Genomic DNA, 144179 nt, shown 5'->3' on the forward strand with positions numbered 1-144179 from the left:
TAATGATTACAATTAAACTTTCATATATTATAGATTCATTATCCACCAACTGAAATTTGTCAGGTCTTTTATTGTTTTAATACTGATGATTTTGGCATACAACTGAAAACCCAAAAAACCTGCCTCAATAAATTAGCATATCAAGAAAAGGTTCTCTAAACGACCTCTTACCCTAATCTTCTGAATCAACTAATTAACTCTAAACACATGCAAAAGATACCTGAGGCTTTTAAAAACTCCCTGCCTGGTTCATTACTCAAAACCCCCATCATGGGTAAGACTAGCGACCTGACAGATGTCAAGAAGGCCATCATTGACACCCTCAAGCAAGAGGGTAAGACCCAGAAAGAAATTTCTCAACAAATAGGCTGTTCCCAGAGTGCTGTATCAAGGCACCTCAATGGTAAGTCTGTTGGAAGGAAACAATGTGGCAGAAAACGCTGTACAACGAGAAGAGGTGACCGGACCCTGAGGAAGATTGTGGACTGAGTCTGGTGTGGAAACATCCAGAGCCACCGTGCACAGGCGTGTGCAGGAAATGGGCTACAGGTGCCGCATTCCCCAGGTAAAGCCACTTTTGAACCATAAACAGCGGCAGAAGCGCCTGACCTGGGCTACAGAGAAGCAGCACTGGACTGTTGCTAAGTGGTCCCAAGTACTTTTTTCTGATGAAAGCAAATTTTGCATGTCATTCGGAAATCAAGGTGCCAGAGTCTGGAGGAAGACTGGGGAGAAGGAAATGCCAAAATGCCTGAAGTCCAGTGTCAAGTACCCACAGTCAGTGATGGTGTGGGGTGCCATGTCAGCTGCTGGTGTTGGTCCACTGTGTTTCATCAAGGGCAGGGTCAATGCAGCTAGCTATCAGGAGATTTTGGAGCACTTCATGCTTCCATCGGCTGAAATGCTTTATGGAGATGAAGATTTCATTTTCCAGCACGACCTGGCACCTGCTCACAGTGCCAAAACCACTGGTAAATGGTTTACTGACCATGGTATTACTGTGCTCAATTGGCCTGCCAACTCTCCTGACCTGAACCCCATAGAGAATCTGTGGGATATTGTGAAGAGAAAGTTGAGAGACGCAAGACCCAACACTCTGGATGAGCTTAAGGCCGCTATTGAAGCATCCTGGGCCTCCATAACATCTCAGCAGTGTCACAGGCTGATTGCCTCCATGCCACGCCGCATTGAAGCAGTCATTTCTGCCAAAGGATTCCCGACCAAGTATTGAGTGCATAACTGAACATTATTATTTGATTGTTTTTTTGTTTGTTATTAAAAAACACTTTTATTTGATTGGACGGGTGAAATATGCCAGTTTATTGAGACAGGTTTTTTGGGTTTTCAGGAGTTGTATGCCAAAATCATCAGTATTAAAACAATAAAAGACCTGACAAATTTCAGTTGGTGGATAATGAATCTATAATATATGAAAGTTTAATTGTAATCATTACATTATGGTAAATAATGAAATTTAACACTATATGCTAATTTTTTGAGAAGGACCTGTATATACTGCACAACTGAATAATTGACAGACCACACCACTGCTCGTTATGTTACAAGTCCTTTACAAATAAAAAAAACAAACCACCAGTATTGCTAATGTTCTTCATGTGCGAATTAACAATTTTTACTGCAGCTGCGTCAAGACAATAGAACCGTGAAATGAAATTCTGACCTCCAGCCATACAGGAATGAGAACCAATACACCACTTTATGTTCAGAGGTTCCGCATTTGGATTCATAATTGGGTCAAGCTCTGTTTGCACCAGATACTTTTACCCATATTGTAACAACTGGACTTATGTTCATAGAGTAGATTCCAAAATTTCCATAAGGTTATAATCCTAAGAGTAAAATAATTCAAACCGAAGGGCATTGTGCAAAAGAAAAGGAACACATTATAATGTGCACAATAGATCTGTCAAATAACTATACTTCTGAGGAAGCGAATGGGACAAGTAGAATGGTTTATGTAAAGGCTGTCACAAAGTCCTCCACTTGTTATTTTACTTTTGTTACTTGAAATGAAAAGAAAAGACAAAATACACATACTTTTATTATTATTATTGTAGGGACAGCACTGTTTAGTAAAGAGTAAGCAACAAGTTTCATTAGTGTTCCTCACGGAAAGATTTTGCTCCTAGCTTTCAGGACACCTACCCGCACAATGATTTATTCCCTTATACAGTGCTCTTATTCACATACAGCCATGTCCTCTGATCTGGGATAAGAGTTAAATAATTAATTGTTACTATAAAGATGAGTTTTACAAAAACCTCAGCTGCAACCATAGATCTGTGTGACACAGCAATGTCATGTCTCGGGAAGCTGATTAATGTCAGTCAGTTTTGTATCGTTCAGAATAGCTCGGATTGCCTCTAATGACTCTGTTTGCCGAATACGTTCCAACTGCACCTAAAAAAAAACAAAAAAAACCTCAAAACATCAAATTTACTGTTTTGTGTTGTTACTCACATACGGCTATAAACATACATACAATTCAATCTTTTAAAATACAAATATACATAACTTAAAGTGAATGTCTTCTCAGGAGTTCACAAACTATCTTTCCTATGTAGCTGATGACAAACAGTTAATCATTTCTCACTGATATTGCTTGCTTTTAACTCTGCTCCCATTAGGGCAGAGCAATGATCTGTGATTACAGATGATGTACAGGAAGTGTGAAGTGGTCTGAGACACACCCCCTGTCTCCTCATTGGTTCAGACCTCTGTGCCCTCCCTCCAGCTCATTCATCAGTAGATCTTCCAGCACCTTCTCGGGAGACAACTTATTTAATGAACGTCAACTATATACTTTGCTTAAGTAAAATGTAACCTCTTTTTAACCTATTTCTGCACATGTGGCCCTGTAGCTTACACCAAGTAGAATTAAAGGGATTGTCCAGTTTAATTTTAATCCATTGGCTTCTTGTACATAAACATAATAAATTCAGTTGTACGATCACACTGCTGCTCCAGGCAACAGTGGTGACTGACAGAACGTAAGCACTTCACCTATTCACTGACTTTAGCGGTCATTGAAAGGTAGAAGGCACACGACTAAGGTTCGCTTACACACTTTGTTATTCTAACCAATACAGTATGAAGTAGGTCTCGGAACCTAACTTGTTATCAATAGATTCTAAGAAATACAATTGTGGTAAATTTATTCAGAGGACCTATGCTGTATACTCACAATACCAATTGGCACCAAAAATCTTTGAAATAGAAGACTAAATGCACATACAGTTTCCAACAATATATAATAACGTTCATGTGTTTTCACCTGCAGAGTTTGTGACAACTTCACAAAGTCTCTCTGCACCTGCTCACTAACATCCAGTTCTGTTTGTAGCCGCTGTGCTTTGTTCTTTTCTTCAAAGAACAAATGTTCAAGACTTGTCTAAAAAACAAGAACAGAAAAGAAAAGAGAGATTTCATTGTAAATGAAGAAAGAATCAATCTTCCTTCTAAACAAGCTTTTTGTGCACTTTCTTTTCTCAGAATATTTGGCTATAACCTTCTAGTGTGCAACTGTGCCCATACATCCTGGGATACAAGCTGTCAAAATCCCCAGCAACGACATGGCCTTCCTGAGAGTCATGGTAGGGTTTTCTATCACTTTTCATACCTGGTATTACATTTTTTCTTTCTTTTCTTCTGGAAGGTAACAGCTGTGGCTTACTGAGTCTAAGGCTGCTTTCACACATCAGTTTTTTGCCATTGGGCACAATCTGGCGAATATTGAAAAAAATGGATCCGGCAAAAGTTGCCGCCGGATCAGTTTTTTTTCATATACTTGTATTAGCGACGGATGGCCTCACATTTCCTCCGTTTTTCGCCGGATCCGTCGAAAATTGTGTTTCGCCGGATCCGTCGAAAAAGCGGACAGCGACGGATCTGGCACCATCCGGCGTTTGCTAGAATTGAAGCATATGGCGCCGGATCCATCAAATGACGGTATCCGGTGACTGATTCCGCTTTTTTAAAACTGAGCATGCTCCGATCTTTTTTTTTTTTGGGGGTATGTGCATTAGCATTTTCCATTCAGGCTTCTCTCTCTCGATCCAATTAGCCAGATCAGCTAGTCGGATCCGGCGAAAAAACAGATCCGTCAGATCAGTTTTTCACAATTTGTGACAGATCCGTTTTTTTTTCAAAATTTGATGGATTGAGCCTGACGGCAAAAAAACTGATGTGTGAAAGTAGCCTAAGAAATGGCCCAGAAAAATCTGAACTCTTAAGGGGACTAGTCTGGACTATTTCAGGTTCCAAAGCCAGCAGCCAGCCTAATTTGGTCAGGGTGGTTCTTCCACTTGCCAATTGGGAGTTGCAATATTCATCAGATTTGCCAAGAATCAGAAAATTGTTGAAATATGGTATTACTAGGGTGTTGTGCTCACAGAGAAGAACTGTCACTTTTGCTATAATTTTCATAAAGACCCTTGGGACCACTAACAAACCCAAGGGCAGGGCCCTGAATTGAAAATGCCTGGTCTTCCCATCTTTGAGTAGAGCCACTCACAGGAACTTCTGATCTTGTGTATGAATTAGGACATGATGTACGAGTCCTTTACATCCAGAACGAACATATAAACAGCATGGAAAAATAAGCTTTATAGTCGATTTTATGGACTCCATCTTGAAATGTCGGGTTTTCAGGAACTGGTTTACATTTGTCAGATTGATGATAGTCCTGAAGGTGCAGTCTGACTTCCTTATCAAGAGAAGGGGAGAATAGAAACTCTTTCTTCCTCTACTGGAACTTCTGTTAGAACAGATTTTTTGTACAAGTTCCAGAACTTCTGTTCCCAGGGTTAACTGTTCCCCAGAGGCCTCTGAGGAGTCCTTAGAACAAAGGTCTGTGGAGGAACAGCTATAAACTCCAATCTCAGGCCAGGCTGCACTATATGAAGAATCCAGCCGCTCCATGAGACTCTTGGCCAGGCAGAGAAGAAGAGGGAAATCCTTGCCTCTACCCGGAGAATGTCGTCACTGGGATGATTTTTTTGCCCGAGGAGAGACCCCACAAACTTGAACCCTCTGCCGCTCTTGCCATTTCTCTTGTTCTTTAGTTCTCCTCCAGCCATATATTCTCTTCCAAAAATGATCTCTTGTATGCAGGGATGGACAAATTAGGGAACCCCTTCTTGCCATTTCCAGCTTTGTCTAGGATATCATCCAGCACAGGATCAAAACAGATACTCCCCTTCACATGAGATGGAACAGAGTTTGGTTATCGATTAGATATATACAGGCCACCACTTAAGTCATAGGGATCTTCGGGCTGCAATGGAGAGAACTGCTGAGTTGACTGCCAATCTCACAGAGTCTGCAGAAGTGTCAATTAAAAATGCGGCTGCTCCCCGCATCAACGGGAAAGTGGCCAGGATGTTGTCTGTTGCCACTTTATCCCAAAGCTGACTATCCAGTTGTCTAACAAGACCATCATGGACAAGCGGTACAGATCGCTGAAATAGGGATTTTTGTGTACGCACCGTAAAATCCTTTTCTCTGAGCCACTCATTGGGGGACACAGGACGGTGGATGTATGCTGCTGCCACTAGGAGGCTGACACTAAGTAAATACAAAAAGGGTTAACTCCTCTTCTGCAGTATACACCGACCACTGGCTCCTGATAGAACCAGTTAAGTGACCAAGCAGTAGGAGATTAACAAAACAATTTAACCGTAGGTACATGTCAAAACTATAATGCTCAACATAGGCAACAAGCCAAAGAAGGGTGGGTGCTGTGTCCCCCAATGAGTGGCTCGGAGAAAAGGAATTTACGGTGAGTACACAAAAATACCTATTTCTCCATCGCCACATTGGGGAACACAGGACAGTGGGACGTCCCAAAGCAGTCCCTGGGTGGGAAATAATAACATAACAGTGTAAACTCATGGCACCTGCTGTCTAAAGGTACATCACCGCTGCCTGCAGAATACGCCTACCCAGGCTTGCATCTGCAGATGCCCGAGTATGGACATTATAATGCTTTGACAAAGTGTGCAGGCCAGATCAGGTTGCAGCTTGCAAACTTGCTCTGCAGATGCTTGATTCTGAATGGCCCAGGAAGCACCCACCGACCGAGTGGAATGTGCCCTGATACCCGCTGGGATAGGCTTGCCTCTGACGAGATAAGCCTCTTGAATAGTCGACCGAATCCATCTGGCGATTGTCGACTTAGAAGTGGCCAGTCCCTTCCAGTGTCCTGCCGGAGCATGAACAGAGTTTCCGTCTGTCGAAAAGGTGCCGTCCTAGACACATACTTCCTGAGAGCTCTCACAAGATCCAGGGAGTGAAGAGCCATCTCCAAGCGGTGCGTCAGAGCAGGACAAAACAAAGGAAGAACGATATCCTCGTTAAGGTGGAAGGAAGACACCACCTTTGGAAGAAAGGTAGGGGACGGTCTGAGGACCACCTTGTCTCAGTGGAATGTAAGGAACGGCGTCCGACAGGAAAGGGCAGCCAACTTCGAGACTCGTCTGATCGAAGTAATAGCGACAAGAAAGGCCACCTTCCATGAGAGGAGAGATAGAGAGATGTCCTGCAACGACTGTAAGGGAGATTCCTGCAAGATGCCTAGGACCAGATTAAGGTCCCAAGCCTCTAGAGGTGCTCTATACGGAGGCACCACATGGGAGACTCCCTGAAAGAACGTTCTCACCTGAGGTTTTGAAGCAATTTTCCGCTTGAAAAGGACTGACAAAGCCGAGACCTGCCCTTTAAGGGAACGCGACTATAGCCCTAAGTCCAGACCGGATTGAAGGAATTCCAGGATGGTAGGGATGTTGAAAACCAACAGAGGGCGACCTCTACTTCTGCACCATTCAAAGAAAGTCTTCCAGGTTCGATGATAGATGCGCAATGACACCGGCTTTCGGGCATTGATCAAGGTGGAAACTACTTTGCGGGAAAAACATGCTTGAGTCAGAACCCAGGATTCAACGGCCAAGCCGTCAAACACGGGGCCCCTGAGTTCTGGTAGTAGATCGGACCCTGAGAAAGCAGATCCGGACAATCTGGTAGTCGCCAAGGAACATCTGCGATGAGTTGGACCAGCTCTGTGTACCACACCAGGCGAGGCCAATCCGTAGCGATGAGAATCACCGGCACACACTCCGCCCTGATCTTCCTGATGACTCTCGGAAGCAAGGGCAGGGGAGGAAACAGATAAGGAAGGTGAAACTGACTCCAAGGAAGGACCAGCGTGTCCACCCCGATTGCTCTCGGGTACCTTGGCATTGAACCAGGAAGCCATCAAGTCTACGTCCAGAGTACCCCAACGAAGGCAGATCTGTTGGAAAATGTCCTGATGGAGAGACCACTCTCCTGAGGCAAGACCTTGACGGCTGAGGAAGTCCGCAGCCCAATTTTCCACTCCTGGAATGTGAACGGTCGATATGACAGAGTGGTTTGTTTTCGGCCCAGCGAAGGATATGCTCTACCTTGCGCATTGCAGCTCTGCTGCGGGTGCCCCCCTGATGATTTATATAAGCCACAGCCGTGGCATTGTCCGACTGGATACGGATGGGGCGGCCTGCTAGGAGATGATGGAACCGCCTCAAGGACAGCCAAATCACACGGATCTCCAGGATATTGATTGGAAGGCGAGACTCGTGAGGAGTCCAGGTCCCCTGTGCAGTGTGATGACGAAAAACCGCTCCCGAGCCGAGGAGGCTGGCACCGGTAGGACTACCAGCCAATGGACTGGGAGGAAGGACCTCCCTTGGAGAAGAAAGGTTTGGAGCGTCCACCATTGGAGTGCCTGACTAATTGATTCGAGGGTCAGAGGACACAGTCGGTCGAGGGGAAAAAGGACTCCCGTCCCATGCGTCCAGCAGTGCGTGCTGAAGGGGACGAAGATGCAGTTGCGCAAACAGGATTGCCTCCAATGCGGCCACCATCTTCCGGAGAATCCTCATGCCGAAATGAATGGAACAGGAGGATGGTTGATGGAGCTTCCGGACCCCCTGTTGAAGAGCTAGGACCTTGTTCCGAGGGAGAAGCACCAACCCTTGGGAAGTGTCCAAAGTCATGCCCAAGAAGGAGATCCGCTGAGCTGGAACAGGAGACGACTTTTTTATTGATCAACCAACCCAGTTGAGAAAGAGTATCCAAGGAAATGCGGACGCACTCCTCGCAGGCTTGGAAGGATGGACGTTTGACCAGTAGGTCGTCTAGATAGGGGAGCACGACTAGACCTCGAGCGTGTAGAATGGCCATGACCCCCGCCATGACCTTTGTGAAAACTCTGGGGGCAGTGGCAAGGCCGAAAGGTAAGGCCATGAACTGAAAATGTTCCTCGCGGACAGCGAAGCGAAGGAACCTTTGGTGAGGCGGGAAAATTGGGATGTGAAGATACGCATCCCGAATGTCGATGGAGGCTAAGAACTCACCCTGCTCCATCGAGGCGATGACGGAACGGAGGGATTCCATCCTGAAATGTCGGACCTTGACAAATCTATTTAAGAGCTTTAGGTCCAGGATGAGCCTGACTGTTCCATCCTTTTTGGGGACCATGAACAGATTTGAATAAAAACCGCGGAACCTTTCGTCCTCTGGGACAGGGACAATGACCCCGTCTCGACGGAGTGACTCAATGGCCTGGGAAAAAGCCAGAGCGTGCGTTCCCGCTTCGGGAGGCTGGGAAGCAAAAAACCAGGTTGGAGGGGGGAGCAAGCCAGGTATGATGAAACAAGAGAAGGCGTCCGCCTACTCTGCTGGTGTCGTCCGGTCAAGATTGCAAGTCATTTAGTAGAATATCTTTGGGGTCTGGATCCCCTGGACCTAGACTGCATGGTGCGGCCCCTCCAGGAGTGTTAGGGCGCGACACCCTGAATCAAGGGAACTGGCCGAGGAGGACCATGCGTAATTGCCATGAAAGGACCGAAAACGAGCCTGCGGATCGGATGTCTGAATCTCTGCTGGGGGAGGGAAGTACTTTTCCCTCCTGTAGCGTCTGAAATCAGTTGGTCCAGCTTTTCACCAAATAAGCGGCCACTGAGATGCAGAGTCCGCTGAGTTTCTCAGACATAGTGCTCTTCTAATCGCCAAATCGTTTGAAGCTGTAAGTGCAGAGCAATTAGCCGCGTCCAGGGAAGCGTTTGCTAAGTCATCGCCAGCCAAGGAAATTTGATTAGCTAGCTCCGCTATGTCAGAGGGGAGATCACTGTTCTGTTAGGCCTTATCCAGAGAGTCTGCCCAAAAAATCACGGCTTTGGCTACCCATGTAGCAGCAAAAGAGGGTAAGAGCGCCAAACCTGATTCCTCAAAAACTGAACGGGCGAGGCTGTCAACTAGGGGATCCGTGGGATCTTTAATGGAAGATCCGTCTGGCAAGGATAGAAGAGTTTTGGAGGACAAACGTGAAACAGGAGGATCCACAGGAGGGGATTCGGTCCATTGTTTGAGGAGGTCAGGCGAGAAAGGATATTTGGACTCCAGAGATCTCTGACCTGCAAAGCGATTGTCCGGACGCTCCCTATGTTGCTGAACTATGTCCTGGAACTCCGGGTGATTGGCAAACACCCTATGAGGACGCTTGGTCCTTTTGAAGGACACCGAATTATCCGTATGGGAAGTCGCAGGCTCCTCATCAACCTGGAGTGACTGGTTGACGGCCTCAATGAGACTATCTATAGTACTCTGATAACCTGGCGACTCTAGATCAAGGGGCCCATCAGACTTAGGTTCAGGGTCCTGGTCGCTATAGGTGCCTGGAGAGCGAGAGCGGGAAGCAGAGCTAACGGATGCCAAGGCACCAGAAGGCCTGGGGGACGAGCTACGAACACGCTTCCTAGATGCCCGCTTGTGTCTAGAATGAGAGCGGCCCCTGCAGGCCGAAGTTTCCCCTGCTGCAGGGGAATTTTCTTGGGCAGGCGGATTAGTGGTCCTGCTCCTAGAGGGACTCAATCACTTTAGACAAGGAAGCCATAGATTGTGAGAGTGACAAAGCCCACTCAGGGGGACTGGTCACCGTGGGTTCGGTCGCGGTGGGGGGCCCCTGAGCGCATTTAGGGTCACAAGCATGACAGAGCGGAGCAGTATGCCCGCTTGGTAGCACAGCCTGACAGGAGGAGCAAGAAGTGAAAAACACTGTATGTGTACCCTAAGGGTATGTGCACACGTCCGGATTTCTTGCAGAAATTTCCTGAAGAAAACCGGAAATTTTCTGCAAGAAATCCGCATTTTTTTTTTTGCGTTTTTTTTCCGGTTTTTTCGCGTTTTTTTGGCATTCTGCAAGCGTAATTAGCTTGCAGAATGCTAAAGTTTTCCAAGCGATCTGTAGCATCGCTTGGAAAACTGACTGACAGGTTGGTCACACTTGTCAAACATAGCGTTTGACAAGTGTGACCAACTTTTTACTATAGATGCTGCTTTTGCACCATCTATAGTAAAAGATAGAATGTTTAAAAAAAATAAAAAAAATGCTTATACTCACCCGCAGACAGCTGATCTCCTCACCGGCGTCCGTTCCGTATAGATGGGTGTGTGCGCGCAGGACCTTCCATGACGTCGCGGTCACGTGAGCGGTCACATGACCGCTCACGACCAATCACAAGACAGTGACGTCATCACAGGTCCTTCACCGCACACCAGCTACAGGAACCGAAGCGGCAGTATGCAGCTGAGAGGCGGGAAGACATCGAAGGTGAGTATAGGACTATTTTTTATTTTAATTCTTATTTTTTGACCACTTATATGGTGCCCAGTCCGTGGAGGAGAGTCTCCTCTCCTCCACCCTGGGTACCAACCGCACATAATCTGCTTACTTCCCGCATGGTGGGCACAGCCCCGTGCGGGAAGTAAGCAGATCAATGGACTCCTAGGTGTGCGGAATCCCCTGCAATTCCGCATTTTAATGAACATGTTGCTTTTTTTTCCGCGATGCGATTTTTTCGCGGAAAAAAAGGCTACATTTGCACAAAAAATGCGGAATACACTGAAAATAATGGGAGGCATATGTTAGCGTTTTTTTCGCGTTTTTATCACGTTTTTATAGCGAAAAAACGCGAAAAAAACGCGAAAAATACTGAACGTGTGCACATGGCCTAAAGCTTTCTTTTCAGGTCTTTTTCACTCTTGTTGAATGAGGGCCTGTATCTTCTCATTTACTGGAAATGTTCACTGCTTTTTCTGCTCCAGCCACCTGAGCATGATGTCCTGCACTAACTTTTGGGCCTTAGAATCTACTATGATTCCCATGGAGGACCTTACTGCCTTGACCAACCGATCAGGGCCTTCTACCGCAAAGCACAGGTGACCTCCTGCACCACTGTCTGAATAGGAATCTGAAGACACTCACTCTCTGTCTGACCTAGGGTACCGTCTCACATAACGATTTACCAACGATCACGACCAGCGATACGACCTGGCCGTGATCGTTGGTAAGTGGTTGTGTGGTCGCTGGGGAGCTGTCACACAGACCGCTCTCCAGCGACCAACGATGCCGAAGTCCCCGGGTAACCAGGGTAAACATCGGGTTACTAAGCGCAGGGCCGCGCTTAGTAACCCGATGTTTACCGTGGTTACCAGCGTAAAAGTAAAAAAACCCAAACAGTACATACTTACATTCCGGTGTCTGTCCCCCGGCGTTCTGCTTCTCTGCATTGTGTCTGCGCCAGCCGGAAAGCACAGCGGTGACGTCACCGCTGTGCTCGCTTTCCGGTTGGCCGGCGCTCACAGTGCAGAGAAGCAGAACGCCGGGGGACAGACACCGGAATGTGAGTATGTACTGTTTGGTTTTTTTTTTACTTTTACGCTGGTAACCACGGTAAACATCGGGTTACTAAGCGCGGCCCTGCGCTTAGTAACCCGATGTTTACCCTGGTTACAAGCGAACGCATCGCTGGATCGGTGTCACACACAACGATCCAGCGATGACAGCGGGAGATGCAGCGACGAAAGAAAGTTCCAAACGATCTGCTACGACGTACGATTCTCAGCGGGGTCCCTGATCGCCGCTGCGTGTCAGACACAGCGATATCGTATGGATATCGCTGGAACGTCACGGATCGTACCGTCGTAGCGACAAAAGTGCCACTGTGAGACGGTACCCTTACTGATTCTTCAAAATCAGAAGACAGACGCAGGAAAGGGAAAAGTGCTAGAATTCTATAGCCTTCATGGTGGATCAAGGATTTTATGTAGCTCTTCACCTCCACCCTAATATCTCAACTCCATGGCGGACTTAGGAGACTCTTTTGCAAACTGTCTTTTCCATGCAGATGTGGCAGTGTTTCTTCTTCACTCTTCAAGTTTAAATAGTTTAATGGGGTAAACACTTTGAGGAATCAGGGTCTAAGACTATCAGCTTGAGGTAATTTTACTTGGTGTTCTCCCTTCTTGCTAATAAAGAGGAGCCTTCAGCATATAGACAGACATTTATTGAAAGGGAACATGTCAGGTAATACATGCTGTACAAACCGTACAGAAAGATATACTTCTAATAGGCACCTGAGACTGAGGTGTGCAGGTGACTAGTCGTACAGGTGGGGTCCCCGCAGAATCGCCTGTCTGACAGTGAAAAGCAAGCCTCTGCCTATACCCATGGTTTGGGCAGCATGCATCACCTGACAAGTTCCCTTTAAGATTGGTACTTCATACGCCAGCCTAACAAATAAGGTCTTTGGAGTGGTTTGCTTCAAATTTATTATTGACACATACCAATTAATACATAAAAAGTATTTTATATTGTCTGAAAATGAGACAATTAAATCCTGATATGACAAGGTTTGTGATATAATGCATGCTGTTTTCTGACTTATCTTAAGAAATCTCTCTAAAATATGCATCTTTCAATTAGCATTTGGCAAAAAATTTAAAAAGTGTTTAACTTGGTGCACACTAACGTTGGCAATTCTCTAACACAAAACTGGTGTAAACTGCTAAATAAGTGTGTACCACAGTTCCTTCGGGATTTTTGAGTGCATGGGAATCAAGCACTTAAATATTTATCAGCAAAGTTGCTTCAAGGATCCTTTAGGTTTAGGGAGTGGCTGGCCACAACTCTACCCACAAGTGGTGAGCCATAAACCAAGGTTGGGTGGAGTTTCCCTAGAGATACCCACATGTCACAGCTGATCCAACCATGAATATTTCTTAGGAAGTCAGGAGACCAGTGACGGCTGAGCGTCGGCCAACAGACCTCGTTGACGTGTATCAGCAGCAACAGCGTATTTTCCAAGTCAACACAGTTTGGAAATCCTCAAACAAATCTTTTATAATCTAGAATTCTTAATACAAGAAATGTCTTAACATTTACCTTGCTTGAGGTCTCCTTTCTAAGCTGCTCTTCTAAAGAGATTTTCAGTTCTTGAATATCCTGAAGTTCTTTTGTTTTTTGCTGCAAGGTGGATTCCAGCTGTAGGAAAAAAAAAAAGAAAAAAAAAGAACGCCAACTAATCATACTATGATACTGTTGTACACCAGACCTTATAATTGACCTGCCTCGAGAGATCACTTGGCACCATGTAGCAACCAGTCAGCCAACAGACCGTGAAAGCAGCTTTTGACTGTGCATTTGCCTCGGATCCGGGTAACGTAAATCAAGCAATGTATTTGGCTTTAATCCTGACAAACATGCATTAATAAAGAAATGCTATTAAAAAAAAGTATACATGTGAAAATCCTGAATAAGAACATAGATTTAGGCCCATACCTGCTCCTTTTCCACTTTTATCCTGTCCAGCTCCACTTTTAAACTTGATATTGATGCTATAAAAAGAGAAGCAAATTATCTTAACATTGAAGAAAAATAAATCCAGCAAGAATGTGTCTGCATATGAAACCATATAGTGATGGCACAAAAACTAAATGAATAAATCACAATGATAACCATACATACTGTCTTATATTGGACATTTGTTTTCAGGAATGTTAAAGGTACACAATGAGGCTTGTGAATATGAACTTACGCCAACCCTAAATTTTTAAAGAAAGTATCTCTGCTGGTGGATAATGTTTTGACGCTGAGATTTAAAGGGGTTGTCCATGTCCAGACTAAAAAGAAAACTTTTCAGTTACTCTATATGACGAGAATCTCCTGTGCTAAAACATGGAGAAGTGGAGGAGATTCTAGTCAGCACGTGACCTCAAGTATGGAAATTGCATACATGTGGTCATATACAAAGAGGACTAGATTTCTTGCTCTTCAGGACTTGCGTCTGCAGCTAATTTGAGCCTACCAGAGTTAGTTTAGTGAATGAACATGGGACCGAAGAAACAAATATCTCATACCTTCTAAGATGTCTTTCAGTGATAGGTAAAGAAGAAAAGAAAAGAACATAAAGGATCAACAAGAACAAATAGCATAAATAAAGAATTACAAATAGAATAAAGCATAATTAAAAACTATGTTAGGCACAATAAACTACGGTTGCAAACTTGCTTATAAGATTTAAAGAGCATTTTTATCTAAAAGAAAACAACCACATTTTCATAAATCACAAGTTACAATAATAGTGAAAATTCAGTAATTAATTTGGAATTTTTTTCTATTCTGCAGTTGAGCAGAGGGACTGGATATTTCATGGCACGCTGAAGTGTCGACAAAAAAATATACATATATTTTTGGGGCACGAGGAGCAGAATCCATTTAAAAGGGAACCCTTCACCATGAAAATGTAGTAATCATGTGATAGAGCAGGGAGAGCGGAGCAGCTTGATGTAGGAGTCTGTAAGAAAATATTAAGCATGACCTGTGATTTTACAATTTATACCTCTACTCCTGGGATATTTGGTCCCATCAGTGACTGACCGCTGTCTGTCTCTCTACGCACACTTACACAACAAAAGCTGTAAATCACTGATGATACTGCCCACTGAAAAAGTGGTATGCACAATGAAAAATTAAAGGAATCCATTATATGAAAATTAATTTATGATCTCAATTACCAATCCAGTTCTAGGATCTCTGCTTCCTGTCCATCCATAAAAACATGCTTGTTCAATGGGGGTCTATACTTTCAAGAAATTTCAAGTTTAGTTTAAGCTGTCATGTATGTACACAAGAGGAATAAGACTATATCTTGCCATAACATGATTAGTCTCCATATTATTCAGCACTTTCTCCCTTTGCATTGATCTATCTCCCAGCTTTTGGATAGAGACTAGCTGCTATAGTGATTAGAGGAAAAAGATGAACATTTCTTTAAAAAGATACATTGTATAGATTGTACTATTGGTTAATGTAGTTTGCTGGAGGTACAATCCCCAATCCAGAGACTGGAAATCTGTCCTGATTGTGTATAACCTACAAATGCACAAATAAAAATGTGTAATGCCTCCTACACTATTCTCATCTAGATCAGCAATGGATGGGGGTGCAGTGACTTCTAGGATATATAGTTTTTTTGCGTTTTAATTGTTTTGTACAAGAGCTCTTTAAATGTGCCTATAAATGGCAAAAATGATGCAAAAAATCAGTTTCATGCTCTATTCTTTCGGATTAACTGTGGGTTTTATCCAAAGTATTAAAATGGATGAAAATGTTTCATCAACATTTAGACAATCTTTGTTTTATTAGCCCCTTTAATGTATAGTCTTAAATTTCACAAATTTGTATGCGCAACATGAAAGTAAAATAATGAGCAAATGTGTTCTATAACCGTATTCTGCCATCACTATTTCAAGACATTCCGTCCTGGATAAGTGCAATGAGAAGTTACCTATTTCCTCTTTACAATTCTCTATTTCAATCTGAAGTGTTTCTTCTATGTTTTCCTTCTGACACTGTTCTGCTTGAATTTGCTCTTTCAAGAAGAGAATTTCTGCTTTCAGCTTTTCTTCAAGGTGGTCTGAGGCTGTACGGACACTAATAATGTCTTCACGGTATTTCAAAACTAACTCATGCAGTTCCTGAGAAAAAGAAAAGAAAGCCTTAGCCTACAACAGCATATTGAAAAATGTTGCCTATAATGTCATAAAGATACATCATTGTGCTAAACAGGCAGGAGCATAAACATAATATTCTCATGGTATTTCACAGAAGTTGAGAGAAAGATTAAAGTACTTTCTTTAAAATCGGAACTAGCCAATAAACATTGGATGATTCCACTAAAAACATGCAACTTTAGGAAGGCTAGAAGTGTATGGATAAGAAGGAAATAGTATTGTAGATCTGCTCCCCTGAAACCTCATTTCTAAAGTGGCCTCTAAAAAAATTACACAAATTATATCAATATTTAAAGGGAACCTATCGGACAGTAAGGGTACCGTCACACAGTACCATTTTGATCGCTACGACGGCACGATTCGTGACGTCGCAGCGTCGTATGATTATCGCTCCAGCGTCGTATACTGCGGTCACACTGTGCAATCACGGCGCTGGAGCGATGCCGAAGTCCCCGGGTAACCAGGGTAAACATCGGGTTACTAAGCGCAGGGCCGCGCTTAGTAACCCGATGTTTACCCTGGTTACCAGCGTAAACGTAAAAAAAACAAACAGTACATACTCACATTCCGGTGTCTGTCCCCCGGCGTTCTGCTTCTCTCCACTGTGTAAGCAGCAGAGCCGGAAAGCACAGCGGTGACGTCAGACGTCACCGCTGTGCTCGCTTTCCGGCCGGCAGGCGCTCACAGTGCAGAGAAGCTGAGACGCCGGAGGACAGACACCGGAATGTAAGTATGTACGGTTTGTTTGTTTTTTACTTTTACGCTGGTAACCACGGTAAACATCGGGTTACTAAGCGCGGCCCTGCGCTTAGTTACCCGATGTTTACCCTGGTTACAAGCGAACACATCGCTGTCACACACAACGATCCAGCGATGTCAGCGGGAGATCCAGCGACGAAAGAAAGTTCCATACGATCTGCTACGACGTACGATTCTCAGCAGGATCCCTGATCGCTGCTGCGTGTGAGACACAGCGATATCGTATGGATATCGCTGGAACGTCACGGATCGTACGGTCGTAGCGATCAAAGTGTGACTGTGTGACGGTACCCTAACACTAGCCATGCAAAAGAATAGGTAGGTAGTGTCAGATAGGGCAGTGTGAAACATCATGAAAGATACAGTATGTATTTCAAGCATAGCAGTGGAACTACAGTCTATGGCTCCTTTCCACAAGTCTTATTTGACAGTGAAAACCGAGGCACTGCTATATTAAGTCACCTCTACCCTTTACTAGAGATGGGCGAACCTGTGGCCGAACATTTAAAAAAAAAGTTTGGTTCGGGTACCAGAACGGTACCCAAACTCAAAACTGATTCAAATGAATGGGGGTGCTCGAATATCGAGTGTTTCCCACACTGTCAAAAGGTTACCGCTGGTCACAGCCGTTGGCCGACTAGGGTACTACTCTCATCATCCTACACGTGCTCTCACTGATAGCAGCAAGAGAGGTGAACGATGATGAGAGAATTCATCAGCTGGCACCTGTGCTATAAATAAATTTAAAAAATGACATGAGGTCCCTTCTATTTTTGACAACCTGACAGCTGCAGCACTCAACTGTCAGAGTTATCTTGGTTGGTAATCCAAAAAATATCAAAAATAGAACGGTTCCCACACCGCTTTTTTAAAATTATTTAAATAAGTAATAAAAAACAGCATAGGGTCCGTCCCCCCCATTTTTTTTTTCTTTTTAAATATTTTTATTGAAATTTTTCATAAGAAATGGTAGTGGAAAAAGGGAAGGGAAGATGGGGAAGGGGTTAACATTGGAAAAAAAAAAAAAAAGGGTGAGGGAAAAGGGAATCAATATAATTAGAGAACCAAATATCAATCTCGAATAGACAAGAAAAAAAAAATGCATTAAATATGATCTTTTGAATAGAATATACTACAATTTTTCTTATGCAATGTATTGGAAAGAGATAAAGTAACAATCTTTATCCACTTTGCATGACTACAAGAGATTTATTCTTTACAAAACTTGTCATTCCAAATCTTCCATTTTTTCAGATATTTTTTAATACCATTGGTGTTGGCAGCAAATCTCCATTCTAATGCACTATGCTGATAGATTTTATCCAGAATATCTGTAAAGCTGGGTGAATCCGATTTTTTCCACCAGAGTGCTATTGTACTTTTGACTACTAGAAATATATGTATTAGGATGTATTTGACCTGAGGATCAATTCCTTCCATGTCCAGAGAAAGGAGAGCCCTCTGGGGAGTAATCACAAAATTTTTAACAAATAAATTAATATGAAATGAAACTTTTGACCATAGAGGTTTTATTTTCGGGCAGCCCCAAAAAAGATGAAAAAGATTTCCTTGATATCCGCACTTCCTCCAGCACAAAGGAGAGTGATCCTGATATATATGCGCAAGTCTAATTGGTGTGTAGTACCAACGTGTGATCACCTTGAAGTAGGACTCCTGTAGAGCCATTGAAATGGTAGACATGTATGTATCCTTAATGGCCTTGTCCCATTGCTCAACTTGTAAAGAAATGTTGAGGTCCGATTCCCATTTTTTCATGTATATATTTTTAAAACAAGAGGTATCTTTATTGAAGTGACTGTAGAGGTTATTTAGACTCCATATATGTTTGTTCTTTACACTACACAGTAATGAAGAAAGAATTTCTAAATTTAATGGTTGGCTATTCAGTAATTTCTGTATCTGCTCTTTTAGGGTTAAAAAAAATATTAATTCAGATGAGGGTAAGTTAAATTTAGTCTTAATTTCGCTAAAGGTGAGAAAATTCATCCCGTTATAGATATGTCCAACTTTTTTAACCCCTTCACCCCCAAGGGTGGTTTGCACGTTAATGACCGGGCCAATTTTTACAATTCTGACCACTGTCCCTTTATGAGGTTATAACTCTGGAACGCTTCAATGGATCTTGGCGATTCTGACAGTGTTTTCTCGTGACATATTGTACTTCATGATAGTGGTAAAATTTCTTCGATATAAGTTGCGTTTATTTGTGAAAAAAACGAATATTTGGCGAAAATGTTGAAAATTACGCAATTTTCCAACTTTTAATTTTTATGCCCTTAAATCACAGACATATGTCACGCAAAATACTTAATAAGTAACATTTCCCACATGTCTACTTTACATTAGCACAATTTTGGAACCAAAATTTTTTTTTGTGACAGAGTTATAAGGGTTAAAAGTTGACCAGCAATTTCTCATTTTTACAACACCATTTTTTTTTAGGGACCACATCTCATTTGAAGTCATTTTGAGGGGTCTATATGATAGAAAATACCCAAGTGTGACACCATTCTAAAAACTGCACCCCTCAAGGTACTCAAAACCACTTTCAAGAAGTTTATTAACCCTTCAGGTGTTTCACAGGAATTTTTGGAATGTTTAAATAAAAATGAACATTTAACTTTTTTTCACACAAAATTTATTTCAGATCCAATTTGTTTTATTTTACCAAGGGTAACAGGAGAAAATAGACCCCAAAATTTGTTGTACAATTTGTCCTGAGTATGCTGATACCCCATATGTGGGGGTAATCCACTGTTTGGGCGCATGGCAGAGCTCGGAAGGAAAGGAGCGCCATTTGACTTTTCAATGCAAAATTGACTGGAATTGAGATGGGACGCCATGTTGCATTTGGAGAGCCCCTGATGTGCCTAAACATTGAAACCCCCCACAAGTGACACCATTTTGGAAAGTAGACCCCGTAAGGAACTTATCTAGATGTGTGGTGAGCACTTTGACCCAACAAGTGCTTCACAGAAGTTTATAATGCAGAGCGGTAAAAATAAAAAATCATTTTTTCACAAAAATGATTTTTTCGCCCCCAATTTTTTATTTTCCCAAGGGTAAGAGAAGAAATTGGACCCCAAAAATTGTTGTGCAATTTGTCCTGAGTACGCTGATACCCCATATGTGGGTGTAAACCATTGTTTGGGCGCAGGGCAGAGCTCGGAAGGGAAGGAGCGCCATTTGACTTTTCAATGCAAAATTGACTGGAATTGAGATGGGACGCCATGTTGCATTTGGAGAGCCCCTGATGTGCCTAAACGTTGAAACCCCCCACAAGTGACACCATTTTGGAAAGTAGACCCCCTAAGGAACTTATCTAGATGTGTGGTGAGCACTTTGACCCAACAAGTGCTTCACAGAAGTTTATAATGCAGAGCCGTAAAAATAAAAAATCATATTTTTTCACAAAAATGATCTTTTCGCCCCCATTTTTTTATTTCCCCAAGGGTAAGAGAAGAAATTAGAGCACAAAAGTTGTTGTGCAATTTGTCCTGAGTACGACAATACCCCATATGTGGGGGTAAACCACTGTTTGGGCGCATAGCAGAGCTCGGAAGGGAAGGAGCGCTATTTTACTTTTCAATGCAAAATTGACTGGAATTAAGATGGGATGCCATGTTGCGTTTGCAGAGCCCCTGATGTGCCTAAACATTAAAAACCCCCACAAGTGACACCATTTTGGAAAGTAGACCCCCTAAGGAACTTATCTAGATGTGTTTTGAGAGCTTTGAACCCCCAAGTGTTTCACTACAGTTTATAACGCAGAGCCGTGAAAATAAAAATTCTTTTTTTTTTTCACAAAAATGATTTTTTAGCCCCCAGTTTTGTATTTTCACAAGGGTATCAGGATAAATTGGACCTCAAAAGTTGTTGTCCAATTTGTCCTGAGTATGCTGATACCCCATATGTGGGGGGGAACCACTGTTTGGGCGCATGACAGAGCTCGGAAGGGAAGGAGCGCCATTTGGAATGCAGACTTAAATGGATTGGTCTGCAGGCGTCACGTTGCATTTGCAGAGCCCCTGATGTACCCAAACAGTACAAACCCCCCACAAGTGACCCCATATTGGAAACTAGACCCCCCAAGGAACTTATCTAGATGTGTTGTGAGAACTTTGAACCCCCAAGTGTTTCACTACAGTTTATAACGCAGAGCCGTGAAAATAAATTCCTTTTTTTTTTTCACAAAAATGATTTTTTAGCCCCCAGTTTTGTATTTTCACAAGGGTAACAGGATAAATTGGACCCCAAAATTTGTTGTCCAATTTGTTCTGAGTATGCTGATACCCGATATGTGGGGGGGAACCACTGTTTGGGCGCATGACAGAGCTCAGAAGGGAAGGAGCGCCATTTGGAATGCAGACTTAAATGGATTGGTCTGCAGGCGTCACGTTGCATTTGCAGAGCCCCTGATGTACCCAAACAGTACAAACCCCCCACAAGTGACCCCATATCGGAAACTAGACCCCCCAAGGAACTTATCTAGATGTGTTGTGAGAACTTTGAACCCCCAAGTGTTTCACTACAGTTTACAACGCAGAGCCGTGAAAATAAAAAATCTTTTTTTTCCCACAAAACTTATTTTTTGGCCCCCAGTTTTGTATTTTCCCAAGGGTAGCAGGATAAATTGGACCCCAAAAGATGATGTCCAATTTGTCCTGAGTACGCTGATACCCCATATGTTGGGGTAAACCCCTGTTTGGGCACACGGGAGAGCTCGGAAGGGAAGGAGCACTGTTTTCCTTTTTCAACGCAGAATTGGCTGGAATTCAGATCGGATGCCATATCCCATTTGGAAAGCCCCTGATGTGCCCGAACAGTGGAAACCCCCCAATTATAACTGAAACCCTAATCCAAACACACCCCTTACCCTAATCCCAACAGTAACCCTAACCACTCCTCTAACCCAGACACACCCAACCCTATTCCCAACCGTAAATGTAATCCAAACCCTAACCCTATCTTTAGCCCCAACCCTAACTGTAGCCCCAACCCTAGCCCCAACCCTAGCCCTAACCCTAGCAATAACCCTAGCAATAACTCTAGTCCTAACTCTAGCCCTAACCCTAACCCTAATGGGAAAATGGAAATAAATACATTTTTTAATTTTTTTATTTTTCCCTAACTAAGGGGGTGATAAAGGGGGGTTTGATTTACTTTTATAGCGGGTTTTTTAGCGGATTTTTATGATTGGCAGCCGTCACACACTGAAAGACGCTTTTCATTGCAAAAAATATTTTTTGCGTTACCACATTTTGAGAGCTGTAATTTTTCCATATTTGAGTCCACATAGTCATGTGAGATCTTGTTTTTTGCGGGATGCGTTGACGTTTTTATTGGTAACATTTTCGGACACGTGACATTTTTTGATCGCTTTTTATTCCGATTTTTTTGTGAGGCAGAGTGATCAAAAACCAGCTATTCATGAATTTCTTTTTGGGGAGGCGTTTATACCGTTCCGCGTTTGGTAAAATTGATAAAGCAGTTTTATTCGTCGGGTCAGTACGATTACAGCGATATCTCATTTATATCATTTTTTTTATGTTTTGGCGCTTTTATACGATAAAAACTATTTTATAGAAAAAAGAATTATTTTGGTATCGCTTTATTCTCAGGACTATAACTTTTTTATTTTTTTGCTGATGATGCTGTATGGTGGCTCGTTTTTTGCGGGACAAGATGACGTTTTCAGCGGTACCATGGTTATTTATATCAGTCTTTTTGATCGCGTGTTATTCCACTTTTTGTTCGGCGGTATGATAATAAAGCGTTGTTTTTTGCCTCGTTTTTTTTTTTCTTACGGTGTTTACTGAAGGGGTTAACTAGTGGGTCAGTTTTATAGGTCGGGTCGTTACGGACGCGGCGATACTAAATATGTGTACTTTTATTTTTTTTTTATTATTATTTAGATAAAGAAATGTATTTATGGGAATAATATTTTTTTTTTTTTTCATTATTTTGGAATATTTTTTTTTTTTTTTTTTTTTTTTTTTTTTACACATTTGGAAATTTTTTTTTTAACTTTTTTACTTTGCCCCAGGGGGGGACAATACAGATCGGTGATCTGCCAGTTTGCATAGCACTCTGACAGATCACCGATCTGAGAGAAGTGCAGGCTGCTTCACAGTGCCTGCTCTGAGCAGGCTTCTGTGAAGCCACCTCCCTCCCTGCAGGACCCGGATCCGCGGCCATCTTGGATCCGGGTCTGGAGCAGGCAGGGAGGGAGGTAAGACCCTCGCAGCAACGCGATCACATCGCGTTGCTGCGGGGGGCTCAGGGAAGCCCGCAGGGAGCCCCCTCCCTGCGCGATGCTTCCCTGCACCGCCGGCACATCGCGATCATGTTTGATCGCGGTGTGCCGGGGGTTAATGTGCCGGGGGCGGTCCGTGACCGCTCCTGGCACATAGTGCCGGATGTCAGCTGCGATATGCAGCTGACACCCGGCCGCGATCGGCCGCGCTCCCCCCGTGAGCGCGGCCGATCGCGTATGACGTACTATCCCGTCAGTGGTCATACGGGCCCACCCCACCTCGACGGGATAGTACGTCAGATGTCAGGAAGGGGTTAATGCCTGATTTGGCCCAAATTTCTGAAAGTGGAAGATCATACATCAATGCCAATAGATGAAGAGGAAATTTCATAATTTGCTCTGATTTGTAAAAAAATTTTCTTGGAGGTTTAAGAAGAGTTTTCCAGGCCTGTATTATAGCCTTGAAAATGGGATGAGATGATTCTTTTTTTGGTTTGTGAAATAAGAAACTGAAAAAAGTATCCTGTGCTAAATTAAGATTATTAACCCCTTCACCCCCGGAGCTTTTTCCGTTTTCGTTTTTCGCTCCCCTCCTTCCCAGAGCCATAACTTTTTTATTTTTCTGTCAATTTGGCCATGTGAGGGCTTATTTTTTGCGGGACGAGTTGTACTTTTGAACGACATCATTGGTTTTACCATGTCGTGTACTAGAAAACGGGAAAAAAATTCCAAGTGCAGTGAAATTGCAAAAAAAGTGCAATCCCACACTTGTTTTTTGCTTGCCTATTTTGCTAGGTTCACTAAATGCTAAAACTGACCTGCCATTATGATTCTCCAGGTCAGTACGAGTTCATAGACACCTAACATGACTAGGTTCTTTTTTACCTAAGTGGTGAAAAAAAATTCCAAACTTTGCAAAAAAATAAATAAATAAAATTGCGCCATTTTCCGATACCCGTAGCGTCTCCATTTTTCGTGATCTGGGGTCGGGTGAGGGCTTATTTTTTGCGTGCCGAGCTGGCATTTTTAATGATAGCATTTCGGTGCAGATACGTTCTTTTGATCGCCCGTTATTGCATTTTAATGCAATGTCGTGGCGACCAAAAAAACGTAAATCTGGCGTTTCGATTTTTTTTTTCATTACGCCGTTTAGCGATCAGGTTAATGCTTTTTTTTTATTGATAGATCGGGCGATTCTGAACACGGCGATACCAAATATGTGTAGGTTGGGCTTTTTTTTTATTGATTTATTTTGATTGGGGCGAAAGGGGGGTGATTTAAACTTTTATATTTTTTTTATTTTTTTCACATTTTTTTTTACTTTTTTTTTTAACTTTTACCATGCTTCTATAGCCTCCATGGGAGGCTAGAAGCAGGCACAGCCCGATCGGCTCTGCTACATAACAGCGATCATCAGATCGCTGTTATGTAGCTAAAATGCAGGTGTGCTGTGAGCGCCGACCACAGGGGGGCGCTCACAGCCACCGGCGATCAGTAACCATAGAGGTCTCCAGGACCTCTATGGTTACAATGGAGGAGCATCGCCGACCCCCGATCATGTGACAGGGGTCGGCGATGCGCTCATATCCGGCCGCACGGCCGGATGCGGTAGTTAAATGCCGCTGTCTGAGTTTGACAGCGGCATTTAACTAGTTAATAGCGGCGGGTGATCGCGATTTCACCCGCCGCTATTGCGCGCACATGTCAGCTGTAAAAAACAGCTGACATGTCGCGACTTTGATGTGCGCTCACCGCCGGAGCGCACATCAAAGCGGGGGTCCCGACATGTGACGTACTATTACGTCACATGTCGGGAAGGGGTTAATGTCACTTTCGATTTGGAACCATGCTAGGTATAGTTTTTTATCAAACCACTGTTGGCTTTGTTTTACCAGGGAAGCCAGATAATAAGCATGGACATTTGGGAGGCCAGCCCCGCCATTACGTTTGTGCTTGCACAATAAATCTGAAGACAACCTGGCCCGCTTACCGCCCCATATGAATGAGTTTATCATAGTTTGAAGTTTATGAATAAATTGGTAGGGGAAGGTCAATGGGAGAGTTCTAAAAAGATAAAGTATCTTGGGTAGAATGATTGTTTTGATAGTCATTGTTCTCCCGAATAAAGTTCCGATTGAGCAAATTGAGAGATGTCAAGAGAAATTGTTTTAAAAATGTTATCAGCATTAGTTTTTATTATATTTTGTAGTCTGTTTGTTAAGATTATTCCTAAATACACTATTTTGTCGCCCTCCCCAGCTAGATTTATCTGATCCCTCAATTCTGCAACATGTGATTCATTCATATTAAAAGTTAAATATTTAGATTTATGTGGATTTATCTTAAAATATGATATCTTGGAGAATGTGTCTAACTCTGAAGAGAGAGCTTCAATCGAGGCTGCTGGATTAAGTAGTGTAAGAAAAATATCATCTGCATACATGCTAATTTTGAATTGACGAGATTGGATATCAATTCCAAGAATATCTATATTGGATCTGATTCTCTCCGCCAAAGGTTCCATTGCAAGGACAAACAGCAGGGGTGACAAAGGACACCCCTGACGTGTGCCATTGGAAATGATGAACGGATCTGACATGAAATTATTGGAGTAGATCCTGGCACTAGGTCCCGAATACAGAGCAAAGATAGTGGACATAAATCCAGAATCAAACCCAAACTTTTCAAGTGTCGCTCTCAAATAAGACCAGTTTATCCTGTCAGAAGCCTTTTCAGCATCTAAGGTTAGAAAGGCTGCTTTTGAATTTGAATTTTGGATAATGTTGATTAAATTGATCACCCTCCTGGTCCCATCTGATGCTTGGCGTCCATCAGTGAATCCCATCTGGTCATTTACCAGCAAACGTGGGAGAATATTTTTTAATCGATCCGCCAAAATCTTGGAATAAATTTTTGTATCACTATTTATTAGTGAGATTGGACGGTAGTCTTGCATCCTATCAGGATCCCCCCCAGTTTTGGGAATCATAACGATAACTGCTTCTTGCATCTCTTTAGGAAAGGAACCCTGAGAGGAGGCAAGAGCAAAAATAGAAGCTAAGTGCGGGGCCAGAATTTTTGAAAAAGATTTAAAATATTCATTGGAAAATCCATCTGGGCCCGGTGTTTTTTGACTCTCTGATTTATTAATAGTATCGATTATTTCTTTTTCTGTAAAGGGACTATTAATAGATATTAAGTCCGATGGAGTTATTTTGGGGAGGTTAATACTAGATAGGAATGCAGGAATGCATTAATGGAGTCTGGGTCGTTACTGGGTGTGCATGGGTCATCTTTCAAATTGTATAATTGACGAAAAAAGTCTGCAAAAGAGCTAGCAATGTCTTTGGGATGAATCATAACTTCACCTGACGAGGAAATAATTTTGTTAATTCTTCTGTTGATACGTTCTTTTTTAATCTTTGCCATCATATATTTGGTAGGCTTGTTTAATGATGTATACCCTTTGAATTTTGAGGCCTTTATAACATAGTCATATTCTTGGAAAATCTCGGATTTCAATTTTCGCCTCAACTCCAAGATTTCCGCCTGTATATTTGAAGATGGTATTTGCAGATTGTTTTGCTGTAATTCTTTTGTATTGATTTGGATCTGTAGGTTAGCAATCTTTTCCCTGTTTTTCTTTTTATATCTTGCAGCCAATTGTATGAGACTTCCCCTGAAAACTGCCTTGTGGGCGTTCCACAGTGTAAATGCATTTATATCTTCAGACACATTCTCTTTGAAGTAATTATTTAGTATTGTCTCTATTTCCTGCTTATAATCTGGAATTTTAAACAGTGTAGGATTACATTTCCATAGGTAGTTATTTCCGAGTGGGGGTCCTAGAAGAAAATCTGCTAACACTGGGGCATGATCTGAAATAGTTTTTTTTTAAATTTGAATACTCTTAAATTTAGAGAGGGTAAAAACATTTGTCAAAATTAAATCTATACGGGAAGATGTTTTATGCACGTCAGAATAGTGAGAATACTCACAGGAAGAAGAATTAAGACATCTGAATATGTCGTAGAGTTCATTTTGGATCAACCACTTTTTTAAAACTGGCGCCTTATAACGGACTAGAGAGGAGGAATCCATAATGCTATCAGGCACAATGTTAAAGTCTCCTATCCATATGATATCTCCTAATTTAATTTTATTCACTTTTTTATGTAGATTATTTAAAAAGGAAATGTGATTTGTGCTTGGAGCATATACATTCACCACTGTACAAGGTTTGTTGTTTAAATAACAAGTAAGGATATGGAACCTGCCCAAATGGTCTGTTACTTCATCAACAAGTTGGAATGGAACATCGCTACTTATTAAAGTGACGACACCCCCTTTTTTAGACGAATGTAGAGATTTAAAGATATGCGGAAATTTTTTGTGCTGAAAAGTTGGATGATTGTCTTTCGCTAATTTCACCTCCTGTAGACATACAATATTGGCACGAGAGCGAATAATCTCTTTCCAAATGGTAAATCTTTTATTAGGGCTGTTGATGCCTCTAACATTATAAGAAAGGATTTTCATTATTAATTATGAATGAAACAAAACTGAGCGATAAAAATAAATACAACAAAACTGGTAGTTGGCCTATCTAAAACTAGCCAAAATACACAAGAACTAACTTAGGGGTTCTCCTGGAGGACTCAAAATTTATTGAGTCTCACCTAAGTGTGGGGTATACAAGACTTGTGGCTGAGGCCCACAAAGACACCTCAGAGTTAGAGGTCTATTGAAAGAATGAAATTATGAATATAATGATAAGCATATTTTCTAATGTTTATCTTTAAAGGCAGGTTCTTCCATGAGGAAGTTAATAAATCTCAAGCCTTCTTGAGGGGTATCGATCGGATAATTTTTGCTGTTGTACCACACTAAGAGTTTTGTTGGGAAGCCCCATCTATAGGGCACTTTGAGGTCTCTAAGTTTAGCTGTTATGTCTTTAAAGGATCTACGCGCATCCATCGTCGCTTTGGAGAAGTCTGGGAACAATTTTATGTTCCTATACGGGTCAGGGAAGGAACCTTTTTCCCTCATGCCCTTCAAAATCTTTTCTTTTGTATCGAAGAAATGTACTCTAAGGGTACCGTCACACAGTGCCATTTTCATCGCTACGACGGCACGATTCGTGACGTTCTAGCGATATCGTTACGATATCATAGTGTCTGACACGCTACTGCGATCCGGAACCCCGCTGAGAATCGTACATCGTAGCAGATCGTTTGAAACTTTCTTACCTCGTCTAGTGTCCCGCTGTGGCGGCATGATTGCATCGTGTGACACAGGTTGTATACGATGTGCGCACAGTAACCAACGGCTTCTACATGGCAAATACGTCATGAAATTATCGCTCCAGCGCCGTGTATTGCAACGTGTGACCGCAGTCTACGACGCTGGAGCGATAATCATACGACGCTGCAACGTCACGAATCGTGCCGTCGTAGCGATGAAAATGGCACTGTGTGACGGTACCCTAAGGATAGTATCCCTGGGCTTGTCTTGGGGTATTCCCTTAGGACATGGTAGGCGATGGATACGGTCAATGTTCAGTTGTAAGTCAGAGAGATTGGGGACCAGTTTTTTGAATAGATTTTTAGTGTAGTTTGAGAGGTCACCTTGCGGGACGGATTCAGGAATGCCTCTTATCTTTAAGTTATTTCTTCGATTACGATCTTCGAGGTCTGTTAACTTATTTTTGAGGGTAAGGATCTCAGCTTGAAGATTAGAATTCTGTTTGGATAAGTAAATGGTGTCTTTTTCAACAAGAGTTAATCTTTTTTCATTCTTCTCAAATCTTTGAATGAAATTGTTGCAAGTTTCCTGCAGGGTTTTGCTCTGTAATTCAAATCCTATCCTCATAGATTCATTAAATGACCTAAAAAGGCTAGCCAAGAAACCTTCAGTGGCAGGCTTGTTAGAACTGAGAAATTCATCTAGGTTAATTAAAGGTGGTGGGATCTCTGCTATTGGTGGCACCTCTATGTGATCTCTTTTAACTCTTTGTCTGTCTGGGCTATTGTTCGGTGAATAGTCATCAGACTGATTGTCCGAATCTTCAGTGGAAGGGTCATTTTTACTCCCATGGTCACTAGGACCTTTTCTTTTAAAAGATCTGGAAGTATCCATTTCATTAGGTGAGATGGTATTTAGAATTGGAAGTTTGGACACTCCATTGGGGTCTCCTTTACGGGATGACATGCTTATCGGCAATTTGGATGTTGAATTTTTCCGTATAGTCCCTTCCTTTGTAGCTTTACTGTATGTTAGGAATGAGGATTGTTTTATAAATGTAGAACTTGGTTCCCCTGTCTTAACAGGGGACCTTGATCTAGTAGGACTAAGTGAGTTGGGGAAATCTTCATACGATTTAAGGTACCTTCACACGAAGCGACGCTGCAGCGATAGCGACAACGATGCCGATCGCTGCAGCGTCACTGTTTGGTCGCTGGAGAGCTGTCTCACAGACCGCTCTCCAGCAACCAACGATGCCGAGGTCCCCGGGTAACCAGGGTAAACATCGGGTTGCTAAGCGCAGGGCCGCGCTTAGTAACCCGATGTTTACCCTGGTTACCAGCGTAAAAGTAAAAAAAACTAACAGTACATACTCACCAGCGTCTGCTTCCTGACACTGACTGAGCTCCGGCCCTAACAGCACAGCGGTGACGTCACCGCTGTGCTTTCACTTTCACTTTAGGGCCGGCGCTCAGTAAGTGTCAGGAAGCAGACGCTGGGGGACGCGCAGGTGAGTATGTACTGTTTGTTTTTTTTACTTTTACGCTGGTAACCAGGGTAAACATCGGGTTACTAAGCGCGGCCCTGCGCTTGGTAACCCGATGTTTACCCTGGTTACCAGTGTAAAACATCGCTGGTATCGTTGCTTTTGCTTTCAAACACAACGATACACGGCGATCGGACGACCAAATAAAGTTCTGAACTTTATTCAGCGACATCACAGCAGGATCCTGATCGCTGCTGCGTGTCAAACTAAACGATATCGCTAGCGAGGATGCTGCAACATCACGGATCGCTAGCGATATCGTTACAAAGTCGTTTCGTGTGAAGGTACCTTTAGAGTGAGCCCTTTGTGGAGATTGTCTACTTGTTTGGGATTTATTTTTTGTTTTCCCTGTTCCTGTCTCCATTTTGGTCGGTCTCATTTATTGACACTTGGATAGATATAGTATGACACAATTAATTATAGTATATAGCCCTTGGAACTCAATATACAGGTAATTGCATGTGAATATTGCTATATGATACAATATATTGATAAAAGAATAGCTGTCAGTCCAACAAATAAAGTTGGTAACCTGAAACACAAGATACTACACACAAAGGATCAGCATGCGAAGCTTACAAGTTAAAGTAAGCAGATAATTATCTCATAGGCCTCAAGTTTTGTAAAGAGTAAATAGGGTAATGTACCTTTTAAATTTAGAATCTTTGATGTGGCAGCGTATGAGATTTATATCCAGCCAAGGAAGAGGTTAAAGATTAAATAAACAGCCTGTGTAACCTACAATGGGAGTATAGGAAGTTTCTTGATTCCTTGATCAGGATGAAGAAAAGAATACAATGATTTCTATTCCTCAAATTTGCCCAAACAAACTGAGTAAGGGTACCGTCACACAGTGGCATTTTTATCACTACGACGGCACGATTCGTGACGTTCTAGCGATATCGTTACGATCTCGCAGTGTCTGACACGCTACTGCGATCAGGCACCCAGCTGAGAATCGTACGTCGTAGCACATCGTTTGAAACTTTCTTTCGTCGCTGGATCTCCCGCTGTCATCGCTGGATCGTTGTGTGTGACAGCGATCCAGCGATGCGTTCGCTGGTAACCAGGGTAAACATCGGGTAACTAAGCGCAGGGCCGCGCTTAGTAACCCGATGTTTACCCTGGTTACCAGCGTAAAAGTAAAAAAAAACAAACCGTACATACTCACCATCTGATGTCCGTCAGGTCCCTTGCCGTCTGCTTTCCGCTCTGACTGTCTGCCGGCCGGAAAGTGAGAGCAGATCACAGCGGTGACGTCGCCGCTGCGCTCTGCTCTCACTGTACGGCCGGATCTCAGTCAGAGCAGGAAGCAGACGACAAGGGACCTGACGGACATCAGATGGTGAGCATGTACGGTTTGTTTTTTTTTACTTTTACGCTGGTAACCAGGGTAAACATCGGGTTACTAAGCGCGGCCCTGCGCTTAGTAACCCGATGTTTACCCTGGTTACCCGGGGACTTCGGCATCGCTCCAGCGCCGTGATTGCAACGTGTGACCGCAGTCTACGACGCTGGAGCGATACTCATACGACGCTGCGACGTCACGAATCGTGCCGTCGTAGCGATGTAAATGGTACTGTGTGACGGTACCCTAACAGAGCTGAGCCTATGGATATCAGTAGGATTAGAAGGTAAGGGGAGTAAAGTCTCTGACCAGATTGTTATATATTAAAAGAACAAGGCTCTGAGCTGCAGTTGATTAATATGATGTATCATAGGACACTTATAAGTCCCCTAATTAAATATATATGGAGCTTGGATACCACTAACCAAAATGAAATAGGAACTATAAGGTATAAACTTATAAGGCACTATTTATGAGATGGTCTATATACAACCCCTAAACCCTCTCCATTTGCATTCTAGGCACAAGTAACCTTTAAAGTTCTCTGAAAGCCGTCAATTCCTTATGGGACTGAATCCCAAGACACGACCCAGGCAACCAGAGTCGCCTTTATTGTTTCAAAATGTCTTCGCCTTGAGATTCTTATCTGGTTGATAGGGAAACAGCATCCTACAATGATGGGTGCTTTAAAAAAAACAAACAAACAAAAAAAAAAACTATCCTCCTCCTCTCTGGTGTTCCAAAATTGCAGTCTCCTTCGGTGTTCTGTCTTCAGACAATTCAGCCCCTTTGATCTTAGATAAGTGATGTATCTGTATTGATGGTTGGCGTGGAAGCAAATGCCTGAAGTGCTCCTGGATCTATAATCTTGCTGAAGCAGGAGCTTGCCACAGTAAGTCAAATGGAGCAGCCGGAACTACTTTCTACCTCAGGTGAAAGTGCTGTTAAGCTGTGCGGTATTCCAGCCGGGTTTTACTGGTAAATCTCGGTTGTGCCACCTCTAATCTTTCAGATATATGTGTAAAAATGACAGGATGATAAATCTAAGGCTAGGTTCACATTGCGTCAAGTACATAGCGTTAAACGGAAGCGTTAAACGCATGTACAGAAAAGGAGCAAAAATATGTGAAATTCGTCGTCACGGTAACGCTAGCGTTAACGCATGTGAGCGCGTTTTTTTATTTTGATGTCCGTTTACGAAGTATCCGTTTGTCTGCGTTTGTCACTGTCAATAAAGTTTTTTTTTTTTTTTTTCCTTTTGTCATTGTCGGGTGTGGGCACAGACTCATTCTCCATTTTGAAAGCATTGAGTGAACTTCTGCTAGCAAGATGTTTGTGTCTGAGCTCGTCAGATTTCACTTGATGCGGTTGCGACTTCGGCAGAGAAAGCGTAGTTCGCAAAGGAGATATTGGATCCACGAAGTGAATTTCTTGTGGAGTACATATGGTGCCTTTCACACCCTGTATGTGCAGCTTCGGGATCAACCCTCCAAATTCCAACGCTATTGTTGTCCACTGAGTGAAAACTAGGTGCACTGGTCATCAATTTAATTATATCCTGCAGTCAAAAATATATGAAGTGGGTATCCCTCCGCCTTTACACCGCAGGGAAGAATGCAGTTTCAGTGCACAAGAGACCCAAATAAAAAGAAATCTCAGCAATATGGGCACCCAAATGACCAGGGATAACTGTCCAATTGGCTCTTAGGTAGAAAATGCAAGCACTGACCTTAAAGTTGAATCCTGGTGTGAAAAAAAAAAAAAAAAAAATAAGTAAAGGTATCCCTCCGCTTTTCACAATGTCGTCTCTGGTTTTATCTCCTACATTCTATGAAGTAAAAATTCTTGATTGAAAGCGTTTTTTGACAGTAAAATATTCCAATTCTGTTGTAGAGGGATAATAACTCAATAAAAGTTATAAATAAATGCCTCTTGTGGATTTTTTTCGTCGCTTTTTGGGTTCTTTAGTGGGAGCTCAGAGCTCTTACCTCCTACATCGCCAGAGCTCAGGCCACGCCCCCCCCCGTCCCCCCCATTTTTGACAGCCAGCCAAGCTAAAACAGACAGCTGGGGGTTGGTATTCTCAGACTGGTAAGGGGCCATGGATATTGGCACCCTCCGACCAGCCCAAAAATAGCAGCACGCAGCCACCCCAGAAAAAGGGCATCTATTAGATTAGATTTAAACGTCTCTTCCCACTTGCCCTGGTGCGGTGTCAAGTGGGGTAATATTTGTTGGGTTGATGTTAGCTTTGTAATGTTGGTTAGTAATGGAGAAGTGACTATGAGAAAATCAAATTACTAAATCCCATAGTAAGATTGTGGCGAGTTTTATTTCAAATAAAGGACGTTATATGTCTTTATTGAAATCTTACTATGGGGTTAGTAGTAATGGGGGTGTCGTATAGATGCCTCTCCAAATTGCTAACCTGAGGGCTTGATGTCAGCTGACATTAAAAAGCTCAGGTTACCAGAGTTCACAGTCACCGGGTCCCCCGGCAGCTGCAAAGCCCAGAAACTTCATGAGAAAATTTGAGGGACATTTTAAGGTGACTGGAGTTTCAAGCTGCTGGAACACCTGGATGCTGTGAACTAAGGCTACCTTGAGTGTGTATTTTATTTTTATTGTTAATAAAAAATAAATAAAAAATGGGGTCCTCCGTAATTTTCATAACCAGCAGGGGGAAAGCCGAAAACAGTGGGCCGATGTTAATATTCTGAGAATGGGACAATAGCCATAAAGGTTACGTGGTATCTGTGTCGCTCATTCAATTAAACGACTTTATTCTGGCTGGATATTTTTTACAATATGATTATGGGATTAGTAATAGGGGCATCCATTACTAACCCCTGGACTTAATGTCAGAGGCCATAAAACAGCTGACATCCACCTCAAATGTATTACCCGCTTGCCACCGCACCAGCAAGTGGGAAGAGCTGGGCAAAACTAATAGATGCACCTTTTCTAGGGTGGCTATTTTTAGGCTGGTGAGAGCAAATGTCCATGGCCCCCCTTCACAGTCTGATATTACCAACCCCCAGCTGCCTGCTTTAGCTTGGTTGGCTGTCAAAAATGGGGGGACCCCACATCGTTTTATTAAAATAAAATTAGAAAATATGGCATGGGGACCCCTTTGTTTTTTATAACCAGCCAATATAAAAGCTGACAGCTGGGGGTTGCAACACGAAGATGTCCGTTTTGCCTGTGCTGGTTAACAAGAATAGAAGAGAACACGAGTTTTTTTTTTTTTAAATATATTTATTGCCCAGGCGCCGGCTGATGAATACTCTTATCAACTTCGCTTGCTCTCACTCCTAACAGTGAGAGCAGGTGTAGGATGCTGAGAGTAGTACTATCATCTGCCGACACCTGTGATTGGCAGTAACCTTTTTACTGCCGATCAGAGCTGCCGGAGTTTCTCGCAATGTCAGATGACAGCGTGGGAAACTGATGATGTTCGGGCTTCCAGACCTGAACAGTAACTTCCTGGAGAAGTCCATGTTCGGGGGTTTTTGCACGGACACTAGGTGTTCGGTATGAACCCCGAACTTTACTGTTCGCCCATCACTACTCTTTACTGTCAAACAATGAGAAAGGCTGGTGCCAGTGGGGAGAATAAAAAGAAAAAGTAGGTGCACTTGCTAACCTAATTTGAATGTCAAATAAAGCCAAATTTTTGAAACAATGCGCAGCATATTGAGCACAAGGATAGGTATTTTTCATATTGATTTACACTGTCCTGCACTAACTTTGCTTTCATAGGGATAGTGTTACAGACAGATTACTTTTAAATATACAAAGCAAGATAAAATTAAGAATTTTAAAAAGGTGCAAAGCCTGAAACAGTGGAGAAAAAAATTGTACTGACAATAAAAATCTGACATATGTCACATTATGTGGTAATAACCTTGGAATGCTTCTTCCTGCTCCGGTGACTAACATAAGACTGTTTTTTTGTGACGCAGCTACCCAATATGAAGTTGGAAACTACTGTTTGGGCACATGACAAGGCTCTAAGGAGGAATGCCACTTAACTTTTGGAGCACAATTTTAGCTTTATTGGATTGTTAGTGCTAAGTAGCATTTGCAGAGACCCAGAGGTGCGAAAAAAGCTGAAACCACCCCCACAAAATTGACATTTCAGAAACTACAACCCACGTGGAGTTCATCAAGAGTGTAGCGTGCATCCAGAACCCAGTAGTACCTCAAAAACAGTGGCAAAACTAGACTCTGATGGACCCCAATGCAAAATTTGGACTTGGACCTGGGCCTCACCCCCTCCTACATATTGGTCAGATGTAGGGGACCTCGCAGCTTTCCTATAAGGAAAAACATGTTGCCCCTCCTTCATTATGTAGCAATGTCCTCCATTCTGGGCCAATCCTGATATATCTGTCCCTTATACTGGTCATCCATCCTGGTATATATGGTATATACAGTATGACTCACATTTTGGGTCCATCCTGGTAAAGGTCTCCCATCTTGGGCTCATCCTAGTACACCTACACGTCTCCCCCATCTTGAGCCCATCGGGGTACACATGTCCCCGATCCTGGTATATATCCCCCATTCAGATTCATGTATCTCCCTCCGCTACTGCTCTCCTGAAGCGGGCAGCTGACTTATGCGTGCAAACAACGGGCAGTACATGATGTCACTGCCATGCACAGCCTGTGACTGGCTCGCCGATGTCAGCTGCCGGCCTCTGATTGGAACGGTGGTGTGTATTGCAGAGCCCAGACCCGGCCAGGTCTCTGTCGCAGCACACGCATCCCCGGACACAAATCCAGCTGAAGAATGTGCTTTCTTTGGCGGCCATCCTCCCGCTCTTTACGTCACTGTTCAAAAAGCATTAAAACATTTGCTCGTAAAAGAAATTGCATTATTCCTACTAAAATGTTGCTCTAGCGCCAAACTTTTAATTTTCACAAGGGTAATAGGAAAAAACTGAACCAGAGTATGGCACGCCACATGTGTGGTGAGAAACTACAGTTTGGGCACACAGAAAAACTTAGAAGGAAAGGAGCCATATTGGGGTGCAGATTTTGCTGGAATGGTTTTTTGGGTGCCATGTCACATTAACATAACCCCCAAGGTGCCGGAATAGCACATTCCACCGACCCTCCCCCAGAAAAAAAAGTGAACCCATTTTACAAACTACACCCCTCAATGAATTGATCTAGGAGTGCAGTGAACACTTTGACATCACAGTTGTTTCACAAATTATATTATATTATTTGTCATGAAAATTAAAAAAAAAACTTTTTCCCACTAACCTATTTTAGCACTAGAATTCTTATTTTCACAAAGGGAAAATGGACTCTACAATTTGATATAAAGCAAACAGGCAATCCCTGCATGTGTTGCAGCTGTCGAACAGCCACGAGACATGCAGCCGCGGGGACTTGAACATATTTTTTGAGCGCGCAAAAAAACACTCAGTTAGCACACGCGTATGCTTGGGTAACACCTTATCTCAGCACGCTCGCTCATCACTATACATCAATAATGAACTGTAAAATATTGCTTGAAGGTGGACATTTCATCCTTACATTTCCTGCGCCTGTGCGGAGGTTTCCATGGTTCCCTGCGCCTGTGCGGAGGTTTCCATGGTTCCCTGCCAGTCTCTATTTATCAGGCTCCAGCAAGGACACGTAGCTTTTGCTTGCTGCGTCATAACGGGTGTTGCAGTGATGGGTCAGCATGGACACCAATGACTTGAAGCAGTAGTCTCATGATTGCTGGAGTCAGATGAACAGAGAGCAGCAGCACATAAAGCAAGCATCAGCATGGAACCAGCAGAGGATTGGTACAGTATTACTCTTTTTGTAATTTTATAATATCAGCTGTTCATAAATAAATTCATGCGGCTGGACAGACATGAACTAAAAATACCTGAATGGTATCTGGAAGGATGAAGTTTTCTGCTTGCTGGAGTGACACATGCAGACCATGTTTTCCTTGAAGACTCTCATTGTCCTTCTGTAACCTGGTCAGCTCTTCAGAGACCTGCTCTCGTGACTGCATAAGAACTGCCTGAAAATGAAAGAGTTTTAATTCACAGTATAAATTTATAAATAAATATATATATATATATATATATATATATACATATTTATATATTTTAACACTGCACTGTCACTTTCCATCTTATTACATAGCATTACCATTTGCTCTTGAACACTTCTCTTTGCCATGGAGAACGCATGTTGTAAATCTGTAAGCAGAGTTTCTGAATCCTGAGCTTTCTGTGTAATTGTCGATATCTAAAAAAAAAAAAAAAGACCGGCAAAACCGTTACAATCAACAGGCAGCCAAATAGGAAGAAAGCGGTGTCTATTACAACTTGGGGACATACAATCTCTTCTCAGATCAGATCTAGTACACTGTGCAGCTACACGAAAGCTTTAGCAGAATCATAATACTTTAGATTGGTTTTCCCAGCCAAACAAGTGTCATTCAATTAAGGATTAGTGGGGGGTCACCTCACAGAATATAAAGTCACTTAACACCTTTATCCCCCAAAGTTGTTTGCACGTTAATGACCAGGCCAATTTTTAAAATTCTGACCACAGCTCAGGAAGGCGTCAACGAATCCCACCGATTCTAAGAAAAAATTTTCATCATAGCAGAAATTTGGCGAAAATTTTGCAAATTTTAAAAATTTTACATTCTCATGCCCTTAAATCAGATAAATGTGTCAAACAAAATAGTTAATAAATAACATTTCCCACGTATCTACTTTACGCCAGCAGAATTTTTGAAACAAATTTTTCTTTTGTAAGGAAGTTATAAGGGTTAAAAGTTGATCAGCAATTTTTCATTTTTCCAAAACACATTTTTTTTAGGGACCACGTCACATTTGAAGGGACTTTGGGGGCCTATATGACAGAAAATACCCAAAAGTGACACCATTCTAAAAACTGCACCCCTCAAGGTACTCAAAACCATATTCAAGAAGTTCATTAATACTTCAGGCGCTTCACAGGAATTTTTGGAATGTGGAAAAAAAAATAAATGAGCATTTAACTTTTTTTTTTTTTCCCCACAAAATTTTTAACTTCAGATCCAAATGTTTTTACTTTGACAAGGGTAACAGGAAAAAATTGACCCCAAAATTTCTTGGGCAATTTCTCCTGAGCATGCAGATACCCCATATGAGGGAGAAAACCACTGTTTATGCACACGGCAGAGCTCGGAACAGAAGGAGCGCCATTTGACTTTTTGAATGCAAAGTTTGCTGGAACAATGTAACGTTTGCAGAGCCCCTGATGTGCGTAGACAGGGAGAGAGGGAGGAAGCCGAACATGTGGTCAGGCAAGAAAACAGGTCCAGTTAGATAAAGATAAAATACCTTTATTGGGGAAAGAATTGGTAAGTGGTAACAACAACAGAAGGGTGCCCGCACAATTAATAAAAAATAGTTATCGTAATTAGACAGTAAAATTTGTAAAAGTAAATACCAGAGAACACCAGGTCAGGTATATACCATATACATATACGGAATGTAGGTAGTAAAAACACAGACGCACCACAAAATCACCAATAAACTATAAAATCAAATAAAAGCTGATATATGTATCTATTGCCACAGTGATTGGTGCTCTGTGAGAAGGTGAGAAACCACCATGCAAGCAAAAAGCAAACCCAACAGACCTATGGATAACCAGAAAACGTACCAGGCACAAAGTAGATATAAAAATGCCTTTATTAATTATAATTGGCAAATAAAAACAATGTGCGCACAATAGGATTAAAAATCAATACATATAATACTTCAGTAGACAATTGGTGGTGGCCGACCCAGTTTATATATAAGAGATAGTACTTCCCACAAGTGAGAGTTTTTTAGTTAAAAAAATAGTGCAAAAAATAATCCAATTAAAATAAATTGAGAAAACTCATACGTGTGTAAAAACTAACTAGAGAAACCACTACTTCCATATGGCAGTGCAAGGTGCAATTGAACAATGTGCAATACCCAATTAGTGTTCCATAACACAGCAAAAGCAAGCGATCCTATAAGGAAGTGCAAAGTGCAAAATATGGGAGGTACTAATATATACCTTTCTGGGTCACCACGTCCTGTAACAGCGCACCCCGACGCGCGTTTCGGATTCTCTCCTTCGTCAGGGGGTGGCTATTGTCTAAGTGTGCGTGACCTTTTACACTGATCACGTGGTGATCACGTGGTGCGAGCGCCGGAAACTCCTGACCCTCCTGACTGCGCATGCGCCGTTTACACTTGGGCCGCAGCATTAGGTGGGCTAATGATATATATTGTTTGTTTTTAATTGCCAATTATAATTAATAAAGGCATTTTTATATCTACTTTGTGCCTGGTACGTTTTCTGGTTATCCATAGGTCTGTTGGGATTGCTTTTTGCATATATGTAGGTAGGTATATGGCAAATATTATATTATGCCATTGTATATATGCCACTTGACATCAAAGTATATTATGGTATCCCACAAAAGAGCTATGATGCAGTATAAAGCTCAGGGGCCAAGGCACACTAACCAGGAACAGAAAGGGTAAGTATAAGTCTCAAATGAGAATTAAATATAAGTTTTCCTGAAGGGGGCTGTCCGGACACAAGACCAATGAGCTGTGGGAAGGTACTGGGTAAAGAGGAGTTAGGTCACAACAAGAATGTGGGAGAGATAGGAGAGGAGAATGGGATTACCTGGTGGGTGGTAAGTAGATGCTGGTGCGGCACACGCCCTGACATACGTTTCGGTCCTTCGTCACCCCCTGACTAAGGTCTGAAACGTGCGTCGGGGGTGTGTGCCTTATGTATGTGGATGTAAACTTGTGGAAATCCTTCGGTCTCTGTCGATGATGTTCAGATGAAGGCTTTATGTGGACCAGAACATTTCTTCCATGACTTTTTGTAATTCTCAACACTGAAAATAGTTTTTAATGACATTGCCTTTATGTTTGGGATGGTTGTCCTACTGTAGAATAAATTTGGAGCCAATCAGATTAAATCTGATGGTATTGCATGATAGATAAGTCCTGGAGAGGATGATATAACCTCCAAAAGAGCGCCAATTTCAACATCCGCGTCTGTCCAGGATTCACGAGTAAAGTGAAGGATTTGTTAAAGCCTACATCCACAGAAGGTCTGGGGTGAGTTATCAAAATATGTTTGGAACAACCTCCCTTCTGAGATCCTTAAAAAAAAGTGTGTGTGAGTGTACCTAGTAGAATTAATGCTTTTATGCTGCCTTGAAGGCAGAAAGGTGGTCACACAAAATCTTGGTTTCATTTAGATTTATTTTTATTTCACTTTTTTTTCTCTATTTCTTTTGTACATGGGGACAGCCATGTTGCTGAACTGCTGATGCTGCATAGGTTTATTTTACTGCTGCCGATGGAGACAGGTATCTGTGGAGAGGTCACCGACTTTTATGGCAAACTGATCTCGCACTTACCTGATTAGTTGTTTCCTCGGTGTTTTGTTTCATGTAGTCCTCAAGTTCTAGTTTGTCCTTCAAGGTTTTCTCAAACTGGTCATTTGCTTGTCTCAGCATCAGTTGGAGCTTTTTTACCTGAGGTAAAAAAAAACAAAAAACCTTATGTTAACAAATCATTTTTTTTTTTCAGATTTGTGATCTGTTAAAATGAAAACACCGATACTCCCCTCCTGTGCAGGGGCTTTTCCAGCAATGTCGGATCTCACGTTCCCGAGGCTCACGTGAGGTTGTTACGTTACATGAGCACCGCCTTCAAACACGTAAGTAATCAACACTTGCTCACTCTTGATTACTTATACGTCGTAGTGATACCAGCAATGATTGGGCGCAGGGCTCACATAACCTGGAGCCTCCGTAACGTGAGTGCCGACACCGCTGGAATGGCGCACACATGCACTGGAGGGGTGTATAAGTGTGTAAGTGTGCAAACATTCTGATCGAGAAGGGCTTGTCCTAGTAGTGGACACCCTTTTTAAACAAGACGTGATGTGAAATCTCTTTGCAGCATGGCAGTTTCTGTTGCAGATGTTCCCTCCTTTCGGTGGAACGGGTTGAAATCAGTTGTGAATCCGCAAGTAGAACAACATGTATAGTCAAACTGTGAAGCTTAGTTGTGAGCGCACCAGAACTCACTTGATCCCTAGTTTCTGCCTCTTGCGTCTGGATCCCTTGCAGCTGTTTTTCATAATTGGAGCACATATCACAGCGTCTTCCCAGTTTATTACCTGCTGTTTGCACCTGAAACACATTGCAGAAGACTGTTGACATGTGAAAATAGAAATGTTTTCAGGCTGCATTAGTTTGCTGCCACAACAAACTGAAAAGATTTCATCCCATACATTTAGCTCCCGAAACTAAATGACTAAGCAGATATCTCATAGCCTGTAGTTCACCCAGAAAAATAAAGAAGCCAACATGTTTACATGCCATCGCATCAAAAGCACCATCTCTGACATATATGTTGACATATGCAGTATATAAAAGTAAAAAACAAACAAACAATAAAATCGACAATTTGTATAAGGTAGCCATCATCTCATATCATAATGCAGAGAACCAGAATCCAAGATGTGTCACTTACTGGTCTGTTTGCTGTAGTTTTGCTAATCTCCTGCTGATATCATCACTAAGTCTATGTTCACATTTGCGGTCTGCGCCGCAGCGTCGGGCGCCACAGCGTCGCCGCATGCGTCATGTGCCCCTATATTTAACATGGGGCGTTTTGCTGCGTTTTTGTTTGCGTTGTGCGTTGCGGCGCCGACGCTGCGGCGCACAACGCAAATGTGAACGTAGCCTAAGACTAGTAAACCTGCTGCCATGCATATCTTCATACTCATAAGCTCTGAATAACGCCATCCCCTATGCAACTTTCTGCCTATGCACAGTGTACACAGAAAGCAGCCAAACACTAGTGTAGGCAGTAATATACAGAGCTCAGCATTGGGAGGACAAGCGGATCTGCAGCAGAGAAAACTACTGTAGCAAGTAGCCCATTAAATGATACATTCCTGGAATCAGGGTCTCAGCCTCTACATCATGCCGCTCTGAGATGTGGTAGCAAATACGTGGTGACAGTTTTCCTGAAAAGAACGGCCTCTGGCAGTTTGTTTTCTATAACTAAAATACAACTTATAACACTAACTACTTTTGGACGACCCATCTAATATATAATTGCCTAGAATACTACTTCCTGCAATTTGTGCCAACTTCCGTGGCTTTGTCCGGAGCTAATGTCCGGAGCTAATGTCCGGAGATAAGTGACGTCACCAGTGTCCTACACCCAGGCAGAGCACAGGGGCCCCAGGCAGCATATGGGGCCCCAGGCAGAGCACAGGGGCCCCAGGCAGCATATGGGGCCCCAGGCAGAGCACAGTGGTCCCAGGCAGAGCACAGGGGCCCCAGGCAGCCTATGGGGCCCCAGGCAGAGCACAGTGGCCCCAGGCAGAGCACAGGGGCCCCAGGCAGCAAATGGGGCCCCAGGCAGAGCACAGGGGCCCCAGGCAGAGCACAGGGGCCCCAGGCAGAGCACAGGGGCCCCAGCCAGCATATGGGGCCCCAGCCAGCATATGGGGCCCCAGGCAGAGCACAGGGGCCCCAGGTAGCATATGGGGCCCCAGGCAGAGCACAGTGGCCCCAGGCAGAGCACAGTGGCCCCAGGCAGAACATGGGGCCCCAGGCAGAGCACAGTGGCCCCAGGCAGAACATGGGGCCCCAGGCAGAGCACAGTGGCCCCAGGCAGAGAACAGGGGCCCCAGGCAGAACATGGGGCCCCAGGCAGAGCACAGGGGCCCCAGGCAGAGCACAGGGGCCCCAGGCAGCATATGGGGCCCCAGGCAGCATATGGGGCCCCAGGCAGAGCACAGTGGCCCCAGGCAGAGCACACACCAAATCGGAGGCCGGGGGGCCCCGCCAACCAAATCGGAGGCCGAGGGTCCCCGCCCACCAAATCGGAGGTCGAGGGTCCCCGCCCACCAAATCGGAGGCCGAGGGTCCCCGCCCACCAAATCGAAGGCCGAGGGTCCCCGCCAACCAAATCGGAGGCCGAGGAGCCCCGCCCAACAAATCGAAGGCCGAGGGGCCCGGCCCCGCCCACCAAAGCGGAGGCCGAGGGGCCCCGACCACCACATCGGAGGCCGAGGGGCCCCGCCCACCAAATCGGAGGCCGAGGGGCCCCGCCCACCAAACCGGAGGCCGAGGGTCCCCGCCCACCAAATCGGAGGCCGAGGGTCCCCGCCCACCAAATCGGAGGCCGAGGGTGCCCGCCCACCAAATCGGAGGCCGAGGGTCCCCGCCCACCAAATCGGAGGCCGAGGGTCCCCGCCCACCAAATCGGAGGCCGAGGGTCCCCGCCCACCAAATCGGAGGCCGAGAGTCCCCGCCCACCAAATCGGAGGCCGAGGGTCCCCGCCCACCAAATCGGAGGCCGAGGGTCCCCGCCCACCAAATCGAAGGCAGAGGGTCCCCGCCCACCAAATCGAAGGCCGAGGGGCCCCGCCCACCAAATCGAAGGCCGAGGGGCCCCGCCCACCAAAGCGGAGGCCGAGGGTCCCCGCACACCAAATCGGAGGCAGAGGGACCCCACCCACCAAATCGAAGGCCGAGGGGCCCCGCCCACCAAAGCGGAGGCCGAGTGTCCCCGCCCACCAAATCGGAGGCAGAGGGACCCCGCCCACCAAATCGGAGGCCGAGGGTCCCCGCCCACCAAATCGGAGGCCGAGGGTCCCCGCCCACCAAATCGGAGGCCGAGGGTCCCCGCCCACCAAATCGGAGGCCGAGGGTCCCCGCCCACCAAATCGGAGGCCGAGGGTCCCCGCCCACCAAATTGGAGGCCGAGGGTCCCCGCCCACCAAATTGGAGGCCGAGGGTCCCCGCCCACCAAATTGGAGGCCGAGGGTCCCCGCCCACCAAATTGGAGGCCGAGGGTCCCCGCCCACCAAATCGGAGGCCGAGGATCCCCGCCCACCAAATCGGAGGCCGAGGGTCCCCGCCCACCAAATCGGAGGCCGAGGGTCCCCGCCCACCAAATCGGAGGACGAGGGGCCCCACCTGTGAAAATTTTACTGTGAAAATACCTGATGGGCACACAAGTATGCGCCAGTATGGGTACTAAGAGCTTTTCCACATAATAATGAAATATTTTAAAATGTCATAGAACATACCAATATACATAGTTATTGATACATATTATTTATTATTTACATTATTGTTCTTAAGCAAAGAACCGTTGTTGTGGCATTTGCCACAACACGCAAAGTTGTTGTCTGATGTCTTTCATCACTCCCCTCATAAGCATGTTCATGGATCCTGTGTAACTGTACCTTAAATAACAAGAATTGTCAAGAGCTGGTGAGTGCAGCCATTTTTTGTTCTTTCTTACTATTATTTATTAATTGTATTATTCTTACATTTGAATAAATAAAGTATATATGGATTCTAGACTCCCGATTCTTTAGAATCGGGCTGCCATCTAGTAGACTATAAATGTCCGGGTGGTGCACACTTTACTCTGCACTGACGCTCTAAAACATCAAAGCAGAGTAAACGGTTTGCAGATGACTGACATTCAGCTCCCTGCCCCCGCAGCTGCACAGACACAGCCAGGCATGATATTTATAAGTTTGCCTTCCTGATCGTTGGCTACACATCGCTGAACAATTGTTGTGTACACTGTGCATAATTTTTAAGCAACTGAGTATTTTGAGCATATGATCATTTTTCTGCATATTTTCCAACTACAAGCTGTATAAACTCGAATGCCTTTTGGATGAAGCAGATCAGATGATGTGTATTTGTGTAATCAGGGAGGGTGAAGCCTAAGGATATCAACAGCCTTTATGAAGGTGTGCAAAATTAAAGGCAAATTGTTTTCTTCAGACAAAATGGGCCAAGAAATAGATTCAACTGAAAAAAATCTTTAAAAAAAAGTCTTATAGAGGGATGCAGCACTCTTGAAACTAATCGTGAAGCCACCAGGAACCCATTATCCCCCAGAACAGTCACTGGAGTGCAAAGAGTACAAGGTGTTCAGTGCTTAGAAACATGGCCAAAGTAAGGAAAGCTGAATCCCGACCACCACTGAACAATGAAACATCGAGACTGGGCCAAGAAATGTCTGGAAACAGATTTTTCAAAGGTTTTATAGACTGATGAGAGGAGAGTGACTTGACAGATCAGATGGATAGGCCTGTGGCTAGATCAGTAAAAGGCAGAGATCTCCACTGGTTGAAGATGAACTCAAAATCAACTCTCAAACCTGTGGCCAATTTTTAGAAGACTTTCTTCAAGCAGTGGTATAGGAAAAAGTCCGCATTTTTCAAGAAAACCATGATTTTTATGTAGGACAATACTCCATCGCATCACAGTCCTCCTCCGCTTGGCTAGCCAGTAAGGGTCTCAAAAATGAAGAAAATGACATGAGCCCCTTCCTCACATGACCCAAACTCTGAGGGCACTTCATCAACAGGAGATTTAGGATGATGATGGAAAACAGTACACCTCTCTGCAGTGTCTGGGAGGCTGTGGTTGGTGTTGCCCAAAACATTGATCACCATCAGATTAAAAAACTGACAGACATCATCATGGATGGAAGGCTTATAACGGTTATTGAAACTAAGGGTGGCTGTAGTGGTTGCTGATATTTTCTCTGTATTTTTGTACATTCTGAGTTGTTTGGTTATTATTCTCACTTTTACTGATGAAAAACACTTTAGATGAGAAAATTTAGGTTTTTCATTTAGTTGCACAATAATTCTATACACTAATATTTACCTAATAATTCTGTACACAAACATTATTTTAAGAAAGACAAAACTTCACTTTTACTTTCTTATATTTCAATTAACCTTTTGGATTGACTGACAGCATTGCAGATGTTAATAATAAAATGAATCAACAAATACAAATTGCCTAATTTTGCACATGGTGTATACAGATTAGTAAACAGTGATTCCCCCTCTGGACCCAGTGATCATGTGATTGCTGGGTGTGAGGAGAGAGCAGGAGCTCTGCATTGCAGCTAACAAGTTGAATTTCCCCTGTAATTGTAGCCAATACTAGTCCCAGTTATAGGGGGAAATAAAAAGAAAAATGTATTATTAAGTTCAAATCCCCCCCCAAAACAGGATTTTTGGTTGCTTACCGTAAAATCTGTTTCTCGGAGCTTTCATTGGGGGACACAGGAACCATGGGTGTATGCTGCTGCCACTAGGAGGCTGACACTATGCACAAAAAAAGTTAGCTCCTCCTCTGCAGTGTACACCCCACCGACTGGCATTATGCACTTCAGTTAGTGAGAAAGCAGTAGGAGAAAACAATAAGATTGAAATAACAACCACAAACATGAGAACTGTAAACATGTCATAGAACACAGAACAGAAAACTGAATAACCTGGGAGGGAGCTGTGTCCCCCAATGAAGGCTCCGAGAAACAGATTTTACGGTAAACAACCAAAAATCCTGTTTTCTCTATCGCCTTTCATTGGGGGCACACAGGAACCATGGGACGTCCCAAAGCAGTTCCTGGGGTGGGAAAAACAGACTTCCATCAGGTCAGAGGACTCACCACTGCCGCCTGCAAGATCCTTCTGCCTAGGCTGGCGTCCGCCGAAGCGTAGGTATGGACCTTGTAAAATTTGGTGAACGTGTGGATGGAAGACCAGGTTGCCGCTTTGCAAAGCTGTAGTGCGGAAGCCCTGTGGTGCACCGCCCAGGAGGCGCCGACTGCCCGGATAGAGTGAGCCTTTATCCCAGGAGGGGGCACTCTGTTCTTGACCCGGTAAGCCTCCAAAATTGCCGTTCTGATCCAGCGAGCAATAGCCGCCTTGGAAGCCGGCAGGCATCTACGTGTGCCATCAGGAATGACGAAAAGAGAATCCGTCTTCCGGAAAATGGCCGTTCTAGTCAGGTAGATCCTCACTGCCCTGACGAGGTCCAGCTTGTTCAACGATCGCTCCAGAGGATGTCGGAGCTGGACAAAAAGGTAGAACGATGTCCTCGTTGAGGTGGAAGGCAGGGAAAAGGACATAGATGAAACGGGGTTGGACTCGCACCAACGGAAGTAAGCCTTCCAGGTACGATAGTAGATCCTGGAAGACGAAGGCTTCCGAGCCTGGATCATGGTGTGAATCACCCGGTCCGAAAGGCCGGATGCTCTTAGAACTGCGGTCTCAACAGCCACGCCGTTAAATTGAGCGACCGAGAATTCGGGTGGCAAATCGGACCCTGAGACAGCAGATCGGGCCTGCCTGGAAGGCGCCAGGGGGCGTCCGCGAGAAGGTTGACGATCTCTGCGAACAAAGCTCTCCTGGGCCAATCCGGGGCAATCAGAATGACCGGCACCCCTTCCGCTTTGATCTTTCTCAACAGTTTGGGAAGCAAGGGAAGGGGTGGGAACAGGTAGGGCAGCGCGAACCGTGACCAAGGAATGGCCAGAGCGTCGACGCCAACTGCAAGAGGATCGCGAGACCTGGAGACGAACTGAGGAACCTTCCTGTTCGTACGAGACGCCGTGAGGTCCACATCCGGAGTCCCCCATTGAAGACAAATCTGATGGAAGACTTCCTGGTGCAAGGACCATTCTCCTGCCGCGAGACCCTCACGGCTGAGGAAGTCAGCAGCCCAATTGCCAACGCCGGGGATATGCACTGCGGATATCACAGGAACCGTTGCCTCTGCCCAGAGGAGGATCTTGGATACCTCGGCCAAGGAGCTCCGAGTCCCCCCTTGATGGTTGACATATGCCACCGCCGTGGCATTGTCCGTCTATATTCGGATTGGTAGACCCCCGAGAATCCTTTCCCAGTGACGAAGGGACAGAAAGATGGCCCGAATCTCGAAGAAATTGATCGGCAGAGTTGACTCCTGCGCCGACCAACGACCCTGAACAGTCAGGTGGCGAAACACCGCACCCCAGCCGAGTAGGCTCACGTCCGTCGTCACCACTTGCTAGTGAACTGGAAGGAAGAACCTGCCCTGGGAGATGAGCGGTGACGTCAGCCACCAGTTGAGAGACTATTTGACCCGGGGAGGGAGTCGGATCGGACGATCCAGAGAGAAGACAGACCTGTCCCACTGATGCAGAATGGCTTGCTGAAGGGGTCGTGAATGAAATTGGGCGAAGGGAATCGCTTCCAATGTTGCTACCATCCTCCCCAGAACCTTCATGGCCAATCGGAAGGAGGGAGACCGAGGACCCTGGAGCAAGTGTATGTCCCGAAGAAGGATGGATCTCTTGTCTTCGGGAAGAAAGACTTTGGTCTGACGAGTGTCGAAGAGCATGCCCAGAAAGATGATGCGCTGAGAAGGAATAAGGCAGGACTTCTTCTGGTTGACCAGCCACCCAAAACGGGCTAGGGTGTCGAGAACGATGGACAGGCTTCCGTGAGCCTGAGAAAAAGATGGAGCCTTGATGATGTCGTCGAGGTATGGAAAAAGAACCAGGCCTCTGACCCTCAAGATGGCCATCAACGGGGCGTGGCTATGTAGCAGAGGAAGGAAGACGTGCCTCGTGTAAGCTCCTACTATCCTGACTCTATCCTGCCGTTAAAACTTATCATTAACACAAAATACGGGCTAGCGCTGGTGCCCCAAGACCCCAGGAATCTGGTGACCCCTCCGGACGGACGCCGTGAGGTCCTGGAGTGCTGGAAGCTGTGGTGACCCGGGCTGATAGGAATTCCTTGTGTGGCGGCGGCCATTTTACCTGCGCGCGCTCCGGCTGAGCAGAGCGCAGTGCTGGCTCCCTTTGGTGTCGGGCTCTCCTCGTTCGACCCGACGGCTCTGCAGACATTGGTGGGGATCGCTGGAGGACACCGGCACGCAGGAGTCAGAAGATCTAGGTGGACGGCGGTGCCTGCAGGGGACAGAGGTCCTGGGAAGGCACACGTGGAGTGGCAGCCATCTTCAATGCAAGTGCGCTCCGGGACACAGGACGCGGCGCCATCACCTCCAGCTGGAACCGGACCTCCCTTATAACGGAGCTGAGAGCGGCAGGAACGCAGCGGTGAGATCTATACCAACGCACGACAGTTGTGAGGCCTGAGGGGGGCAGAGGGGCTCGAGGGGAGAGGCGGCCATTACTACAGCGCGCTACCTAACAGCAAAGGGAGCGACGCTTAACACATCTGCAGTGCTACATGTGAAACAATTCTGTGCCTGGAAAACTAGTGAGGTGGTGCGGTGTATGTATGCCCTGAGATATTGGGCCCTGCACCTCCTCTGTTACTTATTCGCTTCACTGGTGGCACCATAATAGTGGGAATTAACCCCCTCCCTGCTGCTCTCCCTCTTTGCACGAACTGAGCGCCCGCCCAGTATATAAGGCCTAAATACATAAATTAACACTTGGACAACTACCCTGCGGTCCTCCCTGTCATCACCTGCTAAAAAATTTATGGAGCCTTGGAGCATTATTTAATATTATACAAAACTTGGGGTTAGAGCTTGTTTCATTTATATCCATAGAGTTGGAGCACGGTCTGCCTATAATTACTTCTAGCACTAATCTGTGAGGTCCTCTTGTGTATACCTGTCATGCAGCATCCTAGAGGAGCAGCGGCTGCTGAAAAACTTAAAAAATTTGCTAAGGATGACCCCCATGAAAATGTACGCAACCTTAGAAACAACCCTGCATCCTCTCAACGCAGGGGTCGCCCCTCTGATGGTACTGGGGAAGGGGAAGAGGAAGAACTGACTCTCAAACAGGCATCGGAGCAGTTAATGCAGGCTATATCCCTCACTAGAGCATCTCTTACGGAAAAAATAGAAGATGTGCATACTGAGGTGGGCCGCCTGCGACATGATATGCAAACTATGAGGGGGCGTATATCAGAGGTCGAAACGAGGGTATCTAATATAGAAGACACTATCACTCCTATGGAGGCCAAATTAACCAAAGCCACTGGATCTGTAAATGCTTGGAAGCAAAAAGCAGATGACTTGGAAAATAGACTGCGCCGTAACAATGTCCGAATTATAGGTCTCCCGGAACGGTCAGAGGGTCAGCAGCCTGAGCAATTTTTGGAGGACTGGCTTAAGTCCACACTGGGAGATGGATTCTCCTCAACTTTTTCGGTGGAAAGAGCCCATAGGGTGCCAACAAGGCCTCTCCCTCCTGGAGCTCCGCCGCGACCTCTCCTGGCGCGTCTTCTTAATTGCAGAGACAGGGATACTATTCTTCGTCTGGCGCGACAGAAGGGCCTCATCAAATTCGATAATGCCACCATATCGATTTTTCCAGATTTTTCCGCGGATCTTCAAAAACAGCGTGCAAGATTTGTGGATGTTAAGAAGCAACTTAGAGACAAGAACATTGTTTATTCTATGCTCTACCCAGCTCGGCTCCGTATCGTCCATAAAAGCTCCTCATTGTTCTTCACAGACCCAGCGGAGGCGTTTGACTGGCTGCGATCTAGCGGAGGATCAACTGTGGAAGACCCCTAACTTGGGTTCCTTGTATGTTGGCAACAAAATTGAGCTTTCCGTATAGGTGCGGGAAAATCAACAATACCGGACACTGAATTCAGTGAGGGTATCCCCTTTTCAATCTGACTGTGGGAGGATGGAAATACTCTCCCCTACTGTTCAAATTTTCTTGTTTAATTTGGTTTTATGTTTTTGTTTTGGTTGTTTATTAGGTAAAGCTGCCATTGACACTAACTTTATGCCCAGTATGCTGTTGTTGAAATACACCCGAATAATAATGATATGTATTAACTTTTCCCTTAAGAGTAAATATGGGGGCTGAACTTATATGCATGACCTGGAATATCCGAGGCATAAAGACTCCTAGAAAGAAAATTAAAGTATTTTCACAGATAAAAAGATGCCACCCCCATATTGTAGCACTAGTAGAAACACATTTAACAAGGGACACAGTCCGATGTATGCAAAAACCGTGGGTTCAGTGGTCCCTACATGCCTTCCACACCAGTTATTCAAGAGGGGTCTCTTTACTAGTACACAAAGAGGTCAGATGGGAGGCGAGACGTGATCCAGAGGGTCGTTTTGTTTTTGTACATGCACTCATTAACTCGCGAGAATACGTGTTGTTATGTACACTGTGTTCCAAATTATTATGCAAATTGGATTTAAGTGTCTTAAATATTTAATTGTTTTGTTTTTCAAATAAACTCGTGGATGGTATTGTATCTCAGGGCTCAATGAATCACTGAAATCAATCTTAAACACATGTGATAATTAGTTTTCCAGGTGATTCTAATTAAAGGAAAACTACTCAAAAATGATGTTCCACATTATTATGCAGGTCATAGGTTTCAAGCAATATGGGAAATAAAAAGGATCTCTCTGCTGCTGAAAAGCGTTAAATAGTGCAATGCCTTGGACAAGGTATGAAAAAATTAGATGTTTCACGAAAACTTAAGAGTGATCATCATACTCTGATGAGATTTGTGACTGAAACAGAGCACAGACAGAGTTCATGCAAATAAAGGCATAATGAGGAAGTTTTCTGGCAGACAAATTCATTGGATTAAGAGAGCAGCTTCCAAAATACCATTACAAAGCAGCAAATAGTTATTTGAAGCTGCTGGTGCATCTGGAGTCCCTCGAATCTCAAGGTGTAGGATCCTTCAAAGGCTTGCTGTGGTGCATAAACCTACTATTCGGCCACTCCTAAACAGTGTTCACAAGCAGAAATGGTTGCAGTGGGCCCAGACATACATGAAGACTAATTTTCAAACAGTCTTGTTTACTGATGAGTGTCAAGCAACTCTGGACGGTCCAGATGGATGGAGTAGTGGATGGTTGGTTGATGGCCACCATGTCCCATCAAGGCTGCGACCTCAGCAAGGAGGTGGAGGGGTCATGTTTTGGGCCGGAATCATGGGAAACAGCTGGTAAGGCCCTTTAAGGTTCCTGAAGGTGTGAAAATGACCTCAGCAAAGTAAATAGAGTTTCTGACTGACAACTTTCTTCCATGGTCTAAAAAGCAGAAACGTGCCTTCAGGAACAAAATCATCTTCATGCATGACAATGAATACCTCTGAGTAATTGGCTGCCATGGGCATAAAAGGACATAAACTCATGGTGTGGCCACCATCTTCCCCTGACCTCAACCCTATAGAGAACCTTTGGAGTATCATCAAACAAAAGATATATGAGGGTGGGAGGCCGTTCACATCAAAACAGCAGCTCTGGGAGGCGATTCTGACTTCATGCAAAGAAATACAAGCAGAAACTCTCCATAAACTCACAAGTTCAATGGATGCAGGAATTGTGAAGGTGATATCAAAGAAGGGTCCTATGTTAACATGTAACTTGGCCTGTTAGGATGTTTTGGAGTTAAATAGCTTTTTTGTTCAGTGAATGTGACCTCCTAATGCTGCAAATTCCACAAATGAGCATTTTCAGTTCTTTAAAACATATCAAATGTTTAGAAATTCTACTGTGCCTAATAATTTGGAACAGTGCATTGTGAGTTTTTATTCATTTTGGAGATTATACTGTTATCATTGGGAGGTTTCTTCAATAAAATTCAATGTATACTCTAACGGGTGATGACTTTTATTAGACTGACTGTCATTTGCACTGACCATTTAGGAAAATCCGAGAAAAATGTAATTTGCATAATAATTTGGAACACAGTGTATCTATAAACCCCCCCCTGCCAATATATCAATTCTCCGTATGGCCCTAGGCTTCTCTTTAAAGTACCCGGAAGCCAATGTCATCTGCATGGGAGACTTTAATTTGACTATGAATCAATCCATAGATAGACTGAGATTAGATGACGCAACGTCGGGAGACACTATACCTCAGACTCCCTCTCAATTAGCATTATTTATGGATGGTAGTGGTTGGCTGGATTTGTGGAGAATGAGTCATCCGGAGATTAAAGGGTATACTTGTCACTCATCCACTAGACAGTCATTATCTCGGATAGATTATATATTTGGGTCGAGTGGATTGCCATTATGGGTAGATAGTATTGAACATGGTAGCCGGGGGATCTCGGATCACTCCCCAATTATCCTTAAACTTAAATTTGGACGATCCGATACTAACAGTGGGTCCTGGAAATTGAGCCCCTTCTGGTTAAAATTAATAGACTCTAGTGACAGGACGGTTGCTCAGTTAAATAATTTCATTTTGGTACATTCGGAACTCCAGAACCTCGGTTTATTGTGGGACACCCTGAAGGCATATTTAAGGGAATGTCTGTCCTCCACTATCTCCTATATAAAGAGGGCAACGGCGAAAGAGGATGAGGAGATAGAACAAAGATTAAAAGATTCAGAGGCCGCTTATATAGCCAATCAATCCAGCAGTAACAGAATTGAATGGCTCACCTCCCAAAGACTTTATACCCAACATACAGAGGTTAAATCAAAACGTAAACTGTTTTTCACTCGTCAATCTTATTTTGAGTTAGGGAATCAGGCCAGTACACTTCTAGCCTTCTTGGTACGACAACACAATACCTCCAATACAATTTTGCAGATCCGGGTGTCTGATGGATCTTTAGTATCCTCTTCTGAGGAAATACTTCAGGGCTTCTATGACTATTATACCTTGTTGTATAGGTCTAGTAGTGACTCTGATGTTGATGAGTGCTTAGATTATTTATCAGATATAACATTCCCCTCACTAAATCCATCGCAACAAGCCCTTATGGAGGCGGAATTTACTTTGGAAGAGGTGGAGCAGGCTATAGCTGACATGGCAACTGGAAAGGCCCCAGAACCTAATGGGTTTCCCATAGAGTTCTATGGGAAATACCGGGACAAGCTAGCCCCCATACTGCTGAAGGTACTCAAAGGAATATGGGAGGGGGAATCTATTCCTGAAACGTTTTATGATGCTAATGTTATAGTACTTAAGAAGGAGGGGAAAGATCCTTTAGATTGTGGATCATATAGACCAATTTCTTTGGTAAATGTGGATTACAAAATTTTTACTAAGATTTTAGCCACTAGACTGAACAAGATCATATTAGATCTCACACCCTCGGATCAAACCGGTTTTATGCCGGGGAAAAACACTTCTATAAATATCAGGAGGGTGCAGTCGGTCATACAATATAGTTCTCTAGAACCAGATAATAAATGGGCATTGGCTTCGATAGACGCAGCTAAGGCTTTTGACTCCCTCGAATGGCCCTTCTTAATTGCATGTTTACGGAAATATGGGTTCGGGAATAAATTTTTGAGAGGGATAGATACACTATATGCGAAACCCAAGGCACGTATGGTGGTGAACGGCTTAATGTCTGCATCGTTTTCTTTGCATAGGGGAACTCGACAAGGGTGCCCTCTCTCCCCAGCTCTATTTGCCTTGGCGATAGAGGCCCTGGCAATACGAATGAGGTCTTCTGCAGATATTAAAGGGATACATATTGCTGATAGGGTGGATGTCATCGGTCTGTATGCTGATGACATGGTGGTGTTTATGGATCAAACGGAAGACACATTACCAAAAGTAATAACGATGATTGATAGATTTAGTAAATTTTCTGGCCTTTATATAAATTGGGGAAAATCTGCTCTGATGCCTCTTTCCCATATCCCAATGCCCTGCCTTGAAACCCTCTCACTGCTACCCATTGTCTCCCAGTTTAAATATTTAGGAATATATATGTCCCAGAGTAGTCACCTAGATTTACATCTTAATATATTCCCGTTACTGGATGTGGTTAAATCCAAATTCGCTACCTGGGACAAATTACCATTATCTGTAGCTGGACGCATTAACCTTATAAAGATGATATTACTCCCCAAGTTGAGCTATTGTTTTCAACATAGTGCAGTTATAATACCTAAGTCTTTCTTTGCAACCCTAAATTCTCTTACTACATCCTTCATATGGGGAAAGGCTAGGCCTAAGCTTAAATTATCTACTCTACAGAGACCTAAACAAGGGGGTGGGGCGGCCCTGCCAGACTTCTACCTATATTACCTAGCGGGCCAGGCCAAAATGTTGAATATGTGGATGCCCGGGAAAATTCTCCCTAATTCTGAACACCACATTTTGTACTCAGCCAAAGTTGATTGTCCACTGGGATTTTTGGAAATGGAGAGAACTGCGGTTCCTCATATACTTCCTATGCTCCGACTAGCACGATCAATATGGAGGCAAATTAAAAAATTAATAGGATTTGCTGATATAGCAACTGAAATGCCGTTGTGGAATAATGGTTATTTCCCGATACTACTGGGTCATCCGTCCACTAAATTCTGGATATCGTACAGTGTTCTTACAGTGGGTGATTTGTACCAACAGGGGATCTTTACCTCCTTTGAGCGGTTACAAACTACTCACAATATACCAAAATCTCAATTTTTCCGTTACCTACAACTAAGGTCAGCCTTCCAATCACATATGCGGAGTGTAGATACAGGTCAGGCTATTTCAGATTTACCGCTAATAGGTATCCTTAATTCGCAGGGTCCCCAGGGACTTATTTCCTCACTATGTACCTATCTATTGTCCATGAATGAGGGATCCACTCTAGATTCCATTAAGGGGAAGTGGGGACGGCTCCTCCCAGACACACTAGGGGAGGAATGGGACGAAATCTTGGAGTCCCCAACTAAAGTCTCCCCCTCAGTTAATAATAGGATGATACAATTATATATTATATATCAATCCTATCTGACCCCGATTCGTCTCTTCAAAATGGGTCGTCTACACTCATCAGACTGCCTGAGATGCCATTCCAGCAACGCAGATTTTATTCACATGATATGGCAGTGTCCTATTGTCTCCCAATTCTGGAATGAGGTAACGACACTATTGACATCACTGATATCTATCCCTGTCCCACTTGAACCTCTGGTATGTTTATTTGGAGTATGGGAGACAGAGATTTGGGATCGTCACACGGGAATTTTTCTGAGGGAGACTCTGTTTTTAGCACGGAAGGTGTTGGCTCTGCGGTGGATGGGGGGCTCTTGCCCAACTCTTAGAGCGTGGGTCGATTTGGTGAATTCCATTGTTCCATATGAGCGGGCATTATATCAGAATAGAGGCAATCCAGCCAAATTTGAGAAGATATGGGGAAGATGGAACTCTTCTTCCCATACTGTTTAGATTAACATAATTTAATAGTCATATAAGAAAAGGGTGTCAAACTGTACGGAACATTAATTGCTTACAGGGCGGAATTTATCTAGAACTCTCTTTTTTTTTAAATGGCAGCGTGTTAGTTTTAGAGGTTTCATTAGAAGATAAGGCAGTTAAAGTTTGAACAAGATATGAACAAATAATTGACATGCGTTGCTTGTAACCTTTGCAATATCCCAAATATGGTGATGTGTAATAATTGTATGTACCCTCTGGATGTTGGGGAATATAAGCAAATGTATGTATGACTGATGTTGTAATCAATAAACGAATTTAAAAAAAAAAGATGGCCATCAACGCCGCCATGATCTTTGTGAAAACTCTTGGGGCGGTTGCAAGACCGAACAGCAGGGCGACGAACTGAAAATGTTCCTGGAGCACCGCAAAGCGCAGGTATCGGTGATGTCCCGGGAATATCGGGACATGGAGGTAGGCATCCTGAATATCTATGGAACACAGAAATTCCTGAGCCTCCATGGAAGCAATTACTAACGAAGGGATTCCATCCTGAAGTGCTTCAGATGAACTCTCTTGTTCAGCAATTTTAGATCCAGAATGGGACACACCTTGCCGTCTTTTTTCGGTACCACAAAAAGGTTTGAATAGAAACCTGTGAACCGTTCTTTTTCTGGAACGGGAACGATTACTCCGGCTTTGAGGAGAGAAGCGATGGCTGCAAAGAAACCCGGAACTAGAGCGGGGTCTCTTGGAGGCCGGGATTCGAAGAAACGATCCCGGGGTCGTGAAACGAACTCTATCTTGTATCCCGAGGATACAACTTCCCTGACCCATGCGTCCTCTACTGGGGAGATCCAGACATCCCTGAAGAAGAGGAGACGGCCGCCCAGCCTGGGAGGTGGGCTGGGTTCTTGCCGAGAGTCATGCCGAGGAGGTTCTCCCAGTCCTGGACCTGGAGGATGTACCCTGGGAGAGGCGAGGACGCCAGGAAGGAGTGGGCCTAAAGGATACCGTCTTCTTCTCTTGACGTGCCTGTGGCCTGTGTTGCTGCTGGGAAAAGGAGTTTGACGCCGCGAAGCGATGAAAAGACCGAAATTGACGTCTAGGAGGACGGCGAGGCGTGGCCTGGGGAAGAAGAGATCTTGTGCCCCCGGTGGCGTCCTTAATGATTTGGTCCAGCTTAGAACCAAAGAGACGAGACCTCTGAAAAGGCAGGCTGGTAAGGGACTTATTTGAAGACAAATCCGCCTGCCAGGCTTTAAGCCAAACGGTCCGGAGGACGGCGACCGCGTTGCTGGACGCCTGAGCCGCACAAGACGTGGCATCCAGGGAGGCGGAGACCAGATATTCACCAGCGTGAGAAATCTGGTTAGCAAGTTCCGCCAGCTGTCCGGGTGAAGCCCCGTCCAGGATGCCCTGACGGAGCTGTTTGGCCCATTTGGATATGGATTTTGAAACCCAAGTGGAAGCAAAGGCTGGGCAAAGACTAGCTGAGGCCGCTTCAAAAGCTGACTTTGCGAAAGATTCTATGACTATCATTAGAATCCTTCAGAGATGCTCCGCCGGACAGTGGGAGGACCATGTTGGTGGACAGTCTGGAAACTGGAGGGTCCACCGAAGGAGAAGCAGTCCAATTAGCGGTGAGCTCCGGAGAAAAGGGATATAAAACGCCAAGTCGCTTTCCTCTCTGAAAGCGCCTGGTCGGGTTCTCTCTTTCTCTAGTTATAATCTCCTCGAATTCAGGGTGAGGAGCGAAAAACTTGGAAGGTGGTTTAGCCCGTCTAAACGAAACCGCCTGATCTGCGGGTTCCGTAGAGGACTCCTTGATGCAACAGGTTTGATTTATCGCTCCAATGAGATTCTGAACCATATCCCTCATGGTAGCGATTTGGTTCGAATCCAGCTCCGAAACATCCTCTGAAGGTGCATCTGAGAAGGCCTCGCCTGACTCAGGGGTGGAGGACCGGGGGGAGGTTGACCGCAGAGAAGGACCGTGTGGTGAGATGGAGCGAGAAGAGGACTCAGACCGGCGTTCCTGTCTGGACCTTTTGCGGCTTGCAACGAGGGCTCGGACGGAGCTTCCTGCGACTGCGGGAATCTGCAGGGGTAATCGGTCCAGCACTGACACCAGAGTTTGGGACACCCAAGTTAGATCCACCACCGATTGGGACAGAGAGGAAACCCAGCCTGGGGTGGGGGTATCGCTCTCAAGCGGAGCGGCCGGGGGATCCTGGGCGGTGGGAACAATCGGGTTGCTGCAGGCCTGAGAGTGGAGAGGAGTGACCTGATGGAAGTTTGCAGTTACAAGACGAACATGCAAAGTATTTGACAAAGGCAGAGGACTTAGAAGAATAAGTAGGAGGACGAGAGCGGCCCCCTTTAGAGGTAGACATTTTGAAAAGGTCCCTGAAGAAAATGCCAGAAGGTTAGGGGACAGGGGGGCAGAGGGAAGTGTCAGTCTGCAGTGCAGCTACTCACGCAGACGAAGTGGTTCCAGACGGAAAACGCAGCCCAGCTTGAAGATGGTCCCTCAGGGAAGAAAACCTTCGTGGAAGGGAATGCGGATCCTGCAGCAGTACAGCCAAAAGGGATCTGGCCCGTAGTCGTCCACTGCCGAGCACCGAGGGGAGAAGAGGCGTGCGTGGGTGCACTAAGATGGCGCCGGTGGGCGGAGCAACGCCGAGGGATGATGGTCGGGCGTGAGAAAAGCCCACCAAGAAAAGAGGAAGTGGGCGGGGAGGTGTCGCCGGAAGTAGGCCCCGGGAGAAGCCGGGACCTAAATTAGGAGTCGGCGACCGCCTGAGAGGGCCGCGGCGCCAGCGCAGCCCGGGTGGAGATGCAGCTTCTGCAGCCTGCAAGGCCGCCGCATAAAAGCAGGGAAGCGCTGCCGCAGGATCGCGCCGCCGGGGTAGGCCCCAGGGGAAGCCGGGGCCTAAATTAGGAGCTGGCGACCGCCAGAGAAACTGCGGTGCCAGCGCTGCCCGGCTGGAAGGTGCGGCCTCTGGAGCGGCACGGCAGCCTGCGAGGTCGCCGCCTAGAAGGGGGGGGGAGCGCTGCCACAGGCTGGCTGTCGCCGTAGGTAGGCCCCGGAGGGAAAACGGCGACCGCCGGAGAGGGCCGCGGCGGTGAAGCGCAGGAGAGAGCAAGGCTGTCAGAAAAAAGGGGTGAAAGAGTGGTCGCAGGGAACACGGCGCGGCTGCCTATGAGGCCACCGCGCAGGGTGCAGAGAAAAGTGCTGCAAAAGCAGCGATGAGCCCTGCCCACTCCTGAGACCCCTTTGGGAATGGGGAGCAACGCCGACCAGGCCAAAGATAGCCTGGAACACTGTGCCGAGCAAAAAGGGGAACCCAAGGGACCCCACGGGACTAAAGGAGGGGATCTGGGAATACTCACCTAAAAACATCCCACGCCGTCCATTACTAACCTCAAACCTTGGGGAAGGTATCAGACGTCCATGAGAGCTGCTGATGGACGTCCTCGTCTCCTCCAACCGACAGGCTCTGGTGGGCGAGTGGGTGGGGGACGGAGCCAGGACCGGACTTCTGAGCAGGATCTTGGTCCTGGAGAGGGATCTATGAGGATACGGGGTGGCAGTACACGCCGTACTCATAGTCCGCCTTGTGGGAATACAGGAGTGACTGTTCACCCTGTATCCCTTCCGGAAAACCTGAAAAGAAACGACGCACATTAAAGGTAGATAGGGGTCTAATCAAAGACCCGTGTCCACCTCCTACTGACACTAAGCTAAACTGAAGTGCATAATGCCAGTCGGTGGGGTGTACACTGCAGAAGAGGAGCTAACTTTTTTTGTGCATAGTGTCAGCCTCCTAGTGGCAGCAGCATACACCCACGGTTCCTGTGTCCCCCAATGAAAGGAGATAGAGAAAGGTCTTTTGAAGACCTCATGGGGTGCGCAGTGTGTATAATACATTAAAAAAAAAAAAAAAACACCATTAATTAAAATCACTGTTTATTTGAACATAAATATATATATAAAAAATATAATATTTATATTATAAAAAAGGAACCAAACAATTTTTAAGGAATGGGGAACACAATTTAAAATGTTTTTTTTTTTTTTTTTAGCTGTTTTTTGTGGCCATAAAATAAATAAATAAAAAATACACAAATAACAAAAATGAAACCCCATGCATTGTGAAAAGAGAGGCAAAATAGGGATTTTTGTGTACTCACCGTAAAATCCTTTTCTCCGAGCCATTCATTGGGGGACACAGACCATGGGTGTATGCTGCTGCCACCAGGAGGCTGACACTAAGTATTACAAAGAAAGTTAGCTCCTCCCCTGCAGTATACACCCCTCTGCTGGCTCCCAGCTAACCAGTTCGGTGCAAAAGCAGTAGGAGATCAATAACAACATATAAGCGTATAGCATGTCACATTATATATGAGAGTATAACATATCAAATGATAAAAACAAATACAACTAATAATAGGGAGGGAGCTGTGTCCCCCAATGAATGGCTCGGAGAAAAGGATTTTACGGTGAGTACACAAAAATCCCTATTTCTCCTTCGCCTCATTGGGGGACACAGACCATGGGACGTCCCAAAGCAGTCCCTGGGTGGGGACAACATCAGATCAGGCCGTGTAACCGCTACTTACAAGTGCGCCAAGGCGGCCTGCAAAGTCCGCCTGCCCAGACTCACATCTGTGGAAGTGTGTGAATTATAGTGCTTCAAGAATGCATGCGGACTGGAGGAATTCGCAAGCTTGCGGTCGTGCTTGCCGACGCCTGGTGCCTAGAGCCCTGAGACAGGGAGATAGGCTGACATCTAGCACGGAAGGACTCCTGGATGGTGAAAAGAATCCACCAGGCTAACGTGGCCGATGAACACGGCTAAACCCTTCCTGTGACCGTCGGGAAGCCTACTTACCATCGAGAAGCCCAAGCAAAGTGTCCAACCTTCGGAAGGACGCCGTCCTCGATACGTACCCACTTGGAGCACTCACTTCTTCCAGATTATGGAGAACCCATTCCGTTGTGTGGACTGGAGCCGAAAGAGATGAGAGGACGATGCCCCTGCAACAGTGGGAATACAAAACCACCCTGGCAACGAGGGAAGGGGATGGCTTGAGGGCAACGATGCACTGATGGTAATAAGGAAAAAAGACTGAAAGGAACAGAGTGGCAAGCTCTGAAGACTCATCAGGATGACAAGAACGCAGAGAAAAAAGGGGAGTGACGTTCCCTGATAGTAAAGTCTTTCTGGATTGAAAAAGGAGTCTACTGTAAGATCCCCAGGACCATTAAGGTCCCCCAGATCTAACGGTACGCGGTAGGGAAGAACTACAGGTGAAGGCTCCCTGCGAGAAGGTCCATATTTCCAGTTTTGACGAAATAAGACGGAGAAAAACTAGTACCGCAAGCGAGAAAACCTGACATGGTCAGTGCGGGTCTCCCGGGATCACTGGGGGCCTTTTCTGCTTCCAAAAAGATCTCAAGACGTAGTGGAAGAGGAGTTATGGAAATTGGTACCGTGGAAGAAACGGAGCATGCACTGCGATGGACTTGGATCTTGAAGCCAAACCATGAACTGTAGTACATAGGCGTTCAGCTTGGACGCCATCCGACCTACATCTGGAGTACTCCAGTGAAGGCAGATGTGAAGGAAGACTTCCGAGTGAAGTTCCCACTCACTTGAGGAGAAAACCCTGACGGCTGAATATGTCAGCCGCCCAGTGTTCTACTCCAGGGACATGTACTGTTGAGATCACCGAATGATAGATCTCGGCCCATCAGAGAGTGCGAGGTACCTCGGCCATGGCGCTTGACTGTGGGTACCTGCGAGATGATTGACGTATGGCACAGCCGTGGCATTATCCAAATTGAAGACGGATGGTTGACCCGCCTAAGGGCAGTGGACCTGCTGTAGGATTAGCCGTACTGTTCGGATCCCCAGAGAAATGATCGGGAGAAGAAGACGGGCATTGGTATCCCTAATAACCATTGGACCAGAAGAAAGCTCTGGATGAGGAAGGAGCTTAGAGACTACCTTTTGAAAGCCTGATTGACTTGCTGAAAACGAGCGGAGCAAAAGAAAACTACTTCCGTTTTCGTCTTATTGCTCAGAACCCTCCTAGCTAATTGAATGAACCGAGGGAATGAGTGATCAAGTGCACAAGCTCCGTGTTGAAGGGCCACGACCTTGACTCGAGAGAGAGAATTACCATCCTTCTTGTGCAGGATCATCGTCAAAGAGGATCTGCTGGGCTGGGAATGAGGAAAAAACTTGTCTAAGTTTAGCTGCCAGCCCAAGTGAGAGGGTATTGCAAGTGATATAGATGACTTAGCGTAGTCCTTGTAGAGCGGCTAGAAAGTCGACCGAGTAGGGCAGGACGACCATGTTTCTAGGGTGCAAGAAGCACATGACAACTGCTATGAGCGTTGCGACCACTCTGGTGCGGTAGCCAGGCTGAAGGGCAAGGTCGTGACTTGAAAATGCTGTTCGCGAATGGAAAGGAGAAGAGATAATTGTAGAGGAGAAAAAAGTAGGCATGTGAGGGTAAGAAAACCGAATGTCGATGGATGCCAGAAAACTCCACTTTTTTTTTTTTTTTTTTTAAGTAATGGCTGAGCGGAGGAACTGCATCTGAAAAAGGAGGGCCTTGTCAAAGGTTGTTAGAAGTTTGAGGTCCAGGAATGATCATACTTTTCATTTTCTCCTTCGTGAAACCAAGATCTCTTAGATCTAGACTGTCCAGGACAATGCTTCTACTGCTGGATGGGTCTGTAGAAAAAATACGATCCCTTGTTAGTCTCCCGCTCAGAAGATTTGATTTGAATTGAAGTAGATAAGGTCTCTGACCAGGAGACTATTGGTCAAGCAACATCATGTGGCGCTAAAGAAGGGTAGAGCGCTGAACCCGAAGCCACAAGACGGAACGAACCAGATTTGCTATCCGACCGTCTGTGGTTTTTTAATTGATGATACATCGGGCAGGGATACTGGTAGGTATACCACAAGAAATTCCACCCGGTTAGACTGCCAAGTGGCAGAATGCGGGGCTGCAACCAGCAGGCCTCTTGCCATCTTCGTGCAGAGTAGAAAATTAGGAACCTTCGATCCACCATTCTGTTAACAGGGACGTGGAGAGGAATCGTCCGCTTTCTTGCATCATCCCCTAAATTGATACAAAGGGGGGTGCTCGGACGCCAAAGATGTGTGCCTCTGTACATCCCCAGAGTTGAGGTCCCCGGGTGGACAGGGCAGGTTGTTTGGCATTAGGCCTGGATGCAGAAGAGGATACATGGAGGCGACATTGCATGTGTTCGTCTGTTGAAGATGTGGGGGCAATCGGTGCCCTTAAAAGGACCCGTCGCCCATAAAAATCAGACCAGGTATGGCAACCTACTTAGCGGCTTCTGTCCAGTGAATTGCTCGTCGATTTGTTGATGGTATAAATAGGAGAGTCCCTCCTTTTCTGAAGCTCTTGCAATCCAAGGCAATATGCGATCCATATTCAGCGTTGTTCTCAACAAATCATGGGGGAGAGATTAGGAAATGAAAAACTTCCGTTTTGCAGACGCCTGTACGTTTTTCTAGAACACTTGCGGCCCCTGCTAGCGGACGCTCCCATGTAGGAGAGGGACCATGTATCTCGGTCCTGCGAGCACTCCGAGCCACAGAGGGTTCACAGAGGGATTCAATCTCTTGGTCCGAGAAAACCATGGGTTGCGGTTAGGGGATGAGTGGCGAAGGCTCCAGAGCTCAGTTAGGGTGACCAGCTTCGGATTGATGATGTGCCCTTAAGACCAGTAAATACTGGTCATGCGCCTTTAAGACTAGGGAATACTGGTCGTGCGTCTTTAAGACCAGGGTATACTGGTCTTGTGCCTTTAGGAGGAGGGCATGCTGGTCATGTGCCTTTAAGAACCAGGACATACTTGTCATATGCTTTGAAGACCAGGGCATACTGGTTATGTGTCTTTAAGTCCAGGGCATATTGAACACGTGCCTTTAAGACCAGGGCATACTGGTCATGTGCCTTTAAGTCCAGGGCATATTGGTCACGTGCCTTTAAGACCAGGGCATACTGGTCATGTTCCTTTAAGACCAGGGCATACTGGTCATGTGTCTTTAAAACCAGGTCATACTGGTCATGTGCCCTTAAGACCAGGGCATACTGGCCAAGTGCCTTTAAAAACCAGGGCATACTGGTCATGTGCCTTTAAAAACCAGGTCGTACTGGTCATGTGCCTTTAAGACCAGGGCATACTGGTCACGTGCCTTTAAGACCAGGACATACTGGTCATGTGCCTTTAAGACCAGGTAATACTGGACATGTGCCCTTAAGACCAAGAAGTACTGGTCATGCGTCTTTAAGACCAGGGAAAACTGGTCACGTGCCTTTAAGACCAGACAATACTAGACATGCGCCTTTAAGACCAGACAATACTGGACATGCTCCTTTAAGACCAGACAATACTGGACATGCGCCCTTAAGAACAGACAATATTGGACCTGTGCCTTTACGACCAGCCAATACTGGACATGCGCCTTTAAGAACAGAGAAAACTGGACATGCGCCTTTAAGACCAGCCAAAACAGGACATGCGCCTTTAAGACCAGACAATACTGGACATGCGCCTTTAAGAACAGAGAATACTGGACATGCGCCTTTAAGAACAGAGAATACTGGTCATGCGCCTTTAAGACCAGACAATACTGGACCTGCGCCTTTAAGAACAGACAATACTACATGTGCCTTTAAGACCAGACAATACTACATGTGCCTTTAAGAAGGGAGAATACTTGCGCGTTTAATGCCTTGATGTAGAGTGGTTGTGCCCCCTTAATGCTAAAAATCGTTGCCTCAGTGTGAGCCGGCCGGGTGAACCAAGATGGCCACTGTGAGCTGCAGAGTAGATAAAATCTCGCAGAGAGCGAGAAGCGCCAACTCGGGGGGGCGGAGCGACGGACACGATGCTGAATAGGCCCAAGCCGGGGCCTAAATTTCTGTAGCAGGCGGGCGACACCAGCGGGGCGTTTCAGGAGACTTCCGGGATGCGGCCTACGCATCGGCCGAAGCCAGGGGCTAAATTTTTGTAGCCGGCCAGAGCGTTACCTCAGAGAGGTGGGCCACAGGAAAGTGGCTAAGGCTGCCTGCACCTTTATGGATATCCCTCTGAAGATGGATCTACTCACCATCGTTGCGCGTCCCGGCATGGAGCCGCCGCGGATGTGGGTTTCAGCGCTGTTCTGTGCAGCGTGGACGGTGCAGGGATAAACCTCAATCCATCATCCGTTTGTTAGGGAGGAGGAGAGGAACCGTCCGCCTCCTTGTACCATCCGCTCTTAATAGTGGTGGTGCAGTGGGGGCTGCTCGGACGCCACACTGGATTGTGCCTCTGAACAGCCGAGGGTAAAACCTGGTGGGCAGGGCTGATGTCCGGCAATAGGCCTGGCTGCAGAAGAGGATACTGAAGGTGACACTCCAGTGCTCGTCTGATAAGTGAGGGGGGAGATCGGTCCCATGAAAGGGCCGTCGCCCCTAGAATCAGCTCAGGCAGTGGCTTCCCACGTCGCAGGAGAGGATACGGAGAGGTGAAACTCCCGTGCTCGCCTGTTGTTGGTTCGGGGGAGATCGGAACATGAAAGAATCCGTCGCCCCCTTCGTCCGGTAAAAGGTAAAAGTAAAAAGATTCTTTGGGTCTGAATAGCAGACCAGTCCGTGTGCCTCCTACGGACACTAAGCAAGAACTGGTTAGCTGGGAGCCAGCAGAGGGGTGTATACTGCAGGGGAGGAGCTAACTTTCTTTGTAATACTTAGTGTCAGCCTCCTGGTGGCAGCAGCATACACCCATGGTCTGTGTCCCCCAATGAGGCGAAGGAGAAATTATTTGACTACGCGAACGACAAAACATTTAAGAACCATTAATAGCGCACATTTGATGAAATGTGCCTGGTCAGGAACTTAGAAAAGTGGCCAGATCCTGAACAACCAGAAGTAACATCAATACAATATGCACTGCACAGAGTATATATCATATACAGAAAGAATAATTTTACCTCTTTTTGGAGTAAATTCCACTCGGTCTCACTGACCAGACGATAACCAGAAGGAGGCACATATGCACTCTCCATAATCTGAGTGACACTGGAAAGAAGAGAAGCAGTTTCCTCCTGCTCAGGAGTCATGGCTTTAATTGCCTTCTCCTGATCTTTGGTTAACATGAATCCACTTGGCATGTGCAAAGATCCAAGGGAAGAAGTGTCAAAATTCTCAGACACAGAATCGGCTCCAACCAGCGGGCCAAAATCCGACTCATCCAGATTCCCAGCAGATTTGGCTTTGTTATTATAGCCTAGAGTTTTTGCCTGCAGCGGCCCTGATGTACCCAGACTGTCAGTAGACTGAGCTCTCCGGAGTCCATCTTTAAATAAGTCCTCTTGTTTACCAAAATCTTCCCCTTCATGCAATGCCAAGTCAGCATCTAAGGAATGGATTGAGCCATGAGAACTATTCATGAGACCCTAAAAAACAAACGCAATGAGCATAATTGAATGTAGAACATATAATAAACATAATAGCCTATTCCAACACAACAAAACCAAAACAAAGTAAATAATACTGTGCATGCGTACCGGTTGAAAGCCTTGAATAAAATATATCTAAAGAATTAAATAAAAGTAAAAGCCATAAAAACTTTTTAAACAAGTTAGTTCTTAACATAGAAAAAGAAAAGTAAAACAGGAATTCCTAATTCTGCAGACTTCAGAATGGAATTCATCCAGCACTACTTGCTGGCTCAACCACAAGTATGCAGGATGTTCTGGGACATTAAAGGGAACCCGTCACCCCCAAAATCGAAGGTGAGGTAAGCTCACCGTCATCAGGGGCTTATCTACAGCATTCTGTAATGCTGTAGATAAGCCGCCGATGTTACCTGAAAGAGGAGAAAAAGACATTAGATTATACTCACCCAGGGGCGGTCCCACTCCGATGGGCGTTTCAGGTCCGGTACAGCGCCTCCCATCTTCATTCCATGACGTCCTCTTCTGGTCTTCACGCCGCGGCTCCGGCCCAGGCGTACTTTGTCTGCCCTGTTGAGGTCAGAGCAAAGTACTGCCGTGCGCAGGCGCCGGAAAGGTCAGAGAGGCCCAGCACGTGCGCACTGCAGTACTTTGCTCTGCCCTCAACAGGGCAGACAAAGTACGCCTGCGCCGGAGCCGCGGCGTGAAGACCAGAAGAGGACGTCATGGAATGAAGATAGGAGGCGCCGGAGCGGACCTGAGACGCCCATTTGACCAGATCGCAGCGGGACCGCCCCTGGGTGAGTATAATCTAACCTCTTTTTCTCTTCTTTCAGGTAACATCGGCGGCTTATCTACAGCATTACAGAATGTTGTAGATAAGCCCCTGATGACGGTGAGCTTACCTCACCATCGATTTTGGGGGTGACAGGTTCCCTTTAAGGGAGAGACAAAGTCAGGAGGAATCCTAAATGCTTTACCAGTAGGAATTATTACTAATGTGTCCGATTGTCATCTCAATTCATAGTTGCACAGTTAACTGCACGTTGCCTAGGTTACTGCCACCCTGCAGAGTATCAGCGGTGGCTGGTTTACTTTGTAAGGCGCATGCTTTCAAGCTCTGCTCTGGATCCGGCCGGGTCACTGCAACTGAGGCAAAGCCTCCTCTGCCACCAACATTAGAGAGTACACAATTCAGACTAACAGCACGACTATGCCCCTGCACAAACTGTCAATATTCAACAGCGCACCACCCCTACAAGCAGGACGCCGGTAAGATGAGAACTGCACTCCTGAAAATAATCTGACATAAATAACAGACACACAACATACATGCAAAAATAGAAAAAAAATATAGCAAAAACAATCTACATTAACCCCTTCACCCCCAAGGGTGGTTTGCACGTTAATGACCGGGCCAATTTTTACAATTCTGACCACTGTCCCTCTATGAGGCTATAACTCTGGAACGCTTTGACGGATCTTGGCGATTCTGACATTGTTTTCTCGTGACATATTGTACTTCATGTTAAAGGTAAAATTTATTCGATATAACTTGCGTTTATTTGTGAAAAAAATGGAAATTTGGCGAAAATTTTGAAAATTTTGCAATTTTCCAACTTTGAATTTTTGTGCCCTTAAATCACAGACATATGTCACGCAAAATACTTAATAAGTAACATTTCCCACATGTCTACTTTACATCAGTACAATTTTGGAACCAAAATTTTTTTTTGTGACGGAGTTATAAGGGTTAAAAGTTGACCAGCAATTTCTCATTTTTACAACACCATTTTTTTTTAGGGACCACATCTCATTTGAAGTCATTTTGAGGGGTCTATATGATAGAAAATACTCAAGTGTGACACCATTCTAAAAACTGCACCCCTCAAGGTGCTCAAAACCACATTCAAGAAGTTTATTAACCCTTCAGGTGTTTCACAGGAATTTTTGGAATGTTTAAATAAAAATGAACATTTAACTTTTTTTCACACAAAATTTATTTCAGCTCCAATTTGTTTTATTTTACCAAGGGTAACAGGAGAAAATGGACCCCCAAAGTTGTTGTACAATTTGTCCTGAGTACGATGATACCCCATATGTGGGTGTAAACCATTGTTTAGGCGCATGGCAGAGCTTGGAAGGGAAGGAGCGCCATTTGACTTTTCAATGCAAAATTGACTGGAATTGAGATGGGACGCCATGTTGCGTTTGGAGAGCCCCTGATGTGCCTAAACATTGAAACTCCCTACAAGTGACACCATTTTGGAAAGTAGACCCCCTAAGGAACTTATCTAGATGTGTGGTGAGCACTTTGACCCACCAAGTGCTTCACAGAAGTTTATAATGCAGAGCCGTAAAAATAAAAAATCATATTTTTTCACAAAAATGATCTTTTCGCCCCCAATTTTTTATTTTCCCAAGGGTAAGAGAAGAAATTGGACCCCAAAAAATGTTGTGCAATTTGTCCTGAGTACGCTGATACCCCATATGTGGGTGTAAACCATTGTTTGGGCGCATGGCAGAGCTTGGAAGGGAAGGAGCGCCATTTGACTTTTCAATGCAAAATTGACTGGAATTGAGATGGGACGCCATGTTGCGTTTGGAGAGCCCCTGATGTGCCTAAACATTGAAACTCCCTACAAGTGACACCATTTTGGAAAGTAGACCCCCTAAGGAACTTATCTAGATGTGTGGTGAGCACTTTGACCCACCAAGTGCTTCACAGAAGTTTATAATGCAGAGCCGTAAAAATAAAAAATCATATTTTTTCACAAAAATGATCTTTTCGCCCCCAATTTTTTATTTTCCCAAGGGTAAGAGAAGAAATTGGACCCCAAAAAATGTTGTGCAATTTGTCCTGAGTACGCTGATACCCCATATGTGGGTGTAAACCATTGTTTGGGCGCATGGCAGAGCTTGGAAGGGAAGGAGCGCCATTTGACTTTTCAATGCAAAATTGACTGGAATTGAGATGGGACGCCATGTTGCGTTTGGAGAGCCCCTGATGTGCCTAAACATTGAAACTCCCTACAAGTGACACCATTTTGGAAAGTAGACCCCCTAAGGAACTTATCTAGATGTGTGGTGAGCACTTTGACCCACCAAGTGCTTCACAGAAGTTTATAATGCAGAGCCGTAAAAATAAAAAATCATATTTTTTTCACAAAAATGATCTTTTTGCCCCCAATTTTTTATTTTCCCAAGGGTAAGAGAAGAAATTGGACCCCAAAAATTGTTGTGCAATTTGTCCTGAGTACGCTGATACCCCATATGTGGGTGTAAACCATTGTTTGGGCGCAGGGCAGAGCTCGGAAGGGAAGGAGCGCCATTTGACTTTTCAATGCAAAATTGACTGGAATTGAGATGGGACGCCATGTTGCGTTTGGAGAGCCCCTGATGTGCCTAAACATTGAAACTCCCTACAAGTGACACCATTTTGGAAAGTAGACCCCCTAAGGAACTTATCTAGATGTGTTTTGAGAGCTTTGAACCCCCAAGTGTTTCACTACAGATTATAACGCAGAGCCGTGAAAATAATTTTTTTTTTTTTTCTCAAAAATGATTTTTTAGCCCCCAGCTTTGTATTTTTACAAGGGTAACAGAATAAATTGGACCCCAAAATTTGTTTTCCAATTTGTCCTGAGTACGCTGATACCCCATATGTGGGGGGGAACCACTGTTTGGGCGCATGACAGAGCTCGGAAGGGAAGGAGCGCCATTTGGAATGCAGACTTAAATGGATTGGTCAGCAGCCGTCACGTTGCATTTGCAGAGCCCCTGATGTACCCAAACAGTACAAACCCCCCACAAGTGACCCCATATTGGAAACTAGACCTCCCAAGGAACTTATCTAGATGTGTTTTGAGAACTTTGAACCCCCAAGTGTTTCACTAAAGTTTATAGCGCAAAGCCGTGAAAATAAAAATTCTTTTTTTTTTTTTTCACAAAAATGATTTTTTAGCCCCCAGTTTTGTATTTTCACAAGGGTAACAGGATAAATTAGACCCCAAAAGTTGTTGTCCAATTTGTCCTGAGTACGCTGATACCCCATATGTCGGGGGGAACCACTGTTTGGGCGCATGACAGAGCTCGGAAGGGAAGGAGCGCCATTTGGAATGCAGCCTTAAATGGATTGGTCTGCAGGCGTCACGTTGCATTTGCAGAGCCCCTGATGTACCCAAACAGTACAAACCCCCCACAAGTGACCCCATATTGGAAACTAGACCTCCCAAGGAACTTATCTAGATGTGTTGTGAGAACTTTGAACCCCCAAGTGTTTCACTACAGTTTATAATGCAGAGCCGTGAAAATAAAACATCTTTTTTTTCCCACAAAAATTATTTTTAGCCCCCCAAATTTTTATTTTCCTAAGGATAACAAGAGAACTTGGACCCCAGAAGTTGTTGTTCAATTTGTCCCGAGTACGCTGATAACACATATGTTGGGGTAAACCCCTTTTTGGGCGCACGGGAGAGCTCGGAAGGGAAGGAGCACTGTTTTACTTTTTCAACGCAGAATTGGCTGGAATTGAGATTGGACGCCATGTCGCGCTTGGAGAGCCCCTGATGTGCCTGGACAGTGGAAACCCCCCAATTCTACCTGAAACCCTAACCCAAACACACCCCTAACCCTAATCCCAACGGTAACCCTAACCACACCCCTAGCCCTGACACACCCATAATTCTAATCCCAACCCTAATCCAAACGTAAATGTAATCCAAACCCTAACCCTAACTTTAGCCCCAACCCTAACTTTAGCCCCAACCCTAACTTTACCTCCAACCCTAGCCCTAACCCTAACCCTAACCCTAAACGTGACTGAAATACGTGGCACTGAAATACGTGGCACTGAAATACGTGGCACTGAAATACGTGGCACTGAAATACGTGGCACTGAAATACGTGATACGTGGCACTTAAATACGTGGCACTGAAACACATGGCACTGAAACACGTGGCACTGAAATACGTGGCACTGAAATACGTGGCACTGAAATACGTGGCACTGAAATACGTGGCACTGAAATACGTGGCACTGAAATACGTGGCACTTAAATAAGTGGCACTGAAATATGTGATATGTGGCACTTAAATACGTGGCACTGAAATACGTGGCACTGAAATACGTGGCACTGAAATATGTGGCACTGAAATACGTGGCACTAAAATACGTGGCACTGAAATATGTGATACGTGGCACTTAAATACGTGGCACTGAAACACGTGGCACTGAAATACGTGGCACTGAAATACGTGGCACTGAAATACGTGCAACTGAAATACATGGTACTAAAATATGTGGCACTGAAATACGTGATACGTGGCACTGAAATACGTGGCACTGAAACACGTGGCACTGAAATACGTGATACGTGGCACTGAAATACATGGCACTGAAATACGTGGCACTGAAATACGTGGCACTGAAATACGTGGCACTGAAATACGTGGCACTAAAATACGTGATACGTGGCACTGAAATACGTGGCACTGAAACACGTGGCACTGAAATACGTGGCACTAAAATACGTGCAACTGAAATACGTGGTACTAAAATATGTGGCACTGAAATACGTGATACGTGGCACTGAAATACATGGCACTGAAATACGTGGCACTGAAATACGTGGCACTGAAATACGTGGCACTAAAATACGTGATACGTGGCACTGAAATACGTGGCACTGAAATACGTGGCACTGAAATACGTGGCACTGAAATACGTGATACGTGGCACTGAAATACGTGGCACTGAAACACGTGGCACTGAAATACGTGATACGTGGCACTGAAATACATGGCACTGAAATACGTGGCACTGAAATACGTGGCACTGAAATACGTTTCACTGAAATACGTGGCACTATGACTGTCAGAAAATGTTCATTAAACGGTTAGGGGTGAGGTTAGGGGTAGAGTTAGGGTTAGGGTTTGGATCCCTTTATCACCTTGATGGTGGTGGGTGGCTTTTCAGTGTGTTTTCTGTTTTTTTCGATAAAAATGCATGCGTTTTTAACGCAAACAAACGCATGTGCTTAAAAACGCAAGAAAATACTGCAGGTTGTATTTCTGAAAATGAACGCATGCAGAAAAAAACCGCATGCGTTTGAAAACGCGACCAAACGCGTACAAAAAAACCGCATGCGTTTTCAATGTTAAATATAGGGAAAAAACGCATGCGTTTTTTGTGCAAAAAACGCTGCAGACAAAAACGGAAGTGTGAAACCAGCGACGCTTTTTATAGCAAAAAAGTTTTTGCGTCTCCACATTTTGAGACCTATAATTTTTCCACATTTGCTCCACAGAGTCATGTGAGGTCTTGTTTTTTGCGGGACGAGTTGACGTTTTTATTGGTAACATTTTCGGACACGTGACCGTTTTTGATCGCTTTTTATTCCGATTTTTGTGAGGCAGAATGACCAAAAACCTGCTATTCATGAATTTCTTTTGGGAGAGGCGTTTATACCGTTCCGGGTTTGGTAAAATTGATAAAGCAGTTTTATTCGTCGGGTCAGTACGATTACAGCGATATCTCATTTATATCATTTTTTTTATGTTTTGGCGCTTTTATACGATAAAAACTATTTTATAGAAAAAATAATTATTTTGGTATCGCTTTATTCTCAGGACTATAACTTTTTTATTTTTTTGCTGATGATGCTGTATGGCGGCTTGTTTTTTGCGGGACAAGATGACGTTTTCAGCGGTACCATGGATATTTATATCAGTCTTTTTGATCGAGTGTTATTCCACTTTTTGTTCGGCGGTATGGTAATAAAGCGTTGTTTTTTGCCTCGTTTTTTTTTTTTTTTTTCTTACGGTGTTTACTGAAGGGGTTAACTAGTGTGGCAGTTTTATAGGTTGGGTCGTTACGGACGTGGCGATACTAAATATGTGTACTTTTATTGTTTTTTTTTTTTTAATTTAGATAAAGAAATGTATTTATGGGAATAATATTTTTTTTTTTTTTTTCATTATTTTGGAATATTTTTTTTTATTTTTTTTTACACATTTGGAAATTTTTTTTTTTACTTTTTTACTTTGCCCCAGGGGGGGACAATACAGATCGGTGATCTGCCAGTTTGCATAGCACTCTGACAGATCACCGATCTGCGAGAAGTGCAGGCTGCTTCACAGTGCCTGCTCTGAGCAGGCGTCTGTGAAGCCACCTCCCTCCCTGCAGGACCCGGATCCGCGGCCATCTTGGATCCGGGTCTGGAGCAGGCAGGGAGGGAGGTAAGACCCTCGCAGCAACGCGATCACATCGCGTTGCTGCGGGGGGCTCAGGGAAGCCCGCAGGGAGCCCTCTCCCTGCGCGATGCTTCCCTGCATCGCCGGCACATCGCGATCATGTTTGATCGCGGTGTGCCGGGGGTTAATGTGCCGGGAGCGGTCCGTGACCGCTCCTGGCACATAGTGCCGGATGTCAGCTGCGATATGCAGCCGACACCCGGCCGCGATCGGCCGCGCTCCCCCCGTGAGCGCGGCCGATCGGCTATGACGTACTATCCCGTCGGCGGTCATACGGGCCCACCCCACCTCGACGGGATAGTACGTCAAATGTCGGGAAGGGGTTAAGTACTGAGCCGTCTTCTACTGAATTTTGACTGATAAGACATAAAAACCTCTTGTCTGTGAAGGTTTGAAAGCATTTCATTGTGAGTCGCAGTTCCAGGCGCTTTTGTCTCCTCTTCCTCCATTTGTATTCCTTCTTTTCGTTCACGATTTCTTTGCTCATCTTCCTCCTGAATATTAAAAAAACTATTATTCAGGTAGCACAATTATATTGGATTATATAGATAAGAAATGTGCCAAGTGCAGTTATTACAATATGGGGGAAAACAAGTGTAGCTCAGTAGGTATATATTCCTTACAATGCAAAAGAAAAAAGTTTCACGGTAGAGGTGTCCATTATGTATTTTTTTTAAATTTCCCAGGTCATTCATATTTTTAAATAATCCTGAATTATTGCATTTTCTTCACTTGGTCAGTAAACATAATAGGATTACCCTTCTAGTTCTGCATTGATTACTTTTCAGCAGTTTCATTATCCAGCATGTTGCAGACAAACAACTGCTTCCTAAATCAAAACTGCCCCAGTAGCACCAGCTACATGATGTCACTAATTACAGTAATCCTAAACCCTTATTCTGCCCCATAATGTTTATATCTCTCAACAGTGAATTATAGAAAAAAAGGCATTTGTCCAGATGAAAGAATTCTCTTAAACAAGCTGCCCTAAGGCGTTTTGTACAATCAATGGTGTAATCTGGCCTACTTGCTCCGTAACTGAATGGTGAATAAAGGCCCCGTCTCACACAGCGACGCTGCAGCGATACAGACAACGATGCTGATCGCTGCAGCGTCGCTGTGTGGTCGCTGTGTGGTCGCTGGGGAGCTGTCACACAGACAGCTCTCTCCAGCGACCAACGATCAGGGGAACGACTTCGGCATCGTTGAAACTGTCTTCAACGATGCCGAAGTCCCCCTGCAGCACCCGGGTAACCAGGGTAAACATCGGGTTACTAAGCGCAGGGCCGCGCTTAGTAACCCGATGTTTACCCTGGTTACCAGCGTAAATGTAAAAAAAACAAACAGTACATACTCACCATCTGTTGCCCGTCAGGTCCCTTGGCGTCTGCTTCCTGCTCTGACTGAGCCGCCGTACAGTGAGAGTTGAGAGCAGAGCGCAGCGGTGACGTCACTGCTGTGCTCTCACTTTACGGCGGCTCAGTCAGAGCAGGAAGCAGACGCCAAGGGACCTGACGGGCAACAGATGGTGAGTATGTAGTGTTTGTTTTTTTTTACATTTACGCTGGTAACCAGGGTAAACATCGGGTTACTAAGCGCAGCCCTGCGCTTAGTAACCCGATGTTTACCCTGGTTACCAGTGAAGACATCGCTGGATCGGTGTCACACACACCGATTCAGCGATGTCAGCGGGACCTCAACGACCAAAAAAAGGTCCAGGCCATTCCGACACGACCAGCGATCTCGCAGCAGGGGCCTGATCGCTGGTACGTGTCACACATAGCGAGATCGCTACTGAGGTCGCTGTTGCGTCACAAAACTTGTGACTCAGCAGCGATCTCGCTAGCGATCTCGCTATGTGAGACGGGGCCTTAAGACCAGTGACACTTCTACACATAGCGGCCAGCTTGTGCGCATAAGCTGCAGGTATCAGGCACCTGTCATAGTCTAATGATAACGGTCGCTCGCTTGCGCATGCAAACTAACAGGTATCTGTAGAAGTGAGCTCACTGGTCCTGCTCACTACCTGACACTCTGAAGTGAGCATGGCCAGTTTACTTCTATAAGCATTGATAGCATATATGTGGCATAAATGCCCTGAATAAACCACACAACATAAAGAGACCAGAAAAGCAAGACAACCATACCTTTTTGACAAGTCTGTGCATTTTTACATTCCTGCAAGTATAAACTATTATAAGCAAATAGTGTATTTTGGTTTTAACTATGAGCAACGGACCTGATCTTTCTTTTTCCTTTCTTCAACCTGTCGAAGCTGCTCTGTCGTCAGCACAGCCTCCATTCGTTTCATATCCTGCATCATCAAGCGCTGGGACTCTAAAAACTGATCATTTGCTTTCTGCCATGTGTGTTTCAGCTGATTGTGCTGCTGCCTTTCCTGTTCCAGGAGATGACATACTGCGCTCAAAAAGGCAAAAGAAGTCAATGAAAAGTACACTGATGATGCATAAGGCAAGACAGATCATAACTAGTGATGAGCGAGTATGCTCGTCACTCGGGGTTTCCAAGCATGCTCGGGTGGTCTCCGAGTATTTTGGGAAAGCTTGGAGATTTAGTTTGTGTCGCTGAGCTGCATGATTTGCAGCTGCTAGACAGACTGAATACATGTAGGAATTTCCTAACAAACAGACAATTCCCACATGTATTCAGGCTGTCTAGCAGCCACAAATCATGCAGCTGCTGCGACACAAACTAGTACGCCCAAAATACTTGGAGACCACCCAAGCATGCTCGGAAAACCCGAGTAACGAGCATACTCGCTCATCACTAATCATAACCATAACCAAGATAGAGCTTTTTGGTAAAGCACATCATTCTACTGTTTACCAAAAATGGAATGAGGCCTACAAAGCAAAGAACACAATACCTACACTTAAATATGGTGGAGATTCAAAAATGTTTTGGGGTTGTTGTGCTGCCTCTGGCACTGGGTGCCTTGGCTGTGTGCAAGGCATCATGAAATCTGAAGATTACCAAAGGATTTTGGTTCACAATGTAGTGCCCAGTGTCAGAAAGCTGGGTTTGCGTCCTAGGTTATGGGTCCTCCAGCAGGACAATGACCTCAAACATACTTCAAGAAGCACCCAGAAATGGATGGAAACAAAGCACTGGAGAGTTTTGAAATGGCTAGCAATGAGTCCAGATCAAAATCTCATTGAACACCCATAGATAGATCTTAAAATTGCTGTTATGACATGGCACCCTTCAAATATTAGAGACCTAGCGCAGTTTGCAAAATATGACTGGTCAAAAATTCCGGTTGAGAGGTGTAAGAAGATTGTTGATGGCTATAGGATGTGATTAATTTCACTTATTAATTCCAAAGGCTGTGCAACCAAATAATAAGATGAAGGTACCAACAATTCTGTCTTGCCCATTTTTACGGTTGTGTGTGAAATTATGTCTAATTTGCCTTTTTTCCCCTTCTGTTTTTTGTGTTGTTCCAATACACACAAACAATGTAAACATGTGTGTAACAAAAAAAAGTTTCTGCATCTCTTGGCAGCTAAAACGCTGCGGGAAAATCCGCAGCATTTTTGGTATGTTTTTGCATGAATTTGTTTACTGTACATTCAATGGGTCAAAAAAGCACAAAGAATTGACATGCTGTGGATTTAAACACTGAAAATCCTGAAAGGAAAATATTGATCATGTGCACAACACTCATCAAAGACGCACCGTGTGCACACAGCCTAATTGCAATTATTTTCTGGGTTAAATACTTCATTTTTTAGAACAATTTCAAGGGTGCCAACACTTTTGGCCATGACTATATATACAGACCCATACATATACCTGTAAAATTGAGGAAAGAAAGGTGGCACTCACCGAAAGCTTCAGAAACCATAATCCTTTATTCAGACAAAGTACTTCAGGAGGAACATGGGCAGAGGGTGTGCGGGAGAGTGATGACCTGGACGACACACAACCCTTTGCCCACCGTTCCTCCTGAAGTCCTCGTCTGAATAAAAGATTATTGTTTCTGAAGCTTTCGGTGAGTGAAACCTTTCTTTGTTCAATGTTACAAGTATGCTCATGTGACTCTTCTCAGTGAAGCACCACTGAAGTAAGCTATAGACTGGCGATTGTTCCAGTTCAGGAATTGCATGATTCAAATACCACTCACACAGTTATTCACATACATATACCTACATATGTTTGTTTTACATACACACATTTTATACTTCTCAATGCCTTGCTAAAATGCTACACCACACATACAGCGGCATGTAAATGTTGGGTACCCCTGGTCAAAATCACTGTTATCGTAAACGGTTAAGCAAGTTGAGGATGAAATGGCCTACAATTAGCCTGTTACGGTAATGGCTTGTCCACCATCATCGTTAGGAAAGGCCAGGTGATGCAAATTTCCCAGCTTCATAAAAACCAAGCCTTGGCTAACCTTGTGACAAAAAAACAGCCATGGGTTCTTATAAGCAGCTGCCTAGCACTCTGAAAATGCAATGCAGGAGAAGGCTATAAGAAGATAGCAAAGAATTTTCAAGTTGCCCTTTCCTAAGTTCGAAATGTAATTAAGAAATGTCAGTTAACAGCAACAGTGGAGGTCAAGATAAGGTTTTGAAGACCAAGAAAAATTTCTGTGAGAGCTGCTCGTAGGATTGCTAGAGAAGCAAATGAGAACCCCCCCTAGTCTGCAAAAGACCTTCAGAAAGATTTAGCAGACTCTGCAGTTGTGGCACATTGTTCTATTATTCAGAGACACTTGCACAAATGTGGCCTTCATGGAAGACTCATCAGAAGAAAACCTCACTAAAAAATTCAGGGTCAGAAGTATGGCAGAGAACATCTAAACAAGCCTGATAAATTTTGAAACAAGTCTTCTAGACTGATGAGGTTCTACTGATGAGGTTCTTTCCAAGGAAGAATGGATGAAAATCCCTCAAACAAGACAACTCTTGGTTGGCTGCCCAAACTTTAAGATCAGCCCATTTTCCTTTTTGTAATTTTTAAAATGTAAAAGATTTAAATAGGGATTTTTGTGTACTGACCATAAAATCCTTTTCTCCGAGCCATTCATTGGGGGACACAGACCTTGGGTGTATGCTGCTGCCACTAGGAGGCTGACACTAAATGATACAAAGAAAGTTAGCTCCTCCTCTGCATTATACACCCTCCTGCTGGCTCTCAGCTAACCAGTTCAGTGCAAAAGCAGTAGGAGATCAATAACAACATATGAGCGTATAGCATGTCATATTATATATGAGAGTATAGCATGTCAAATTATAAAAGAAGCACAAGCTAGTAACAGGGTGGGAGCTGTGTCCCCCAATGAATGGCTCGGAGAAAAGGATTTTACGGTGAGTACACAAAAATCCCTATTTATCCTTCGCCTCATTGGGGGACACAGACCGTGGAACGTCCCAAAGCAGTCCCTGGGTGGGGACAACATCAGATCAGGCCATGTGTAACAGCAACTTACAAGTGCGCCACCACGGCCTGCAGAGTCTGCCTGCCCAAACTCACATCTGTGGAAGTGTGAGAATTATAGTGCTTCAAGAATGCATGCGGACTGGACGAATCCGCAAGCTTGCAGCCGTGCTTGCCAACATCTGGTGCCTAGAGCCCTCAGACAGGGAGATAGGCTGATAGCACGAAAGGACTCCTGGATGGTGAAACGAATCCACCAGGCTAACATGGCTGATGAAACGGCTAAACCCTTCCTGTGACCGTCAGGAAGCCTTCTTCTTACCGTCAGGAAGCCCAAATAAAGTGTCCAACCTTCGGAAGAACGCCGTCCTCGATACGTACCTACTCTGAGCCCTCACTTCGTCCAGATAATGGAGAACCCATTCCATTTTGTGGACTAGAGCCGAAAGAGATAAGGGAAGGACGATGCCCCTGTAACAGTGGGAATACAAAACCACCTTGGTAACAAGGGAAGGGGATGGCCTGAGGACAACCTTGCCTTGATGGTAATAAAGAAAAAAGTCTGAAAGAACAGAGCGGCAAGCTCTGAAGACTAATCAGGATGACAAGATCGCAGAGAAAAAAGGAGGTGACCTTCCCTGATAGTAAAGTCTGTCCGGATCAAAAAAGGAGTCTACTGTAAGACCCCCAGGACCATTAAGGTCCCAAAGATCTAACGGTGTGCGATAGGGAAGAACCACCAGGTGAAGACTCCCTGCGAGGAAGTCCATATTTGCAGTTTTGTTGCAATAAGACGGAAAATAGGGATTTTTGTGTACTCACCGTAAAATCCTTTTCTCCGAGCCACTCATTGGGGGGACACAGGACCATGGGTGTTATGCTGCTGTCACTAGGAGGCTGACACTAAGTTGAGACAAAAAGAGGTAGCTCCTCCCCTGCAGTATACACCCTCATGCTGGCTTCCAGAGACCCAGTTCAGTGCAAAAGCAGTAGGAGATTAATAATATATTACATAACATTAGAGTATAACATGTCAGAGAAAGTCAAGAACCAAAAAGGTAGCGAGCCGAACAGGGTGGGTGCTGTGTCCCCCAATGAGTGGCTCGGAGAAAAGGATTTTACGGTGAGTACACAAAAATCCCTATTTTTCCTTCGCCACATTGGGGGACACAGGACCATGGGACGTCCCAAAGCAGTCCCTGGGTGGGAAACAATACAACCAAATAACTCCGTGTACCATCTGACTATATATGCTCGACGGCCGCTTGCAGAATACGTCTGCCAAGGGCCGCATCCGCAGAAGATTGAATGTGGACATTGTAGTGTCTTGTGAAAGTATGCAGGCTAGACCACGTTGCGGCCTTGCAAACCTGCTCCGCCGTTGCCGGATGGCCCAGGAAGCACCCATCGACCGAGTGGAGTGTGCTCTAATCCCCGCCGGGATAGGACTGCCCCTGACCCGATAGGATTCTTGAATAGCAGAACGGATCCATCTGGCTATCGTGGCCTTAGACGCAGCTAAACCCTTTCTGTGACCCTCTGGAAGCACAAAGAGGGAGTCTGATTTGCGGAAAGGAGCAGTTCTAGAAATGTACCTCCTAAGGGCCCGTACCACGTCCAGGGTGTGAAGGGCCTTTTCGACCCTGTGTTTTGGCTGTGGGCAGAAGGAGGGAACAATGATATCTTCATTAAGGTGAAAAGATGAAACCACCTTAGGGAGAAAAACCGGAGATGGGCGTAGGACTACCTTGTCCTGGTGGAAGGCAAGGAAAGGCGCCCGGCAGGATAGAGTGGACAACTCTGAGACCCATCTGATAGATGTTACTGCCACAAGGAAGGCAACCTTCCAGGAGAGGACAGTTAGCGGGACGTCCTGCAGAGGTTCAAACGGAGGTTCCTGAAGAACGCTCAGAACCAAATTGAGATCCCAGGTCTCTAACAGCATTCTGTAGGGGGGTATCACGTGGGAGACCCCTTGAAAGAAGGTCCTGACTTGCAAGTTGGCAGCAATCTTACGTTGGAACAATACAGATAACGCTGAGATATGACCCTTGAGGGAACTGAGCGCCAGGCCGGAATCCAAGCCGGACTGTAGAAAATCCAAAATGGTAGGGATTGAGAAAACAAGCGGAGGGTGACCTCGGAGCCTGCACCATGAGAAGAAGGTTTTCCAGGTGCGGCGATAGATGCAAGCGGAAGACGCTTTGCGAGCGCTTATCATGGTGGGAATGACCTGCTGGGAGAAACCAGCTTGAGTTAGAATCCAGGTTTCAACAGCCACACCGTTAAACGTAGGGCCCCTGAGCTCTGGTGGTAGATTGGCCCTTGGCGAAGCAGATCTGGATGGTCTGGTAACCGCCAGGGAACGTCGGATACGAGTTGAACGAGCTTCGCGTACCATGCGCGACATGGCCAATCCGGGGCGACAAGAATCACCGGAACCCCTTCCGTCTTGATTTTTCGGATCACCTTCGGCAGTAAGGGAAGCGGAGGAAACAAGTACGGGAGTTGGAACCGATGCCATGGAGATATCAGTGCGTCCACCTCGATGGCCTGGGGATCCCGAGAACGGGCTATGAAGTTGGGAACTTTGGCGTTCAGTCTGGACACCATCAGATCCACGTCCGGAGTTCCCCAGCGAAGGCAGATTTGCCGGAAAACCTCTGGATGGAGTTCCCACTCCCCCGAGGCGAGGCCCTAACGGCTGAGAAAGTCCACCGCCCAGTTCTTGACGCCTGGAATATGCACTGTGGAAATGGTGGAGTGGTTGGCCTCGGCCCAACGGAGAATGTGGGAGACCTCCTGCAACGCCGCCCTGCTGCGGGTACCCCCCTGATGGTTTATATACGCCACCGCTGTGACGTTGTCCGATTGAATTCGAATTGGGTGACCCGTGAGCAGGAAGTGAAAACGTCTCAGGGCAAAGTCTGATCGCTCGAATCTCCAGGATGTTTATAGGGGAGCTTCGACTCCCGAATTGTCCAACGCCCCTGGGCAGTGTGGTGTCGAAACACCACTCCCCAACCGAGGAGACTGGCGTCGGTAGTTACCACCAGCCAGCGGATCGGGAGAAAAGACCTCCCCTGGAGGAGAGATGATCCCAGAGTCCACCATGTGAGGGCTTGCCTGATCCTTGGGGATAGAGGACATGGCCGATCGAGGGATAAGGGACTCCTGTCCCAATTGTCCAGCAGAGCCTGTTGTAAGGGGCGGAGATGGAGTTGAGCGAAGGGAACCGCTTCTATTGCGGCCACCATTTTCCCCAGGATCTTCATGGCAAACCGAATGGACTGTGGACAAGGATGACAGAGAGTCCGAGCTCCCTGCTGAAGCTCTTAGACCTTGGACCGAGGGAGCAAGACCAGTCCCTTTGACGTGTCCAGGATCATGCCTAGGAAGGAGATCCGTCGGGCAGGAACGGGGGAGGACTTGTCCAAGTTGATTAACCAGCCCAGGCGCAAAAGAGAATCCAAGGTAATGCGAACGCTTGCTTCACAGGCCTGATAAGACGGACCTTTTATCAGGAGGTCGTCTAAGTATGGCAACACGACCACTCCACGGGAGTGTAGAATGGCCATGACAGCCGCCATGACCTTTGTGAATACCCTGGGCGCAGTGGCAAGGCCGAAGGGTAAGGCCGTGAATTGAAAGTGGTCCTCTTGGATGGCGAAACGGAGGAACTTTTGATGTGGCGGGAAGATTGGGATATGAAGATAAGCATCTTTGATGTCTATTGATGCTAGGAACTCGCCTGTCTCCATTTGGGAAATGACTGACCGGAGGGACTCCATCCTGAAGTGCCGAACTTTTACATACTTGTTTAGGAGCTTTAAGTCCAAAATAGGGCGCACCGTCCCATCCTTTTTCGGAACGACGAAGAGGTTTGAGTAAAAACTTCTGAATCTCTGGTGCTCTGGGACCGGAACAATGACCCCATTGTGGCGGAGGGATTCGATGACACGGTGAAGAGCGCGAGATTGAGCCCCCGAACTTGGGATACGAGAGGGGAAAAAGTGTGCTGGAGGGGAGGCGGAGAATTCTATTTTGTAACCAGAAGACACCAGATCTCTGACCCATTCGTCGTGGACGACGGAAAGCCAGACTTGTTGAAAAAGAAGCAGACGTCCGCCTACTTTAGAGGTGTCGACTTGAATAGTCCCCGAGTCATTGCGAAGGGAATCTGGCAGGCCTGGATCCTCTGGTTCTGGGTTGCCTAGGCTTTCCTCGCCAGGACTGATTCGGCCTGTATGAAGGTCGAGAGTCTCTCTGTGCGTGGGGATCGTTCTGATCTGGACGAGGCAGCAGAATTGGACCAGAATGGGCTACTGCGAAAGGGCCGAAAACGAAAATATTGTTGGTGCTGAAAGGCAGCTTTAGGCCTGTGTTGTGGGAGGAACTTGCTCTTCCCTCCTGTAGCATCGGAAATAAGCTGGTCTAATTTTTCTCCAAAGAGGCGTCCGCTCTGAAAAGGAAGGGAAATCAGAGACTTTTTTGAGGAGGAATCTGCGCGCCACTCTCTAAGCCAAATAGCTCTCCTAATGGTGATGGCGTTTGAAGCCGCAGTTGCTGCACAGTCCCCTGCGTCTAAAGACGCATACATCACAATCTCCAGCCATGGCAATTTGTTTGGCAAGGTCTGCCGCCTCAGACGGAAGTTCCTGTTCCTGAATGGATCTTGCAAGGGCATCTGCCCAGAAAACCATTCCTTTGGCGACCCAAGCCGCAGCGAAGGACGGAGATAGAGAGGAACCTGAGGCTTCGTACACTGAGCGAGCTAGGTCTGTGGCGTTCTGTGGGATTCTGTGGGATTTTTAATTGAAGCACCATCAGGTACGGATAAGAGCGTTTTGGTAGCCAAGCGCGATTCCGGAGGATCTACTAGTGGAGGTTCCGTCCAATCCTTAACAAGATCTGCGGAAAAGGGATACTTCGATTCCAGGGCCTTTTTGCCCGTAAAACGCTTATCCAGACGCCCCCTGTGTCGCCGGACTATATCCAGGAAATCTGGGTGAGAGGCGAACACCTTATGGGAACGCTTGGTTCTCGTAAAGGAGACTGAATGGTCCGGAGCAGAATTAGGGTCATCGTCCACTTTTAGCGCATGATTGACTGCCTCGATGAGGGAGTCAACAGTAGATCTAAACTTCGGAGCATCCGGATCTAAGGATGCATCAGACTCATACTCAAGAGTCGTGATCGCTAATAGCCCCTGGAGAGGGTGAGCGAGAAGTGGAGCTACCAGAGGCTGAATGACGTGGTGAATGCTCAGGAGAAGTAGTACGGATCCGTTTTTTGGATGACCGTGCCTCCTTCCGGTGAGAGCGGCCCCTGCTGGCCGACGATTCCCATTATGGAGGGATCTCTTAACCCATAAAAAAAAAAAAAAAAAAAAGTGCCCCGCTCCCCAGAGGGGTCATGAAGGGATTTAATCGCTTTGGCTAAAGAATCCATGGACTGACAGTGACGCGGCCCACTCAGGGGGGCTAGATACACTGGGGTCGGTGGCGGCGGAGGGCTCCTGGGTACCTAGGGCATCGCAGGCTGAGCAGAGAGGGGAACTTTGAGGCTGAGGGAGTGGAGCCTGGCAGGTGGTACACGCAGTAAAAAAAGGTAGTATGCACCTTGGTGATCTTTTTGGCCCTTGACTGCGACATGATGTATCCCAATATAAGTAATAGGAAAAAAAAAAAAAAGCAAAAAAAAAAAAACGTTAGTCCTCAGGGTCTATACAATATGGAAGCAAGGGTAACGCTGCAAGGGAGCACCTAATGCGGTCTCCTTACCCGGGTCCTGTGTCCCGCAAAGAGATGAGGCGGCGCTGATGGAAGAGATGACCGGCGTCCAGAAAGGAAAACGCTGGCACGTGCAGGTGGATGGAGCTGTGGTGTGCAGTTAAAAAAGATGGCCGCCGGGGGTTGGAAGGGTAATCTCGCAGAGAGCGAGAAGCGCCAGGTCCGGGGGCGGAGCCGCAGGTGACGCGAACGGTGGGCGGGGCTTATCAGGATACGGCCCGCACTAGGCCGAAGCCGGTGCCTAGAAGCCCTGTGGTGACCCTGAGAAATGAGCACTCCAGAACCGCCGGAACGACCGACCCCTCCCAGGTGGCACTTACCCCGAATGGAGGGAAATTGCAGAGCAGCTTGCAGCAGGTTAGCTGTGCCCGGGGTGGTTAGGACGGTGCAGGGTTGGGGGAGCCTCTATCCACCATCCCCATAAGAGGGGGGTGGAGAGGAACCGTCCGCCTCCTTCCATCATCTGCTTTCTCAGTGGTGATGCAGTGGGGGCTGCACGGACGCCACAATGAAAAGGAGCCTCTGAACAGCGGAGGGTAAAACCTGGTGGGCAGGGCAGAATGTCCGGCAATAGGCCTGGCTGCAGAAGAGGATGCGTGGAGGACACTCCATGTGCTCGTCTGTAAGGAGGGGGGAGATCGGTCCCTTGAAAGGGGCCCGTTGCCCCTAAAGAATCAGCTCAGGCAGTGGCATCCCACGTCGCAGGAGAGGATACGGAGAGGTAAAACTCCCGTGCTCGCCTGTTGTTGGTTCGGGGAGATCGGAGCCTTGAAAGGTTCCGTCGCCCCTTCGTCCAGCAAAAAAAAGTGTTAAATCCAGTGTGCCTCCTACGGACACTAAGCTTGAACTGGGTCTCTGGAAGCCAGTATGACGGTGTATACTGCAGGGGAGGAGCTAACTCTTTTTGTCTCAACTTAGTGTCAGCCTCCTAGTGACAGCAGCATAACACCCATGGTCCTGTGTCCCCCAATGTGGCGAAGGAGAAAATACTAGTACCGCAAACGAGAAATCCTGACATGGTCATTGCGGATCTCCCAGGATCACTGGGGCCCTTCCTGCTTCCAAAAAGATCTCGGAAGTAGTGGAAGAGGGGTTATGGAAATTGGTACCATAAAAGAACAGAGCATGCACTGCGATGGCTCTTGGATCTCGAGGCCGAACTATGAACTCGAGTACATTGGCGTTCAGTCTGGACGCCATCCGACCTACATCTGGAGTACTCCAGTGAAGGCAGATCTGATGGAAGACTTTCAGGTGAAGTTCCCACTTACTTGAGGAGAAACCATGACGGCTGAATATGTCAGCCACCCAGTGTTCTACTCCAGGGATATGTACTGCCGAGATCCCCGAATGATAGATCTCGGCCCATCAGAGAATGTGAGGTACCTCGGCCATGGCGCTTGACTGTGGGTACCTGCTAGATGATTGACGAATGGCACAGCGGTGGCATTATCCAATTGAAGTCGGATGGGGTGACCCGCCTGAAGGCAGTGGACCTGCAATGATCGGGAGAAGAAGACTGGCATTGGTAGTCAACAGGCCCTGGATGAGGAAGGAGCTCACAGACTACCCTTTGAAAGCCTGATTGACTTGCTGAAAACAAGCGGAGCGAAGGAAACTGCTTCCATTGTCGTCACCATTTTTCCTCAGAACCCTCCTAGCGAATCGAATGAAATGAGGGGATGAGTGATCAAGTGCGCGAGCTCACTGTTGATGGGCCACGACCTTGACTCGAGAGAGAATTACCATCCTTCTGGAAGTGTGCAGGAGCATCCTTAAAAAGGATCTGCTGGGCTGGAAATGAGGAAAACTTGTCTAAGTTTAGCTGCCAGCGCAGGTGAGAGGGTATAGCAAGTGATATAGACGACTCACTGTAGTCCTGGAAAAGCGGCTAGAAAGTCGACCAAATAGGGCAGGATGACCACGCTACTAGGGTGCCAGAGGAACATGACAGCCGCCATGACCCTTGCGAACACTCTGGGTGCGGTAGCCAAGCCGAAGGGCAAGGTCGTGACTTGAAAATGCTGTTCGCGAATGGAAAGGCGAAGGAATTTTTGAAGAGGGGAAGAATAGGAATGTGAGGGTAAGAATCCCAAATGTTGATGGATGCCAGAAACTCCACCTTTTTCTGTTGAAGCAATGGCTGAGCAGAGGAACTCCATCCGAAAAAGGAGGACCTTGCCAAAGGTTGTTAGAAGTTTGAGGTCCAGGATCGGTCTTATTTTTCATTCCCCCTTTTTGGAACCAAGATCCCTTAGATCTAGACTGTCCTGGACAACCATTCCACTGCTGGTTGGGTCTGTAGAAAAAATATGATCCCTTGTTAGTCTCCCGCTCAGATTTCATTAGCCAGCTGTACTGTCTTCGGGGAAAGGTTACTTGTGTGAATCAAAGTAGTTAAGGTCTCCGACCAGGAGACCATTGCTCAAGCAACCCATGCAGCGGCTAAGGAAGGGTAGAGTGCTGAACCCGAAGCTCCAAGACTGAACGAACCAGATTTGCTATCTGACAGTCCGTGGTATTTTTAATTGATGATACATCAGGCAGGGATACTGGTAGGTATACCACAAGAGATTCTACCCGGTTAGTCTGCCAAGTGGCAGAATGCAGGGCTGCATCCAGCAGCCCAGGAAAAAGCAGTCTCTTGCCATCTTCACTCTCTTTTGATTGTGCAGAGTAGAAAATTTGACCCCTCGACCCACCATCCTCTTAACAGGGAAGTGGAGAGGAATCGTCCGCCTTCTTGCATCATCCGCTAAATCCACGGATACCAAAAAGGGTGCCTCTGTACATCACCAGAGTTCAGGGTGGACAGGGCAGGTTGTCTGGCATTAGGTCTGGAGGCGACACTCCATGTGCTCATCTGTTGATGGTATTGAGAGATCGGTGCTCTTTAAAGGACAGGTCGCCCTTAAAAATCAGACCAGGCATGGCATGGCATCCCACGTAGAGGCTTCTGTCCAGTGAATCGCTTATCCGGACTGAATGGCAAATGCCCTACGAGGGAGTTTAGTCTCCTTATGAGGGACACTGCGCAATCTAGAGCAGAACCGGAGTCCTCGTCAATGTACCGAGATTGGTTGATGGTATAAATAGGCTAGTCCATCCTTTCTGAAGCTCTGGCAAGTCCAGGTCCTAGGCAATATCCGATCCATATTCAGAGCCTTGTTGTCATCAAATCATTGGGGAGAGAGATCAGGAAATGAAAACTTCCGTTTTCTAGATGCCTGTACGTTTCTAGAATACTTGCAGCCCCTGCTAGCCGACGGCTCCCATGTAGGATAGGGACCATGTATATCGGTCCTGCGAGCACTCCGAGCCACAGAGGATACATGGAGGGATTCAATCTCTTGGTCAGAGAACCATGGATTACGGTCAGTGATAAAGTCCAGTGAGGGGGACTAGGTACTCTGGGATAAACTGGGATCAGCGGCGGAGGGATCCTGAGCTCATTTAGGTGACCGGCTTCGTATTGATCATGTGCCCTTAAGACCAAGGAATACTGATCAAGCACCTTTAATAGCAGGAAATACTGGTAATGTGCCTTTTAAGACCAGGGAATACTGGTCACGCGCCTTTAAGACCAGGGAATACTGGTCGTGTGCCTTTAAGACCAGGGAATACTGGTCGAGTGCCTTTAAGACCAGGGAATACTGGTCGTGTGCCTTTAAGATCAGCGAATACTGGTCGAGTGCCTTTAAGACAAGGGAATACTGGTCATGTGCCTTTTAAGACCAGGAAATACTGGTCATGCGCCATTTAAGACCAGGGAATACTGGTCATGCACCTTTAATACCAGGGAATACTAATTATGCGCCTTTTAAGACCAGGGAATACTGGTCGTGTGCCTTTAAGACCAGGGAATACTGGTCGAGTGCCTTTAAGACCAGGGAATACTGGTCGAGTGCCTTTAAGACCAGGGAATACTGGTCATGTGCCTTTAAGACCAGGGAATACTGGTCGTGTGCCTTTAAGACCAGGGAATACTGGTCGTGTGCCTTTAAGACCAGGGAATACTGGTCGAGTGCCTTTAAGACCAGGGAATACTGGTCGTGTGCCTTTAAGACCAGGGAATACTGATCATGCGCCTTTAAGATCAGCAAAAACTGGTTGTGTGGCTTTAAGACCAGGGAATACTGGTCGTGTGCCTTTAAGACCAGGGAATACTAGTCATGTGTCTTTAAGACCAACTGGTCAGGTACTTCCTTACCCGGGTACTGATGTAGAGTCGTTGTGCTCCTTTAATGCAAAAACCGTCGCCCCTGTGTGAGCCAGCCGGGTAGACCAAGATGGTCACCGGGAGCTGCAGAGTTGATAAAATCTCGCAGAGAGCGAGAAGCGCCAATTCGGGGGGTGGAGCCACAGACACAATGTAGGCGGAGCCTCGAGACTTCCATGAATAGGCCCAAGCCGGGGCCTAAATTTCTGCAGCCGGCGGGCGACAGCAGCGGTAGAAGTGAGGGGCGGTATAGTTGAGCGTTCCCGTGCCAGGCGAGAAGCGCCAGAAAAGTGGGCGGAGCCGCCTTAGCGTGCCAGAAAAGGGGTCGGAGCCATAGTGCAGGCGCGGCTTCCGGGATGCGGCCTACACATCGGCCGAAGCCGGGGGCTAAATTTTTGCAGCCGGACGGAGCGTTACCTCAGGGAGGTGGGCCACAGGGAAGCTGAGGCTGCCTGTCAGCATGTGGATGTCCCGCTGCAGATGGATCCACTCACCATCGGTGCGCGTCCCAGCATGGAGCCGCCGCGGATCTGGGTTTCAGCCCTGTTCTGCTGCAAATCAGGCATTGCAGCATAGACGGTGCAGGGATAAAGGTGTAAAACTCAATCCACCATCCCTTTGTTAGGGAGGTAGAGAGGAACCGTCCACCTCCTTGTGCCATCCGCTTTCACAGTGGTGGGACAGTGGGGGCTGCTCGGGACGCCGAAGAGAGGGGCCTCTGTGCATCCACGGAGTTCAGCCCCCGGGTGGACAGGGCCAGTTGTCCGGCAATAGTCCTGGCTGGGGAAAAGGGTACGTGGAGGCGACACTCCATGTGCTCATCCGTTCAGGGTGCGGGGAGATCGGTGCCCTTGAAGGGACCCGTCACCCCTAAGAATCAGCCCAGGCTTGGCATCCCACGTCGCAGGAGAGGCGACACTCTCCATGCTCACCTGTTGATAGTTCAGGGAAATCAGAACCTTGAAAGGGTCCATAGCCCCATTCGTCCGTGGAAAAAATAAAATGTAAAAGGTAAAAATAAAATAATAAAGAGTTTGGGGTCTGAATAGCAGACCCGTCCGTGTGCCTCCTACGGACACTAAGTAAGAACTGGTTAGCTGAGAGCCAGCAGGAGGGTGTATACTGCAGGGGAGGAGCGAACTTTCTTTGTATCACTTAGCGTCAGCCTTCTAGTGGCAGCAGCAGACACCCACGGGCTGTGTCCCCCAATGTGGCATATATACATATATACACATACATACATATATACACACACACACAAAAGAAATGTGTCATTTAACTTTAGCCATTTTAGAGATCATTTCATCTTCAACTTGCTTAACTGGTAACAATAATAGTAATTTTGACCAGGGGTGCCCAAACTTTTACATGTCACCGTAGTACACAGGCATTTCACACTAGCCTAAGGAGAGCTCCACACAACACCAACTTTTGTGAAGTGCAAATATACAAGATAAAACAAAGTGACAAGGTGTAGCACTGAATACCTTCGTGTAACTCCTTCCGTAACTTCTCTGCATCCTCTTGCAAGACTGACTTTTGAGTGTTCAGAACCGCAACATACATCTCTAAGTCTGTCCGGCAAGATTTTTCAGCTTCCAGGTAATGATTCAGTTCCTTCATCTAGTAAATAAATTTAAACAAAAAAAAAAAAAAAAAAAAAAAAGATTGTGAGTGCTTTTTATATACTGTACTGATCGGTACCATATAACTCGCTAAGCTTTGAAGTTTTATCATAGGAGCTCAGAAAGTCTAAATTCAGACCATTGGCAGCAAATGTATGACAGATGAAGGGGTCACACACTTTAGAGAGATATATCCGAGATGACAAATGTGTGACCGCGAAGATTTATAGTGATTTTATCCCTTGTCCACAGCATCTATGATGTCAAAAAAAGTTCCCCTCTCTGGACTACCTTTCTATGAGCCAGATTGGAGGAGGGGCTGCTGCGTAAGTACAGCTCATATACTGGTGGTCCCAACTCGTTCATGTTTTAAAATACTCCCATTAAGTTTTTCCTGTAGTGACAGCAAATTATAGACTTCAAAGATAGACTTATGTTATTTCACAACCAACAACTTCTCACTTATTAGGCCTTTGCATAATTAAACCAAAGTTTATTTACTAAAAGCTGATGATCAGGGGTCCGAACTGAACCCACATGAGATGGGTTTACAATCAATGGAGTTGTGAATTACGGTATGTCAATCAAAGGCTTAAAGGGAACCTGTCACCACGTTTTTGGAAGATGGGATAAAAATAGCGTTAAATAGTGGCAGAGGTGGGCGTTACATTAGTGTGTGTGTTATGCGTTTATTACCCACCTAAGTTGCCGAAATAACTTTGCAAAGTCTCCGTTTTCGCCTGTCAATCAGGCTGGTCAGGTCGCATGGGCGTTGTCTTCCCCCAGATTTGGCGTAGTTTTCCGTTGGTGGCGTAGTGGTGTGCGCATGCCCAAAGTCCGGAATCCTCTTCCAGGGGATTTAAAATAGCGCGGTGTTCGTTATTGCATTGGTGATCGGTGGGCGCGGCCATCTTCCTTTGGCCGCGCGTGCGCAGAAGCGGCGCTCTGCTGGCCGCGGCTTCAGGAAAATGGCCGCCGCGATATCCATCTGCGCACGCGCAGCATCCCGCGGCCATTTTCCTGAAGCCGCGGCCAGCAGAGCGCCGCTTCTGCGCACGCGCGGCCAAAGGAAGATGGCCGCGCCCACCGATCACCAATGCAATAACGAACACCGCGCTATTTTAAATCCCCTGGAAGAGGATTCCGGACTTTGGGCATGCGCACACCACTACGCCACCAACGGAAAACTACGCCAAATCTGGGGGAAGACACCACGCCCATGTGACCTGACCAGCCTGATTGACAGGCGAAAACGGAGACTTTGCAAAGTTATTTCGGCAACTTAGGTGGGTAATAAACGCATAACACACACACTAATGTAACGCCCACCTCTGCCCCTATTTAACGCTATTTTTATCCCATCTTCCAAAAACGTGGTGACAGGTTCCCTTTAAATCATTTGAGCACTGACAGTGCCCCCCTTTGAGCAGGGAGATGAAATTAGCTATCCCAAGATAAATCAAACATTGTTTGTGTAGAGTAATTCGCAACTAATTGTGCACTCCTGATAACCAAAAAAAAAAAAAGAGGTCTATCTGACTTAAAGGGAACCTGTCATCGCAAAACACTATTAAACTGTATATATTGGGTTAATCTGCAAGTTAACCTGCCTGGCTCCAGCAATTAGCCAAATGCTGCAGGGAGAAAAATGAACCCTGACTGACAGTCACTCTGCATTGGAGCTGGCTGTCAGTCAGTCCCGGGGCGCAGTAACAGTTGCCCCTGTGTATACTCAGAACAGTAACTGAACCAGCGCCGGTGCCATCCCCGTGACTGAAACCGAATGCTGCTGGAGGGAATAAAGTTAATAATTTTCTCCCCGTAGTGTTTGGGTAATTGCGGCCACCGGGCAGGTTAATAATTCTATTAACCTGCAGACTAATCCTATATCTGCAGGTTAACACAGTTTTTATAAAGAAAACCAATATTTAAGGTCATCTTTATAATAATATGAGTTTGGCACAATTCATTGATATATCCATGATCAGTGAACATATTGTCATCTTGGAAAAATCATAAAAGTGATGGTAGCTGGCAATCAACAAGAATACAGTATCTTCCTGAATTATGAATATTACCACGCAGAGTAGGAATTCGGGACAAAACTTGTGTTTCATCACATATAATCAGCCATCCTCCTCTTATCTCAGCTGAGGGAAGAGTGAAGGGTCTGGTGAGTCTAAGGGTACCGTCACACTGTAAAATTTCCATCGCTGCGACGGCACGATTCGTGACGTCGCAGCGTCGTATGAATATCGCTCCAGCGTCGTAGACTGCGGTCACACTTTGCAATCACGGCGCTGGAGCGATGCCGAGGTTCGCTGGTAACCAGGGTAAACATCGGGTAACTAAGCGCAGGGCCGCGCTTAGTAACCCGATGTTTACCGTGGTTACCAGCGTAAAAGTAAAAAAAAACAAACCGTACATACTCACCATCTGATGTCCGTCAGGTCCCTTGCAGTCTGCTTCCTGCTCTGACAGTGCCGGCCGTACACTGAGAGCAGAGCGCAGCGGTGATGTCACCGCTGTGATCTGCTCTCACTTTCCGGCCGGACTGTCAGAGCAGGAAGCAGACTGCAAGGGACCTGACGGACATCAGATGGTGAGTATGTACGGTTTGTTTTTTTTTACTTTTACGCTGGTAACCACGGTAAACATCGGGTTACTAAGCGCGGCCCTGCGCTTAGTAACCCGATGTTTACCCTGGTTACCAGCGAACGCATCGCTGGATCGCTGTCACACACAACGATCCAGCGATGACAGCGGGTGATCAAGCGACGAAAGAAAGTTTCAAACGATCTGCTACGACGTACGATTCTCAGCAGGGTCCCTGATCGCTGCTACGTGTCAGACACTGCGATATCGTAACGATATCGCTAGAACGTCACGAATCGTACCGTCGTAGCGATCGAAATTTCACTGTGTGACGGTACCCTAACATCTAACCCACCAAATATCATTGCTAGACCCAAAGAGAAGAAATGAGTAATGCAGATCCGCCCACATTTCTCATGGCGTTCTCCTCCGCCAGAAGTGCTCCTGGATCCAATTCTTAAGACATGTTTGTATTGTATCCGTTTATTAAATACTGTTTTTGCCTGCTTACATGTCCTGTTATTTTTCCATCTTTTGTAAGCTTCATAAACGCTGTGTACTTTTTTATATTAAGTCTAAAACTTGATATATTTAGAGCAGCAAGGAACAAACTTACTCACAAACCCCGAGAAGGGTGAATATAGCTTGGTTGTGTATGCCATAATGCAAGAAAAGTACCCATCAGGTGCTCGGGAAAGCTAGGTAATGTGTGTGCTAGTCTGAGGCCAGCGGAATGCTTGCACTGGGTCAATCAAAACGACGAGAAGTGGCACTTAGCTCATTGGACGAGTGGTATGGAAAGTGGAGTCCCCTTATATAGTAGCAACCAAGAAACGGATCATCTGCCAAACTCTATGTAAGTATTGCATTGATACTCATATGATTTGGATACCAAAATATTTGGCTTTTGCTTGCACCTTAGATGCCTCAAGCTCTTTAATCTTCTCCTCAGATTCCAAAAGCTTCTCCTTTAGTGCACCAATCTCCTTTTCCATGGGCATGACTACAGATCGCAACTTTTCGGCATCTTCTTGAGCCTGTTTTTAAAAGACATAATTTATAATTTCTACAATAAGCATTATATCATGAACTGCTCAGGATTAATTACATACTGAATATAGCAAGTTAGCATTATTCATAGTATATTACATGGGAGATTTGAGATATACGGTGGTGCTACTAATGGGCTTCAGCAGATCTTCTGACTTTACCATGCAGGACAATGCGGTATTTGTATTAGTTATGGTCTCTTCTTTCGTTTTCTTCTTTTACTCTAATTTTCGGCTATTCTGGCGACTACTGATAAAATTAGTCTCTCGCAGTTTCAGCTTTCAATCATTTTAGGTTCAATGGTCAATGTGGAACAAAGGAATACAGTAACTTGTGTAAGCAGTCTATTTTACACTTGGACAACTTGTGCCATTAAGTGACATGCAAATGAAAAAGGTAATTGTTCTGCTGCAGTCTTTCACATTTTTTTCTGGTGATCTGAAAACTTGATTCTACTGGTTTCTACACTGCCAAACTGGTAATGAAATCCTGTAAGACCAGCATGGCTGAAAAATGTTTAGAGGACAAAACAATTCGAGACCTGAAAGATATCCAGGTAAAAAAGGAAAGGTATAGAACGTCAAACACGCCATTACCAGCAAAAGGTTCTATATCAGTATATCTATATATGAAAGGCAATTTTATAATTTCCCATCATGGCCAATATTTTTTCTACAACTTCTTTTCCATCGCCTCTTTAACCCCTTCCTGATTTTGGACATACCCTGTACGTCATGGAAGGAATGATATCCTTTACTTTGGACGTACTGGGTACATGACTAAAATGCGGCACCATGTTGGGAGGAGGTCAATGTAATTGAATAAAAAGGCTAGAAGCTATTTTATGCTGTTGGCAGTTTTCCAGGTTTGTCCCTCAATATTGTGTTGTTCTGCAGTGAAGTCCATTTTTACTTCACACAAACCATGTGCGATACATACGCAACAGACTATTGTAAGAAAAAAAACAAACATTTTAATAAGTTTACAGCTTAGAACAACAAAAAAAGTGAAAACTTTCACACCTTCTTCATGTCATTTTCCAGGTTTTCCTCTTGGTGACCTTCAGAAAGTCGCCTTCTAAGTTCTGCAATTTCCCGTTCCACAGACTCCCTGTACTGGCCCCACTGGCCTCGTTCCTGCTCCAATCTGCGATGAAACTGAAGTTCATATTCTCGCAGCGTCTCTTAAAATACAGAAAAAAAAAAACACATGATACAACAAACATGAAAATAAACATAAGTTTGTGACATTTTCCAGGATGAGGTCTCACATAGCAAAAAAAAAAAAATTATACAAAAGTTATATTTACATAAAATATTATAATACAGCACTTTACATCAGCAGCAATAGTTACAGTAATACACACCAACAGCTCTGGTAGCAGGATGGAGGCACCTAAACAATTGTAGACGTTTAAGGGTACCGTCACACAGTCACACTTTGATCGCTACGACGGCACGATCCGTGACGTGGCAGCGATCGTATGAGTATCGCTCCAGCGTTGTAGACTGCAGTCACACGTTGCAATCACGGCGCTGGAGCGATGCCGAAGTCCCCGGGTAACCAGGGTAAACATCGGGTAACTAAGCGCAGGGCCGCTCTTAGTAACCCGATGTTTACCCTGGTTACCAGCGTAAAAGTAAAAAAAAAACAAACAGTACATACTTACATTCTGGTGTCTGTCCTCCGGCGTCTCAGCTTCTCTGCACTGTGTAAGCACAGCGGCCGGAAAGCACAGCGGTGACGTCTGACGTCAGACGTCACCGCTGTGCTCGCTTTCTGGCTGGCCGCCGCTCACAGTGCAGAGAAGCTGAGACGCCGGAGGACAGACACCGGAATGTGAGTATGTACTGTTTGTTTTTTTTTTTTACTTTTACGCTGGTAACCAGGGTAAACATCGGGTTACTAAGCGCGGCCCTGCGCTTAGTTACCCGATGTTTACCCTGGTTACAAGCGAACACATCGCTGGATCGCTGTCACACACAACGATCCAGCGATGTCAGCGGGAGATCCAGCGACGAAAGAAAGTTCCATACGATCTGCTACGACGTACGATTCTCAGCAGGATCCCTGATCGCTGCTGCGTGTCAGACACAGCGATATCATATGGATATCGCTGGAACGTCACGGATCGTATGGTCGTAGCGATCAAAGTGTGACTGTGTGACGGTACCCTTAAGCAGAAGCTTATCTTCAGATGGGAAGTTGACAAAAGGCAGAGATAACACTGGACTGAGTGACAGGAGAGCGGCCTAGATATTCCAATCGGAGACATTCTAGTAAAGTCATATTTTAATCTAATTTTAATTTAATTTATATAGCACTATCATATTCTTTAGCAGTTATCATCACTGTCCCCATAGGGACAGACCTCATCTGTTTCAGCATTTTCACATGGTAAAAACTGTGGACAGACGCCTTTTAAATTAGGAGACATCTGTACCATACCTTTCATGATAGCCTGGAGAGAAGCCACCTCTTCCTGCCATTGTTTTTTCACCTCATCAATGGCTTCTTGCTTAGTGTTCTCAGACACTGTAGCTATAGCTTTGATGTTCTCCATCTCAGCTTGGGCTTGGGAGAGCTGGAGGTTCAACTGGGCGATCTCTTCTTGTGATGCTTGGACAGCTGCATGTTGCCGTTTTAGGTCTTCTGCACAGGAGGAGGAAGTCAACATGTCTTACAATCTGAAGACCGAATAAAATATTTGCACAAATACAGCCATCCAGTAACAGAAACGAGTGTATTTGCAAAGAAAATTTCAGCACAGATACACTAGTTTCTATTATATAACTATTTGCAAATTTCCTGATATAAAAATGAGGGCAAGCATTTCATTAAATTGCATAGATGCCTGGCACAGTAACAGTACAGTAGTTATGAGACAATGGAACTTTAACATCTTACATTTAATCTCCCATAATACACAATGCTCTGGAAAGAATATCCTGCATATTGTTTCTACTTTCAGGTCTGTGTAAGGCATATGCAGCACTGTGTATTTTTGCAGGGTTACTGAGTGATTTAAACTACTAAAGGGCTTGTCCAGGACTATTCATTTATTTATTTTTTTACTATGGGCTTAAAAACCAACAGGCAGGCAGTTGTTAACAGAGGTAAGTACTCGCTTGTTCTACCCGACACCGGCTCAGAGCAGTCACGACCGCTCCTGTCGGCGATTCAGCTGCTCCATGTCAATAGAACAGCTTTCCTTCTACAGGCTGCTATTGACGGTCCGTGACTGCCGAGGTCATGCGGATAGACAGCCAACACTGCAGTTTCACAACTGGTTCCCCGATGACTATCTGCATTGAGCCGGCAGTCACTCAGCATGACACCAGCAGTCATGGCCTGTCAACAGAGCAGAACGGAGAGGAAGAGAAGCCACTTCTTTGTTGAGATGTCAGCCAAGCCGCTGAATCACCCACAGGAGCAGTCTGACTGTTCTGTGCTCATAGGGATCAGCACCGGGCACAATGTGACAGGTAAAGTCACAATTGTATAAATCACAATATCCACTGCTCAAAAAAAATAAAGGGAACAATAAAATCCCACATCCTAGATATCACTGAATGAAATATTCTGGTTGCAAATCTTTATTCATAGTGGAATGCGTTGAGAACAATAAAACCTAAAAATGAGGAATGTAAATCACAACTAATATCCCATGGAGGTCTGGAGTTGGAATGATGCTCAAAATCAAAGTGACAAATTAAATTGCAGGCTGACTCAACTTCAATGGATATGCCTCAAGAGAAGGAAATGATGCTCAATAGTGTGTGGCCTCCACGTGCTTGTATGACCTCCCTACAACGCCTCAGCATGCTCCTGATGAAGTGGCGGATGGTCTCCTGAGGAATCTCCTCCCAGACCGGGACTAAAGCATCCGCCAACTCCTGGACATTGTGTGGTGGAACGTGACGTTGGTGGATGGTGCGAGACGATGTCCCAGATGTGTTCAATCGGAATTAGGTCTGGGGAACGGGCGGGCCAGTCCATAGCTTCAATGCCTTCACCTTGCAGGAACTTCTGACACACTCCAGCCACAATGTCTGGCATTGTCCTGCGTTAGGAGGAACCCAGGGCCAAGCGCACCAGCATATGGTCTCACAAGGGGTCTGAGGATCTCATCTCGGTACCTAATGGCAGTCAGGCTACCTCTGGCGAGCACATGGAGGGCTGTGCGGCTCTCCAAAGAAATGCCACCCCACACCATTACTGACCCACTGCCATGCTGAAGGATTTTGCAGGCAGCAGATCGCTCTCCAAGGCGTCTCCAGACTCTGTCACATGTGCTCAGTGTGAACCTGCTTTCATCTGTGAAGGGCACAGGGCACCAGTGGCGAATTTACCAATCCTGGTGTTCTGTGGCAAATGCCAAGCATCAGCACAATCCCCCATCTGTGAACATTGGGCACTTAGAACATCCTCATGGAGTCGGTTTCTAGCCATTTGTGCAGACACATGCACATTTGTGGCCTGAAGGAGGTCATTCTGCAGGGCTCTGGCAGTGCTACTCCTGTTCATCCTTGCACAAAGGCTGAGGTAGCGGTCCTGCTGCTGGGTTGTTGTCCTCCTACAGCCCCCTCCACGTCTCCTGGTAGCGCCTCCAGCCTCTGGACACTACGCTGAAAGACACAGCAAACCTTCTTGCCACAGCTTGCATTGATGTGGCATCCTGGATGAGCTGCACTGCCTGAGCCACTTGTGTGGGTTGTAGATTCCGTCTCATGCTACCACGAGTGTGAAAGCACAACCAACATTCAAAAGTGAACAAAACCTCAGCCAGAAAGCATTGGTACTGAGATGTGGTCTGTGGTCCCCACCAGCAGAACCACTCCATTATTGAGTGTGTCTTGATAATTGCCAATAATTTCCATCTGTTGTCTATTCCATTTGCACAACAGCATGTGAAATTGATTGTCAAACAGTGTTGCTTCCTAAGTGGACAGTTTGATTTCACAGAAGTTTGATTTACTTGGAGTTATATTCTGTTGTTTAAGTGTTCCCCTTTATTTGTTTGAGCAGTGTATATTCAATAAAGTAACAGGATAATCCTAGCCTAAAATGAAAAGTAAAACATCTAAAAAAAATGTAAAAAGAAAAAAAGAATTTGCAAATATGCTTGGACAACAAAGTATAAAAAATCCAATTACAAGATTAACTAAACTCTGCACATATTCGATTTGGCTGAAACAACTTTAACAACTCTTAACTTAAAAAAAACAAAAACAAATGTACTTCGTTAACTATAACGTAACACACAAAAGTAGCCAAGTCTATTTTGTCCGGTTTCATACAAGCTGGCCATAACGTGGGCCCCGAAATGTGCCTACTGTACACAATGCTAGTATGAAAATGGTCTTTAGCCAAGTTCACATATAAAACTCTCTTATGGCAAACTTGATGCATTTGTCAAAGAATCTGAGCATAAAACCTAAATCTTGAATTGAAGGGGGCTAAGGCATGTTTGTAATAAGCTTACCCTCTTTAGCCAAATAAAGTTCTTTAAATTTTGCTCTCTTTTGATTAAATTCTTGCTCTAGTTGTGCCTTAATCTGAAGATTTTCTGCATTCGTTCTCTCCAGTTCCTCAACCCGTTTCTGCATATCATCTGATAATCAAGACAGAGAAAGGTTCATTTATTAAAAGTATATTATTCACATCATTTGGAAAATAATACATCTTTTTTATATAGAAGATCTTATATTTTGGCAATGAAAGAACCTGGTAGGAGCAGAAATATCCGCTATCAAAGAACTAAACTATAATCTGGTATCACAAGACCAAGAACAGATACGGTAATTCAGATCAAAAAGTTAGGCTAAATTCCCACGAAGAGATTGGGGAGTTTTTCCATATAGTAGATTTTCTGCAACTTTTAGCTAAATTAGGTTACTTGCATTTTTTCATTGAGTTTTTTATCATATGTTTTTGACACTGTGCTTTTTGTCTCTTGTTGATATGTGAGGTTTTAAATAAAGAAGCTTTGGGGTTTTTTTTATACTTCTTGGGATTTGGTTTTGACAACATTTTATTTATACAGTCATATGCGGATTACATGCATTTTTAGAGCATTCCACATCTGCGTTTTTACCTGCAGATTTTCCACTATGTGGAAAATCCGCACAGAACAGTCTGTGTACTAGCAAGAGAAATTATCATTCTGCGGATTGCAAACTCTAACCAACCCATTTCTGACATTTGTCATAATAATAAGTCCCTGTGCCTATCTGACCAGGGACGTATTACTGCATGGCGATCCTTCGATTTTTGCACCCAAAACAGAGCAAAAACGGATACCTGCATTTTGCACTTACCCATTGTTTCCTATGGGTGAAAAAAACGCTGCAAATACACTGAAAGAAGTGACATGCTCCAGTTTGCAAAAGCTTTCTAAATCTATCAGGAAAATAAACCAGTGTGTGTGCATGAGATTTCTGAAATCTCAGATATTGCTAGTATTGTAAAACGCAGCTTAAAATTTGCATTAAAAAAAACAAAACAACTGCAAAAACGCAACTAGTGAACATAGCCTTATGATAGTTATCAGAACAGGCTTTTCATGTTATGCACCCTTGTGTCCATCACATCACCAGCATAAAATTTTCATAGTCTAGAATAAACATTGAAGGTTCCTATAAAAAAACAACAAGCAGTGATCTTGAAAATGTCCAAAACGGTGCATTCTAATAGCCGCACTTGTTTGTCAGTAGATACGGATTCACTAGCATCTCCGCTACAGAAATTGGCATGCTGCGGCTCGTAACTAGAGATGAGCTAATATTTCAATGTTCAGTTCACATTACGATTGCCGACTTTGCAATATTCGCCGATTAATTTGTCGAATATTGGCTGAACATAACCGAACACCATTCATCTCGATGGGAGGCAAAAACAAAACGCATGCACAACACCTTATAAGGACCCCAAATGCTGCCAAACCCATCAAATGAGGGACAGACACCAAGAAAGTGTATGTTCTCTCCGTGTTCGCGTGGGTTTCCTCCGGGCACTCCGGTTTCCTCCCACATTCCAAAGACATACTGGTAGGGAATGTAGATTGTGAGCCCCATCGGGGACAGCGATTATAATGTGTGCAAAACTGTAAAGTGCTGCAGAATATGTTAGCGCTATATAAAAAAAAAAATAAAGATTAAGAAAGTGGCCTCAATTCACCCACAGTACAAACTGCAGCATGGCACTGCAGCAATCAGCCAGGCATGAGGTATCGGGGTCTGGGACAGCATTAACAGAATTCAATTGAACGTCACAGTAAGACGAGGTGGGTGAGGGATCGGTGTAGACCTGCTGTGCTGGGAGCCCTGATACCACATGTAACACCTATACCTGCTTTCATGCTGAGCCACACTCAGGTGGCACAAATATCAGTTTTGTAGACTACCATTGTCAGAAAAATTTAAGGATAATAACACGGGTAGTTGAGTCCAAGGCAGTGAAGGCCTGACAGTCTCGGAGGCCTACTGCTACAGGCAACACACATCAAGAAGAACCAACCAGGAGTCTACACATTTACAAAAATTAGTGGCAGACACCATCAAAGTGGCATCAATTTCACCACAGTAGAAATTGATAATAGGGACCGATAGGTTTTCCACTACACCCAATCCAGCATATGGACACCCATCGAGGAGTGTTCACATGGCCGTACACAACAGAAGTGGCTTCAATCTCAAAAGAGTAGAAATAGTATAATAGGGAGTGACAGGTCTTCCACTACACCCAATCCAACAGATGCACACCCAACCAGGAGTGCTCACATTTCCAAAAATTACTGGCAGACACCACAAAAGTGGCATCAATTTCACCACAGTATAGATAGTATAATAGGGACCGACAGGTCTTCCACTACACACAATCCAGCAGATTGACACCCAACTAGGAGTGTTCACATTTAAGAAAATGAGGGCCTGACACCACCGAAGTGGCATAACTGTCATGAGAATAGAAATAGTATAATTGGGACTGAGACGTCTTCCATACAGCTAACCCAGCAGATGTAGACCAACCATGACTATTCACATTTCCTCAAATCTGTGTTAACATCAGCAGCAGCAGTCGCACTAAAGATATCACAGAGTGCAGTTACGTGATTAATGCATCACAGTAAAGAATGCAATATCACCTAGTCTGTACAGTCTGCAATTGGGGTGCAAAAGTCCTTGGAGATCTATGACTTGTTCATCTTAATGAAAGTTAGGCAGGCTACACTTTCAGGGGTCAGCCGGCTGCGCTTATCCGTCAGGACACCACCTGCAGCGCTGAAGACACGATCTGAGAGAACGCTGGCTGCCAGGCACAATAAAACCTCCAAGGCGTGTGAGGCGAGCTCAGGCCACTGATAAGTTTTGGAAGACCAAAATATGAAAGGGTCCAAACCCTCCCTGATGGTATTTATATTCAGTTCTACATACTCCTGCACGATCTCCATTCGTTCACCATATGTAAGACTTGGACTTTGTTGTGCTGGTGCACGAGTTGGTCTAAAAAAAAAAAGTGTCAAAGGACTCACAGAAGTTGCTTCTTCCACTTCCACCACTGCTGCTGCTGTTTTGGGGTTGATGAATTGATATGCCAGAGGTTGGAAGTCTAGAGCTGCTTTGCGAACTGTGTGATTCACTGCTGCTTTCAGTAAAAGCTCTCTTAAGATTGTGTAAAAGTGGGTTTCGATACTCCAGCATTCGCGGGTCCCTTTCTAGGGCGGGAATCATCTGGCAAAATTTGGTTTTATAACGTGGATCTAACAGAGTGGCAACCCAGTAGTCAGCATTATTCCTAATCATAACTATATGGGGATCATGTTGCAGATAGTGCAGCAAGAAGGCACTCATATGTCAGGCTCTACCATGAGGTTCAAGCCCATGCGGTGTTGGTGGCTGGGTAACAATGAGGCTCGTTTCCTCCGTCCCCTCCCACCAACCATGAACAGAGAGGAGAGGATTTTCCTCTTCATCTGACAGTTGCTCGCCCATCACCTCTTCCTCCTCCATTTGATTCTCGGATCTTGCACCTTTGATAACAGTTTGTCTGTTATCACCAGCCCCACTCGATTGCAGTAATCCACCCTCCCTTGGCCCCAACCTGTGTGACAACAGTCTTAAACTCAGAGACAATGTTATCCCTTCCGCATCCTCCTCTGCTTCCTCCTCTTCTTCTGGGACCACCATCTCCTCCCGCAGGCTATTCAAACTCTGATCCAGCATATAGATGACCGGAATGGTGATGCTGATGACGGCGGCGTCAGCGCTAACCATCTTAGTAGCCATTTCGAAACGGTGTGTGTAAGGGTGCAGAGGTCCTTAATCTGTGCCCACTCTGTAAATGTGATATGTGTCACGTCCATCCATCACATATAGCTTGTGAAAAATTATTAATTAGAATGCTATACTCGTGCATGGGGCACAATAGAAGCAGTGCACTTGTAGGACATGTGCCCTGCTGGCTTTGTTTGTGGACCTCAGTAGTGACAAAACAAAGTGCTGGAATGTAAATTTAACAGCCACACTGGACACTAAAGGCCCCGTCTCACATAGCGAGATCGCTGCTGAGTCACTAGTTTTGTGACGCAACAGTGACCTCAGTAGCGATCTCGCTATGTGTGACACGTACCAGCGATCAGGCCCCTGCTGTGAGATCGCTGGTCGTGTCGGAATGGCCTGGACCTTTTTTTGGTCGTTGAGGTCCCGCTGACATCGCTGAATCGGTGTGTGTGACACCGATCCAGCGATGTCTTCACTGGTAACCAGGGTAAACATCGGGTTACTAAGCGCAGGGCCGCGCTTAGTAACCCGATGTTTACCCTGGTTACCAAAAAAAACAAACAGTACATACTCGCCTTTCGGTGTCCCTTGCCGTCTGCTTCCTGCTCTGACTGAGCCGCCGTACAGTGAGAGCAGATCACAGCAGTGACGTCACCGCTGTGCTGTGCTCTCACTGTACGGCGGCTCAGTCAGAGCAGGAAGCAGACGGCAAGGGACACCGAAAGGCGAGTATGTACTGTTTGTTTTTTTTGGTAACCAAGGTAAACATCGGGTTACTAAGCGCGGCCCTGCGCTTAGTAACCCGATGTTTACCCTGGTTACCCGGGTGCTGCAGGGGGACTTCAGCATCGTTGAAGACCGTTTCAACGATGCCGAAGTCGTTCCCCTGATCGTTGGTCGCTGGAGAGAGCTGTCTGTGTGACAGCTCCCCAGCGACCACACAGCGACTTACCAACGATCACGGCCAGGTCGTATCGCTGGTCGTGATCGTTGGTAAATCGCTATGTGAGACGGGGCCTTAACTAGCTACACTATCTGACTGATATATATCCACCTAACTAACTAGATAAAATCTTGCTGCTAACAGTGCCAGCGTTAGGAGCAGACTCTGTGATGTTAGTGTCAAAATGGCGGCAAAACAAGATGTCCACTATTTATATTGAGAGGGACATGTGATTTCAGCAGCCAATGACAAGTCGTTGTGTCAGGACATTGTGGTTGTTTCCTGCGCTCTAATTGGCTAGCTGCAATGTGCACACACAAAGTTAGGGGAAAAGATAACTGTTTACAAGAACGCCGCGCCTCTGAGCTCTGCAAACCCCCTCCCCTCATCAAACACGTGCCAAACGCTTATGATACATCATTATCGCTGCTAAAGTGATGAAAATACTTTTGTGGCAACGCAAATATTTTACACACTTTAACTGAATGTTACCGATTTTATAAACGTTTGTTCGTGCTTCCGATCATGAATCCGAATGTGCCGAATTTATGTTTGGTGATCATTTTCCGAACAAATTCGCTCATCACTACTCGTAACCTGCACAGCGGGTGAGTTTACGCAGCGGGAACTAGAAGCACATTGGGCATGGGACTTCTAGAAATCCCATCCACTGGGCTTCTAATGTACAACACAGATATTCCTGATGGGGGCACATGGCCCAATTCACTTGTTACATGACAAACAATGTTACCATGTGATATTTAGGAAACAGCTGCACTGCTCTTGCTGGCTCAGGTCAACCATGTGTTTATTAAATACTATTTGGCAAAGAGCCGAGCAGGAGTGACATAGCAAGCACTATGATATCACCAACAAGATGATACGCCATTTCTTGAGCAATGACCACAACTATAATTAGGAGATAAAACGTGCAGCATATCATTTGGTGTGATCAACAATTAAATGAGGTGTGCTATGTGTTACAGACATGGAAATGTACACGTGTGAGCTGAAGATAGGATGTCATTATCTTTCGCCTCTATAGGCCACATGGGCAGCGAGAGTATTCAACACAGGTCGCCCAGCACTGTAAACACACGCCGTAAAGCCCAACCTGCTGTTATCCCAAATCTCCTATCCATCTATAGGAGACACTGTATTAGAATATGTACATTCTTTAAAAAAAAAAAAACCAGACAGATGGCAGGAAAAACTGAGTAAAATTTGTACGTTTTTTATGCATTTTTGCTTTTGTCTTTTTCCCATTCATGTGACAAAATTGACATGCTGTAGAAAAAAACGTCTTGAAGGTTCGTATTGGAAAAAATAAGCAGCATGTGCATGAAATTTCAGAAATCTCATTCAATTTGCTGATATGGTAAAACGCTGCAGGGTTGACACAGGGTAAATAACACGTCAAAATGTATCACATCATATTTTAGCCCTTTGTTATGCATGTATGCAGGTTCCACAAATAACCGTGCCACAGAAGCTTCATTGGGCACAGACAGAATCAACCACATTCGGATCCTTCAGACAGAACCTGAAAACCCATCTCTTCAGGAAAGCCTACAGCCTGCACTGACCCCGCTGCCTCCTCACCACTACCGAAGCTACCGCCTCACCAACACCGGAGCTCCTACAACCCTCAACCTACTGTCTCCATCCCCACCATCCTGTAGAATGTAAGCCAGCAAGGGCAGGGTCGTCGCCCCTCTGTATCAGTCTGTCATTGTTAGTTTGCTTACTGTAAGTGATATCTGTAACTTGTATGTAACCCCCTTCTCATGTACAGCACCATGGAACCAATGGTGCTATATAAACAAATAATAATAATAATAATAGAATGAGGAGCACTCTAGATTTGATGGTCAGGAATGTGGGAAAAGCTAGGGTTACCGCCAAGAAGACACTTGACTTGGCACATGTCCAAGAAGTTGCTTGGGTGAGTTGCTGGAGATTGCAAGTCTATAAAAACCTACGAGTGGCCAAGCTCTGCTGATGAGGTTGCGGACCTGGATTAGGCTTCTTTCACACTAGCGTCGGGCTCGGCCCGTCGCCGTGCGTCGGGCCGAGGTCCCCGACGCTAGCGTTGTCCCCGCCCACAACAGGGGCAGCGGATGCATTTTTCCAGCGCATCCGCTGCCCCATTGTGAGGTGCGGGGAAGTGCGGGGAGGTGGGGGCGGAGTTCCGGCGGATTTCCGGCCGCGCATGCGCGGTCGGAAAAAGCGGACCGTCGGGAGCAAAAAACGTTACATGTAACGTTTTTTGCTCCCGACGGTCCGCCACAGCACGGCGCAATCGTCGCAGGACGGTTGCGACGTGTGTCATTGCGTCGCAAATGCGTCGCTAATGTTAGTCAATGCAGAAAAAACGCATCCTGCAAGCACTTTTGCAGGATGCGTTTTTTCGGCAAAACGACGCATTGCGACGTAATGCAGTTAACGCCAGTGTGAAAGTAGCCTTAGTTGATGTTGGCGGCATGTGGACTCTGTACTGCTCTACTAAAGCCCGCTCAGCGACTGTATAGCTGCCGAAATATAATGAATTTAAGCCCCTGAGGCTTCTCTAGGGAGACTTGAATGAAGTAAACTATATGTGGACAGTTACCAGAGAAACCTCAGTGAAATAGCCATAGCTTTATGAGAACAGCTACATGTATATACAATCAGAGGGCTTTAGTGAAGCATTATATATAAAATCAAATGGCATCACCTTCAACAGCGGGATATGGCACCTGTAACTCTCTAGGATACCCTGTCTGCCGATGGAGGAAGAGGAACTTTTCAACTTCCAACTCAAGCATGCCAGCAATCCTGCCATGGAATTGTGCATCTGCCTGGTCCTTCTCCTGTAGTTTGTACAGAATCATTACAGCGCAAAAGTTTTAGGCAGGTCTAGAAAAAAATGCTGCAAAGTAAGAATACTTAAAAAAAATTAAAAAAAAATCTGTTCAGATCTGTAACCTTAAAATAAGCTTGCCGATACATAGCCTTTAAGGAACTGCATTATAGGCAATTCCTAGAAATCTTTCTAAGGCTATGTGCACACATTGCGGATTAGGCTTATGAATTTCTGGTGTGGATTCTGCATCTCTTGGCAGAAAACGCAGGTGCGGATTTGTCGCGTTTTTTGTGCGGATTTTTTGCTCCTGCGGATTTTTTGCTCCTGCGGATTTCTATAATGGAATGGGTACAAAACGCAGCAGATCTGCAAAAAAGAAGTGACATGCTACTTCTTTTAATCTGCAGCGTTTCCGCATAGAATTTTCCACACCATTAGCACAGCATTTTTTTTCACCATTGATTTACATTGTACTGTAAATCACTTGCAGATCTGCAGCGTTTCTGCACCGCAACATGTGCACATACCCTAATACACAAACTGCCTGCTTGAAGGGAATCTGTCACCACTTTTGAGCTATGTAAAATGAAAATAAAAAGTCTACAGCCCCTGTTATATAATTTGGTTGTATAAAATAAGTATAGTCTAAGGATGGAGTTACACTAACGTATAAAAAAATCCAGAAAAGTAGGATGAGAGTTATGCAAGTAGAATACGATTTTTCTCAACTATGACATGCATATCCAATCTGTATGCAATGCTTTTTTTTTCCCAAACTTTTTATTGAGATTTTAAATTATAACCAGGAAGGATAGACAAGGAGGGGGAGGAGGGGAAAGGGAGGGATATGAGAGTAGGAAAAACCCCTATAAAAATAGGGGAGACAAGCAATCATATAATACTTTAAGTATATACAAACATGCAAGTATGCAATGCATTTTAAAACATCTTTTACATACTGCAATTCTCTATATAACTTAAAGCTAGTTTACAAAGTTTTCAATCTTATATACAGATATAATAGATGGTTAGATAGATATGGGTAAATGGATATAGACAGATAGATAGCCATCAGACATTTAATAAGCTATGTGGAGCTTATCTGACAGCTTTTTAGGAATAAATGTAAAAAAAATGAAAAAAAAAATTGTAATTTTACTAACCAGCTAAAGGAAAGCAGACAGCTGTGAGCTGGTCTTATTAGACTGGTAAGGGGCCAATAACAATGTGCTTCGAGGCCTAATAATATCAGCTTACAATTGTCTGCTTAGCCTTTACAGGTTATTAAAAAGGAGAGACTCTAAATCAAATAATGACATGGGATCCCCCTATATTTTAATGCCCAGCAAAGGCTAAACAGATAGCTGCAGGTTGATAATAGTCTGGATGGTCCAGAAAATTTTAGAGCACTTCATGCTTCCCTCTGTCGACAAGCTTTTTGGAGTTGGAAATTTCATTCTCTAGCAGGACTTGGCACCTGTCCACACTGCCAAAAGTACCAATACCTGGTTTACAAACAACAGTATCACTGTGCTTGATTGGCCAGCAAACTCGCCTGACCATAACCCCATAATCTATGAGGTACTGTAAAGAGGAAGATGAGAGACACCAGACAATGCAGACGAACTGCTATCAAAGCAACCTGGGCTTCCATAACACCTCAGCAGTGCCACAGGCTGATCGCCTCCATGCCACGCCACGTTGATGCAGTAATTGATGCCAAAGGAGCCGCTACCAAGTATTGAGTGCATTTACTGAACATACATTTCAGTAGGCCAACATTTCAGATTTTAAAGTCATTTTTCAAGCTGGTGTTATAAAGTATTCTAATTTACTGAGATAATAACTTTTGGGTTTTCATTGGCTGTAAGCCATAATCATCAACATTAACAAAAATAAACACTTGAAATAGATCACTCTGTTTGTAATGAATATATAGTATATGAGTTTCACTTTTTGTATTGAAGAACTGAAATAAATTAACTTTTTGATGATATTCTAATTTTGTGAGATGCACCTGTATTTCAGAGATTTACACAGAAGTTCCAGTTTAAGCGCTCAGTGTATAGCGCAGGATAAATGTGAGCCGAGCCTTACTGTGATCTTTGGGAGGCAGAATGAAAAAAAAATAAAATGAAAAAAAAATAAAAAAATCAACAGCAAGTGAAGAATTGGTTTTATTTATTTTTTACACCGTTCCTCATGCGGAATAAGTGATTAGATGACTTTATTCTTCAGGTCAGTGCAATTACAGAGATACCAGATTTATATCGGGTTTGTATGTTTGGCTGCTGTCACACACTAAAAGACACTTTTTATTGCAAAAACTATTTTTTTTGCATCCCCATATTTAGATAGCTATAATTTGTCCATGTTTCTGCCGACAGAGTCAAGTCAGGGCTTGTTTTTTGCGGGACGAGTTTTTACTGGTACCATTTTCAGGCATGACATTTTTTTGATCGCTTTCTATTCTGATTTTTGGAGGCAGAATGAACAAAAAACAGCAATTCAGGAATTTTTTTTTATGCCATTTCGCGTGTGCTAAAATTGATAAGGTAACTTTATTCTTTGGGTCAGTACGATTACAGCAACACCACATGTATATAGTTTTTTTATGTTTTGGCACTTTTACACAATATAAACTTTTATAGAAAAAAGGATTATTTTTGCATTGCTTTCTTTTGATATAAGTTTTATTTTTCTGCTAACAGCTGTATGGCAGCTTGTTCTTTGTGGGACAAGATGTAGTTTTCAAAAAAATCACTTATTTACTTTCTTCTTTTTGATTGCAATTTATTCCACTTTTTGTTAGGCGGTATGATGATAAACCATAGAATTTTGCCTATGTTCACTGAAGGGGGTTAATTAACAGGACAGTTTTATAAGGCGGTTTGTTCTGGATGCGTTGATACCAAATATGTGTACTTTTTAAATTTATTTTTACATAAATTTATTTTTACATAAATGTATTTATTGGATTAATTTTTTATTGTTTTTTACTTTGTGATTTTTTTTATATTTTTAAAATTTGCATTGAATCCGGAGTTAAAATACTCAGCAAATACTGACCGTGTGCAAGTGGCCTATGTGAGCAGACCATTCTACTTGCATTTAAAGGTAGGAAGACTACCAATACTATACAATAGAAGTTAAAGGGAACCTATCACCCCGTTTTTTAAAGATTAGATAAAAATAGTGTGAAATAGGGGCAGAGCTGGGCTTTACATTACTGCCTTTTTGGTGCCTTCACACCCCTGTTAGGCTGCCGAAATACCTTTGTGAAGTGTCCGTTTTGTCCTGTCACTCAAGTTGGTCAGGTCGGATGGGCGTGGTCACAGCGCTGTTTCTCCCCCAGATCAGGCTCATCATTACGTTGGTGGCGTAGTGGTGTGCGCATGTCCAAGGTCCCGAATCCTGCACAGGGGTGTGAAAATAGCAGCGATGTCCGTTATTCCATTGGTGGTCGGTGGGCGCGGCCATCTTGCTTTGGCCGCGCGTGCGCAGAAGCGGCGCTCTGCTGGCCGCGGCTTCAGGAAAATGGCCGCGGGCATCCGCGCGTGCGCAGATGGCTATCGCGGCGGCCATTTTCGTGAAGCAGAGTTCGCATCTCGGCTTCACGAAAATGGCAGCCGCGGCCAGCAGAGCGCCGCTTCTGCGCACGCGCGGCCAAAGCAAGATGGCCGCGCCCACCGACCACCAATGGAATAACGGACATCGCTGCTATTTTCACATCCCTGTGCAGGATTCGGGACCTTGGACATGCGCACACCACTACGCCACCAACGTAATGATGAGCCTGATCTGGGGGAGAAACAGCGCTGTGACCACGCCCATCCGACCTGACCAACTTGAGTGACAGGACAAAACGGACACTTCACAAAGGTATTTCGGCAGCCTAACGGGGGTGTAAAGGCACTAAAAAGTCAGTAATGTAAAGCCCAGCTCTGCCCCTATTTCACACTATTTTTATCTAATCTTTAAAAAACGGGGTGATAGGTTCCCTTTAATGAGAAGGATAAAAGAGACACTTGGAAGCCGCCGATTCTTATTGTCAAAAAGGCTAACACAATTTATTAATAGGTTAATAGGATTTAAAAATATGCAAAGAAGGTGCCAATAAAAACAGCAAAAAAAATGCTGAAAAAAAATAACTCCGAAAGTAACAACAAAAAAAGCTAAAAAAGATCCTTCAGGTGTACCAAACTCTAGAGAAAAGGAGAAATTCCTGAAGCGTCTTCCACTTGAAAAACTGATGGTTTTGGCAGCCTCAAAAGATGCTATATGCACATAAGTCCATAAGCCTACAAAATTATCTAGAAAAACCCAAAAGCTGCTGAAAAAAAGCCCCAAAAACACACAGGAAAAAAAAAAGCACAAAAACAGCTGAAGACTAATCAGATTTACAAAATTTGTCTCTAATGGCCAATAGACAGAGTAAAAATGGATACAGTGATGACACACTGAAGGTAAAAACGGACACACTGATGGCACCAGTACCTTTTTTTCCTGTACGTGTTAAAGAAGCATTACATATACACCAACACTTTTACTTGGTATCTGTATCATCGGGCGTTCTGTGCCTTTTATAGTTACATTACATCATGTACTATTGTGCTGCCTAATTGTTATAGCACTATTTTCTATACACCGGATGCAACTATTCACACTGTTTCACAGACACGGTGCAGACTGCCGTTTATATCTGTAGCTGCTTACAAAATATCTAGGGTGCACACGTACTGTTCCTCTATCCTTTTTCATGTCTGTCTCTGATCCGAGTAACGGATCAAAATTACTCATACAAGTCTAAGGCTATGTGCGCACGTTCAGTACTTGCTTGCAGAAATTTCAGCAAGGTTTCTGGATCTCTTGGCAGCAAAAACGCTGTGGAAAAACACGCGTTCTGCTGCATTTTTGGGCGCGTTTATACCTTGGTTTTGTATGCGTTTTTTGCATGCGTTTTTGTACAGCTAAATAAAGATATTAAAAAAAACCCTATTTTCTGATGTACCGTATATACTCGAGTATAAGCCGAGAATTTCAGCACATTTTTTTAGGCTGAAATTGCCCCTCTCTGCTTATACTCAAGTCATTCCCAGGGGTTGGCAGGGGAGGGGGAGCGGCAGCTGTCTAATAATACTCACCTGCTCCTGGCGCGGTCCCTGCACGTACCTGGTTCCCGGGCACCGTCTGCCTCTTCCTGTAGTGAGCGGTCACATTGTACCGCTCATTACAGTAATGAATATGGACCCGACTCCACTCCCATAGGGGTGGAGCCACATATTCATTACTGTAATAATCCTGATTGACTTTGAGAGCCATGCTCACGAAGCAGTGGTGCCGTAAGGAAGATCACCAAAGCTGATGATCATCGGAGACCTCTCATGGCAGCTCAGTAATGCAATGCGGAAGCGATTGACTCCTGTCAGTGTATCACCGGCAGCCAGGTTGAGTAGTCACAGCTCCCAATGTTACTGTTCTACACGTGAGATCGCCGTTGGACACTCAGGATTACATGGACTACGCCTGAGAGGCGAGTATATGGTGGTTTATTATTTTTTATTTTTTCTAGGAGACATGGGCAACGGGGATTTGGTGTTAAGGTGAGTATAATGTTTTTTATTTTTATTTGAATATGTATGTAATTATTTTACATGTTGTGTTTTAAGGCAGGTCACAGTATCTCTGCGGGGTCACCCTAATATCCGACAGCATGACCCCGCAGCACTCTGACCGACAGTCTTACTGGCGGTAGCGTTACCGTGGGTCACAGTCACAGCTGCGGGGTCACGCTGACATCTGACAGTATGACCTCACAGTGCTCTGACCGACAGTCTTACTGGTGGTAGCATTACCGCCCATAAGAACCACCACACCGGTGTTTCCCACGTTGTCACACTGATGATAGCGTGGGAAACATCATAGAAAGTCGGTGAAAACACAAACATAAACTGAGCAAATCTGCAAACATTTTTATACCTGTATTTTTGCTGCAGATTTGACTGACTCAATTGAAGTCAAGGGGTGAAAACCGCTACAAATCCGCAAAAAGAATTGACATGCTGCAGAAAAAAAAAAAAAAAACACTGCATATACTCAAAGGAAATTGACTGCTTATGTGCACAACACTTCAGGATTGTCACTGAATTATCTTGCATAAAATTTCCATAGCGTTTTTGGCCCATTTCCACGATGAGAAAACGCATAAAAAATGCACCGTGTGCACATAGCCTTAAGGTACCGTCACACTAAGCGACGCTGCAGCGATAGCGACAGCAATGCCGATCGCTGCAGCGTCGCTGTGTGGTCGCTGGAGAGCTGTCACACAGACCGCTCTCCAGCGACCAGCGATGCCGAGGTCCCCGGGTAACCAGGGTAAACATCGGGTTGCTAAGCGCAGGGCCGCGCTTAGTAACCCGATGTTTACCCTGGTTACCAGCGTAAAAGTTAAAAAAACAAACAGTACATGCTCACCTGCGCGTCCCCCAGCCTCTGCATCCTGACGCTGACTGAGCTCCGGCCCTAACAGCAGAGCGGTGACGTCACCGCTGTTGCTTTCACTTTCAGTTTAGGGCCGGCGCTTTAGTGTCAGGAAGCAGAGGCTGGGGGACGCGCAGGTGAGTATGTACTGTTTGTTTTTTTAACTTTTACGCTGGTAACCAGGGTAAACATCGGGTTACTAAGCGCGGCCCTGCGCTTAGTAACCCGATGTTTACCCTGGTTACCAGTGTAAAATATCGCTGGTATCGTCGCTTTTGCTGTCAAACACGGCGATACACGGCGACCTAGCGACCAAATAATGTGCAGACCTTCTAGCAGCGACCAGCAATTTCACAGCGGGATCCAGATCGCTGCTGCGTGTCAAATACAGCGATATCGCCATCCAGGTCGCTGCAACGTCACGGATTGCTGGCGATATCGCCTAGTGTGACGGTACCTTAAGGGTCGGTAATAATGACTGACAGCACACAACGCCATCCATGATTGATATTGCAGTGGGTAGGAAAAGCTATTCTTTATCTTACAAGAAAATCACTGATGATGAAACAACGACGGTTAAAACTAAACTCTGATGAAATGCAGATCAGAGTAAAATATATTTTTATCTAGCAGAAAAATCAGTAACGTCAGATCGAGGTCTAAAGATGTTTCACACAAGTATTAATGTAACTCAGCAAGTAACATGTTCTCAGTTTGTATTTTGGTTCCCGAGTTGCCAGATTTTGCCCCCAAAATACAATTTACCATCCTAAACAAATTACTTATCTACTGTTAAATTGTTGCTAGGACACCCACTAATCATCAGAACAGGTTCTGCCCATTCTGGCAATCGGTGGGACCCAATGCGATCGCTTATTTCCAGCTGGAACGCCCCTTTAAAAGCATAAATAGTGGAAAGTAACCAAGTCTGTGTTCATATAAGCTACTATAGGATGTGAAGAAAACAAAAAAACACTGCATGTAGCAGATGTAAAAGCATAGACCCCTTGAGGGTATTTACTTCTGCCCAGATACTTAAAGGGATTGAACACTACTGCACAATCCCTTTTAAATTGCCCTAAAATGCATCATAAAGCAAAAGAATCCTATACTCCCTCCCAGAAGAGCGCCGTGTCCCTCGGTGAGCATGTGATATTCCAAAACATGTTTTACAGCTGCCCCAAACACAGGCTTTGGCTCACTGCCTTTTATAGCTGTGCACTATAAGCATGCTCATGGATCTGTGCAGAGACGACTGCGCAGGGAAGGAGGTGGGCAGTAACTATCACCTTGTGAATAGTGTGATCCTGTGTTATCTATATATGGGAGATACCTCTCATTGCAAACAGCTATAGAAATGTGTCCTCTACAGAACGGAAGTTTCAGTCTATTATGATATGATATATGATATATGACATATTAGGGCATGTTAGGTTAGGCTATGGGTTGAACTAGATGGACTTAAAGTCTTCCTTCAACCTTAATAACTATGCAACTATGATGATCAATGGAAGAACTGCAAGATTTCCTTTTAAATGTTTTTTCTAATGTTCCTTTTTCAAGAGCGCACAGCTCCCAGTCTCTTGTTTATCGGAGGGAAGAAAGAGTGCTCCTGAAGACTAACAGTGTGGACCAGCCTCATAGTCGCACTCCTGATCTGAGCTGAGCGCTCTCCCAGCCTGCTGGAAACAGTAGCTTTGCCCCTGCAACACTGAAGGAGCCGGGGTCTTCAACACTGTTAGATAATAAAAGCTGAGCTAGACTGTATAACATTACAGAATGATCTACATATGATGTCTACATGGGCAAAAACATGGCAGATGAGGTTTAATGTAGAGTAATGCACCAAGGACGGAGTAATCATATTGCTACATACATTAAGTGTGAGTATACTAGGGACTACAAAACAGAAGGACTTGGGGATTCCGGTTACAAGCAATCAGGCAGCAGCCGCAAATGCAAACAAGAATTTAATGTGTATAAAAAAATTAAATCCTGTGATCCAAATGTGATCTTCTATAAATCACTTGTAAGGCGACATCTATAATATGGGATCCAGTCTGGGGCTCCACATTATAAAAAGAATATTCGGAAGTTAAAGGGCCACTGTCACCCCCTCCAGCCGTTATAAACTAAAAGAGCCACCTTGTGCAGCAGTAATGCTGCAGTCTAACAAGGTGGCTCTTTTAGTTTTTGATTCATTTATTACCTCAATAAAGCGTTTTAAAAATTGGCCACACATACCAGATATTGTACCAGGAGGCGGTCCGAAGCATCCTGTATGAATCCCCCAACTGCCGTCACTCTTCTCTTCAGGGCCGATGGTACCCGCCCCCTTCGCGTTGTTGCTTCTTAAATCCGGCGCCTGCGCTGTGCGTGCCTGCCTGGGGCCTGCGCAGTCTTCATTGTCAGTCACATCTCAGATGCTGGGTGCCTGACTGCGCCTGTGCGGGCAGTGCGGCCGCCCTGTTACTGAATCCCCGCCCCGCACTGTGTTATTCATTATGCACAGTGCGGGGCTGGCATTCCTGGGCATGCGCACTGCGCTGTTCAGGCGCTCCCCCATCTCGGACGCTCTCCCATCTCGGACGCTCCCCCGCCTTCCCAGGAACCCCAGCCCCGCACTGTGCATAATGAATAACACAGTGCGGGGCGGGGATTCAGTAACAGGGCGCAGTCAGGCACCTGGCATCTGAGATGTGACTGACAAACAACACTGCGCAGGCCCCAGGCAGGCACGCACAGCGCAGGCGCCGGATTTAAGAAGCAACAACGCGAAGGGGGCGGGTACCATCGGCCCTGAAGAGAAGAGTGACGGCAGTTGGGGGATTCATACAGGACGCTTCGGACCGCCTCCTGGGACAATATCTGGTATGTGTGGCCAATTTTTAAAACGCTTTATTGAGGTAATAAATGAATCAAAAACTAAAAGAGCCACCTTGTTAGACTGCAGCATTACTGCTGCACAAGGTGGCTCTTTTAGCTTATAACGGCTGGGGGGGGGGGGGGTGACAGTGGCCCTTTAAAGTCTGGGCATTTAGATTATTACAAGGGGTGGAAGGCCTCCCATATGAGGAGAGGTTGGAAAAGCTAGGCTTGTTTAGCTTAGAAAAAGACGCGTGGTTAATACAAAGGACTGGCACATTACTTATTCCTTCCAAGGACCTTGCAAGGGACAATCAATATATGTGTAAGAAAGGCGACAGGCGGCTAAACAGAAAAAGGTTCTTTACAGTTAGAGCAGTCAGACTGTGGAATGCCGACCACAAGAGAAAGTAATGACAGACATTATATCAGTATTAAAAAAGGGATGAAAGGTTTTCTAACAAGAAATTGTGAGTTGTAACTGTTTAGCAATAAATAGAGAAAGGTTAAACTTGATGGACCCATGTATCTATGAACATTTACCCTCAATCTCTGCCCACCAACTTTGGGGTCCCTCCTGCTTCCAAGCAGGGATGTGGAGTCGGAAAGCCAAACCACCGTCTCAAGACTCCTCACTTTCTCTGACTCAGACCCCCCAGCACTGTCACTACTGAGCATGTACATAAAGTGCAGCACAGATTCATCTCACCTAAACCTCCGATTCCCAGCACTACCTCACTACTGAGCATGTACATAAAGTGCAGCACAGATTCATCTCGCCTAAACCTCCGACTCCCCAGCACTGGTCACTACTGAGCATGTACATAAAGTGCAGCACAGATTCATCTCACCTAAACCTCCGACTCCCCAGCACTGTCTCACTACTGAGTATGTACATAAAAAGTGCAGCACAGATTCAGCTCGCCTAAACCTCCGACCCCACAGCACTGTGTCACTACTGAGCATGTACATAAAGTGCAGCACAGATTCAGCTCGCCTAAACCACTGACTCCCCAGCACTGTCTCACTACTGAGCATGTACATAAAATGCAGCACAGATTCATCTCCACTAAAAGCTTAGATCAGGAACAGAACAGACATTTATAGGACATTTCATAACTTTCCCAAATTCTTATGAAAACAATTACAGACCCTCCAGCACTGAACTACTGCACCCAATGTGTCATATATTGTCGGAGTTGGTGCGTTTTATACTGACTCCAACTCCAAACCCCTGATGCTCAGATCTCACACTGGTCTGTACAAGCTGCAGCTGTCTATCAGGCGGGGTGGGTGAAAACTGAATACACTTGAACTTATCAGCTCCCTCACTTTTTAATTGGACTGAAAACAATGCTAACCTTAAAGAAGCAGTCTATATGGGCATGTAGGTCATAGGAAGAGGAATAATGCCATACCTTGCTATCTACAATCCGATGTCTTATTCCATAGAAATCCATGTTTTTAACATGCTAATTAGCTCTTAAGATCTAATTAAGGGTTGGACAATGATCTCCCCAAGAATCTGTCTTTAGAGCTTATTTTAAAGGGCCACTGTCACCCCCTCCAGCCATTATAAACTAAAAGAGCCACCTTGTGCAGCAGTAATGCTGCAGTCTAACAAGGTGGCTCTTTTAGTTTTTGATTCCGTTATTCCCTCAATAAAGCGTTTTAAAATTTGCCCTAACTACCTGTCTGTAGACCTGGAGGCAGGTCCAAAGCCTCCTCTGTGAATCTGCCAATGGCCGTCACTCTTCTCTTCTGGGGATGTGGTCGCCGCCCCCTTCGCGCGGTTTCTTCTTAAATCCGGCGCCTGCGCTGTGCGTGCCTGCCTGGGGCAGGCGCAGTGTTCATTGTCCGCCATAGCTCAGATGCAGGGTGCCTGACTGCGCCTGTGCGGGCAGTGCGGCCACCCTGTTGCTGAATCCCCGCACTGTGTTATTCATTATGCACAGTGCGGGGCTGGGGTTCCTGGGCATGCGCACTGCGCTGTTCAGACGGTCCGCCGCCTTCCAGCGTTACCGTAATATACAGGTTTCCTTGCCAGCGTTTGGAATGAAGCAGCCGCAAATAACAACGCTGGAAGGCGGGGGAGCGTCTGAGCTGGGGGAGCGTCTGAACAGCGCAGTGCGCATGCCCAGGAACCCCAGCCCCGCACTGTGCATAATGAATAACACAGTGCGGGGCGGGGATTCAGCAACAGGGTGGCCGCACTGCCCGCACAGGCGCAGTCAGGCACCCTGCATCTGACCTATGACGGACAATGAAGACTGCGCCTGCCCCAGGCAGGCACGCACAGCGCAGGCGCCGGATTTAAGAAGAAACAGCGCTCAGGGGGCGGCGACCACATCCCCAGAAGAGAAGAGTGACGGCCGTTGGGAGATTCACAGAGGAGGCTTCGGACCGCCTCCAGGTCTAAGGACAGGTATTTAGGGCAAATTTTAAAACGCTTTATTGAGGGAATAACTGAATCAAAAACTAAAAGAGCCACCTTGTTAGACTGCACCATTACTGCTGCACAAGGTGGCTCTTTTAGTTTATAACGGCTGGAGGGGGTGACAGTGGCCCTTTAAATAAAAGGGGATGTTACCAGTGTGAGATGTAATGGCTGCTCTCATAGCAGAGCCATGTAGGATTATAACAGTACAGCAGAGCTAAGCTTGGTCTCATTATAAACACAGCTGCAGTTGTGGCTCTTCTTCAGCATGCGCAAGGATTTCTGTAAGGGCAAGGGCGATTTCAGACGTCCGTACACATCAATCAGAGATCGGATAGCAATGCACGGCCTGGCTGCGGAGCTCCCGGCCTGAGCATGACAGCCTCATAGAAATAAGTGAAGCTGTTATGCTCAGTTAGAAAGCCCTGCAGCCAGTCCTTGCACTGTGGTCCGATCTCGCTCCGATGTGAACGGACTTCTGAATGTGCCCTCAGCCTCATTCAGATTAATAGGTCAGAAATCTGCGGTGTACATTCACCCATCCAATAATCAGTGGGTTTGTGTCACTTTACGGTTTTTCATGCCTAACGCCTATTTCCTGTTATTTAGACCAGCTAGGGCACAATGAGACAGGCTGAGCCCACCCAGGAGACCCTTACATTCACCTGCCTAAACATAGTATGAGGGGGCAGAGGAACATACACCATCAGGCCTGAAAGGCTGCAGAAAGTAACATCCCAGAATAGGAAGTATTGATTCTAAGGACACAATCCAGACCTGGAGCCAAGATCCGATTTCCCTGCTGCTGGGGTGGGAGGCTTTGCGCTGCTCTATTAGTGTTTCTGGCGCTGGCACCTGCTCTGCTGTAAGAGGGTCCTGGGGCTGTAGTGACCGAGCACACACCTGACGAGCACACACCTGACGAGCACACACCTGACGAGCACACACCTGACGAGCACACACCTGACGAGCACACACCTGACGAGCACACACCTGAGCTCACGGACACTGCCCCTGCACTGTGTAATGGCAGGGATGGGGTCTGCAGCTCTGGGGTCCCGGTGACCAATAGCCGGGTGATGACTCGGTAACCCTATAGCAGGAGGGGGCCGGGACAACAACACCGGCAGCTCCCACCCAGCTAACCAGCAGCGTCACCCACTACATGACATGTGTCTGCTCCCAGCCGGTACAGGGCTCCCACCAAAGCCGCCACCGGACAGCCCGGCATTCCCCGGCTCCTCACAAGCACTCACCGTCCGTGGGAGGAACGCGACCCGGTTCCGCCATCCTGACCGCCGAGCCGGTCGCTCTCACTGTCGGGAAACGTTTAGTTCAGAGCTCGGCCTGGGCATCCTCCAGAACCGCGTCATCCTGACAGCGTGACAGCCGGCGCGCTGACGTCACTGGACGTGACGTTACTCTCAGAGCTCAGCGCTTCTGGGAGACCATGTTGCTGTCTGGCAGCTGAGCGTGATAGCGGCTCCTGTCTAGACAGCTGTGAGGAGCCTCTGCTGCCGGGGGCCCCTGCTGTGAGGAGCCTCTGCTGCCGGGGGCCCCTGCTGTGAGGAGCCTCTGCTGCCGGGGGCCCCTGCTGTGAGGAGCCTCTGCTGCCGGGGGCCCCTGCTGTGAGGAGCCTCTGCTGCCGGGGGCCCCTGCTGTGAGGAGCCTCTGCTGCAGGGGGCCCCTGCTGTGAGGAGCCTCTGCTGCCGGGGGCCCCTGCTGTGAGGAGCCTCTGCTGCAGGGGGCCCCTGCTGTGAGGAGCCTCTGCTGCAGGGGGCCCCTGCTGTGAGGAGCCTCTGCTGCCGGGGGCCTCTGCTGCCGGGGGCCCCTGCTGTGAGGAGCCTCTGCTGCCGGGGGCCCCTGCTGTGAGGAGCCTCTGCTGCCGGGGGCCCCTGCTGTGAGGAGCCTCTGCTGCCGGGGGCCCCTGCTGTGAGGAGCCTCTGCTGCCGGGGGCCCCTGCTGTGAGGAGCCTCTGCTGCCGGGGGTCCCTGCTGTGAGGAGCCTCTGCTGCCGGGGGCCCCTGCTGTGAGGAGCCTCTGCTGCCGGGGGCCCCTGCTGTGAGGAGCCTCTGCTGCAGGGGGCCCCTGCTGTGAGGAGCCTCTGCTGCCGGGGGCCTCTGCTGCCGGGGGCCCCTGCTGTGAGGAGCCTCTGCTGGGGGAAGCCCCTGCTGGCAGGAGCCGCTGCCATTACCTGGAGCTCCTGCTTACAGTGACATTAAAACAATGGTGTTTGTGTAGAGAAATGTAACAGATTTTATTGCAAATTATTTTTGTAAATCTATGCAGTAATAAGTCATTGCATGTGTCCTCGGTCACTTAAAGGGAACCTGTCACCCCCAAAATCGATGGTGAGCTAGGGCCACCGGCATCAGGGGCTTATCTACAGCATTCTGTAACGCTGCAGATAAGCCCCTGATGTATCCTGAAAGATGAGACAAAGACATATTATACTCACCTGGGCCGGCGGTCCGGTCTGATGGGCGTTGCGGTCCGGGGCCTCCCATCTTCTTACGATGGTGTCCTCTTGTCTTCACGCCGTGGCTCCGGCGCAGGCGTACCTTATCTGTCCTGTTGAGGGTAGAGCAAAGTACTGCAGTGCGCAGGAAAAAGTCAGAGAGGCCCAGCACCTGCGCACTGCAGTACTTTGCTATCCGCAACAGGACAGATAAGGTACGCCGGAGCGTGAGATGGGAAGCGCCGGACCGCGACGCCCATCGGATCGGACCGCCCCTAGGTGAGTATAATCTAACGTCTTTTTCTCATCTTTCAGGATTCATTGGGGGCTTATCTACAGCATTACAGAATGCTGTAGATAAGCCCCTGATGCTGATGGGCTTAGCTCACCGTCGATTTTTTGGGGGGGACAGGTTCCCTTTAAAGAGTAACCATATTTTTAATTTTTATTTCAGACATAGATACTACACGTGAAGACAAGTCACTTTGTAATATAGCTGATCAGAGAAATCTTTTTTCTATACCTTGACAAAACATTCACTCTTAACCCCTTCACCCACATGGGTTTTTCCACTTTTGTGTTTTGTTTTTTTTGCTCAGCTTCTTCCCAGAGCCATAACCTGCTTTTTTTTCTGGATGAGTGAGGCTATGTGCACACGATGCGGATTTTGCTGCGGATCCGCAGAAGTTTCCCATGAGTTTACAGTACAATGTAAACCTATGGGAAACCGAAAACGCTGTGCCCATGCTGCGGAAAAAAATGCAGCAGTTTGCATACCGCAGCATGTCAATTCTTTGTGCGGAATCCGCAGCGGTTTTACACCTCCATAATAGAAAACCGCAGTGGAATCGCGGTAAAACCGCAGGAAAAACGCGGTGTTTTTGCCTTGCGGATTTATCAAATCCGCTGCAGAAAAATCCGCAGAGGACCATTCTACGTGTGCACATACCCTTAGGGTATGTGTCCTCGTTCAGGATTGCATCAGGCTTTGGTCAGGCTTTTTCATCAGTATTTGTAAGCCAAAACCAGGAGTGGAACAATTAGAGGAAAAGTATAACAGAAACATATGCACCACTTCTGCATTTATCACCCACTCCTGGTTTTGGCTTACAAATACTGATGTAAAATCCTGACCAAATCCTGATGCAATCCTGAACGTGGACACATACCCTTATACTTCTGAACACCACCATTGGTTTTGCTATATAATGTACTGTAGAAGTGGAAAAATAGTCAAAGAGCGGTGAAATTGAAAAAAAAGTGCAATTCCACAATTGTTTTGTCTTTTTTACCATGTTCACTAAATGGTAAAACTGACCTGCCATTATGATTTTCCAGGTCTTTACGAGTTTGTAGATACCTAACGTATATAGGTGTTTTTTATTATTTAAGTGGTGAAAAAAAAAAAATCAAAAGTTTGTCCCCCAAAAAATCGCACTATTTTCCAAATGTCTCCATTTTTCGTGATCTCATGTTTAGTGAGGGTTTATTTCTTGCGTGTCGAGCTGATGTTTTTATTGATACCTTTTTGGGGTAGACACAATGTTTTGATCGCCTGTTATTGCATTTCAATGCAATGTTACAGCGACCAAAAAACATATTTCTGCCATTGTTTTTTTTCTCGTTACACCGTTTACCAATCATATTAATTCTTGTTATATATTGATAGATTGGGTGATACCGAAAGCGGCAATACCAAATATATGTATTTTTTTTATTCTGTCCCCCATGACAACACCATGGGAGAAGAGATCAGCCCTTCAAGGACAGGAAACCTGAAGACCTAAAAGGGCCGCACCTCTCACACCAATCACTTGGTTTCCTGTCCTTGACAGCTGAACCTCTACAGACGTACCTTTGACAGAGGAATCATTCCCAGCCCCGGACGGTCGGTTCAGGCAGTGGGGCTCCCCTGGCTCAGCCAGTGCGGCGTCCCTGGAAGCGCCACAGTGGGTCCAGGGGGACGTCACGGTTGTGTGCGGAGCAGGTGAGCGGTATCCGGGTAGGATTACCAGCTCGATCGTGGTTTGCGCAGATGATGCAAGTATGTACAGTATCTCTTGGAGCTCTGCTGGCGGTGTCTCGATGCAGTGGCCACAGGCCTGGGTGGCGCTCATGCCCGGGTGGCACATCAGAACAGGGCCCTGATGGTATATGTGGGGTGTGCCTGGGTGACATGCGTGTCCTGGTGACGTGGCAGGGTGGGCCCTGATGACTCATTTGGGAGCATCCCCGGAGGCGCGGCGGAGCTCTCGCCGATAGTTCGACCGGAGGTCGGAGTGTGGCCTGGAGGACACTCAGTGGTCACGGCCATGTCAGCTGAGGACATGGCCCGCTGGATCCGAGAGGCTAAACCACATGAAGGAACCTGCTGACCCGGATTTCCAGAGGTCCGGTTCGGGGGAGTTGGCCTATCATTTAAATGGACACCAGGACCCGATGCTTCCAGGCCCATGATCCTTTCCAAGGAAGAGCAGCAGTAGCGTAGCTACCAGGGGGGCAGAGGGTGCGGTCGCCCCGGGCCCAGAGCTCAGAGGGGGCCCACCTGGAGCTACGCTACCCTTAAAGGGAACCTGTCACCACGTTTTTGGAAGATGGGATAAAAATAGCGTTAAATAGGGGCAGAGGTGGGCGTTACATTAGTGTGTGTGTTATGCGTTTATTACCCACCTAAGTTGCCGAAATAACTTTGCAAAGTCTCCGTTTTCGCCTGTCAATCAGGCTGGTCAGGTCACATGGGCGTTGTCTTCCCCCAGATTTGGCGTAGTTTTCCGTTGGTGGCGTAGTGGTGTGCGCATGCCCAAAGTCCGGAATCCTCTTCCAGGGGATTTAAAATAGCGCGGTGTTCGTTATTGCATTGGTGATCGGTGGGCGCGGCCATCTTCCTTTGGCCGCGCGTGCGCAGAAGCGGCGCTCTGCTGGCCGCGGCTTCAGGAAAATGGCCGCGGGATGCCGCGCGTGCGCAGATGGATATCGCGGCGGCCATTTTCCTGAAGCCGCGGCCAGCAGAGCGCCGCTTCTGCGCACGCGCGGCCAAAGGAAGATGGCCGCGCCCACCGATCACCAATGCAATAACGAACACCGCGCTATTTTAAATCCCCTGGAAGAGGATTCCGGACTTTGGGCATGCGCACACCACTACGCCACCAACGGAAAACTACGCCAAATCTGGGGGAAGACAACGCCCATGCGACATGACCAGCCTGATTGACAGGCGAAAACGGAGACTTTGCAAAGTTATTTCGGCAACTTAGGTGGGTAATAAACGCATAACACACACACTAATGTAACGCCCACCTCTGCCCCTATTTAACGCTATTTTTATCCCATCTTCCAAAAACGTGGTGACAGGTTCCCTTTAACTATATTAGCCTGCTGTGCACGCCAATATAGTTGAGCTCTGCAGTAGAGCAGGGACAGAATCTCCCTGCTCTGCTGCGGTCTGTTCTGTAGAGGAGCATGTACCCGGGGACGCTGGGTGCCGGGCACTGTACCTGCTGCCTCCAGCATACTGCAGACATGCACACATTGCCGGCTGTGTGGTGTCTGCTGAAGAGACTTCAGGACGCTGCTTCTTCCCTCCCTGAGCCCTGCATACAGGAGCAGGACAGGAGATAGGACGACGTAGGAGCTCAGGCTGCAGGGGGCTGGAGGTGACTGCACTGTGTAGTGAGGAGGAGGCAGGACACTGTTCCCCTCCTGACATGTCACTGAGGTTTCTTGCATCCCTTTTGCTCTATCTCTGTCAGTCTCTCTCAGTCTCCCTCGCTCTCTGTGTCTCTGTCAGTTTCTCAGTCTCTCTCTCTCTCTCTGTCTCGCTCTCTCAATCTCGCTGTCTGTCTCGCTTGCTCTCTGTCTCGCTCTCTGTCTCTCGCTCAGTCTCGCTCTCTCTGTCTCGCACTCTGCCTTGCTCTCCGTCTGTCTCTGTCTCGCGCACGCTCTGTCTCGCTCTCTCTGTCTCGTTCGCTCTCTGTCTCACTCTCTCTCTCTGTCTGTCTCGCTTACTCTGTCTCTCTCTGTCTCGCTCTCTCTGTCTGTCTCGCTCTCTGTCAGTCTGTCTCTCTCTGTCTCGCTCACTCTCTCGCTTACTCTGTCTCGCTCTCTCTCAGTCTGTCTCGCTCTCTGTCAGTCTGTCTCTCTCGCTCACTCTCTGTCTCGCTCTCAGTCTCGCTCTCTCTCGCTCTCAGTCTGTCTCGCTCTCAGTCTGTCTCGCTCTCAGTCTGTCTCGCTCTCAGTCTGTCTCGCTCTCAGTCTGTCTCGCTCTCAGTCTGTCTCGCTCTCAGTCTGTCTCGCTCTCTCTCTGTCTGTCTCGCTCACTCTCTGTCTCGCTCTCTCTCAGTCTCTCAGGGTCAATCACTCTCTCAGTCTCTGTCAGTCTCTCTCCGTCACTCTCTGGCAGTCTCTCTCTGTTTCAGTCTTTGTCTCGCTCTCTCTCTGTTTGTCTCTCAGTCTCTGTCTCTCTCTCAGTCTCTGTCAGTCTCTCTCTGGCTCAGTCTTTGTCTCACTCTCAGTTTTTCTCTGTCTTAGTCTCTCTCACTCAGTCTCGCTCTCTGTCTCGCTCTCTCTCTGTCTCGCTCTCAGTCTGTCAGTCTCTCTGTCTCTCACAGTCTGTCTCTCAGTCTCTCTCAATCTCTGTCTGTCAGTCTCTCTCTTCAGTCTGTCTCTTTGTCTCTCTCAGTCAAGGTCTCGCTCTCTCTGTCTCTCTCAGTCTCGCTCTGTGTCTTTCTGTCTCAGTCTCTCTCTCTGAGTCTCTGTCTCTGTGTCAGTCTCTCTCAGTCTCGGTCTCTCTCAGTCTCTGGCAGTCTCTCTCTGTCTCTCAGTCTCTGTCTCACTCTCTCAGTTTGTCTCAGTCTCGCTCTCTCTCTGTCTTGCTCTCTCAGTCTCGATCTCAGTCTCTGTCAGTCTCTCTCTCTGTCTCTGTTAGTCTCTGTCTCGCTCTCTGTCTGTCTCTCTGTCAGTCTCTCTGTGTGACTCTATTAGTCTCTCAGTCTCTCTCTCTGTCAGTCTCTCTGTCTCGGTATCGCTCTCTGTCTCTCTGTCTCGCTCTCTCTGTCTTTCTCTCTGTCTTCTCTCTTTCTGTCTCTCAGCATCTCTCTCTCTATCTCTTGTAATGTGGTCCTGTAGCTGGGGTCAGGGTCCTATCAGTCCAGTGTGTGTCATCTCATATCAGTAAATACAAGGTAACAAACATGAAAATGCTATTTATATAAACAATAAAAATCCCCATAAAGTTGAGTATAAATATATATGATGAAAAGCCAAATAGAATAAAAATGGGAACAGCCAGTAGGTGCATATAGATAATCACAATCACCTTTAGCTGCATATGTATACTCAGTCTGAATAACATGGCCCGCAAATGGGGAGAAGGGGAAAAAAAGAAGAGATGACATACGGGGGGGGGGGGGGGGGCGCACTTTCTTCTTTCATTGTGTGATATTTTACCTCCCCCTTTCTTCTGCTTTCCTCTTTCTTTCCATTCACCTCTTTTGGGTCTTGTCCAGACAAGAGTATTCCTTTTAGGGTTACCTGGATTCATTCAGGGACCTATTCCCATATGATGGACTCTATACGCATTTACTGGCTGTTTTTATTTTCTGCAATTTGCAGCCCACAGAAAGGGACAGAGACCAGAATCCAAGGGAGATACAACGTGGGGGCCAATGCGGGGGCCATTATACATTTTCGATTACAGCAGGATCATCTGCTGAGGTTCCCCCTATACCCATGATTAAAGTGTGCCACCATAGTTGTAATCAAGGGTTAGGGGCCCACTCGGATGGCTCGCCCCCCCTGAGCTGAACCCTTAGCTACGCCTCTGAAGAGCAGCATCAGCCTGTGCAGCAGCTCAGTCGGAAGCCTCATCTATGCGACTACTCCGTACCAGTGTCGGAGGTAGCCGTATTGGTGAGAGACGTGATTCTGCAGGCAGAGCCAGTCAGAAGAGCTCCAGGATGATTCATCAGCCTCCAGAGATGGTCCTTTGGCTGAGATATGTCTCCCTCATAATCTGGTACCATTCGATTGCTCCACACTGATAAGTGACCTTCATGAAAGTTCATTCAGTAATGTAGTCTTCCCCTTATCTCTCACAATTTCTGACAGGGAAAGAAGTGTAAATCAAAACATAAGGAGTGTGCACTTTGCAGGTCAGTATTGCTGGACTCTTAACCAAAGAGACTGTGTTACCAATCGTGCATTGAGCAGACGGTAGCGGAATAAACCCCTAGTTTAGCTAGGTTAAGAGAGATTATCAGGGCGGAGGTTAATCCTTCTTGTGATGCCCACTACATAATTGTTTGATCCATGTGGGAAATGTATGGTGTGCCCAACATTGAACGATCAAGTACCTTTAGTTCCTTTGATGGTCTCGATGAGTTTAAAATCACTCAATCCATCACGTGCTCCACAAAGGCAGTAGTTTACTGCACCATATGCCCTTGCCCAAAAATCCCCCCCTCCTCCTTTTTTCTCTTTTAAATACTTACCCTGCCTCTCAATCCTCTGCGCACGCACCTTGCCAGTCTTGGTGCGTGTATCTCGGGGCGTGTCTTCAGGGTGGTGCCCCGGTCACATGACTCATGCTCACGTGACTCATGTGGTTGATGTTTCCTAGGTCTTGTGGCTGGGGTGCTGCCTTTGACGCAGTCCCATGGTGCTCCCACCCGGATTGGCGAGGTGACATGCGCTGCTGTGGATAAAAAACAGGTTTGGGCCCCTGGCAGGTCATAATTGTGGATGTTGTCAGGACATTGGATTGATTATAATTTACCATTAGTGTGAGGACATTATGGAGGCATGAATCAAAATATAGGACCTTCCTACATTATCTTGGTTAATTAAAGATCTGGTGTGTGTGTGTACGGTGATTGGTGTATTGATGATTTAAATAGCTGTGCGTGTGCTATTGTGATATCACCCCAGGAAGGAGGTTATTCGCCGAAACGTACGTCGGGGTGTTTGGTGTGCGCCACGTCTTAACTTTAGGTACTTCCTTAGTCATTTTCTCTTAGAGTGTCTTGCCTAGGATCTTTTGCAGGGGTTCTTCCGGTATCTCACAAGATTTTTCTCCTTTGTGAGCCATTCATTTTCTAGGTGTGTTGGGCTACATAGGTGTTGTCTTTATTTTTTAGCCCTAGTTTACATATACTCTACCCCTTCTCTGTTCCTCCACACAATCTTAATTCTCCTTGTCTAATGTATGGGACTATGGCGCCACCTTGTGGTTTCCCACTTTTTGGCATTTCTATTTGCATGTAAATTTTGATATATTAATAACAGTTTCATTAATTGTTTATCATTTTTGGTTCTTGTGTTCATTTTTGTCTTTATATGATTGCGCAAAGGGCTGAATAAGGGACATTACTACTGTATTAGGACCAGAATAAGAGACGTTACTACTAATTTGAGCATACAATTTTAGGACATTATTGCCATATTGGGGCCAGAAAGGAGACAATATAATGTATGTAGGCCACAATAATGGGTATTATGCTATATGCTGACCACAATAGGCAAATTGTTACTATATTGTGGCAAGAGTGGTGGAAATTCTACTGCATGGCGGACATTATTACTATTTTATTGCTAGAATGGGAAACAGTATTACTACATTGGGACCAGAATGGGTGACTTTATTACTATATTGGGGCCCAAATACGGGAGATTATACCAAAGTATTATACTGTGGGGCCATAGAAGAGGGACATCTATATGCAGACTAAATCGGCGACATTATACGGTATGAAGACCAGAATGGGGAACATAATAACTAGAATAGGAGACATTATTATTGTATTGGGGCCGTAATAGGGGATATTATACTGAATGGGTGACATTACATTGTATGGGGGCTAGAATTGAGGATAATTAACTGTATTGGGGCTAGAATGGAGGACATTATATTGTATGGGGATCATTGAGAGGGACATTATACTATATGGAAGACCACAGAGCATTATACTGGGTGGGGCCAGAATTAGGGCTATTCTTTTGCATGATGGCCACAGATTTTGACATTGCTACAATATTAGGGCCAGAATGAGGGCCATTATTACTATATCAAGGTCACTACGAGGGACATTATTGCTATATTGGGGTTAGAGTGTGAGACATTTCATTGTATAGGTGTCACAATGGGGGATGCTACTACTGCATGGAAGACATTACATGTCTACACTAGTCAACTTGTAGCTTTAAATGTTTGCCAGGCAGGAGGACCAGGGAATGGCGCTGTCTTTGCCATCGAGAGAAATCAAGGTGCAAAAATTTCAAGTTGCTTGTAGGTAAAAAAAATATTTTATTCAAACTGATAAAAACAAAATACACAACACGTTTTGGCTGTTTGCAGCCTTCTTCAGGTGTATGGAAAAAAATTAATTTTATCCTTCTTATATAGCCCTTTCCCAGTGTGAGAGAGGGAGAGGAGACAAGAGGAAGAGGAGTGATTCATCCTACATGTTCTTAAGAAAAAAAAAAAAAATTATATATATATATATATATATATATATATATATATATATATATATATATATATATATATATATATACGACATATAAAATGTATAAAAAAATAATAATAATGGACCTATTTATAGGAAACATGTCAATCTAATTACTGTAAATTACCATATGAATTCTAAAATGTATCCCAATAAATGACCTTCTATGAAAAAAAAAAGAGGGTTGAAAAAAAGCAAACAAAAAAAACTTTTACATAAGGGGAAAAAAACTTTTGAAAAAAAATGTAGACATTTTTTTTTTTACCTCCTTTCAATAGATAACAGAATAAAAAATGGGAGAAAAGACATATCTATATGTAATATGTAAATATTGGTCCTATGTTGATAAGATTATCTTTTTGTTCTATTATTTACTATGTACTTTCTTATATATTATGTTTGTTTGTACCTAAACAATGAAGTGTATACAACTAGGACCATACATGACAAGTACTCATAGATATGCACATATACTTATACATACAGTATATGGAGAGAGAGAGTGTCAGATGACGCTCCCTCTCCTGTCATTCCCCTCTGCCTCTGACACTGCGGGTGGGCGATGAAATCATATCGCGTACCTGCTGTGTCACAGGCAGACTGCAGCCGCTGAGACCCGAGCCGGGACAGGAACAGCGCGAGGCACAAGGAGAGGTGAGAACTGTGGATTTTTTTTAAATCTATCAATGAGTGATAACTGGATTGTGGGGCCATTCTCCAGGGGGCTAAATTATATTCTATGGGGGTTGTATTATATTCTATGGGGTGCTGTGCTGTATTATATTCTATGGGGGGTTGTGTTATATTCTATGGGGGGCTGTATTATATTCTATGGGGGGCTGTATTACATTATATTCTATGGAGGGGCTGTATTACATTACATTTTATGGGGGCTGTATTATGTTCTATGGGGTGCTGCATTATATTCTATGGGGTGTTGTATTATATTCTATGGGGGCTGTGCTGTATTATATTCTATGGGGGTCTGTATTACATTCTATGGGGGCTGTATTATATTCTCTGGTGGGCTATATTATATTCTATGGGGATGTATTATATTCTATGAGGGAGGATTGCATCATACTTTTATGGGGCTACATGATATTTTAAGGGGAGGTAGGCTGTATTATATTCTATGTATTAAATTTATTATATTCTATGAGGGATGATTGCATCATACTCTATGAGGGGCTACATTATATTCTATGGGGGGCTGCATTATACTACATGAGGAGGGCTGCATTGTATTCTATGGAGGGGCTACATTATATTCTATGGGGGGCTGCATTATACTCTGAGGGGGCTACCATATATTATATATGCAGGGGTTGCACTATACTATATGAGGGGGCTGCATTATATTCTCTGGGGGTTACATTATACTCGGGGCTGCAATATATTCTGTGGGGTGGCTGCATTATACTCTGTGAGGTGGCAGCATTATACTATATGTGGGCTGCTTTATACTGTATCGAGGGCTATGGGGAATACATTATACTATATGAAGAACTATGGGGTGCATTATACTATGGGAAGTGAATTGTACTACATGGATGACTATGGCGGTGCATTATACTATATGGAGGACTATGAGGAGTGTATTATACTATATGGAGGACTGTGGTGAACATTATAATATATGGAGGACTATGGGGTGCATTATACTATGGAAAGTGAATTGTACGACATGGATGACTGGCTGTGCATTATACTATATGGAGCACTATGAGGAGTGTATTATACTATATAGAGTACTGAGCAGTGTATTTTAATATATGAGAACTATGAGGAGTGTATTATACTATATGGAGGAGTGTATTATACTATAGGGAGGACTGAGGAGTGTATTATACTATATGGAGGACTGAGGAGTGTATTATACTATATGGAGGACTGAAGAGTGTATTATACTATATGGGGGACTGTGGTGAACATTATAATATATGGAGGACTATGGGGTGTATTATACTAAACAAACAAAATGCGGCCTATTCATCAAGTTGTATGCATACAGGTGCTGCTCACAAAATTAGAATATCATCAAAGTTAATTTATTTCAGTTCCTCAATACAAAAAATGAAACTCCATATTATACAGTCATTATAAACATAGTGATCTATTTCAAGCGTTTATTTCTGTTAATGTAGATGATTATGGCTTACAGCCAATGAAAACCCCAAAGTATTCTATAATGTTGACTTGCCTCTAATATTACAGGTACTGATACCCTGAGACCTGTGGACCTTAGATCACTAGAGTTAGCCATCTGCTAAAGCACAGGATCTACATCAGGGGTGTCAAACTGCATTCCTCGAGGGCCTCAAACCATGCGTGTTTTCAAGATTTCCTTCTCATTGCACAAGGTGCTGGAATCATTCTGTGCAGGTGATTAATTGATCACCTGTGCAATACAAGGAAATCCTGAAAACATGACCTGTTTGCAGCCCTTGAGGAATGCAGTTTGACACCCCTGATCTACATGTCACCTACTCCAAGAGTGACACAGTGCAGAAGCGCCACTATCAGAACTTATTTTCCAGAACACACATGTGGATTAGTAAGTGACCAATCATTACTATATATTAGGTCGGACTCGGAGTTCCACTTGCGAGAGCCTCGCATTACTTCACCCTGCACAGCTGCCCGTTCTTTGGACAGGAGTGTGCAGCTGCTTAGAAATATGGACGTTTCGGGTGATGCATTGCAAGGCTCGCGCATCGCTCTCGCATAATTGGCATATAAGGGGTTGACTTATGTAAAGCCCTTCTGCTGTATGGTATTGTAGAATTTACAATAGCTATCACTCATGTAAGAAGTGAAATCTGGCATTGTACTATACCTATATTTTCCCTTCCCCATGACAGCACCGGTACATGAGAGATGGTCCCGCCCCCAAGAACAGGAAACCTGCATAGGAGATAAAAGATGGGGGCGGCACCTCTCTCCTCAGTTTGGTTTCCTGTTCTTGCGGGGAACCTGCGGTGCTGCATGGGGAGAGGTCTCCCTTGCTTTGCCGGTCTCTGACCGAGGTCCGCGGTGGGAGCAGCAGTGGCGGCGTGTGCGCGTCGCCTCCATACCTGGAGCTGCAGTTGCGTCTTTCCCACTGGGGACTCCCCGGCGTCCGCTCCTGGCCGGAGGCTGGGCCGAGGGAGAAAAGTGAGCGTACCCATCACGACGCTGGCGCCGACTGAATGGGGGAACTTCCGGGATTGAACCGGAAGTGACGCTACACGCTGAAGAAGCGGTGTGCTGACACTCCCCGGGGGGGAGAAAGTTCAGAGACGCACACACCGCTTCCTGCCCGCCATATTTAAAAGTGCAAGGCGGCAAGCAGGCGCTGGGAACAGTCTCCTGCAGGATGGCAGATCTGAAGGAATCGACGATCCCAGCTGAAATCCCACAGCCTGTCGTGGTACTAAGGGTCCGGTGGGTGAGTGCCTTTGTAAGGCAAAAAACATGTCAGTGACACTGTGTTTTTTGTATATATGCAGGGAAAAAAAGTCACCTCTAAACAAAAGCATAAAGTATGTGCACTCTGTGATAGAAGCCTCCCCAAAACGTATGAAAAGCGTATGTGCCGCTCATGCATAGAAAAAACTGTGTCTGAAGAGTCTTCATCTTTGCTTCAGAATATAAAAGATATTGTTAGAAGCGAAGTACAAAGCACTGTAAAGGAGCAGTTAAAACATCATGGATTGCAGAGCTCCGTAAACCCATTCCCTACGTCTGCCCAGGCATCTGACGTAGAATCCGAGGGTGAACTTCCGCCCGACGAGGGTTCGGACCTGGACTCTTCAGATGAAGAGTGTGGCCGGCCTTATGTGTTATCAGAAGATGTGGGGAAGTTGCTAAAACTGGTCAGGTCCACCCTGGGGGTTGAGACGCCAAAAGAGAAGCAAACAGTTCAGGACTCTATGTTCAGTAATTTGGAGGATAAGAAACGGAAAGTTTTCCCGTTTCATGATAACATTCTAAATCTCATTAAAAAAGAATGGAAAAAAACGAATAAAAAGATTTCAGTTCCCCAGGCCTTAAAACGTAAATATCCCTTTAGTGAGGAAATTTGCGAGAAATGGGAAAAGGCGCCTAAGTTGGACGCGGCTATCGCAAGTACCTCCAGGGGCATAGCACTTCCCTTCGAGGACATGGGGGCCCTAAAAGACCCCCTAGATAAAAAGGCGGATGCCTTTCTAAAATCAACCTGGGAGGCCTCAACTTGGGCGTTTAAACCTGGAGTAGCGGCTACTTGTACTGCCCGTGCCATGGTTAAATGGCTGGAGGAACTTAGCGACCAAATAAAAAACAAATGTCCAAGAGACAGACTTCTAGAAGTCATCCCTCCACTTCAAAATGCAGCGGGATTCCTGGCGGACGCTGCCATTGATTCTGTGCGGTTTGCTGCCCAGGCTAGTGCCCTTTCAAATTCAGGAAGAAGGGCGTTATGGTTAAAGAACTGGAATGCTGATTTCCAATCCAAAGTGAAGCTCTGTGCAGTCCCCTGTGAGGGTCAATATCTATTCGGCAGCGCTTTAGATGAGATTTTAGAAAAAGCGGCGGACAAGAAAAAACACTTCCCTCCACCTCCCTTCTTTAGACGACGTTGGTATGACAATCGTCGGTCCTTTCGAGGATCAGGTAGGGGCCGAGGCCGCCCAACGGATAGAACCACACGGGGGAAACCCTGGGGTGAGAAAAGAGAAAGAGGTTTTCTTTTCAATAAACCCCCAAAACCAGATCCTAAACAATGACGCCATATTCCAGGTGGGAGGAAGGTTACGGTTTTTTGTCCATCAGTGGGTAACCTTACAGCCGTCCCAATGGATAATCAACTTGTTATCAGACGGTCTACGGTTAAATTTCATCTCCCTTCCTCCCCACCGAATAAAAGTTACTCGTGTGGCCAAAAAGAACCAGTTAGTTCTCGAAAAAGAAGTTCGTCTTCTTCTAGACAAGAAAGTCCTGGTAAGAGTACCTTCACAGGAAATAGGAAGGGGATTTTACAGCACCCTTTTCCTCACTCCAAAACCGGATGGATCTTTAAGAACTATTTTCAATCTAAAAGAATTAAACAAATTCATCCGAGTAGAAAAATTCAAAATGGAGACTCTGAGAACGGCGGTAAAACTGCTGTATCCAGGATGTTATATGGCAGTGATAGACCTTACCGATGCCTATTATCATGTGCCAATCAGCAGAGAGCATCAACAATTCCTGAGGTTGGTTGTGCAGCTGGGGCAGGTCTACACCCATCTACAATTCCAATGTCTCCCCTTTGGGGTATCGGTAGCTCCTCGTATTTTTACAAAAATAATTTCGGAAGTAGCATCCTTCGTAAGGAGAGAAAACATTCTGCTAGTGCCCTATTTAGACGATTTCCTCTTGATAGCAGACAATCAAGAAGATTGCATAAAAGCAGTTACGACAGTACGAGAGCTACTAACCAAACTAGGGTGGATAATAAACTTAAAAAAATCAAGATTGATTCCGGCCCAGATACAGGAGTTCCTGGGGATCCAATTAAATTCAATCAAACAGATCTGTATCCTTCCAGACAGGAAAATCGAGGTCATAAAACAAAGAATAACACAAATACAGGTGGCCCAATACGTCTCGGTGAGGGAAGCCATGTCTCTCCTAGGCATGCTTACTGCAACAATTCCGGCGGTCCTATGGGCACAACTTCATTCAAGAGACCTACAGTGGGAGATCCTGTCAGAACAAACAAGAATACCCTACAATCTAAACCGAAAAATCGTATTGTCACAACATGTCCGGGACTCTCTAAGCTGGTGGCTAGATTCCGGGAATCTAAAAAAAGGGGTCCCATGGTCAATCCAGAATCCGGTGGTACTGACCACGGATGCGAGCCCGTTAGGTTGGGGAGCACACCTATCAGATCGGATCCTACAGGGTCTATAGGATCCACAGATGCAATCAGCCTCCTCAAACCTGAGGGAATTGACAGCAGTAAGGCAAGCAATTCTTCAATCAGAAGAAGACCTCAAAGGAAAACATTTAGTAGTATTGTCCGACAACAGCACAACGGTGTCGTATATAAATCGACAGGGAGGAACCAGATCAAGTTCCCTAATGGAAGAAGCAGGAAGATTATTTCTTTGGGCCGAAAACCACCTTTTATCCCTCACAAGTACACACTTAAAGGGGTCGGAAAACTTTGTCGCAGATTTTCTGAGTCGTCACGTCCTGCACCAGGGCGAGTGGTCGCTAAATCAAAGAATATTTGGAGAAATCTGTGCAGTCTGGGGGCTTCCTCAAGTGGATCTTTTTTCCACAAGGCAGAATCGAAAAGTAAAAAGGTTCTACTCTCTAAACCCGAAAGAGAACCCGGAAGGAGTAGATGCGTTACTACACCAATGGAAATTCCAACTAGCCTATGCGTTTCCCCCGATCCCATTGATCCCTACAGTCCTGAAGAAGATCCGAGAAGAGAAATCACGCATAATCTTAATCGCACCCTTCTGGCCAAAGAGAGCTTGGTTCACTTGGCTCAGACGTATGTCCATCTCGGACCCGTGGATACTTCCAGAGGTCCCAGACCTTCTGCACCAGGGTCCGGTGACACATCCTCAGGTTCACAGCCTACACCTCACTGCTTGGAACTTGAGGGGACTTCTGCTAGCAAAGGGGTTCTCGGATCCGTTACTTACTACTCTACTGTCCAGTAGAAAAAAAGTCACAACTGATAAATACCAAAAAGTATGGGGAAAATTTTTAGAATTCTCAGGCCGAGGGATAACTGATACCGTTCAGAAGGTCCCTATATCTGAAATCCTAGAGTTTCTCCAAAAGGGTCTGGAGAGGGGATTATCTACCAGCACTCTAAAAGTGCAAGTTTCGGCGCTTAGCGCCTTGTTTGACCAAAAATTGGCTGATCACCCCTGGGTGTGTAGGTTCATTCGGGCCTCCTTTACAGCCAGACCATTCAAACCTCGTCCAAAGGTCGCTCCCTGGGATTTAAATTTAGTTTTAAACGCCTTGACCTCCTCTCCCTTCGAGCCTCTTTCCTCCATATCGGAAAAAGCGCTAACTCTAAAAACAGTTCTCCTGATTGCCCTTACCTCAGCCAGACGCATTAGTGAGCTTCAGGCTATATCTATTGACCCTCCGTATACTGAAATTCTGGAGGATAGGGTAATTATAAAATCTGATCCGGCCTTCTTACCTAAGGTCAACTCGAAATTTCACAGGGACCAGGAGATAATCTTGCCTTCATTCTGTGCCAATCCAAAATCCCAGGGAGAAGAAACCTTCCATTGCTTGGACGTCAGACGTTGCCTTCTTCAATATATAGAAGTGACAAAACCATGGCGACAGTCTACAGCCCTTTTTGTCTCCTTTCAGGGGGCAAACAGGGGAAAAAAGGCCACAAAATCGACTATTGCACGTTGGCTCCGTATGGCTATATCACTTTCCTATTCCTCTTCGGGACAGGTCCCTCCACCTGGTGTTACGGCCCACTCTACGAGGGCTATTTCCACATCTTGGGCAGAGAGGGCAAATGCATCGATAGAGCAAATCTGTAATGCAGCAGTATGGTCTTCTCCCTCTACTTTCTTCCGCCATTATAGATTGAATCTGGGGCTATCAGATCTTGCCTTTGGTAGGAAAGTACTATCTGCTGTTGTCCCACCCTAGAGGTTCTTTCTATTTCTTCCTCTCATGTACCGGTGCTGTCATGGGGAAGGGAAAAAATAATAATTACTTACGGGTAATTTGATTTTCCAGATCCATGACAGCACCGCTCTAGTTCCCGCCCTATCTTGGTGATGGTGTGTGATTCACAAAAAAAAAAAAAATAAATAAAAAATAAATCTCAAAAAAAAAAAAAAAAAAAAGAGACACAAATGAAAGATGGGGTAATAACCACTTAACATAACAATAGATAAATTGTCTTAGAGTTAAATATAATTTTTTTATATGCCTAAAACTAACATAGCGGTTACCTTACATTCTCTGTAAACAAACTGAGGAGAGAGGTGCCGCCCCCATCTTTTATCTCCTATGCAGGTTTCCTGTTCTTGGGGGCGGGACCATCTCTCATGTACCGATGCTGTCATGGATCTGGAAAATCAAATTACCCGTAAGTAATTATCATTTTTCTCTGATGTATCTGTGCATCATGAATTGTGGTATGTGTTAAAGGGGGGGCGCACTGAGACTCTTTCGCCCGGGACCCTCAAAAACCTGGACCCGGCCCTGGTGCCCATGCTGCATTTTTTTCCGCAACTGAAAAGCATTGCGGAAAAAAGACACAGCATGTTCATTAATTTTGCGGAAAATCTGAGATTTTGCCGCTATAGAATTGTATTTGGACGCATGGAAAAAAAATGCATGAAAACTGCGACAAATACGCAAAAAAAAACCGCTAAAAAAACGCAAGTGGATTTCCTGGCAAGGGAGTCCGGTTTTGATGCCGAACATTCTGCAACGTGGGCATATAGCCTTAGACTTAATTTCTTTAGCTCCATGATTTATAATTCTGCAGCAGCAGCATTTTTTTAAAAAGCATTTAGAGACTACCCCCTCCCCTTTAGAAACCGATGGATCAGCACAGATTTTTTGTGGGGCTTTTTTTTCTTCAACTTACTTGGAGGTATCATGTTTTTTACCGATGTAGCCTTTCTGAAGGTGATTTGTGGTTCTTTTGGTAAAATTGTTTTTAATATAGGATCCTGGGTGGCTAAGTGGTTAGCACTGCTGCCTTGCAGTGCTGGAGTCCTGGGTTCAGTCCCACCAAGGACAACATCTGCTAGGAGTTTGTATGTTCTCTCCGTGTTTGCTGGGTTTCCTCCTGGTACTCCGGTTTCCTCCCACATTCCAAAGACATACTGATAGGGAATTTGGATTGTGAGCCCCATCGGGGACAGTGATGATAATGTGTGCAAACTGTAAAGAGCTGTGGAATTCGATAGCGCTATATAAAAAAATAAAGACTATTATAAGTACCTAATAAGTATATTCCTTTAGGTTGTTACGGATATACTGATTACCCCAGTTGAATGCTGTGATAAAATTGTGTCTCCAAAGGTTTTTATCCTCCTTACTTTGTTCTACCTTCTTATTATGTTTATTGAGACAATCCGATTGTGTTAAATTAACCCCTTCACGCAGCGGCCCTTTTTCGTTTTTGCGTTTTTGTTTTTCGTTCCCCTCCTTCCCAGAGCCATACATTTTTATTTTTCCGTCAATATGGTCATCTGAGGGCTTATTTTTTGCGGGACGAATTGTGCTTTTGAACGACACCATTGTTTTTACCATGTCTTGTACTGGAAAACGGGAAAAAAATTCCAAGTGTGGAAAATTGCAAAAAAAGTGCAATCCCACACTTGTTTTTTGATTAGCTTTTTTGCTAGGTTCACTAAATGCTAAAACTGACTTGATATGATTCTCCAGGTCATTACGAGTTCATAGACACCTAACATGTCTAGGTTATTTTTTATCTAAGTGGTGAAAAAAAATTCAAAACTTTGCTATAAAAAAAAATGCGCCATTTTCCAGTAACCGTAGCGTCTCCATTTTTCGTGATCTGGGGTCGGGTGAGGACTTATTTCTTGCGTGCCGAGCTGGCGTTTTTAATGATACCACATTTGTGCAAATATGTTCTTTTGATCGTCCGTTTTTGCATTTTAATGCAATGTCATGGCGACCAAAAAACTATTCTGGAGTTTCTAATTTTTTTCTCGCTACGCTGTTTAGCGATCAGGTTAATGCTTTTTTTAATTGATAGATCGGGCGATTCTGAAGGTGGCGATACCAAATATGTATTAAAAACACAGGCGCACCACAAAATCACCAATGAACTATAAAATCAAATGAATAAAAGCTCATACAGGTAGTCCTCGACTTACGACGTTGATCCGTTCTTACACGGCGTCGTAAACCGAATTTCGATGTAAGTCGGACCATACATTCATACAGTACTGTACTGCAAACACTTAGCCTATCCAAACACCTATCCTAACACAGTACCCTACATAATTAGGGTGTTATGGTGTGCAGGAGACTCGTTTTCCTCTTGTAACCGGGTACAGTGTACAGTACTGGACTCTATTCTTCCGCCGCTGCACGTAGTTGCATGCAGTTCGACTTATGACGCAAAACCGTGTAAGTCGGAATGAGGCGTCGTATAAAGCGTCGTAACCACGAAACGATGTAACTCGAGACCGTTGTAACCCGAGGACTAACTGTATATGTATCTATTACCACAGTGATTGGTGCTCTGTGAGAAGGTACGCACAACCGGATTAAAAATCAATACATATAATAATTCAGTAAACAAATGGTGGTGGCCGACCCACCACGTCAGGGGAGAAAATCCGAAACGCGCGTCGGGGTGCGCTATTACGGGACGTGTAGTACCAACCAAATATAAAATATTTTATTGATAATACTTAAAAACAAAATAGTAAAGGGTTTACATAGTACAAGAAAAAATGGGGACAAGGCAGAGTAGCCCCAAAGCAATCCATATAAAGGTTAATTAATCAAATGTAGACATGTAACAAGAGTCATACCCAATAAGTGAAAAAGATATATAATATAAAAATACGCCAGCAGGGGTCAGTATTGCTCCTAAAGAAACGTGTAGGTCAATAATCCCAAAATGGTTAAAGGAGCAATAATGGTGTGCTAAAAAAGGGCTACACCAAAGGGAGGGTTGAAAAGGGTATCAATGTTGATACAGTTATATTGGCAGTATAACCATAGATATGAGTAAAGTGCCCGTGCATGTGCAAATATAAAGCCTATATAGACTAATATAGTGCAGAAAGGGGCTATGGGTTAACTATAGAATACCATAAAAATACCTGCTGTTAGAAGGATTGCAGTGGGAAAGGAAACCCCGACGCGCGTTTCGCAGCGTAGCTTCTTCCTGGGGGTTGAGGTGATATAGGGGACATAGTGCGGTCCTTATATGTGCGGCGGTTATCTTGGCGCTGGCGTCCATCAGGCACAGGACAGGAAGCGGCGGGTTCGGCGTCCCACGTCACCAAGTCCCGCCCAACTCCGAGATGTCAGAGAGGTAAGGAACATGGCGACGCCATATTGGAGACCAGTTATGGCTCTCCAATATCGACACAATTTTCAAGGGTGAACATGTGCAGAGTACTGGTAATGAGAATGGGAGCACTGTTGAATTGAAAAATTCATTTAAATTTCTTATCAAAAAAAGAGCACGTGTCTGGTGGAATAAGGCCTCGCTTGAAAATTATTTAATGAAGAGCCTTATACCCCGGGGTCTGAGAGTTAGAATTTTACCCTCCTTCCCTGTAGAGGATGCATTTTTTCGCAACAGGTGGGAAGAGGCCTGTACCATTTGTTCTAGGTCCCTTATGGAGATCCTGATTGGCATGAATAAAAAAACTCTAGAAACTTTGGAAGGAGAAATTGAGGCCCTCCAAGTGAAATTGATCAGTACCTTACCTCTCACAGAGATGGAGTTGTTTAAGAGTGAGATTGACAAACTTTTGACTACCTGGGTTAAGGAAATCCAAGATATTAAAACGAAGAAATTTCAGCGTGATCTCAATGACTTTCAAACTAATAATGTGTATAGATGGCAGCAGCCACATTCACTTCAAAGGGCTCCATCTAGCTCATCTGTCCTCAGTCGAAAGTGCATCTGGATCTCACTCTTTTAAAGGGGGCTCTGGCAATAAGAGCAAGCGTGGAGGTGGCCATAGATTCAGCCCTTACCAGCATAGGAGTTTGAGATCTTCTAATAAATCTTCTAAACTTCAGGTAATTAATCTTTCTGATACCGAGTTGTCCAAGGATCAAGTTGATGTTCTTGGTATGGGTCTAACGTTTTCCCCTGTGGCGTCTTTTGATTACTTCACAGCCTTAAAGGACCTACATCTATTCGCTAGAAAGCTGGTCCTTAAAAAACTACATAATAAACCGTCTAGTGTAAGTGAGTGGTCCCCTCAGGAACAAGAAACTATTGCCATACTGGAAGAACTGAGTGATGAAATTCCAACATCTACTGTGAGTAAATTTCAGACTTTAAAACCTAAAAAGTTTCCATCTCTCAGCCTCTATCCTGATATTGATATGTTTGTACGTTTGGTGTCTGAGGAATTTCGCCGTATTCCTAGTGGGATACAACATGACAATTTGACGAGACAGCAGAGGAAGGCCCTTAAGGAGTTAAGATCACTTGACAATATTATAATCAAGCCTTCTGATAAAGGGGGAAATATTGTCTTGTGGCCTTCCCCAATGTATGAAAAAGAAGCGTATAGGCAGTTGAATGATCCGAACTGCTATAAACGCTTGACTTTTAATCCCACCACTGTCTACCAAAATCAACTAAGGGATCTGGTGGAGCAAGCATTCTACAATGGCACCATATCCAAAGAAATTATGGATGGATTGGTTCCGGAGACACCACGCACACCCTGCTTATACCTGCTTCCTAAAGTGCACAAGTCCACCACTAACCCCCCTGGACGTCCTATTGTTTCAGGGGGGGGTGGACTGTGTGAACAGATTAATAAGTTTCTTGACTTTCATTTAAAACCGATGGTGGAAAATCTCCCATCATACATTCAAGACACGGGTGATGTGCTTCGTAAATTGATGGACATTTCACTTGAGGCTGACATGTGGTTGGTGACCTTCGACGTAGAGTCGTTGTATACGTCCATTCGTCACAACGATGGGATTGAAGCGGTGAGAAACTTCCTTCATATGTCCAGCAATGATAATGATCTGATTGAATTTCTTCTTACACTACTGGAATATGCCCTTACTCATAACTTTTTTATGTTTAAGGAAGTCCTCTACCTCCAATTACAGGGGACTGCTATGGGGGCTGCATTTGTGCCCTCATACGCAAATTTATTCATGGGGTCATGGGAGCGTACAATTTTTCTAACCGATGCCATCCCCTTGATTGAGAAAGTGTGTACTTGGGTACGGTTTATTGACGATATTTTCGTCATCTGGCAAGGCTCCGAGGAGGATCTAGTTTCCTTCATTCAGCTTCTAAATGATAACACACTAAATATAAAGCTGACCTGTAAATATAGCCAATCATGTATTGATTTTTTGGATACCAAAATCTTTAAAGGTGAAGATGGCTTTCTACACACAGAAATATTCAGGAAGGAGACCTCCGTAAACTCAGTGTTACACGCCACTTCATCACACCCCAGGCCTCTCAAAGACAGTATACCATATGGACAGTTCTTGAGGTGTAGGAGAATTTGTTCCACTGAAACCTCATTTCAAACTCAATCCTTGGAATTGGCACAACGCTTTTCACAAAGGGGATACTCAAACCGAACCATCCGTCGGGGTTGGTCTAAAGCCAGTAATAGACCAAGATGTGATCTACTAAAACAGAAACTAAGAAATCCCTCAAGTACACCGTCCATGGTGAGATTTATCTCTAATTACAACGAGAAATGGAAACCCATGAGACAAGCCCTCTCCAAGTTCTGGCATATTATTATGAGTGATCCCGTTTTGGCAAAAAGTATCCCTGCAATACCTACAATCACGTACAGGAGATCACAGAACCTGAAGGACATGCTGGTTCATAGCCAGTATAAAGGCACCCCTGTGCGTAACCTCTTCAACTCTAGAGGACCAAGTTGGGGTTTCTTCCCCTGCAAGAAATGCCTGGCCTGTGAAAACATGGACAGGGCCCATGATTTTAAGGATACGCAGGGTAAAGTATTTCATATCACCCACAACATCACATGTGGCACGGACTGTGTGATATACTATGCCACATGTCCGTGCCACCTTATATATGTAGGCATGACTTCCAGACAATTGAGAATAAGGACTCGCGAACAT

General features: G+C 45.4%; 1 protein-coding gene across 2 annotated transcripts; it reads right to left on the bottom strand.

The window, feature by feature from the left end:
- Positions 1 to 1954: 1954 nt before the first annotated feature.
- On the bottom strand, positions 1955 to 120853 carry RABEP1 (rabaptin, RAB GTPase binding effector protein 1). Of its 2 annotated transcripts, none has more exons than XM_077296512.1 (18): positions 120648 to 120853; positions 100026 to 100154; positions 96989 to 97192; positions 95563 to 95723; positions 94408 to 94527; positions 90758 to 90893; positions 76090 to 76268; positions 74225 to 74344; positions 66132 to 66596; positions 41197 to 41301; positions 40522 to 40638; positions 37251 to 37349; positions 36979 to 37119; positions 15684 to 15873; positions 13676 to 13731; positions 13280 to 13378; positions 3296 to 3412; positions 1955 to 2421 (listed from the first exon to the last, which is right to left on the bottom strand). In XM_077296512.1, the coding sequence occupies exons 1-18, from the start codon at positions 120679 to 120681 to the stop codon at positions 2320 to 2322; spliced, it is 2574 nt and encodes an 857-aa protein (XP_077152627.1). In that variant the 5' UTR covers positions 120682 to 120853; the 3' UTR covers positions 1955 to 2319. The 2 variants fall into 2 exon arrangements, with proteins under 2 accessions (XP_077152627.1, XP_077152628.1); XM_077296513.1 differs by lacking the exon at positions 120648 to 120853 and adding an exon at positions 120169 to 120291.
- Positions 120854 to 144179: the final 23326 nt, after the last annotated feature.

The sequence above is a fragment of the Ranitomeya variabilis genome, chromosome 3, assembly GCF_051348905.1.
Source record: "Ranitomeya variabilis isolate aRanVar5 chromosome 3, aRanVar5.hap1, whole genome shotgun sequence".
In the NCBI taxonomy this organism is placed as follows: Eukaryota; Metazoa; Chordata; class Amphibia; order Anura; family Dendrobatidae; genus Ranitomeya; species Ranitomeya variabilis.

Coding starts and splice junctions, on each gene's coding strand:
- RABEP1 (XM_077296512.1), bottom strand. CDS start 120,681: ATGGCGGAACCGGGTCGCGTTCCTCCCACGGACG. Junction 74,345..76,089: donor AAAGGAAAAAGAAAGATCAG/GTCCGTTGCTCA, acceptor TTTAATATTCAG/GAGGAAGATGAGCAAAGAAA. Junction 66,597..74,224: donor CAAACCTTCACAGACAAGAG/GTTTTTATGTCT, acceptor TTTGTTTTTTAG/GGTCTCATGAATAGTTCTCA.